Here is a 103,080-nt window from a genome sequence, read left to right on the forward strand (position 1 = left end):
GTTTGTGTTTTTAATTATGTGCAGAGATTGTATTGTCTAAAAATTATTCCTTTATAAAATTAGCTTAATTTAACAGTCTTTTTTTTTTCTTTTTTTTTTTTTTTTTTTTTTTTTTTTTTTTTTTTTTTTGTGGAGCATCGATTCACCACAATTTTCTAATTGGCATTTTCATACTTAAATTCTTGAAAGGGCCACAGGGTGGCAGAGCGATTAAACACTGGCCACAGTTCTTTATAGGGACATGGACCCGAGTCAGGCGAGCCAGCGTGGCTGCTGTGCTGATCATGCCGGTGAATCTGAGCCGTGCCATCGGCTCACCCAGCGTGGCTGCTGTGCTGATCATCCCGGTAAATCTGAGCCGTGCCATCGGCTCACCCAGCGTGGCTGCTGTGCTGATCATGCCGGTGAATCTGAGCCGTGCTATCGGCTCACCCAGCGTGGCTGCTGTGCTGATCATCCCGGTAAATCTGAGCCGTGCCATCGGCTCACCCAGCGTGGATGCTGTGCTGATCATCCCGGTGGAGCTGAGCCGTGCCATCGGCTCACCCAGCGTGGCTGCTGTGCCGATTGTCCCGGTGGAGCTGAGCCGTGCCATCGGTGTGTCGCGCTGCCGGTGTCCCTTAGCAGCGGTGGCACTTTGTGAATGTGCCATGCTGCTGCCTGAGCCCCAGCGAGCTCTGTGAGCCGTAGGAGCGGCTCGGCAGGCGGTGTTCCTCAGGCAGAGATGTCTCTGTGTGTCCCCCAGCCTCACCTAAGGAGTTACAGGCTGGGACGTGGTGAAGGACAGAGACAATGCTGAAGCCTGAGCAGCCGGTGAGGAGGCCTATGATTCTGTGTCTCATTCTGTGCAGCTGTTTGGACTCCGTCAAACTTTTTGCCTCTGTGGCTGCCACCAGAACCACATGTCCCCTGAGATGTGCGCGCTGCATGCTTGCACCCACACCCACCCCAAGCCCTGGTTGTGATGTTAACCCTAGGAAACAAAGAGCCAGGTGTTCTAAGGCGGTGTGCTCCGACATGGGCAGCGTGGAAAGAGAAATATTCGACAGGAACTTGTGCTGAGAAGCAGAAAGAGATAGGAAAGGATACTAAAGTGTCTTTGACTGAATCTCTACTTTTAGGTGGCGTCTCCCAGAGAACAAGAAAACCAACCCATGCCTGAGTGTTCAGGGCTGATCACAAGTCAGTGTCAAACCGCCAGTTCAAGCCACAGTGCTTTAAGCAAACATTTCAAATCTTGTGGCCAGACAGCAGAGTGCTTTAATGCAGAGGCATCTGGGGGATGGCTTAAACTGGCTTTTACCACAGAGCTAGAAGGTGTTGTCTTCACATGTGAGAAGTGGTTTAGAAAGCAGTTCCTTTTCAGCTCTTAGTCACACTTCCCAGCTGACTCACACCTCCCAGTCCATGCATTAGTCTGGATGTTACTCAAGTCTAGGACTATGATCTGGACTAAACATATGATATAGATGAAACTCGAGTTGTACAAGTTCATAATTGCCATTGGTTAAAATGCAGAATAAAATAAAATAAAGAGAAAACAAACAAAAAGAACTTCTGGAAATACGTATGAACTTCTTCAAAGATAAACCTGAGGTTTCCAACAGGTTTATACATGCTTTTAGGCTTGTAAATATTTTTGTGATGATCAAAATTTGAAATAATTGGAAAATGAATATATGAAATAAGAGGAATTAGAAAATATTCCATGTATAATGAAATAGGGGGCAGCATGCATTGGGTAGTGCAAAATGCTGGTTTAACAGAGCATACTGTCAACTGGAATTATTTGGGTAACTGGTCTGATGCAAATTTCTGATCTTTTATCTTATTGAAGCTGCTTGTTTCTATAAAATATTTACCTGCTCACTAGAGCAAGCACTGAAGCAGGTACCCATCTCTTGGTCATGCCTTAGCTGTCAGTCTGCACAGAAATCTCGCTACCTCTGTCTGGCCTAGTGAGTGTTTGAATATTTAATGCAAAATGGAAAAGCTGTGTAGGGACAGGCTTAGAAAATCCTTTTCAGATTGCCTCTGTATATCTCAGGATCAAAATGACTTTTTCTCTGCACTTCAGCTCACTGTTAAAACAACTACCAGGTCAGTAACACATGAAATATGAGAATATAAACAGATATGACTCTCACTCTAGTGCAGAAAAGTTGGAAGACTATGAAAAATTCCTTCTGTTATCTCCATGGAGGCTTTTGCAGGAACTGGGATGCAATAATAGAAAAAGAGAAGCTTAACACATATCCTTATTTGGGGGGGGGGTTGTTTGTTTGTTTGTTTGTTTGGGGTTTTTTTTGAAAACTTACTACTTACAAACTTTCCTGTGGTTTATCACAGGACTAAAATTAGCTTGGCCAAATATATTCTTTGAATCACACGAGCACTGATTCTTACTACCAGTTCCTAGCAGATAACTTAAATGGTTCAAACTTAGAGCAGCAATGAATGTAATCTGTGCACTTCCATGTATGGGAAACACTATTGTACATAGCCTGAAAAGAGGAGGGGAGATTGGACAATACCTGGTAGTTCCTATGGTGCCCCTTCCCAGGCCTCTAGTGCTAAGGAAGTCAACCAGTTGAAACACAAAGACAAGGGAGCTCTCTTTGCAAGGAAGCATGGGAATATAGGAAAAAAACCTTCACACTCATTTTCCATGAGTGTTGCAAGAGCTACTTAGATAAAAGGTCAACTTAAAAGCCAAAAACCATTTTGTACTTGTCTTTCTCAGTAAACAGAGTGACCTTTATAAAATTCCTTTATAAAGGAATTTTTAAATTTCATGTTTACATAATGCTGTCTCTTATACAAAAGATGTTAGGGAAAAAAAACACCACAACCATCCAACAGCTTACCTGTTAATGCCTTTTGTCACTGAAGTGCTTCACCATCTTTTGCATCTATATAATTTTCCTGTTTAAAAAGCTCTAGTCATCCCAGCAAGGGAAAGCCAAACAACTTTATTTGGGACTCAAGAGCAATGTTATAGGAGAAATGAGAAGTATAGACATGAATACTTGTAATTCTTTCATGAGGATGTCTGGTGTTAAAATAAGCTTGCAGAAAATTGACTAGTGAGACTAAAGAATTAATTTATCAAATTATCAGATTAATTTACCGTGTCAAAATGTAGGCCACAGATACAACAGTCTTCAAAGCAGTGAAAGCAATATTCGTATTTCATTATGTAAACATCTAGTGTTTCACCACTTGGGCATTTACTAAATGAGATAAGAAAGTTTATACAACTTACTAACATGTTTTCTAAACCCAGTACTCTAATACAATGTGCCTATTCATGCATGAGCTTCCACAGAGCGTTGTGACCTTGGTGGTTAAAGTGTACTGCCTTATACCTCCCTGCGTGACAGAGAGCCTCTAATGTCATCAAAAGTCACTGGAAGACACTTGAGCTACCCCTCACACCTGTGATACCAACCCTCCAGCAGACCTATGCAGCTTTTGTTACTCTCTTGATATCATGGAGGATGAGTTTTGAAGTGTCCCAGGGCTCCAGGTCAAAGATCTGTCATGCTTTTGGCTGAGGAATCCTTACTGGTGGCTAGCTACCTCCATCTCACTTAATTTCAGCCATACTAAAGTAAAACTCAGATATTCAGGTCTAAAATAGGCACCAACTTCTAAAATTGATCCTATATCTGAAGAAAGATAAATCTATCTACTTACCAGGGGTTGTCTCAGAGGGATGCCTCTCTCTGTCTTGCTGTTAGGATTTCAAACTCTGCACATGCTGTCCCACCTCTTAGAGGAGCATTTTAGTCTTCATGACCTCTCCCTTGGGAGGAAGGGTCAACACAGCCTACATTTTTTGTTAGACCTTATGTTCTGTAACAGTCTGTAGATTAAAAATCCCACCAGATTATTTTGTGTAGCTTTTTACTGGCTCTTGCCTGCAATGTGACCCCTCAAGGTTGTGTCATTACCCTTTTTTGGGGGATGGCAGGCTTGGAGTGACTGATAGCCAATTCCTTCCTCTGAGGATAACTGTAACTGTAAGAAATTTCAGTGTGAACATGTGGAACAAATTACTAATGGGATATCAGCGTGCAAAAGCCAACACAAAATTCTATAATCATTAAATAATCCAGCACAGGAATTTGCACTGGCCTGCATTTTGCAAGTTGCAAAACTGCACAGGGAAGGATATGGATTTCAGGCCGCAGTTCCACAAGCACCCTGTCATGACACTTTGTCACTGCATGAAGACAGCTTCTTCTCCCTCTTCCTCCTCTCCTGTTCCTGTTTCAAGCTGCCAAGGCCCACTCTACCTGGCTGTCAGCTCTGACACTCATTGCATCCTGCAGCCAACTGCACAGCTCTGCTTACTAGCTCAGAAGAAAGTTCCCCTTTGGCCTGTTTAGTGAATTGAATTGCAACAAGCAGAGGACCTAAAAGTGGGAAAACTAACATAAGACACATTGCAGATTGTGTTGCCAGAGCCTGGAGGAACAGTGTATCTCCTTTTAACAGCAGTGAATGGATGAAATCAGCCAAACTCAAGTGATAGAGCCAAGGATTTACCCAGAAATGGTCTGCAATGTACATTCTCTTGAAATTGTTTTTCCTTCAGTCATGTGATAAAGTGCTTGATAAAAATTGCTGTGTACATTCTTTTTCTTAAAGATAAGGTCAGATGAGACGGTGGTTTCAATTCTCTTTTTGTTTCCAGCTCTGTGAATCTGTACTTTGTATGTTTGCAGTATGAGTGGAATTAGAGGCCGTTTGCAAGTATTCAGATTAAATGCATGTCTTCTAATTTACAGAAAATAACCTCAGGCTGTAGTGCTTACAGTCCTAAGGTGTTCCTCTGTCTGGCCTAAATGAAATGAAGGCAGATTGTGTTTTTCTCCCTTTGCCACTTATGGACCTGTTGTGCTCTTTCAGACCCCCAAAGGTGCTCATTAAAAGGACTCTACTGGGCTGAGCCAAAGGTCCATCTAGTCCTGTGTTCATCTCAGTGGCTATAAACAGTAGGGAGCAGCAGGGAAAGCACATATGAAATGTCACACAAGTGCTTGCCTTGTGAGACCATTATTTTTAGAAGAGAGAATTTCCTGAGCTGGATGTGGCTGCTGTCTGCTTAGTAACCCTATGTAGATTTCTTTTCCAAGTATTTTTCTCCTTGGTTCCAAGTCCATTCTTTTACATCCAGAGCCACCTTTAGTAATAAACGCCACAATTCTACTATGGGTAATGCAATCAACACCTTCTTCCCATTGTCTGCACTCTCATTACTACTAGGTTCATTTGATTCTTTCTTAGTTTTACTTGTGGTTCTATTATTTTGGTTCTGAATCGATGACAGTATTGCAAGTGCTTTAGCAGAAACAATTTCCATGCACAAACAGTATGTTCAGACAGATATAAAGGCAATGAGTAGGCAATCAAGGTATTGCATGTGTTTGCAAATGAAAATCATGCTTGGACCATTGCAGAAGATGCCTCCTCCTGGACTTTTTTAAAGAAAAGGGCGATTTTTTCCCCCCCATCAAAAATGTTGACAGTATTCGTGACCCTGCAATTTATTTCCCGTTTCCAAGACAAAATGTTCCTCTGGCCGCAAGAATTCTGCATCCTCTGTCTCCTGGAGACAAAGAGCTGATGTGAGCAGGGGACCAGGGTTTGAAAATAACCCCTGGGTGGCAGATAAGCGGAAATGTGGGCAGCAGGAGGGCAGTAACAGTTTTTGAGGTTGAAACCCCAGATCACCGCTCCCTTCCTACTACCCGCCCCGCGCTGCATCGCCAAGGATCGCTGCCAAGGCGCAGCCCGCACTACCTGAGCGGGCAGCGGTCGCATCTCCTGCCGCGCAGCCGGATCGGCTTTTCCCGAGCTCACTGCTCCTCCGAGCAGCGCCGCGTTGAAGGGAGGACGCGGGACTTTGCACCCGCGGGAAGGAGCCCCGGGCGGGGAGCGCTGCGCTCCCCCCCCGTGCGCGGCCGCTTTGCGCCTCCGGGGCCGGGGCTGGCGGGGCGGGCAGCGGCAGCGGCCGCTTGGCTCGCAGCCCCCGGCGGGGAGCCGGCCCCTTCCCGCGGGGGCAGCGCCGACCCTGCCGTGTGACAGCCGGGGGGGGCCGCTGCTGCTTCGGCGAGCCCGGCTGCGGCGCGGCGGCTGCAGCCATGTGTTTCTCCGCCTGCCAGTGACACAATAACACGGGAAGCGGCGGGAGGGATCCGAGCCTGCCGAGGGGAAAAGTGACCTGCGGCGCTCAGGTGAGCCGGAGCGGCAGGAGGTGGCTGTCGCTGCCCGCCACCCCCGGAGAGCTCCGGAGCCGGGCGGGAGGCGCCCCGGAGCTGCCGGCGGGGGCAGCGCGGCCGGGGGCGGCGAGTGCCGGTCCCCCTCACCCGGCGGTGCTGCGCCCGCAGGCCGGCAGCGATGGAGGAGGGCATGAGCAGCATGCAGCAGAAAGCGGCGGAGCTGGAGCACATGGCCGAGGTCCTGCTCACCGGCGAGCAGCTCCGGTAAGCGGTGCCTTCCTCCCCGCTTTACCCGGAATCAGCAGCAACCCCGCTCACGGCGGGAGGGGGAGGTTTGGGAGGCACAGGGCGAGGGTCTCTCCCCGCGGACTTTCTTTGCACCGGAGCACCTGCCCTGCTTCCATCGCGGCCCCGGGCTCCGGCCCCGCTGCCGGCAGCGACGAGGACGAGGGGCCGCAGCGGCGCTGCGAGCCCGGGGAGGGGAAGCGCCGCACGGGGGGCTCTGCCGCGGCACCTCCGCTCCCCTGCGTGGAGCAGGAGGCGGCTGGGGAGAGGCTGCTGCGTCACTGAAGGCATCAAACGCTGCAGGAGAGCGGCGTCTTTAACGATAAAACCCCCAAAGAAACCATAAGAGGTGAAGTGTCTCAGCGCCCCATGGAGAGCCAGGGCCAGCGCAGGGCAGCGCTCCCGCACGGCCCGGCCGGCACTGGCAGCGGCGCCGGGCACTGACCCCGCAGAGCTGCGCCTCGCTCCAAGGGACTGTTTTTATTTTGCATCAGCTGGTCCCAGCAGATGGATGGGGATCCCTACTGTCAGTGCCAGCAGCAATTAACAGTGCTGTGTGACTGGAGTTGTGAGCAGCACAGGAGCCTTGAACAAAAATGCCTGACTCAGTTAATTTTTAATTCTGGGGTGTATGCTGGCTAAGTGTGCCAGCTGTACCTATACAGTACAGAGCAGACAAAGTAATTTTAATAATGTCGGTTTGGTGATGGACCATCTTGTAATTCAGGAAGAAAAATCTCACTATAATGTGTTATATAAGTAACTAGACGGGGATAATAAAAATATTTTCTCAGTAGTTTCTCTTGAATTTTTAAAAACTTTTTTCTCAGATGCCAGACAAACTCTGAAAAGTGTTAGAAATGTTCCCTGCTTTGGCAGATGCCATCATTGCTGCTAGTACAGACACTGTTACTGTTTGCATCCACGAAGTAAGGAGAAGTGCCACTTTGTGATGCACACCAGTGATATTGCTCTTTGGCAAGTAAATGTTATTTTGGTGATTTGGCTGCAGTACACACCAGTGCCTCCTCCAAATCTGAGATTCTGCTTTGAAGTAGCCTTTAGGGTGACAGAGTACACTGGCACTGGTCCTGCATGGTGGATTTGTTGCAGAGTTGAGCATCCAAGTGTCAGATCAGAATTCTGTTGTTCCTAATTTATGTTACTAGAAGTTGAAGATTTCAGGCTAATACAAAATTTCTATAAGGATCACATTAATCTTACTGTATACCTCATAGTTAAATGTAAAAGCAAAACTTTGCAATCTTTCCCAAAGGAGAAACTGAGGAAATTTTATCAAGTCTGGCTCCTAGAATCAGCTCATCTGTGTTGTTGTCAAGAGTTACACTTGTCATTTTATTTATTATAGTATTGAAACACAGTCAAAGATGATTTGCAGATACAAAGTAACTATTGCCCATCCTGTGAAGTTACCTGTGGACATTCCTTCATGACTGTATAAGAAGTGGTTTAGATCTGCTTGGACTGGGAGTTCCTGAGCAGGTCAGTGTGCATAATGTCTGGCTGCTGCTGAGCAGGGAGATCCACTCTTCTTCCTGCCCTTTTCCTTCTACCCAGCAGTGTAGTCCCACCTCCTCTTTTTGCCTGCTCAGGTAACTTCTCAGACTTCTTGAAAACAGATCCAGTGTGGTGATTTGGTGTGTAGGTTGATTTTCTGATCTGCTGACTTCCAGAAGCTACAGAAAATAGGTGTTGGGAATGTGTAGCCAGGAGGAAGAAGTGGCTGTGGTAGAGAAGACACAAGATTTCCATTTGGATGGCAGAGAGCTATTGGGTCAGCTGGAACTGTACTGTGAAACTGCACCCAAAATTGTCTGCTTCCCCCCAGTTTTTTCTTAATTCTGTTTCTCTGTTGGGATATTCTGTGCAAAGGACTTGTATTCTTCAGTTTTCCAGGCAGTAAAAGCCACAAATAAGTGATAGAAGACTGGCTGGCAGACAAGTTTTAGCCAACCCTGCATTTAAAGTTTCCCTTTTCCTGTCCAAGATAAGCATATAATTGTTAATGCAAAATGAAAATGTGGAGTGTTTTCAGGATCAAAGACAGTTTATATCAGCAGCCTTTGGGGCAGGCAAACAGATGATAGAAAACCAGCACACGTGCACTCAAGGCAGCATACTGTACTCTATTCTTAGTGATGCTTACAACTGCAAGATTCCCCAGTGGGATTGATGCAGCCAGACAGGTGATTATGTGTGTATTTGGGTGAAAGTGCATGCAAGATGAGCACATAACTGAGGAGTAAAAGTGTAAAATGAAACTGTGAGCATGGTATTACTTACACAAACCCAACCAAATGGAGGTACTTAAAGCACTCTTGTACTAGACCAAACAGCATGTGTGTCTAAGCTCAAATACTTACCAGAGCTCCTTGATTTAAATTCCTTGCAGAGTTCCTAGTGCCTGTCTCGCTCTGGCCTCATGTGTTGCCTCACAGCTCTCATTGCCATGGGCTGTTGCATGTCTGTCCTTCTCTGGCAGGGATCTGATGCAGTGAGGGTCAAAGTTGTCTGAGCAGCACCTTGGCAAGCCTGGCTTTGCACCCTGGCGGTGCCTGTGGTGGGAATGGAAGCCCTGTGTCCTCTTCCACTCCTGAGACAAGTGCACAGTGGCTGGGGGAGGGAAAGGAGCAGGACAAAGAGTTTTTTCCTTCTCCTTGTTCCTGTCTCTTGGTTGCTTGTGATGTGTGTTTTGCCTTTGCAAGGTCAGGAGCCTCTGCCCTGATGTGTGCAATGTCAGCTGGCGCCCAGGATCTTGGCTGCTGGCATAGGCTTGATGTAAATCCTGGCCCATGGGTGGGGTGATTTATGGAAAAAGAAATAAGAGCTGTATGTTGAGCTGTATGTTAGATAACATGGTAAATTTTTACATCCAGTAATGTCCTTTGCCTCTATATCCAGTAGCTGTCTGAGCAAATACCTAACTCTTACTTTTGCTTAGTAGAAACATATCTTTTAAAGTGAGGACTTAGAAGTTTGGCTCTTGGTGAGCCTTTAAATTATGAAGCTGACAGCTGTGAAGGAAAGCTGAAGATTTCAGCAGTGTGACACACACACCAGCACAGACCCTTTGGCAGCTTCTGTTGCCATGCAAGAGATTGGCAAGAGCAAGGGGAAAGCCAGGCTGGGCATGACACGGCTGTAAGCTTTGGCACCAGTGGTCCTGCAGGGACAAACTGCAGACTCTGGCTGTCTGACAGCTCCAGCCACGCAAAATCTCAGCTTGTCCCTTTGTTCTGCTGCAGAGACCCTACAGCTGTTCAGTGGTGAGCTCTCTCTTCTCAGGAGGTTGCAACAGCACTGCCCTTAAAATGTTTGAGAGGATCACAGGGCCTTCAGATTCCTCAGGACTGGGAGAGCCCTTGGAGGCCTCCACCCTGCTGCATCCCTGCCTGGTACACCCTGGGCAAGTGAATGTCCCTGAGCTTCCCTGGCCTTGCTGGGAGTGCCTGAAGGGAGGCGTCACATTGATAGTCATTCTTGGAAGCTTAATAACGTCACTACTGAAGTTGTTAAGAACTTTATCAGAAGCAGAGCAATTCCAAGCTGATTTCTCTCGCAGTTGAAGGCAACAGGTTGTGCCCATTTCAGCAGTGTTTGGCAGAAGGATTAAAGTATTATGTCTGGGTTTGAGCACTGACTTGGATAGAGCTGATTTTGCCCTCTGGCAACCAAAAGCAGTTTCAATGGGCATGTTTTGATATAGATGCTTGTTGCCTGTCTTCCGAGGTAAGGGTGTCTGAAATCTCCTCATCTGCTAATTGTTTCTTGATGCCAGATTGTCGCCAAAATCTTATGTATCTCCCAAGACTCCCTCATTTCTTGCAGTAAATGTGCCTAGTAATTCAGGAATCCTCAGGCTTCAGTCGACTGAGCAGCAATATTTAAACACCCATTATTGCCATTGTATATGGTGTACAGTTCTCTGTAGTAAGTGTAGCTTCAATGACATTTAACATCTCTGCAGACTTTTGGATCTCTCTTTATCATCAGTTTTCAGAAGAAACGACATCTTTCCCTATCCACATTCCTGTTAAATAGTTGGGTAAATAAATATGTTTTATTTATACACTTCTCTAGATGAGGCAGTGATTTTGATAGAATAGTTTTTATAATCAGCATCATATTTCTACTTGGACAAATATGAAGCATGTTTCTTAGAGATTTTTCTTTTGTTTTGGAAAAGACAAAAGTTTAAACAGAAATTTATTTCCGTTTTTGTCAAAGTTGGTGTAGGAATTTTTGATTCACAGAGTTAAAGGTTTTACATGATAAACAGCTACATATTTTGAAGATGTAAGACAAAGCCAGTTTCACTGGTCTTCCAAAGGTTTTACTTCAGGAACCTTATCACTTTCAGAAGCCATATTGGAATGCATAACTTTCAGAGTCATTAACTTGTGAAGGGTGGCAGCACCTACAGGTTCATAGCTTTTTTCTTATTCTAAGCAATAAAGAGTCAACATTTTTTTCATGGTAGTAGGATTGAAAAGTTCATTAGCACTGTAAGGTGCAGAGAGCCCATGGCACAAAACAGTGATAGTTTCTAGAGCAATGATACCAAAAGACCCTCAATGTTAATGTATTGCTGTGATACAGGATTATATAAATTGTGCAGTTACAGAATTTATTAAATGCCATCACTGTGTTTGAAAGTGTGTTAAGACTCTGTTGTGAACTTAGACTCTAAAAGGATTTGAGATATATACTTGTCTAGAGGTCACATTCTCAAGTCACATCCCTAGATGTTAAACTAACATCTATGCCATTTGAAGAACTGACAGAATCTCTTAAAATGAGATTTTGTAATCTGCCTAATTTTGTACTTCCTCTTCAGGGAATGATTGTTTTTCTACCCCCTGAACATTTTTCTTGCCACTTCCTTAGTTCTTCACCAGTGGTTGCATTTCCCAGGAGCTGATTGGGTTTAAAACTAACCCTGAAAAAGTAGTTTTCAGTTGTCTCACTTGAGAAGACCCTTGTATGCTCATTTCTTCAGCATGGATAGAACACAGAGATTACATCATCAGATCTCTGTGGAGCAGACTCCTCCAGAACTCTCTGTACAAATAATTTCACTTCCATCAATTTGTTTTCCAGAATCAAGCAACCAAAAATTTGTCATTTTTCTTTGTAAGGTTTCACCAGAGTGATACATTGAAAGAAAAGATGTCAAAGTGAAGGTTGGTAAAGCTGCAAAATGAAGTGTTCTGAAATCAGGTTTCCCACTAACTCTGCTCTATCACAACAATTTCAATTACATATTTTTATTACGTACATATACTATAAATTATTATGTGTATATACTATAAATTATTTAATGTTTTTTTTTAAAGTGTTTCTCAGATTTATATGTTTATTTTTCTAGAGTCTTTGATTCTTTATTCACCCCTTCATGTGTTTCAATCTTGCCTGTTGGTACTAATTCTAATGACAAACCCCATCTGTATATATATATGTATGAGATTTCTGGGCCAGGAATTTTAATTTCTCATGTCCTTCAGTAAAATCTGGGCTATTCAATGTTTCTAGAAATGAAGATGTAAGGCTTTGTTTCGTTATTTCTTTCCTTGTAGCTGTGCCTTTTAATAATTCAGTTGTTGCCCTCAGCAGCTTTCCTCAAGAGCAGCTCAGAGATCAAGTAGTTCACAACGCATGTGCAAATAGTGATCGTTCTTTCACTGTGTACATAAGAAGGCAAATGTTGTATGAGTGGTTTGTTCTGTATTTTTTATGTACTCCATTCCAGATGGAGTCAATCATTAACTTTTGTCTCAGGTTAGCAGAGATTGGCAGGCGATTTGATGTGTATGGCATGTGCAAGAATATTTTTTATTTATTTTATGTTAGAGGAGTTGCCTATGAAAAAGTGAAAGAAACTTGTTCCAATGTTGATGGTCATGCAGGGAAGGCAGAATGAATGTGCCAAAACCAATCTAGGTTTGCATTTATTAATGAACCCTGCTTCTGTGGGAGCAGTGGCCATAGGCTGGCACCATGACAGAGAACTCTTCCTATCACTTGTCATTCTAATTTACTGTTTGTGTAGCGGTACTGCCTAAGAATTTGAGCTGTTTATCAGGTCCCATCAGGGGTAGCTGCTGTATGCTCTGAGGAAAAACAAAGCCCTTCCAACACAAACCTTGCCTGCAGTTGTAGTGTCTTGCAGCAGTGGTGGGTTCTGGACAGTGAGGGATGGTCTGTGTGAAGCCACCAAGGTGGGATTCTGTCAGGACTGGGATTTCTGGTTTGGTAGGTCAGACCTCGAGTCCAAGAGTGGCATCCTGAAAGCACAGAGAAAAAAACTCCCAAGTGTGGAGATATATTTTAAACAATTTTAATGCATATACCACTGGAATTAAGTAGGTGTTCTTGCCTTCCAGTTCCCTCTCTGTGTTTCCCAGTCATTTGGACTGGCTTAAGCACCGCTGGACCATCACCGTGTAGCGACCTGCACTGGGGGAGTGATCAGCAGAGCTTTTGGAAGGCTGGTATTTCAGTTGGGTCAGTTTTACAAACCAACTTACCACATGACCACAAAAAAGCTTTCTCTGAAGAAGTTCAGGGGAAGAAATGGGTGCTGGCTTCCCCCTTGTCACTGGAATACGCACGGTTTGAGGCTGTGGTTTACTGATAGAGCAGATCCAGCTGCAGGCTGCTGCTGCCCCGCTCTTATCACTTCCCTTGCACTTCGCACTGGTGTTTGTCTGGGATCAGAAGTTCAGGGAACTGAAGCAGCTGAAGCCAAATAAGAAAAAATTAACTTTCTAAACAGGTTCAGTGTGAAGTCAGACCAGTGCCAACCCTGGGATGAAGGAGGCAGTGGAAACACATGGTCAAGTACAGGGAGAGGGAATGGTGGCAGCAGCCACTGCTGAGTTTGCTTGACCTCTCCCTCAGGGTTTAATTTGCTGGATTCCCATTAAAAAATTTCAGACTCCGGTAGAAGACATTGTAAAAATGGTGTTGAGTTTAAAATGCCCAATGTATATGCTGTTATTGGACAGGAACAGAGACTGAGTTTGGCAATGTTTTTTTTTATTTCAAGGCTTATATCATTACTTCTGCACTCTTGTCACAGTATTGTGTGTGAATGGACGTTGAAATACTGACATTTCATGTGTTTTGAAATTTGTACTCTGCAATTTGCATGACCAGCTTATCACCAGTGTGACAGCACTACTTTAGAAAGCAACCCTGGCCTTAATTATCAGCCTTTTACAGTTTTCAGAGTTTTCATCTTAGCAGTGCCTCAATCTAGTAAATGCGTTCAGACCTCTAAGGTGCAGTTGCAAATAATTAAAAAACGTTTCTGATTGCACTTGCTAATTCAGAGCGAATATGGAAGCACATTTCCACATCACAAGGCTGTAATTCTCCATTTCTTTGCAATTGTGTGGTTGGGTCATGGGCTACCACAGCTGTGTCACAGGGATTTGCAGGCAGATGAGAGTTTTCTGGTTTCTGTGAGGAGCCAGGGGAAGGTCACGCTGTGGGTTTCGCAGGACTGTTGATTCAATGTGTCTGGCTACTGCTGCAGAAAGGAGCAGCCCACTTCCCTTGGGCTTCCCCTTCCCTTCTGCTGCATGGCTGGTGCACTGCACTGGTGCATGTCTGAGCCCATGGTGAACAGTCTGGGGGGCTCAGCCAGGGTGTCATCCTGTTAAATTAGTGCCAATGATGGTGTAAGGGGTAAGATCAGCTGGCCTGAGGTCAGGGGATGGGGACCCCACAGTGAGATTTTCTTGTCAGGGAATCAGTTCTTGAAGTTAAAAGTACAGCCCTGCCAGTCCAGGAGCCCCTTCTCACCCCCATTCTTGCCCTGCTCAACCTTTGTTTACACATCAGGCTTTTGGCAGAGATCACAGCAATGCTAGACAAGATTTGGGTGACTCCATCCAAATGGGTCTGTGGCTGTTTGGGTGAGGACGCCTTCTCTATTAAGGCAGCAAACACAGAGATGCTCACTTGAAGGTAAAAAATCAAACAACAAACTGTTACTAAATGGCTGATCAGAGTAAAAGCCAACACACCTAAGAGATGGTGATGGCAAAGATGGGAGCTTCAAAGTCAAGTATGGTAATGCTGTGTTTGGTGTGACAGAAGAGGAGAAGGCAGGGGAAGGAATCAGGGAGACAGACACTGTTATTCTTCTCAAGAGCTGTGGCAGCTATATTTCCAAGCTGTAATGATAGATAAGATCCAAAGATCATGTTTGTTGAGGACAGTGCATAGAAGACTTGAGGTGGAAAATAATAGGGAAGGAGAGCTTGAAACAGAACTTAAACTTTTTGGGGGAGTGGTATAGCTGTTCTGAAAGGGGCATTGCACAAGGAGTCTGCAGAGACCAAAGTTCTGCTCATGCAGCACTATGATATTTATCCTGTACAAATCTTATATGCTCTACCTGGTTTAGGAAGATTCTCCCACCCCCAGCAGTACAGTGGCCATCCAGGACAATAGTCTTTGACTTTGTGTTAGGGATGTTTGTGTGGGTTTGCTCCCTTGCTTCTCACATTAAGTACTGTGGGGTGTTTTTCTGTAGTGTTTCTATTGGTGTCCAGCTGAACAGCTGCACAACCCACTGGCTCTGTGTCTGCACCCCTTACCTGTGTATTGGGCCAAATGGGTTTATTGGCAGGTAAAAAGAAATGTTTATATGTCGTGTCTGTTGCTCTTTACATTGTGACTTGTATCTTCAAGGCATTGTGGCTGCTTAAAGCAGGCCTGCCAGTCCCTTTGTGTTTGTACAAGCCAGTCTTGGCCCTGGTTTAAGAGGCAAAGCGAATGCAAGAGATAATTACAAGATGGTTAGTAGAAACAATGATTTTTGATTTAATTCCAATGAGTATTGCAAAATATTCACAGGAAGCTGAATTTTTGAGGGTTTATCTCAGGAATCAGTCCAACATTTATGCTCATCCTCTCTGGAAGGAGAATCTGACAACACACAGCCGACACATCACTCAAAATTAGGATTGCAAATAATGGAAATTATTTCTGAAAAGATATTAGCTAGGCATTATTTATAGCACTGATTGTCAGCAGTGGAACAATTTCCTTTCATTTTTTTCTGAAAAGATCCTTGTCTTGATAATCATACATCCTTTTCTGCAGTAGCATATAATTGTATAGCTTAGAAATTAGGGCGATGTAATAGAAAGCTGTTAATTGTTTCCTGATGCTCAGGATATAATTAACTTACACTTTCCTCTAGTTGAAATTAATTTATTTTACTAAGATGTAGAAAAAGTAACTTAGCTTAAACTGCTATTTTACTGGTTGTTCAGTGCAAGCAGAGGGAAATTGTCATGGGAAGAAGTTCAAAGTAGCATTATCATGTATAAATCCCAAAAGAGATTGTACAAATACCATTTTGAGTATGTCTGGAAACTTAAAGACTTGCATTGGACATTATTTTCAAAACTCTTAGCATATTAAACAAACTCACACTTTTCAAGTCTTTTGGCAAATGGTAGAAATAGGTGAGATTAAATGAGCTTAATAAGTGACAAGAAAAATGGGTCCATAATAGGAGTCATTGGTATCACGTTACTACATGTCTAATTAGACAAGGGATGAAAATGGGTTCTTAAACACACACTGAACAGAAGAAATAAAGCAAAGTTTATTAAAAGCTTTATTTTATTTTAATAAGCTTTATTTATTTATCTTTAATTTAGGCAAAATTATGCTACTCTAAAACAGACTGCAAAAAGTTGTCTTCTTACAAGACTCAAGCCCCAAGGAGGGCTGGCTCTCAGGCTGGGGTTGAGCCAGGGCATGTGACATACAAGGAGGTGCTGAGGGATGGATCTGCTCAGCCTAGAGAAGAAAAGGCCTGGGGGATTCTTCTGGTTGCAACTACTAATATCAGATGATGTAGGGAAAGGGGGAGAGAATTTTCCAAAGTGCACAGGGATGGTACAAGAGGCAGTAGTCAAAATTTGCAAGGGACTTTCTAATGAGAGATTTAGAAAGAATTATTGTCTGTGAGGGTAAGTAAAAAAATGGAATAGGAGTCCAGAGAAGCTCTGAAATATTAAAATCTTGCCTGGACATGACCCTGAGCAACTTGTACTAACTGGTTATGCTTTCAGTATAGAATGGACCAGATGACCTCCAGACATCCCTTCCAACTGAATATTTTATGAAGGCATAGTGTGTTGTCTTCTTTAAGCTGTGGTGGCTGATATTATCAGCTTTTTGTTATTGGCTGGTAACCAGAGAAAATTATCCACTCAGTGACACTGGTGGGAGGGCTTCTAAGAATGCCTCCTAACCTGCTCCAGTGCAAAATCAGCTGCCTTAGTTTGTACCACTGCTCTCACATTGTCCAGCTTTTCAAGCAAATTTAAGGATGAGAAATGTATCAATTTCCAAATGACTCCCAAGAACTTTTGAAATCTCTCTGTTTCAACTGAGATTTTTAGGAAGATGTGAAGGTGACAGCCTGACTCCCTTGACCTCAATGTTCTAAGTTAGGCTAGGATTTTACCTCAGATCACATGAGATTCATCAAATGCCAACATCACAACTCTCCTCACCACCAAGATTTCCAAGTTGTTTGTGATCTGTACATTCATGCCTCAAGAACTTGGGGTACAGAAACCAAAGAGCACATATTTGGGACATGCTGGTTTTATAGCAATCCTTGAAGAGTGAGAATAGGGAAAAGATTTGAGACAGTAGAGAGTAATATGTGCTGTAAGGGCAGTAGGTCGCGGTGCCAGAAATGCTGTGAAACATGGCTGTGCCATGTTGGCATTACAGGAGGAACAGTAATCTCTGGGCCAGCCACCTGCTCCTCTTTCTCACTGCCTGCATGACACTGTCAGATCCCCTCACTGTGCACAAGGGACCAGTTTGGGAGTTCATTTGTGTGCACAGGTTTCTGTGCATAGTCCTGCAGCTCCAACTTTGCTTGTGGAAAGAGGATTTTCATTCACATGCTGCGGGAGGAAGGTATTTGAACTATTAACATTTTCTTCCCTTGGAGGGGCACATCTCATCTGGTAGTCTGTCCTGCAATCAAAAGCATGATTATATCAAGCATGTGTCCTACCATTATTCCACCCATTTAAAAATAATAATATAAATAATATAAATAAATAATAAATAATAATAAAATAAAAATATATTTCTTTCAACACACGTGAAATAATGAGATTTTTTCTTTCTCTGTATGCCATTGTGCTTTATCACAATGTTGCAAGGCCTAGGTCCTTAAAAATATTTCCTCATGGGGGAAAATCCAATCTCCTCAGTTTTCTATAAAGTGGTGGTTTTTCCATGTGCTATGCTTTGGGCCTACTGTAATGAATCAAACACCAGTGGTTGAAGGATAATTGCTTGCATTCACTTTGTTGGGCTACAAGCGGCTAGAGCTGCTCCAAACTAATGTATTACTTACTTCATATTACTTTTTGGGGTTGAATCTGTAAATCAACACCAGCTGAAACAGTATTTCCTACATAATTTCATACAAAATATGTTTATACCCTGTGTTGCTTGCTCTTCTGATGGATATGGAACATCTGAGTTTCGATGGGGCCAGTAACAATAGTACTCTTGGGAAAGATATTATAGGGCCAGAGGAGGAAGAAGGAAAGGATTCTTAACTGGCATCCCGAAACTGTTCAGCACAATGAAAATGGAAAGAAGAATTTATTTAAACATATAGTGGCTAAGGAAAAGTTCCAGTGGAGTGGAAATTGTGAAATTTTGCTTGCAGGCTGAAAATTACACAGCAGATCTTTTTATGTGAAATATCAGTATTCCCTCTCAGAAAATGAAAAACTTGTAGGAAAAGGCACAGAAAGGCATTGGCCACTTGATCAATGGTTTCATGTCTTCAGTGGCCACAAACCTTTTGCAATTTCAGCAGTTCATATCTGCACAGCCTACTTATATATGGACTGAAATGTTGTATATCTTTATCTACAATCTGGATGAGGGGATCTAGGGCACCCCCAGCAGCTTTGCAGATGATACCAAGTTGTGTGGGAGTGTTCATCTGCTGGAGGGCAGGAGGGCTTTACAGAGATGTTTGGACTAGATGGATCAGTGGGCTGAGGCCAGTTTTATGAGATACAACAAGGCCAAGTGTCAGGTCCTGCATTTTGCTCACAACCCCATACAAGGCTCCAGTTGGAGTTGAGTGGCTGGAAAGCTGCCCTTGGAAAAGGACCTGGGGATGCTGGTCAAGAGCTGCTGAACATGAGGCAGTGTGTGCCCAGGTGGCCAAGAAGGCAAATGGCATCCTGGCCTGGATCAGAAACAGTGTGGCCAGCAGGAGCAGGGCAGGGATTTTCCCCCCCCTGTACTCGGCACTGGTGAGGCCACACCTTGAGAACTGTGTCCAGTTCTGGGCCTTTCACTACCAGAAGGACATTGAGGGGCTGGAGTGTGTCCAGAGAAGGGCAACAGAGCTGGGGAAGGGTCTGGAGCACAACTCAGGTGAGGAGCAGCTGAGGGAGCTGGGGGTGTTTGGCCTGGAGAAAAGGAGGCTCAGGGGGGACCTTGTCACTCCCTACAACTCCCTGAAAGGGGCTTGTAGCTAGGGTGGGTTGGTCTTCTCCCAGGTAACAAGCAGTAGGACAAGAAGTAATGACCTCAGGTTGAACGAGAGCAGGTTTAGATTTGAACATTATGCAAAATTTCTTCACTGAAGTGATTGTCAAGCCCAGGGAAGTTGTGGAGTCATCATCCCTGGAGGAATTTAAAAGGTATGGCACTTAGGGACCTGGTTTAGTAGCGGCCATGCCAGGCTTAAGGGTTGGACTCGATCTTAAAAGTATTTTCCAACATAAACATTTCTATGATTCTGTGATTCTCTCATTCAAATGCTTTTGGTTATATTCAAATTAAGACCTAATGAACACTGTACTGTGCTTTGATAGCCAGAACAAATAAGGGACTAAACCTTGGCACGTGCTCTATGCATGCTCCACCTGCCTGGGTAGCTGCAAGAAGTGCCTGTGGTCTGTCGGCCCAACTGTGCTTGTTCAAACCACCTGAGGAGCAGCCATAGCCAAGCTCCAACAGATCTTCCTTTCTTCAGGCAGGTGATGTCAGGACTGGTCTTGAGGGGATGAATCATTTTGAGGATGATTAACACACAGTGTTGGGCCATTAGACTGATGATAGGTGAATATCTGAGTTTGTATAAAGGCACCGTGCAGGCCTGAACCACTCGGCTCCTCTTGTCCTGTTGCCCATCTAAAGTCTAACTGTCTGTGCAACATATGTTTTGGATTCTAGTTGAGGCCCAAGACTAATTTTGGAGTATGTTGTAAACATAACCATGTTGTTATAATCTAAATCCAGCAGCATTCCACTGGGGCTGATGAGTGTGTAAAGCTGATGCTGTTACTTGGTGAATAAGGGTCAGGATGCATGGTCTGAGTTATTAAAGCCATAAGAAGTCACATTTTGAATTTATTGTCAGATCACATAAATACCTGTTCACTGAGCTTTCTGCATGTGTGGAGAGAGAATATTGCTTACAAGGAGAAATGGCAAACACATGGCCCAGCAATGGGAGCAAGCTGTTCAGTGGAGCAGCAGAACTTCTCTGGACTCCTTAGGGATTTATTTATTACTTTAAAAGAAAACTTCCATTTAGTCTTAAGGAAAAATGCTTCTGTAATATTAATCCTTTCAAAGCTTATATATTTGTGAGCTTTTGACAAGGCCTAATCAAACAAGACAAGATCCTTGATAGCATTCTGACAGAAGGAACTCTTCATAAAGAGTGGTTGTGCCACAGCTGTGTATCTGTCCATATCATAATATATGAGATGTAGAAAAATGCTGAGCTAATCAAACAAAACAATCCCCAGGCTAGACTTTTGCAAAAGGAAAATATTTTAAATAGTTTCAGTATTTAACTATGATTTTTAATAATAGATTTTTCCTAATGATGAAGTTCTTCATTAGCCTACCAGAATTTAGGCAGTGAGCAACTTCATCCCATTAAATAATCCCCTTAAATTCACATACCATAATTCTTGCTGTCATGTGTTTGCATGACCTAGATAGAGATTTAAAGCAGATAGGATGATTTTTTGCCATTAAAGCATTTATGTCAGAGAGCAATCCTTTCTGTGTTTAAAAAATAAATGCAGTAGTGTTATATTGCAAAATTGTTGAGTAAAATCATTGTTACCATTGGCGTGCATTCATTTGGAACTCAGTGTAGTCTGGGGCAGTCTGTAGATTTCTGAGACATTTTTCATTTTTTCATCTGCACATGGTGGTTTATTTTTTCTTTTGGCAGTGAGACTTTATTGAATGTTACATGATTTTCTGTAAGAAGAAAATGTATAAATGAGCAGAATGTTAATTAGGATTATGCTGCTTTGTTGCCTCCAGCTGACTGGAAAGGTCATACTGGCTTATATTTTACTCTCAAAGACAAGACAACTTAAGGGAACTCTAAAAGGCTGTAACACCATTTGATTTAGACTTCTAACCTATTTTGATTTATTCACTTTCATAATTACATACTCTGTATTATTTCAATAAGTAAAATAAATATGTGCCACTACATCAAATTAGACAAATTCCAGGCTAAGAAGACCAAGCTGACTATGACTATATAGACATGTTCTTTGCAGTAACTTCACAGGATCTCAGGTTAGAAGCTGGAGGTCCTGACAAACCTGGTGATTTGGATCTCAAGAGGATGAGTGAATGTTGCACATGGAGGCAGGAATGCCAACTGAGTTCAGACATGTAGAGACTTCAGCCAAGGGTAAAATGCAGAGCTGATCTGTGCAGCTGGCAGAAGGATCCTCAGCCATTGCAGTTGCTCCTGGCTTCTACACTTTGATTTAGCAATGAAGCCGAGCAGACCCTTGGTCTCTATGCATGCTGCTACCCAGCTGATGGGGTTTCCTCACAGCAGATCCCCAGCTCTGTCCTGACACAGTTGTATGCCACAAAGGTTGCACAGTTTCCTTCAGATGCTGGAGGAGAACATGCCACTAGTTTGGTCTTGGCTGGCCAGTTTAATCCTCATCTTTCCAATCAGCCAGGTAAGGACTATTGGATGCTTGCACAGTAAAAATGGAAACCAGAGAACACCCTGTGGCAAAAACAAGGAAACATGTTCACAAAATGGGGTCATCTCTCATACTTACAGCTCCTGAGCTTTGGCAAACACACAAAGAATGTCTGTATATCTGCATATACACTTGTAGTAAAAGCTTTGATATAAACAGCAAGTGTCTGAATATAGGCAGCATTTGAACTTTCCTTTTTTGCTGCTGACATGAACCAGACTTTAAAAAGTCTGAATCCTGGTACAGTGCATTCAAAGTTCAGCCTCTGATATTCTCCCACCTTACAGTATTGCCAAGGTTGTTTGGAGATAGCAATGTAAATCATGTAATTATAAATCACAGGACTGGAAGGTCATCTGAAGAATATTACAATACATAATCCTTTGATATATTTATTATTATTATTATTATTATTATTATTATTATTATTATTGCCTTAAGTGAGAATTAGAAATCTTTTCTCCAAAACTTTGTCTAATTCTTTCATTAGGATCCCTCAACATTACTTAAATAGCTTTTCTTGCTCTCTGCTTTCAACTCACCTGAAATATTATAGACAGCAATTCTGCCCTTCTCACTTTTTGTCTAGGTAAGGCCAGACTTCCAATCCAGTATCTTTTTCTCTCTGCTCATGAAACTGGCTCGTCATTTCTCATACCAGAGTAGAGCTACATTGCATCTCTTTGAGCTGATCATTCTTGAATGAGATGTCACGAATGAGATGTTCTGTAGTAACAGGTACAATGACATAAACAACTGAATTTCCCATAATCTCTGGAAACATCTCTGTTAGTAGAATGTGAGGTTTCCCTTGATTTCTGCATGGTCTCACCCTTTACCCAGTAAAAGTTTCACTACTGCATATTCAGCTATTTCTTACTCTGTTGCTTTTAGACTCTGAGTTCCCAGTTTTCAGCAGAGCATTTTGTTGTTGCATTTTATAGTTTTACCTGTTCCTCCGTGTCTAGTTATGAACTGTGAAGGTCATCCTCTAACAATTTATTTGCCTCTAGGCAATCCAGTCAAATGGATCATTACCTTCAGTGTTTAAAAATCTGCAGCAGTCTTCCAGCTTTGTTTTAAAGTTTAGTGGTCAACCACTGTATTTCAATAGACTTCTGGAAGATGGGAAAGAACTCTCTTGAATCATGTCTTTGGCCAGTGCAGCATCCTGCATATTGTGGTATTGTGAGCTGGAGGAAGTAAAAAAGCATGTATCAGTGTCAAAACATGATAGATTTTTTTTTAATTTAAAGAAATTCAATGCAAAGTGCCTTTTGTAGTGAGTACTTTTACACTTACTGCTGTCACAGCTTCCTTCAAAATAAAAATAAATCCTAGAAATGCAGACATAATAAACATGAAAGATAGGAAGCTATTAATCTAGAATGTGAACACATAAACAAAATTTGATGGTTTTAATGAAACATATTGTATATTTAAATAATATTGCATCTGTATTCATTTCAAGATGGACCTACATATTTGTTGGAAGTGAATAAAAAATTTTGAGTCATAGCCCCAGTACAAAATCAAGTTTGTTAACAATTGTACGTAACACAAAGCATTTTATTACTCATTATCTTACCTGTGAGTTACTGGATATTTATGTTTAACGACAGTCATGATTCAGCACAGTACTTGGATAAGACTTTTGTGTGGAGATGAAAAACAATTGTGAAAAGCAATTGAGATATTACTGCAGTATGACACTTTATTAATGATGAAGGCAGGTTTTTTATTCTTGCCTTCAGCAGGGTTGCCAAGGACCACTGAAAGAAGTCCAAACAGTTGGTGCTCCTCTGAGAAGTGCAGAATATCAGGGAGAAAATCTCCTGCAGGTCTGTGGTTCTCAGGCTGAGAGCAGCCATTCCTGGGAGGACTTTGAGCTCAGAGTTACCCATATAATGTCCCAGCAAAACTATTTGTCACTTATTGACAAGGGTGGGAGAAATACCAAACTGCGCTCAAGATTAGGCACTTGACTGATTTCAGTTCTCCCATGGATTTGTTGGGTTATCTCTGGCACATGACAAGCCCTTTTGCTGTTTGCACTCCAGGCTTGTTCAATACTGCTGCATTCTGGTCATTACAGATTTGCTCTTCCCCAGACGTGCTGAGGGATGAGTGTTCTTGTTTCTCAGGTGCTCTGAAACTTTCGGCTCACAGTGCAAGTGCCTACCAAGGTTAAAGTCAGCTTTGCCCTCTGGGTAAAAGAGGTGTCAGCCTTGCTGCACAAGGGACCTCAGCCTGTAACTATTTTGGTTCCCCTACCCCCATGGCATGCAAGGTGCATCCAGGAGAGGAGTTGTCACACAGCAGGGCTTTCTGGTACCCCCAGCTGTTTGCGTCCTTGGGGCAGCCCCTCTTCTTGACTCCAGTGATGCAGGCCTGTAGCTGAGCCTCCTCTTTCCCAGCTGCAGGTCTGTCTCTCCAGGTTCCTGAATGGCAGTGCTAGAAGAAATATCTGTAGCAGTAGAATTTGGGCTCTCTGACTTGTATTTTCCCTGTTTAGCCCATTTAGCATTTCAAAGGAACATTCTCTTTTTCCAGCCATGTTACTGAGATAACAGGCCTGCATTCCCTGACACAAATTTAATTGATTTTCACTGGCCTCCCTTGAGACCTTACTGCGTCTTCCTGAGTTTGCTATCCATAAAATAATTCCTTTATTGAGAGGTATTTTTGCATAAGTCAACAAGAGCTGGTGAGCTTATTACCATGTTAATCCAGCTATAGGACATCTGTAATAACAGTTCTGCTATGTTTTTTGGTCTGTACTTTGAAATTTTGGTGGACTTAGTTTAGATTTGGGGAAATATCCTTGCAAAAATTAATCCTCACAGTACACATTGATTTAATAAGCCTAAGAATATCCATGTAATGGAGACACAGAAAATTAATGTGGATACAAAACCTAGTTGATTGATATTAGCAAAGATGGCTTGGTTTTGAGTGAAAAGTACATCAGTTCTTTTGGGGATCCATCCACACAGTACTATCCCATAGAGGTTGGCCTGCATGCATTTGTCCTGTGGTGCATCCCAGCTCATCCATAACTGAGTGAGAAGCACAATTATGTCTGACTTCCATTTAGAGAGGGAGGGCTGTGATTTGCTGAGTTGTGACAGCTTCAGCCGCAAAAGTGAGCAGCCTGACTGAGACAGGCAGTCTTCTGCTTTCCTTGCAAGACTAGGGGCAGGTGAAAAAAAATTGCCTGTATTCTGTGTTTTCCTATTTATAAACCCCAGTTTTATGCTTTCCAGCAAGACTTTCTCTCAAGGTTCAAGTGCACAGGCAGTTAGATATAATATTAATGTTTGAACACATTTTACTTTAAAGTGAAATGCAAGTGAAATGGCTTGGCAGGCAGGGAGATTAGTCACTTCACAGCTTCTGTAGGTTTTACAAGGGATCTCTAGTTTTATGACAGATCAATACAAATAAACAGATTTAATTTCTTCTGCAGTCTGGGGTACTCTGGAGGCTGTGGCTCTGAATTTCTGGCCTGAATTTGTGGGCTGAAAGAGAGTCTCTGAGAGACATCACGTTGATTTCACCCCAGACCGTGAGCAATGCCTGTGTCTGTTCCCCAGAGTTTGCTTTGATCCCTGACAGTGTTAGTAAGATATTATGAGCATTGAGGATGTCCTTGTGCACCTTTGGTTGCAAGCTTAGTGGCCTTAGTACTTTCTGAATGTATTAAAAAAGACTTCATAAAAGAGGCAGCCACAATATTTTATTTAAAGCCACAGGGACACTGGTGAACTGTCATTTCTTTGGAAGCTTTAGGATTTCCTCTGCAGTGCACCAAGAGATGGTTTATGGCTCTGTGTTCTGGCATCTTCTCACTTTGACTGCATACATGGCTGTGGGCAAAAAAGGGGAGCTTATCACAGTGATGTGAACTGCTATCAGGAGCTGCTTTGAAAACACTCTTTCCTAAGGTATTTGAAATGGCAGAATTCCTGCTCTGCTACAGCTACCAAAACCAGAAATATCTTCATCCTATTTCCAGTAAGACCCCATGTTTTAAAGGGTAATTTAGCTCCTGTGAATATCAAGTAACAGAATGAAGTGATTGCAGAGCTGAAGCATAAATAGAAAGAGGAACAGGCAGCCTTGAAACGCTGACACTTCAGCTGAGACTTGGCAAGCCCAGCTGGAAATGCTTGTCCCAGCAACACACACTGCATTCACAGAGTACCTTCAGGATTGCTTCTGTGTACAAAGTTCATATCCTCACTGACCTATTTTATTTTTTTGCTGACAGTGCAAAAGCAAAAGTTTAGTATAAAGGACATTTTAAGTAGTTTTTTCCTGGGTGTGTGTATATACACAAATGCCACCATATACTCATTTATTTTGTAAAGAATCAGGTGTGTAACTGACTTGTAAGTTTTGAAGTTCAGTGGGACTTCTGCTTCTAAGTCACTGAGATGCTTTGGAAAATGTGATTTTTTAGTAAGATGCCTTTCTACCATCCTGTCAACAGGTCATATGCTTATGTTAGAAACACCAAACTTTGTGACCTCTGTGAGAATACAAAACTGTTCTATTTCAAAAAGAAAGGGGGAATTCTACCTACCAGTGGAGAATGTCAGATGTCCCTTGAGAAGAGGTGTGAAAAATCTGTGCTCTTTGGCCACCATGAATTGTCCTGATCTTTGGCAAGATGCTTCTTTTGTCCATGTATGTTTCTCACAAAGGACATCACGACTAGTTTTCCTTGGAAATAAGTAAATCCTTCTCTTACAGAAGTTTCGTATGTACATGAAACTTAGGAAAGAATTTTAAGATGGCAGAAACCACGTGCAGGGCTTTGCCTCTCTGCATATAGCTGCTTATTTTCAAGGGATCTAATACAGTTTTGTTCAGTTTACCCAAATTTGATACAATTGTAGTAGTTCAATGAATGCTGCCTGGCAGTGCTCAGTCTGGGATAGTCACTGCAGCCAAGGGTGCTATGCAAGGTGTAACACACCAGCAGTAACCCATGAGCATGCCAGAACTCCTCAGCAGCAGTTGAGCATGCTGAGGCAGGACGTGCATTGTGCTGTGACTAATTACATCATCAGTGTGTATTGTTCAATAATTAGTAAATTCTGATAGGGATTTCTATTTTAAGTGATCTCCTCACTGGTGTTCTGTTCTTCCATTAAAAAACACATTGTTTCATCCAAAGCATTGTGGGCAGCAGTTTGGGGGAATTGATTCTGCCCCTCTACTCCCCTCTGGTGGGACCCCACCTGGAGTGCTGTGTCCATCTGTGGGGTCCTCAGCACAGGAAGGACATGGACCTGTTGGAGCTGGTCCAGGGAAGAACCCTGAAGATGATTAAAGAGATAGAGCACCCATTGTAAAAACAGAAACACAGACTGAGAGTGTTGGGGCTGCGCAGCCTGGGGAAGAGACCTTATTGTGGCCTTTCAATATTTAAAAGGGGCTTAGAAGAATGATGGGGATCAACTTTTTAGTAGGGCTTGTTGCAATAGGACAGGGGTAATGGTTTAAATTAGAAGAGGTAAATTCAGACTAGATATAAGGAAGAAATTTTTCCCAATGAGGGTGGTGAAATCCTGGAACAGGTTGCCCAGAGAGGTGGCAGATACCCCATCCCTGGAAACATTCAAGGTCAGCGTAGAGGGGTTCTGAGCAAGTTGATATAATGGAAGATGTCCCTGCTCATGTTGGACCAGATGACCTTCAAAGGTCCTTTTCAGCCCAAACTGTTTGTGTGTCTGCGATTTTATGGTTCTATTATATGCACATTTCATGTGTGTGATTGTCTCAGGAAGGCTGAAAGATGTGAAAGGGTGGAGCACATTATGAAAGTTTTCATACCATGTTGTTTATTTAGAGTGTCAGGGACCTGTTCCTTGCACATTTTTGAGCTCTGCTAGGACAAGCATAGGGACTATATAGGATGTAGGAACTGGCAGATTAATTATTCATAAAATTACCTGGGAGAGCAGGAAGTTTTTGAGTTTTTTTCACTTGTAGAACTCAAGATTGGATAATGCATTGTAAGATCTATGTTAGCCAAGCACAAACTACTAGACTTAATAGAGGGAAGTAGCTGGGTGAGATATTTGGACTGTGGTTCAGTTAATGATATGTATTCATCCAGCATGTTGGCCTTTTCTGGGGTTGGAAAGGAAAGCTAATTGTGCAGGCACTGTCTCATAAATCCTTCCCCACTGGTTCAGAAAAGAGGCAAGGAACTTCAGAATGCATAATGCCTCTGGTGGAAATAAAAATGCCCCCATGGGTGAAAGCCAAAATGCAAGTTTCATGTAGCTGCAAGAGCAATTTCATCCCAAGTTATGTGTCATTCTTCATTTCTGGGCAAAAATTTAGATGTTTCCATTATCATGAAACCGCCTAGTGGTATCTGAACAAATAACATTGTTCCAGAAAGCTCTGAACACATTTACTGCAAAGTAGGAGCAGTGTGTTCCAAGTTACCCTGTTCCATGCTGTGTAGGAGGAAGACACTTCTGTTTGCAGCAAGAGTCCCTACAGATTGTCAGGAGCAAATCCTGTTTAGACAAGCCCCCAGGAAAACTGTTCTGGCATGCATGCTTGCAAATACAGCCTTTATTTGTTGTAAGCATGAGTAAGGGCCATGGATATAAATTTGTAAATATTAAAGGCTTGCATATGCCTGTTGAGCTTCACAGGCAATTGCTCAAATGCTCTGGATCTCACTCATGATGTTTTCCTCAGGTAGGGCAGACTGTAGCCTCACATGCAAAATCTGGCAGGTGATCTTGAATAATATAAGGAATTATATATGGGTGAGGTAATAGTACACACAAAATTGGTTTCTGGTGTTAAGCTATTAAGTTGCAGAAAGTGGGTCAGTATTTCAAAGGCTTGTTGAATCAAGGTGTCCCCCTATCACCCCTTGTTGTTTGCCTGTCTTCTCCCCCTTCTCCTCTCAAACTGGTCAGGGTTTGTCAGTCAGCTAATTCTTTTGAACAGCTCTTGAGAAAAACTTCTTCTAGTGAGAAAAATGTGTTTGATGCTAAGTTAGGTGTTTTCCAGTCATCATGCAGACTAGCTGACAGAAAGTGATTAACATTACTTAAAGGGAAAACATCAAGGACTTCGGGTGAGAAGCCTGCTTCTCAGTGCCAAGGGATAAAGAATTTACCACTTCCCTTGAGTATTGGTTCCACTGTATAATTGTATGCACTGGTACATTTTATTCCTTTTTATTCCATTTGACTTGGCTTCTGAAAAACACCTCTGAGCACAGACACATTTTTTGAATTCCTACCTGAACCTTTGATTAGCACACTGCAATATATACTCAATAACTTTACCTGAGGCTTCTATATTTGTAATTTAAACCATGTACAGTGTCAATTTATTGAGCTACTTCTCCTCCATAGAGTTTGATTTTTAGCAGATTTGTAGAAGTGAGGGAGCCTTGACAAAGAAAACAGTGCACACCACCAGAGAGAAAATCTGAATTCCTTTTGTGTTATTCCAAAAAAATAAGCCTGGACATAAGTCAGTATGGACATAATTGGCATAGACTGCAGGGGAAATTCACACATTCACGTGGAAATTCAGGTTTTTTAAAGGTTACGTGGTCATGTTTTCTTTGACTTAATGATTTTGAATCCTCTTAGCAAATTTGGATCCACTTTAGCGAGAGAGTGGAAATAATTCAGATAATGAAATGCCTATGAGTTTTATAAATATAGACAAAAAGGTGTAGAGAGGGACCCTTTTTCTGAGTGAGGCAAAAGATTGTAGTGGGAACCTCTGTCTTTTGATATGACAGAGGAATTGAAATACTTATTAAGCCCACCAACTGCAGGAGAGCCTGCAGCTGGAATTTAAGACATAAACACTCATTTCTGGGGCTCTTGGCTACTGGCATGTTTGTGAAATGTCAGCCCAGTCCTATGCTCCTATGCAACATGTGGACAAAGAATTTTGTAGAAGGGGCTTTTCCTCTTGTGCCAGATGAGCTCCATCCATTCAGACTTACACTGCTGACTGAAAGCTGGATTGGGCTGTCTGCCTTTGTGTGATACACTCTTTTTCTAGTTTTGTTCTTGCAGGTGTGACATAAGACCAGATGAACATTAACAGAACCTGGAATGTATTTTAATTATAAAGCTCCATCAGACATACTGATAATTGCATGTTTTATAATTAAAACTGTGAATGCTTTTCTTTCCAAGCATAGTGACAGCTGTTAGAGCACATCTGGAAAATATGCTTTAAGCAAAAGTATTTTAGCTCAGAGAATTTCACAATCTGTGGGATATTTATCAGCATTTCTTTCCAGAATACTAATCTGATTTAACAGTATTTTTAATATAAAAGTCTTGGTTTTTTATAAATGATGTTTGCAAATCTGGCTTTGAATTCACATCCCAGATTGGCAATTCCAGTGTACTTCAAGGCTAAATGCTGCAGAACAAAGCATTGCTTTCCTACTATTTTTAGGCAGAAGCCTACATTAATCTTGTCTGATGCCCTAATAAATTTCCTTCATTGATTTCAGCCAAATATTTTCCCTTTTTATGATTTCAAAGAGAAATTATTGTTTCATACTGGAATTTTATTGAGATGAAAATTTCTCATACTCCTGCTCTATGCTTCTTGAGGCTCATGTCAACACCTTTCTGTGCTATTACCCTTGTACCTCCTACAGTTATTATAGCATTAGTCACGACTCTGCAGTCAGTGAGAGTGTTTACAAGGTAGGACATTGGCCACTTGGAAATGAACAGCAATGTTTCTGGTTTTGATAGGAGCGCAAGCATTATCATTTCTGCACTTTACGCAGAACTGTTCTATAGGCATTAGAAAACCAGATTTTCTCATATGATTCATTAAAATGGAACAAGAAAGCATAAAACTTCAAACAGCTTTAAAATTTCTATCTGCTAATTTATTGATAATGTTGCTTATTTTGTTTATTTGGGAAAAAATGACTAAACATAAAGATGCTGAACCCTAAAACTTCATGGTATTACTTTAATCAGGATCTTGCATTGTGACTCAAGCACCTCAACCAACTTGCTTTCAGGATGATGAGAGAGATTTTGCAGAGAGCATTTGTGAACAGATGCCTAAGCGAGAAATCAGTTTCCTTTATTTGGAGTAGGAGGCAACTTTTTAATGATAGATTACACTGTGTTGGAGCAGCTTCACACCTGAATTTTAAATCACAAGTGCTATCCTTGTTGTGCAGTTGGAGGCAAAATGCAGTTATGCAACCAAGCAAGAAGCTACTGCTGCAAAAACTAATGAGATTTAAAAAAATCTACAGCAGCAATACTATAAAATAATATGGAACACATTAGTGGTAATGTGGGAAAATTAATTCCAAATTATTGACAGTTTAATTGACCTATGGGAAGTATTTTAATGGAGGAAATATGCTGTGCTGTTCTTGAGTTTTTTAAACTTTTCCACTGAGCAGAAAACAAATTTTTCCAATTATGGGGTTTAAAGTTGTAACAAATGGGTGCTGTGGGTTCCCTGGTTGTGAGATGCCAGCACTGGATGTGTGACTTTTCTGCCCAACACCTGCAAAGTCCGTGCTGTGAGGAGGGTGTGGGTGCCACTGCTCTGCTCTCATCCCACTCTTGCTGCCACAGAGGCTCTTTGCAAATGATCCTTACACGGTGATTTGACCCCCAGGCTCCGACTGCACGAGGAAAAGGTCATCAAGGATCGGCGACACCACCTCAAAACGTACCCGAACTGCTTCGTTGCCAAAGAGCTGATTGACTGGCTGATCGACCACAAAGAGGCCTCTGACAGGGAGACAGCCATTAAACTGGTGCAGAAATTACTGGATCACAGCATTATCCACCATGGTAAGTGCAGTATTACCTGCTGAAAAGTTCTAAGCTCAATTTATTGACTGCTGTGAGACAAAGGGAAATCCCAGTCCTGCTCTTCAGCCAAGTGTAGGACAGGTAGGATCCTTTCCCTGCCAGGTATGGAGCATCTCTTGAACTGTGCTGTTGTACAAGGTCACCTGTGTCCTGAAGGAGATGAGAGCCTGAAGAGGTGTGATGTTCCCCATGGCAGGGGGGAAACTTATTGGAGACTGTGATGTGTCTCCAGAGCAGCCCCAGCTGGATCATATCCCCCCTTTCCTGCAGCTCTCATTTCCCTGCTCCTAAGAGCACAGTTCTCCAGCTGAAAAACCCATCTGAAAATTCAGCCAGCAAAAAAAAAAAAAAAATCATTTTTCTCACGTGGATTAGTTCCCTGGCCCTGGCCCTCACAGCAGCTGCACAAACATTAGTGCTGGTACAGCTGCAAGAAAGTTAGTGGTCTGGCTGTGCCCTGATTAATTTTCTCCTAAACTTGTTGTCTATTTGAGATCTGCTCCTTTCAGCTTCTTGAATAACAATTTATGCTGATGGAAAGACTTCCAATTCACTGGTAGCATTTAGTTGCCTTTTGGGGGCACAAAGAGGCTGGGAAGCACATGAGCAAAGAAGATCCAAGGCCTCCATTCCAAGCCTTTAGTATTACCCATTTCAGAATGGCAAATGTACCATTTGTTTCTTTTTAAAGAGAAAACTGAGTGACTATGAACAGTCGAATGTTGACTTTATGCAGAGGTCACTGTATGTGCAGCAATGCTGCTGCTGTCAGTAGTACATGAACAACACCTTAATTAAAGTCAGAAATGCACATATTGAATGAGTGCCACTTCTACAGCTTCTGCTCAGCTATTAAATGAAAATTCTAGGTTGTTATGGAAACTGGGACTCACGGTAGATAGTTAAAGAATAAAGTAATTATAGGGTATTCAAATCTGTCTATTTAATCCTCTATGGAGAAAATGCCAGTGAAGAGTTGCGTGGATGCCTGAGTGACTTAATTTAATTGAGCAATAGATATTTTATTGCTGAATGCTTGTTGAAAGCTCTAACAACCTTCAAGCATTTTCTGCCCTACCATCCAACTGAAAACTGTAGAAGAAATTTTATATATATATGTGTGTCTAGATATTAGAAATGTAACAAGTGTTTCTTGAAAATGTTCATGTATTACACTCTAACAAAATACTTTGTGAAGAGAGCTTGGGCAGGTAAATTCAGAGAGATTCTGTCAGGTTCTGCAGGATGCTTAGAACATTCTTTCAAGTGCCCTGTCAAGTGAAGGGACACCAGTTCCTGCTTCTGTGGTGCAGAAGGTTCCCCATGTATGTGGGTTGACAGCTGTGCTAGGAGCATCTTGCTTGGGATAGCTTTCCCATAGGTTTATGCCCTTGATGGGGCTCTGTTCTGCATTTACAGGAGCCCATGATCAGCTGTGGTTCTACAAACCTAATCTGGCATTTCTTGGTGTGCCCATGTTGTACCTACCATTTGCTAGCTGGCACGGCAAAGCAATTGAGACAGTTTTAAGAAGGCAGAAGGCTTTGGTTTTAACTGTTTCTTTAGGAAGTCTCAGGTTTCCTACAGCACTGCTAACTGATAGGAATAACTTAAAGTTTGGCAAACCTTAAATTATTGGGCATTCTAGTCTGGTGGCCTTTTAAACGAACAGGACACCAGATTGTTTTCATCAAAAGGTTTTCTGGGTATGTAGTGGAGGGACGCTTTTTTGTTCTTAATGTTTGCAGTAATACTCACAAAACTGATGGACACTTCTCCCCCTTGCCAAGAAATTTGGTTACCTCTCAATGTTTTCTTCAGCCTTTCATTAGAATGGAGTAAAGCTGTGTGCTGAGACAGCACATGCTTGCTTTGAAGCTTAGCAGTGGTGCCTGCTAAATGGATCCTCTTACCAAGCTACTTACCAAGTATGTGAAAATTTTTTTTTTGTTTAATTATTTTATGTTTCAGTCTGTGATGAACATAAAGAATTCAAGGATGTCAAACTGTTCTACCGCTTCAGGAAAGATGACGGGACGTTTCCACTGGACAATGAGGTGAAGGTGTTCATGAGAGGACAAAGACTGTATGAAAAGTATGTTGCATTCAGTATTCCTAATATGTTGATAATAGTGCCACGTGAGGCAAATGATATCTGTTAATTTATTTTTGAAGCATCAGAGGCTTTCAATGCATGCAGGAATGGGTCTGGGAAATTCCATTACTTCAGTTGGGCATCCTTCCCTCTCTTATTTTTCTTTTGCTTTTCTACCATATTCACTTGAGGCATTTTGTTTAAAATCTGAGCCCCAGATTGTAAATACATCCTATATGAGAATTCAATGTGAATTGAAGCCCTTGAAATCTATTCTGTAAAAATAATTACAGAATTATTTGTCAAAATGATTCAAATAATTACAGAAATATTTTATATGTAAAAGCATAATTATAATTCCTAAAACTTCATTGAACAAGCAGCTACATGTCTGTGGAGACTCCATATCTTCACAGGGAGGTATGCTTTTAAATCACAGGTGAGATGAATCTTCAGTGTTCCAGTCTGCAAAGTTTCAACATCAGAAAAGTTATGTTAAAAGCAATTTCAAAAAACCATTAACCCAACCAAGAGCATCTGATTACCTAATTTAAACAGATTGTTTTACTGAGATACAAATATCCCACTGGATTACTTCCATCAAGTAACTAGGTATCATAACCATACTTCCTAATATTAAATTAAAGACATTTTTATTCAGGATGTAGAGATTCTGACATGGTACTTTCAAGCAGAGAGAAGAAAATGGATATTGGCATATGCTACAAATTAATGCAAAAGTTGTGATGTGTTATTTACCAAAAAGCTTGAAGTATTGCACTAGACTGAATACCACCCACCCTTCTGCTTGCTTGGAGCAGAAGTGTGCAGCAGCCAGAAGAGATGCTGTGTTTTCCCGATGAAGGAAATTTGTTTCCTTCTAAGAAAGAACTCAGGAAGCTCACAAGTTTAAAAGCTGATAATAAATATTATTTTCAAGGTTAGCTGGCTCTGAAGATCAGTTTGGTGAAAGAACAGTGAACCCAAAATATAAACAAATACTTGTAAATGCCACTCCTTTTGTTACACCCATCATATAGAATTCCCCAAGACAGAGTGACTGTGACTATTTAAAGGGAAAATGTAATAAATTGTACAAGACAGAAGAGAATGTATCACTGGAGAAAATCCTCCATTCTATGCTCTGGGACAGGTGAGATGAATCAGCTACCTTCAAACTCTTCTGTGTCTTACTAAGCACAGCATTTGCTCTTTACACTCAGTAAACATGCAGTGTCTGCAAGCCTGACCCATAGTCTGAAAAGCAGATTAGAGTGTATACAGTTCTTTTTTTAGTCTATATTTCTATTTCAATTATCCATAAGAAAAATAATATTTTGTTGGCAAGGCTGGTATCAATCTTGTGAATGTAAGGAGCCATAGTAGAAAGAACTTTGCTTCCATCACCATTTCTCTGAATGGAGAAATATCCCCAAACCAATGTCTGTGATCCAGTCTGTCTAACTCTGTAGTAGAAGGAAAACATTCATAACTGTAGAGAGTTTTCCTATCTTGGCAAAGGAGCACCTACCTGGCAAAGGAGTATCTGAATATAACTGCATCCTTATGAGGTGCTTGCTCCTAGGCAACATATTTGAAGGGTTCAGAAACTTTTAAAAACAGCCCTGAGTGCTCAATATAGTATAAATTAAAAATACCTGTCATTTCAAAACCAGTATGTGACAGTCAAAGGTAGTCAAAATTCTCCATGGATCATCGGAAGTATGTTGTATTCATGGGAGATAAGAAGGCATATCTGGGCTATCTGGGCTTCACTTTGTTTATTTTAGCAAATCCCCTGTACAGAGATTTCAGCTTTTGTTAGTTCCCTTGCCTATGCACTTTTATTAGCAACACCACAATTTCACTGGATGCACTTTGAACTCAAAATCTAATGCTGAAAGTCAGGAAGAGCTCTGCAGTGAAATATGTGATTGTGTAATATATCTGTGGTATCAGTTTGCTGATAGTCTTGAGAAAGAAAATATTAATTCAGTGCTATTAAAATAATTACTAAATGGCAGCAACCAGAGAAAAGTATTCGTGCACAAACATTAAGTCATTTACCAGCACATTCAACTTGTTTATCAAAATGCCTATGGGCCTGATTGCAAGAGAAATGCAGCTATGCCAAAGGAAATCTGTCCAACACATTTTGAAAATCTGTGTCTAATTTTGTAGAGTTTGCTGATCTTCACTAGGCTTTGCTAGTTTAAGACAGACATTATAATTATTTTCTGCTCTTTTCCACTCTCTGATTGGGGCTGGAGTACCACTAGGTTCAGAAGGCAAAGCAGTTTGTGCTTGCCAAAATTTTAGACATTACCCAATACCAGTCCAGGCAAATTTGTACCCTCAGTGGGTAAAATGAACCAAATGCTTTAGGAGGATCAACAGGTTGATGCATGGATATCTTAGGCAGGTTCCTTACCTTCAGACAGCTGTTTTGGGTAAATGCCTTGTTCTCTGCCCTGGGACATGGGAACATCAGGACTATCCCTCTGCTAAGGAGCTCTCTTTCCCATCTCTCTTCTGCATGACCACAAAGCTCCTTGGAACCTGAACTCTCCTTTCTTGTGCTTGACCCCCTTCACCCACTGTGGGCGTTCTCAGTGGCTGTACCTGTAGGATTGGAAGATTTAAAATCGGTCTCTGATTGTATTCTCCCTTTATTTGCACTGAAAATCATGAACCAGTTCAGATTCCCTGCACATTGTTGCAAATTTTGATAATCCTGTCTGTGAATAAGCTTTGAGGTTCAGGTTTATAACTAGAGATTAGTTAGAAAATTACTGGATTTCCTACAGTCTTGTCTGAAATTGTTGAATAGTTTATAAGATCTAAGGTTGGTGTCTGCTTTCAAGCTCTACAGGACTGCCCAGATAGGTTGAATGAGATAAACATGTTTCCTGTTCAACAAAACTCTCCCTGCAAATCTTTTATAAATCCAGCACGGACCTTTTGTAGCTTTAAAAAAAAATCAAGTTGTTGCAGGCATCTTATTTTTATGATGTTTGCAATTCTCAGTAGGGTTTGGTCAGACACACAAGATTGTTGTTTCTGGTGCAGTCATGTACAGGAGCTCTAAGTCATTTCATGATGCTGACATCAACTGAGATTTTTGAACCAGATTTCACAGTGAAAGAAGTGCAGATTTATGGTTTTAATTTCAGGAAATCTTTCAGATAATTTTGAGACTGCATTCTTGGAATCACTTTCAGTTTAACTCATCAGTGGTTGAGTTGCTTTTATCCTCTGGTATAGTTATTTTGATAAAAACAAGGTTAAAGATGTCCTTTGAAAAGGAGTTTGAATATTGGTGTTTGGATAAATGCATTCCTTTAATGCAGGACAACACCAGTTTTAGCAAATAATACGTTTTGGCATTAGCAGCCTCGTGGTTTTTTGCAACAAGGAGAAAATGGAAGAGTAAAAGGAAGTTTCCAGGTCTGCCTAATGAAAGGCCAGGCTTTTGATTGATGTAAATTGGTACAGTTTTGTTGACAGCCATGGAGTTACAGTGATTTACTTCAGTGAGTGACGTAAGTCCATGGATTGCTGTGTCTGGGCTTCTTAAACTGGCAATTTGTCGTGTCTGTTTGTTCACAAGTCCAAATCCTTTGCAGTGCTATTCTGGGCTTATGCAGAAGGGTGTGAAATGTCAAACTGAGTGTTTTTCCACTTGATATTTTTCCAGATTTCTTTTGTGTCTCTGTAAAAATCTAACCATTAGCACTGCCTTTTCAAGGACCTTTCTATCTGTGATTTCAATGAGGCAGTCAACTAATTATAGACTCATCAAAGAACAATTAACGTAATCCTAAGGATTTTTTATTTGGTGCCTGAAGAGCCTGGGTAACCACTTCTGGGTAGCCATGCAGCAGATGGTACAAAAAGACACAAGCCTTGGGTTTGCATTTCTTTTCTGTGGGGGGAAAAGCCTGGTGAACGAGACACATTTAAAGATAGTCCCTTGGAGCATAGTAGGTCTGTATTAGATGTGGTGAGTGTGGGACAAAATGGTGTGGAACAAAATGCTTGTAAATTAAAATATTAAAACATAATGAAGCCTGCAAGAATTCTGGAGTCAATACGTTGTCTTCAGCTAATGTGGCTTTCTCAGTTCTTACTCAGCTTAGAGGTTCTGGCAATGACACACCATCCAAACGAGCACCTCCTTGTGCTACCACTGACACAGCTGTGGCTGAGCAGCCTTGGCCTGGTTTGATGATATGCTACCTGGTGGTCAGATCCTGTAGGTTCAGGCCTCAGGTTAGTGCTCATTGAAGTCAAGAGAAGAGTCTTTTAGATGAAATAACAGAGGTTGGACCGTGTCAAACCTCTTCACTGTAATTTCAAATGAAACTTCTCTCTGTGTTCCTATGGCACAGATTTTTCTGATGCTTTCCAAAGGAGATGAAGTTATATTCTATAATCTCTGGATATGCTGTCAGTTTAAGAAGCAGATGGCTCTTGTATGGATTTATTTGAATTTCAATTCCTTCATCAGAAGGGCAAAGATTCAGCACTTCCAGAACATGACTGTTGTAGTTCAGATGTGCCCTTATTTCAAAATAGTTGTTGAAGGGAGGGGACCTGTTACTCTTACATGGAAAAAACAGTTCTTGAACTATTACTCTGAAAGTCTTACCACTAGTCCTATTATTAGCCTACAATAAATAATATAGTTATGAAAAATATTAGGTTAATAAGGATGCTGTGGTGCTCAGTCTCTCCCCAAAAAGTGGAATTCTGTATTACAAAGAAATGATTCTCATTTCTTCTTTAAAACTGCCTTTTGCATTAACAAAATATTGAGTCTTTTTTTTTTTTTTTTTTAAGACTGTGTCATTTGCATAGGTATCTTGAATAGAGAAGAGTTTTATTAGTATCCTTCAGCTACTCACATGCCAGTTGCTAGGAGATTTCGGGACATCTCATGATGTTCCTCTGACTGGTGTTACACAGAGCCAGCTGAGGCTCAGAGAACTGTGAGTCTCAGATGTTAAAACGTGTTCAGGTTCACGTGCAACTCGCTGACTGCAGCTGCATCATCAAATGTTGGTTGCACAATATTTATCCGCCCCCAATCGACGGAACTACCTTTTTTCCTTCTCTTGAATTTTCCTGCAGCTGTTTTAGAGCTTATGGAGAGAATTTTCAAAGTCATGTAAATGACTTTGGGGCATAGTCCTGCTAACTGTAAATATTAATTAAGAAGCTTTGAACACATTAGTTACATTCTGGTGCTTTTAGGCTAATTTTGTTTTCAATGCTGATTATGCAGTAACTTTTAGAGAATGTTAAACACAAAATAGGGAAATGAAAAACCCAAAAATCTAATTTTCTTTTAGGGGAAAAAACAAGAAAGCATTAACTTCACACAGGGATATAAAGCCTAAATTTCTTTACTAAGCAGTTTTCATTCACTTCCTAAGTAGATTGATAGCTTGAGGGAAGATTTAGTAAGTCAGTGAAAGCTTCATATGCATTTGCTTGATATAAATGAGATTTGCCAGAATAGATCTGGAACTGCTTTTCTGAAGAACCAATTTTCCCCCCCACCACGCCAGGCTGATGAGTTCTGAAAACAGCCTTCTGCAAGCCAGGGAGGAGGAAGGAGTGAAGTACGAGCGGAGCTTTGTGGCGTCGGAGTTCGTGGAGTGGCTGGTGCAGGAGGGCGAGGCGGCGACGCGCAGCGAGGCGGAGCAGCTCGGCCGCAGGCTGCTGGAGCACGGCATCATCCAGCACGGTGAGAAACCCTGCCCGGCAGGGAAACTGCGCTCGCTGCAGCACTGCCTTCCGCTCAAATCACACGGAGGGGTGTTGTGAGGGTCCCCAGGACGAAGTGAGAGATGAGAATTGACTCCAAGTTCTTAGAAGGCTGATTGGGACGGTGTTCACAGGGGTTTTCAGGTGAGGGAAGAGACGAGAATGTTGACTCCATGTTCAGAAAGCTTGATTTATTATTTTATGATATACATTACATTAAAACTATACTAAAAAGAATAGAAGGAAAAGTTTCATCTCAGAAAGCTAGCTAGGCTAAGAATAGAATAGAAAAGAAAGGTAACAAAGGCAGCTGCCTCAGACTCTCTGTTCGAGCCAGCTCCGCTGTGGTTGGCCATTAATTGCAAACAAGCACATGAGACCAATCACAGATGCACCTGCTGCATTCCACAGCAGCAGATAACATTGTTTACATTTTGTTCCTGAGGCCTCTCAGCTTCTCAGGAAGAAAAAATCTTAAGGAAAGATTTTTAATGAAAAGATGTATGCGACAGACTGATTTATTATTTTATGATATTATATTATATTAACTGAAAATTATATACTAAAACTATACTAAAGAAAGAGAAAGGAGACATCAGAAGATGTCTAGCAAAGAATGAATAATAAAAATTCGTGACTGACCAGAGTCCCGGCACGACTGGACTGGGATTGCTCATTAAGTTAAAACAATTCAATTAAACCAATCAAAGATGCACCTGTTGGTAAGCAACCTCCAAACCACATTCCAAGCAATCAGATAATTATTGTTTACATTTCTTTTCTGAGGCTTCTCAGCTTCTCAGGTGAAAAATCCTGGCGAAGGGATTTTTCATGAAATATGACAGTGATAGAGGGGCCCTTGTCTTTCTGATCACCATATGTTTAGGTTCTAAATCATTTCAGATTGGAGTCTAAGTAACTTTATTTAGTAGATGTATGGCTTTCTCAAAAGAGCATTGTATTCTGAAAATGCTTCCTCAAATGCAGAATATGGCAGGAATTTGAAACTGTGTAATGACAACTTAAGGATGTGGATGAAAATCAGTGCTCCTGTCTCAGAGTCTCTGCTGGTCAGAGTGACCCTGAAATACGTACAAGCCTCTTTTTCTCAGCCTGGCAGTTGGATAAGGAGTCAAGATTTTTCTGTTCTTGTCCTCAAGGTTGTTTATTATTTCTTATCTATAATATTCTTTCTCTGACCCACCGCAGATCTGTCTGGCCGGTTGGGTTGAGGCACACTACCTGCCCTCAGGGTGGTGTTATCTTTTTATACTAAAAACTATGTGTACAATATTTACCATAACTTCCCAATACCTATCACCTATGTTAGACAGTGAGTTTCTACCTTAAACCAATCCAAAAGTGCCAACATCACCCAGAACATGGAGGCTAGGGAGAAGAAAAAAGAAGGACAAAGCATGCCCAAATTCCTCCCATCTTGGGACCCCATTCTAATACCCCAAAAATCTATTTTCACCCCTTGACAAATGAACTTATTCTACTTAAACTCTCTTGACTTGTAATTCTTCATATAAAGGTGGTAATTTTCTCCATGGGTCAAAATCAAAGTCACAGGTGTCCTGGGCTCTGTGCCAAAGTCTCTGAGCTCCCCAGACAGGGGCTCGAGCCATCCAGGACAGCCAGAGGCGTGTCCTGGGTTCCGACACTCCTACACTTGTAGTAATTAACCTGTAGAACTTGCCTTCTGCAATGTATATAATTGAGGTAAATAGGTTTGTAAGGATCAAATAGGGATTAGAACCATAAGCTAATTTGTGTATGCAGGATAAAAATTTCAGGATCTGTGTATCTCTCTACTTGTAGGCAGAACAGAGCATAGTCTGATGCTAGAAAAGCAGCTTTTCCTCTTGGGCATGTAGCAGAGTTGTTCTAGTATGTTTGGGCAGGAAGGAGGATGTCACTTTTGGTTGAAGTGTTATTGTATTTGTCCTGGTGGTATAACTTCTTTGAGGCAGGAAACAAATATTTCTTTGTGGACCAGTATTAACGTGTCTGGCAAATACAGCTTCACCAAGAAGCTCTTTCTGTTAAGGGTGGAGGAGACAGAATTTTCTCTCTCTACTGCCACAAGGATGAAGAAATTAACACCCCTGGCCCCATTTTACATGTTGTCATTATCTGTTCTCAATGCACGTTGCCCTTCTGTGACCAGGCATTTCCCACCATAGAAGTGGCAGTAGCTGTGGAGCAGTGAAGGGGTGCCAGGAGATGACAACAGAACGGCAGAAGTTGTTACCTACATTACTTAGTGCACAATGGGAAAATAATCATATCATGGTGGTCCAAGTGTTGTTGCATTAAACCTAATTGTGACAGAGAGCAAACAGATGATACCAGCAGGCTGTTAGTACAAAGGTGCTGGATTGACTATATTGCTTGTTACTTCACGAGAAAACCTGGTTTTAATGAATAGAGCAAAATGGGCATGTAAGTGCCCTGCACAGTTCTGTCATGGTTCTAATCATGTTCACGTTAACTTGCAATTATTAGAAGCTACTTCTGAATGTTTACAGTGATCAGCTTCCAGTTCTATAATTACTCCTGTGCTTCCTATGATTTATGGGGTGCCAACTGCTCAGAACTTGATGGACAGGAAAGGTATGCTACCCCTCCTCTTTACAGCAGCCATGATTTCATTCCTATTTTTACCTGAACATTTTCTGTGTATTACATATGTGGTAAATTTTCTTTACTGTCCTGGGGTCCCAAACCAGGATGCTTAGAAAAAAAGTTTAAAAAAAAAATAAGTGAGATTTATGCTGATAAAGATGTTTTTTTTTTGCAGAGAAAATAAAGTCAGGACTTAACATTTGCTGCAAAGGTGGTTTTCTTAGATACTGAGATCTTTGCAGAGCTAAGAAAGGCAGGATGTGGCTTTTCTTGCAGATCAACTATTGTTTCATTAACTAAGGCAAATGCTCAGCAGGGCACATTTGCAGGGAAATAATTTTGCCCCTGTCAAGCCAGGTTTCAGGGGTCATTCCTGAGTGACACTGGCCCTGCTCCTCTAGGGATAGCCCTGGCCATTCTGCAGGTTTATCCCCTGCCCACCATTTTCTTGTAGGCAAGAGCATGTGCAAAGCTCCCCCTTAGAAAGAGATTTGAAACTCATGAAGTAAAGACAGGCTTCTGGGAATTAGTTGACTGCTGAGGAAGTGGTCTTCTCACTTGTCACCAGGTCATTTCTGCAAGGTACTGTCATCTTCCTCACCCAGTTTTTAATAAAACAAACATAACTGAGTGGGGATTTCACAAGGACTTGATGGGGATGTTGGGAGTAAAGTAAAACTGAATGATGTCCTTGAGATTTTGTCTTCTATGAGTGAACATCCCTTGTGCGCACTTTCTCCTTTGCAGAAGGAGATTTCATTCATTTCACTGCAGCCGTTCAATTAGACAGTGTTAGGAATATTTATGAAAGTACTGGCAGAATTAACATGGAGCTGGTTTGGGGTTCATCTTAGCAACTGGATATGATCTGTGCACATTGAAGATTTTTGTAATGCTGGCTTCCTCTGAGAAGGGAGCTCAAAATGAGAACTTCTGGTTCAGAATTAGATATATAAACTGCAAAACAGCAGGAAAGGTATTCTCTCCCCACACCCTATCTTACAGAGTTCTAGATCCTATTAAAAAAAAAAGAAAAGCTATTTTTCTGTGGCTTAGTACCATAAATTCATTTCACCATATTGTGTTTCCTTTGTTTTGTCTCTCATCAGCATTACCAAAATGTTACTGGACACTAATTGACATCCTTGTTGGCAGAACCAGGAGAAAGACTCTTCACTGAATAGCAGTGGAGAATAAAGCATTTCCTATCCTAAAGGCAATCTTTTTCTAGCAGTATTGCTTGATATCTACAATATGGAATAAAATAAAACTTGCTGTATTATTCTTATGAAGTATTTCTTACCCCACCTAAAGTAATAGAAAGAGTTGCATCAAGTTGCCAATCTCAGTAGTAATTTTCCAGCCACAACTGAATTACGCAATGTCTTTTTTCTAATACTGACTTTCATTTCAATTACTCGGAGAAGCTGTATTCTGCAGCTGAGGCACTGTATTCAAAATGGCTTCCTGACACATTTTTCTTCACTTTAATTGGTCAGACACCAACCAGGTTTCACACAGGAAACAAACACTGATGCTAAGGAAAACAGTGGTTTAAGAGGAATTGTATAAATGCTGCAAAAGCATCAAATTCTCAGCTTTAAAATAATCCTCCTGATCTCTTTGGACATATGTAACTATATGTATTTCACCCGCCATGCATGAAAATGATGAAATATATTTAAGTGCTGAATTGCTTCCTGCCAAAATCTCACTGGCCCACACCAATCTCTGAGATTTGCTCCATTGATTGAAGCATGGTGCTAATAATGCAAAGTTGTGGGTTTGATCCCCATATGGGCCATTCACTTAAGAGTTGGACTCAATGATTCTTGTGGGTCCCTTCCAACTCAGAATATTCTGTGAATCTGTGAAATCACAACCCACAAAACATCATTACCACCATTTCACAAATAGGACCCAGATTTCCTTTGCTGTGTATTGGTATCCCATGTAATATGGAATAAAGCCCCCATAAGTAGCAGGGAATTGTGCATTTTGCATTTCTTGAAGGCTAATGTTAGGATTGTAGTTGCCAGTAGTTACCTGGCATTTGTGAGCATTGATGGCCTTCATCCAGGGTATAGAAATAAAGACTGTGGGAAGAGTTATAAGTTTGGTGATGCACGTAAAGGCTGGGACAAAAGGTGTGCAGAACACATTTCTCAGCTGTAGAAAAGCCCATCTGGTGAGGTAATGTTAATAGATAAAATTTTCCTCCAGGAGACTGGATCTTTCTTAGTTCTTCTCCATATAAGCATAGTGGGACAGATTAGCTACTGTGGTCAAAATTCACATGCATCAGGAGAATTTCTCTGCCAGCTGCCAGGTGGATCAGGCCAAAGCAAGGATGGTCTGAGGGCAGGCGGAGGACAGTGTGAGCACCCCACACATAGTCACAGCCCTTTCTCATCTGAAAAACAGAGATACTGAGATGTCCAAGGACAAAAGAGGGTATTCACAGAGCTCTTTATGGAGTAATTTTTGGTCATAGTTGCTTATAGCCCTTTCTGAAGAACTTACCCTGCACCTGCAGCCACAACAGCAGAGCACTGCTGACATAACAGGCAGAGTCTTCCTGTCCTGCTCCAAGGACTCATTGGGTATGAAAGCTTGAGGGATGCAGAAACATCTGCCTGCCTTGCAGAAACTTTTAAAGTCTGGAATCTCCAGTGCTAAATAAGTTAAATTTTAATCTGGTTAATACTGTTAAGAGAAACCTGTTTTAGGATAGCACCTACAACTTGCAAGATGAATATTTGCATTTCTTCCATGGCAGCAACCAAATCATAGCTCATTTATTATTACTTTTCAATATACTATGGAATGTAAACACACAGGGATTGCCTTGTACCACAGATGGTACCATGTGTGCTGCCAGTTGAGCCTGTGAGAAATGGGGGCCTGAGCAGCCGAACTCATCTTCTCATGCCACATCACATTGTCTCTTTTGTAGTTGTGGTTTCCCAAGCTGCTGCTGACCTTCAAGTCCATGTGCTTGGTGTGATTTCTTCCCTGACATGCCCCCAGCATGTTCCCTGAGCAGTGACCACAACACGCTTAAGCAAGAAGCATTTTGCAGTGGCTGTCCACTCTGCTCCGAGGGGTTGGGATGTGGATTCCCAGACTCAGACCAGCAGCAGAATAGGTCTGGTGGGGCTCTGCTCTCCTGAATGACTGAGGGGTCTAAGAGTCTATTTTAGAGATGACAGCCTGGCAGCTATCTTCTTTGGAACCCATGGTCTACCTGGACTTCAGTAAAGCCTTTGGTACAGTTTCCTGTGATGTTCTGCAGAAACTGTATTCCCATGGTGTGGATGGGAGCACTCTTCACAGGGCAAAAATATGTCTGGATTGCCAGGCCTGGAGTATTGCCCAGGGCTCAGTATTGGGGCCAGGACTCATTATTGGGGCCAGCCCTCTTAATTATCTTTGTTAAGGAGATCTTTATCAAGGGATCAAGGGCAGCAAAAGTGACTTTATGAATGACACCAAGTTGATTGAGAGTATTGATCTTCTGGAAGGTAGGAGGGCTCTACAGAGGGATCTGGACAGTCTGAAGTGGTGGCCCAAGGCCAGTCGTGTGAGGTTCAACAAGGCCAAGGGCTGGGTTCTGCTCTTGGTCACAACAACCCCATGCAAGGAACCCCATACAGCACTCCAGGCTTGGAGATGAGTGACTGGAAAGGTGCCCATTGGAAAAGAAGCTGAGCCCAGATGGCCAAGAAGGTCAATGGCATCCTGGCCTGCAGGACCAGGGCAGGGATTGTCCCCCCCTGTACTCGGCACTGGTGAGGCCACATCTGGAATCCTGTGCCCAGTTCTGGGCTCCTCACTTGAAGAAGGACATTGAGGGGCTGGAGTGTGTCCAGAGAAGGGCAACAGAGCTGGGGAAGGGTCTGGAGCACAACTCAGGTGAGGAGCAGCTGAGGGAGCTGGGGGTGTTTGGCCTGGAGAAAAGGAGGCTCAGGGGAGACCTTGTCACTCCCTACAACTCCCTGAAGGGAGGCTGGAGCCAGATAGGGTTGGTCTCTTCTGCCAGAAAACAAGTGACAGGGCAAGAGGAAAAGACCTCAGGTTGCACCAGGGCAAGTTTAAGTTGGGTTTTAGGAAAAATTTCATCTCTGAAAGGGTTGTCTTGAATTGGAACTGCCCAAGGAAGTGATGAAGCCGCCATCCCTGGAGGAATTTAAAATATGTGTAGATGTGACACTTAGGGACGTGGGTTAGTGGTGAACTTGGCAGTGTCAGGTGAGTGGTTGAGCTTCATGATCTTAAAGGTGTTTTCCAACCAAAATGATTATATGATTTTGTTAGTGCTAGGATTTTTTGATGGCAAGAAATATGAGGTAACATGTCTTAGACATGGTATTGGCATCTTTGGCCTCCACCCTCCTTTAAAATACGTTTCAACTTTATAAAGTTTTATTGAGGTAATTTCACTAGATCAGACTTGGGGGGTTCAAGGTAGACATGTGTTCTGCTGGCTTAGCACAGAAGCAGGTGCTTATCTCCTTTCAAGAGTTAATCTTTTATCTGCAAACTCCACTGTGCAAATTACTTTCCGACATGAAAACCAGCACTTTGTAGTGACTTAGTGAGAGCAGTAAATGTTGACACATGCTGTGTCCCTGTCTCTGCAGAAAGTCTTATATCTATATTTAATTGTCCCTATTCTTTGTAAGGACTCTATACCTTTACACAGCAGATTTTTCTTTCTGAAGATGATCAGGGCATTTTGTTTTAAACATCAAGACACATGATGCAATTGAAAGTTTGTTATAATTGTGGACGTGGATTAAACATCTAACAAAATATTATCTCTTGCTTTTGTTGAAAAGCTTTCCTTCTCCTCTGAAATTGCTGTGAATAATGACGTATGTGCTGCTATATTTACCTTAGATGTCCAACTGGTTATGATTAGCTGAATATGGTTCACTTGCAAAGTGAAAACTTGCCATGTATGTGAAATGTACTCTTCCTTAATTCAAGATTTCTCTTTTGAACGCCTTTCTTAGAAATATCAACTGCAGATAGAAGCTTACAAGTATCATTGAAGCATACCATAAATCCTTGACTTAATTGATCATATGCTTTCTTCTCCAAAATCAACATATATATTTTTCAAAACATTTTTTTAGTTAATCTAAAACCTGAATCACATCAGCTCTTGGATATATGCAAGCTTTCATTATGATAAAAATTATAAAACATCACATTTTTACAGATGATGCCTTGATTTATATCAGTAAAACACAAGCCTTCAGTTAGTCTATGATGTCCTGCAACACAACTTTGTTTTTATAAATCCTGTTGCCCCTGTGCTGATGCCAGGCAGAAGCACTCAGTTGTGTGGCAGTTCCCATCTGTAGGGAACTGTAACCTCACCCACAGTAATTCAGCTGCTTATGCTAAATCTGGAGACCACTTTGCATATTTTTCATTATTTTGCCCCTCTAAGAAGTTAAAGAATAAGAACTTTGTATGTAATTGTATAAACCCCGAGATCCTTAGTATGTCAGCTTCTCATTGTGCTCTTGCAGTTGTCTTTATCTACAGCAGGAATGGATTTGGTTTTTGAAAGAGCCACATGCTTTATGTAAATAACATATGAAAAATTCTTTTCATATTAACTATAGAATTTTATTTTTCTGACAGAGAATAGGTTTCAGTTATTAACAGCTGCAAAAAAAAAAAAAAAAGAGAGATACCCAGATGGGCCTTTTCATCTTCTGCTTCCCTTGCCACAGACTGTACTTTCCATACTTTATTTGGAAGCAAAGAAAAGCAGTTGGCTATGTTCTGTAAACTTACTAAATTAAAGATGATAAATCCTCATATACAAACCAAAAAGACTGCTAAATGTGTGTGATTCAACACTGGCTTTTCATGCTAGAGTAAGTAATGTGTATTTGAAAATATACTGCAAATAGATGGCAAACTGGCTGGAAAGACAAAATGTGTATAGAAACACGTATCTGCATACCTAATTTAAGGCAGCAGAAATAACATGTTAATGCACTGATCAGAACATACCCCCTCAATAAAAATGGGATACTCTGAATTTCAGTTCCCAAGGAACTTTTTGACAGTTTACTGTAATCCTGGTGCTTTAAAGACAGTATAAAAGCTGTCTAGACTTTCTTTGGACTACATAAATATGCTACAGTTCATTGAAATCCCTCCGTAGTTATAGCTCAGAGAGCTGCAGTTATAGCACAGCTTTTTTCTCTGGACTTGCTTACAGTTCCAGGACATATTTATTTCTGGACTGACTTCACCCTTAGTAGGATGAGCTGGAACAGCTCTCTGGTTTTTGTATTGCAGGGCCAGAATCTGCCTTGCAGTTTTATACAAGAGGATCAGTGGAAACAAGAGCAGTTCAAGCTTAGATCCATTGTCTGTTCAAAGTGAATTCCTTGTAATCCAAATAAGAAAAAACACTATTTACTACAGCTGCACTGCCAAGAGTTTAATGTGATGGTTGAATACATGCACAGGTGGGCTTATCTATGGTCTGTGTAGCATATAAACATTCATAAAAGGTGGAAATGCAAGTGTTGTGTTTATACAGTGCAGGGAATCCAAGACCCAATCCAGGGCCCTGTGCTCACTGAACATCTGTAGTCTCTCTCCCTGGATTTGTGGGAGATCCAAGCAGGTGGAATTCATCAATGTGTAAAAGGAAACTAATCTGAATAGGTGCCATGATTAAAATGCATTTGCAGTGCCAGATTAGCCGAAAAACAGGAAGGCTTTGAGTGGAGTGGGAAAAGCATTGTCCAGTGCTGAATAAAGTGCCAGTTACTCTCCTCCAGGCACACGTGTGTCGGGAGAGTGGGAGAGGGGCAGCCCAGGGGTGGCTGGGGGCTGTGGCTGGGTGGGCACTGGGGCTGGTGACTGGCTGAACTGTGGCTGGGGTGGGCACTGGGGGCTGGGGGCTGGCTGAACTGTGGCTGGGTGGGCACTGGGGCTGGCTGAACTGTGGCTGGGTGGGCACTGGGGCTGGCTGAACTGTGGGCTGGGGTGGGCACTGGGGGCTGGCTGAACTGTGGGCTGGGGTGGGCACTGGGGCTGGGGGCTGGCTGAACTGTGGCTGGGTGGGCACTGGGGCTGGGGGCTGGCTGAACTGTGGCAGAGGTGGGCACTGGGGGCTGGGGGCTGGCTGAACTGTGGCTGGGTGGGCACTGGGGCTGGGGGCTGGCTGAACTGTGGGCTGGGGTGGGCACTGGGGCTGGCTGAACTGTGGCTGGGGTGGGCACTGGGGCTGGCTGAACTGTGGCTGGGTGGGCACTGGGCCTGGCTGAACTGTGGGCTGGGGTGGGCACTGGGGCTGGGGGCTGGCTGAACTGTGGCTGGGTGGGCACTGGGGGCTGGCTGAACTGTGGCTGGGTGGGCACTGGGGGCTGGGGGCTGGCTGAACTGTGGCTGGGGTGGGCACTGGGCCTGGCTGAACTGTGGGCTGGGGTGGGCACTGGGGCTGGCTGAACTGTGGCTGGGGTGGGCACTGGGGCTGGCTGAACTGTGGCTGGGGTGGGCACTGGGCCTGGCTGAACTGTGGGCTGGGGTGGGCACTGGGGCTGGCTGAACTGTGGCTGGGTGGGCACTGGGCCTGGCTGAACTGTGGCTGGGTGGGCACTGGGCCTGGCTGAACTGTAGGCTGGGGTGGGCACTGGGGGCTGGCTGAACTGTGGCTGGGTGGGCACTGGGCCTGGCTGAACTGTGGCTGGGTGGGCACTGGGCCTGGCTGAACTGCGCGGCTGCCCTGCAGCTCTCAGCAGCGTCGCTGTTTGCCAAGCCCATGGACTCACCGTTGCTTTGTGAAAGCCAAAGTGGACACACACTTCCACTGCTTCTCTGGCAAGGGACCAAAACTATGCTGGCCAAAGGCCCGAGGCACAGAGGAGGCTGGCTCAGCAAGCTGTGTGCTGTCCATAGAGAGAGAAATTTTTTTAAGGAACTTGTATTTTATGTGGTGATTTGTTTCCTTCCCTTTTAAACACTGGTTCTGCTTTGGAGAGGGGAGGAAGAAAGCAAAATTACATGAAGGGAGAGCCAGACCCTTCCCTGGGCACACTTTGGGTGCAGGTGGAAGCAGCTCCAGCTGTGCTCTCCTTCAGATAACCCCCGAGCCCCTGCCAGCCCCTGCAGCCTGTCAGTGTATGTCTCATCATCCTGCATTTGTTCTTGGCATGATGTTGCTCTTTTGGGGTAATATCCTGCCACTCTAGAGGTCAAAACTGATATGGTCATCTGTGACTGGCTGTATGAAGGCACAGACTATTGCAGCCAGTAATAGTGAAAGCCTAGAATGATCTCCTGCAACTTCAAACTGCATTTCACATTATTTTAATAGAGGAAACTACCTTGTTAAAAAGATAAAGTGTACTTTTGAATAGACTGGGGCTGCTGCCTTGTGCAAAGACTTGAAATGTGTTGTGCACTGCTGGAAAGAGATCAGTGCTGCTTTTGTGTTTAAGTGGAGAAAGATATGACATATCCCCACTGAAAAATCCGTACTCTCTGCTCGTGTTTATAGCCTCTTCCTCTTAACCCTAGCACAGGCACACTGTCACACAAACAAGTGCACACTTCAATGTGTCCCTCTGCTCTCTTGAGAAAAGCTGCTCATCTGGCTCCTCATAACTTTGATCTCCTTCCCACTGCTCCCTCAACATGGAGCAGCCTTTCCCTGGCTCCAGCCAGGAGCCTGCTTGGTGGCAGTGCTGTTTGTGGGGACGTGCAGAGCAGCTGGAGTCCCTCACTCGATGTGTCCTGCTGGGGCTGCAGCTCTCAGCTGGGAGAAAGCATTAATCACCACGGTGGAGATGTACACAGATTATCAGCACTAAAAATCATGGGGAATTGAAGTGGTGGGAGGGATTTGGGGGAAAAGCCAGTTATGAAAATGGCCTGATTTTTCAGGCATGAGTCATACCATTTATTAAAATAGGCTTTTGTACTTTCTAAAGCTCTCTCGGTCCTATGTAATCAGTGTAAAGCTAATATTTCTATCTCTGCTGTGCATCAGCCTCCTTGAAAAAGTGGAAAAGAAAAGGTTGTTTGAGCTCCATGCAGATCCTGGGATTTTATGTCAGAATCAGAAGCTGAAAGAAGATTTGCATGGATGTTACTATTTATATTTTATGTATCTGAACAGAAACTGTGAAGCAGCCGAGAAGTAGGAGCACCAAAGCTGCAACATTAAATGCTCCCAAACAGAGGAAATCCAAAATAAATATTCTGATTTTTCTCATCTTAACAGTCACATAAATGGTGAATGACCAGCTAAAATCCTTGCAAATGAAATTTGCAAACTGTAAGGATATATGAGACAGTAAACAATTAATTGAACTGAATTAATTAAATTGTCAGTACCTCAAAAGAGATTTTTTTTGTTTTGTATAGCTAATAGTATAACTACAATGCAATGCATCTAGGAAATGAGAATAAAGTCTTCACTCCTTGCTGTGGAGCTGTGCTGTGCAGGGCACAAATTATTCCCGTTTTATGCTATTTGTGCAGTACAGTGCAGTAATAATGGTTGGCCTGGGATGTACAAAAAGAACAATACCCAGTAAGAAAAGGAGAGTGAGGCTGTAATTGTGGGCATGCAGTTCTGATATGTGGATTTTTAGGAAAGATAAAGAAGTTCCAAAGCGGACTCCAGAAGGGCTAAAAAAGGTCAGAATTTAGGGGGTAGCATTGATTTAGCTGATAAAAGATATGTTTGAGAGTCGGCTTCATCTCTTCATAAATTTCTTTGCTAAGATTTTTGACCAGATCATGCATAACTTTCTAATGAAGGCGTGACAAAATCCAGGGATTGGCAGCTAAGGTTAAGCAAACTCAGCTTTGAGTTGAAACTTTATTTTCTGTCAGGGCAAGTGACTGAAGACTCGAATAGCTTGTAAAAGGAAGAATAAAGTGGTCAATAAATGCTTTAAAGCATGAGTAAACTAAATTTTTTGTAAGATTAAAAGATAATTGTTAAATTCTTTTTCTGGGAGAAATTTTGTGGCCTGTGTATGTGGGAGGTTAGACTGGTGGGTTATGACCCTACATCCAAAGTTTGACATTGGTGAGTATATGTTAGTATTGGTGCCTTTCCTTCGAGGACAATAAATGCTCTTGTGTACTTGGATGGTTTTGGAGGTTTCTAGTTGCCATATTTTTACATTGCTCTCTTCGGTGCATTTCTTTCTGTTGCATAAGGTGCACACTGTAACATGAACATGTTGCCACCTGAACAGCCCTGAATTAAACTGGAGCAAGAAACATGAAGCCACCCCACCTTGTTTTTTGCATCACCCTCATAATGTAGGGGTCCTGACACTCATCAGCCATGGCTTGGCTGTTAAAGACAAACTGAAATGGTGCCAGTTTGCTTTTCTGTGCTGCACTATGAAGGGCAGTGAACTAATTCAGGAGTAGTAATGTTAATCCTTTTCTAGAACAGCAACTTTCATGAGAGGTACCTGGAGCAAGAGCCCTGTCAGCTGCCACAAGTTTATCTGCTACTGCCTCTGAGTCAACACCCAGAGGTACCAACCTCTAAATTACCTTTAAAGAAACTGCTTCTGGGCAAGTCTGTGCAGCCCTCTCACACTGTGCCATTGGTTTGGAAATCAGTCACTCCCACTTTGCTCTGCTGCTTGCAGCACAGTGTGAGCTGCTGAGCACCCGTGACTGCACCTGCACCTCTCACCCAGCAGCTGCCAGTGTGACAAACCCAACCTCTGTGAGTGCTCTGCATCCAGCATTCCCAGAACTCTGATTTGGGCATGTTTCACTTCTCCTGGCCCCTGCTTAAAGCCAGCCACTGCACATGAGGAGTGCTTTCAGAGGCAGCCAGCACACACATCTGCCTTCCGCTCCTCAACTTCTTCCTTTTGATCCATGGGGTGGAAATTCCTTGTTCCACACCTTTCCATATACACTCATCCTTAGGCAGAGTCACAGCCTGGACATTTAATCACAAATCATTAATAACTCAGATGATTTAACAAAAAAAAAGAAGCGCCCCATGAGACACAGTAATAATTTTGGTGATTTTATTTGATGATGTATGCACAAGGAGACAGTCTGAGCTATATTGCTCCTATTTATATTTTTAGCTTATTTTTAAATGTGTAAAAAATTTCATGATGTTAGAAGCACATGATATGTGAACTATCCTTAGAAATGAGGAGGTTAAAATATGAAAGTCAAGGAGCATGCCAAATTCTATACTGATGCTACGTGTCCTAACCATTTTAGCTACAAATCCTTTGTTGTGTAAGTCATATGCAAATCTTCTGCAACAGACAGTCACTGGACTTAGCTTTTCCACTTGCACTCATCTATTGTATAAAAATTTACCCTTCTATGGACTGAAATAATTGCAGCAGAGATTAATTACTTCAGTGGAAAACCTATGCCTTGCTAGTTTAATTGTATAAATATTACAATATTTAATTCAAAACAAGTATTGTTATTCTAAAATGTGTTCAGTATCATGGCATAAAAATGTTTACATTATCTAGTTTCATGGTCAGTAATTCTTGAATTTCAGAGTGCTTACAATGTCTGCAGCACAAGTGTGTGTTTATCTCTGATTATCATAATTTCTGAGTACTGTCAGAGCACTTCAGTTAATGATACAAAAAACAGAATAATTTTTATTAAAAATTGTGGTGTCATAATATTTAACCTGACTCAGAAACCCTACTGATATTTCTTACATTGTGAATAGTTGGCCACAGCAGCTCTATTTCCAAGGAAGCATTTGTGGAGTCCTCTTTCATTTAAGATTATGAATTGCAGTAGTGCTGAATAAATAGAGCTTGCCTTTTTAAGACTGAGTTTGTGATGGCCTCAAAAATTTTTTTTTCCTTTAAATTAGGTTATTCTAATAATGTGGTAAGATATTGATAGATATTGCTACTTTTACTTATGTCAATGATCTTAAAATGAAACTGGTAGCTGCAAACACCTACACACTAACTCTGCCTCTGATAGCAAATCCTTTGGGGGATGTAGGCAGATTGCCAGATCTCTCCTCCTCTACTTCCGTTCTTCAAAAATAGTGATTGTTAGTAAGTGCTGTTTAATAGTATTGCATATGATATGTATCCAAAATGGGGAGCACAGCAGCAGTGTGTGCCTGCAATAGTTAATGTGTCAGAACACAGTAACGAGGTACTTGTGATGCTAAATTTGACTTAACAAAGTCATTTTGCATCCCTGAGGACCCAACAGATTCAGCATCAAAAGGAAGCAGAGAAAAGCCAAGGGATTTTGGAAGAAAAACTCTGAATTCCCAACATTTGTGTCATTTTTTAAGGGAAATAATTTAAAAATCCCAATATTTGAGGGAGAAGAATCCCCAAATTCTAACATTTTGAGGGAATTTGAGGATAAAAATCCCAAACTGAGGGAATTTTTGGGGATAAAAATTTTAAATTCCTAATTTTTGCTGGATTCTTTGTGAGAAAAATCCCAAATCTCAACATTTGCTGGATTCTCTGGGACAAATTTTCCAAATTCCTGACATTTGGGACATTTCTAGGGACAAAATTCTCAAAAAAATCATCATTTGGAGCATTTTTGATGATAAAAATCCCATCATTTGGGTCATTTTTTCCAGATAAAATTCCCAAAGAAACCACATTTGGGTTGTTCTTGCAGTGTTCCCATGTGGGGCAGATTCCCTGGAATGGAAATATTTTTCTGGAAATTGTTACTATTTCTTTCTGGCATGGCTGAGTGGGTGCAGGAACAGTGTCAGGAGTGCCACGCACACCTTGCCATCGTCATCAGTTTCCCCGAGTAGGTAATCACAAATCCCGATCCCTGATCCTAATCCCTAAACCCAAATCCTGAGCCCAAATCCCAAAGGGAATTCCCAAGTGCTGGGAGTGCCCCACACGCCTCGCCATTGTTGTCAGCTTCCTAGAGATTGGGAATTTACCCAGAGATTGGGTAAATTCCCGATCTCAAATCCTGAAGGAATTCCCAAATCAAAAAAATCCCAAATTCAAATCCTGGTCCGGAGCCCAAATCCTGAGCCTGTATCCTGAATCTCAAAGGGAATTCCCGAGCCCACATCCCAAGCCTGAATCCCAAATCCTGATCCCAAAGCCCAAGTCCCGAGCCCAAATCTCAAAGGGAATTCCCAAATCACAGATCCCAAATCAAAAGTCCCAGTCCTGAAGGGAATTCCCGATTCCAAAGCCTGAAGGGAATGCACAAATCCCCAATCTCAAATCCCAAATCCTGAGCCCAGATGCCAAAGGGAATTCCCAAATTTCCATCCCAAATCCCGAGTTTATCTTCCAAAGATCTTTGCCAGAGCCAGGCAATCTAAGGGATGCCTTACAGCCTATGCCATGTGACTGGGGCAGTGGCCTGTGTGGCAGCTTGGGCACCAGCATGTGCAGTTCAGAACGTTCTTGTGTGCTGATTATTCCTTGTCCCAAAGGTAGAAGTCCACTTGTAGAGGCAGTGGTGTCTCTGACAGTGACCCAGGCAGGCCAGGGACACGCTTCTTTGCAAGATGGTCTGACCTCATAAGGCAGTTTCTGCATCCACATTAGGGACAGTGCCCTGACTGTCATCTTCCTTATTGTCTGGGTGACTTGACATCCCTGGAGATCACTGGGCTGGACTCTTTCCTCTTGGAGCTCACAAACATCAAATGGCTTACTGGCAGTTTATGTGTAAATACAGCCTATTTTGGAAGGTTGTCATGTGTGGTGTAGTTCTGTAGTTCCATGGAGAGTAACCTGATGCATAGGGAGTGTTCAGAAGGGATGAGAGCAAGGAAGACTGTGTTGGAGATGTGAATGAAAGGAAAGCAGCCAATAGGGCTCCAGACTCCGGTTTTTGTGTAGCACCTTGGACTCTGCTGGTTTTTGGACCCCATGTATTGGGCAGAGCAAAGAGCAAGGCAAAAGTTCTGTGTCTGCAGTAGGAAGCCAAGTGACTGAGACAAGTCATCATAGACTGACTGACCTCAGTGCACTCCTGTATTGTTCTTTACACTTTAAACATAAATATGTATTGCCCACCAGTTCTTACAATTCAATATTGCAAGAAATGCAATTTATAAACAAGGAAAATCCAGAATCTGGATTCTTCATTGAAAAGGTCAACTGTGGGAAATTATTTCTGAAGAATGTGATCAGAGAAGCTGGGTAAAAATGGAGAAAAATGCTGCCAAACACCTACTGCAGCTGTTTTACATGCAGAGTACTCCAGAGAGATTTCCTGCAATCAAGACCTGCAGGAGTCAAAGCGCTTTCAGGACCTGGCACAGAGCTCCATCCAACTGCTGCATTTTTCATCACAGTGTTGGTGGCAGTGAAGACGTAGATGTTATAGTGATGATGCACTCTGAGAGTAGGCTTGGTGCTCCTGCTCTGACACCAGCAGCCTGGGGTTTGCTCTCTGTGTCAACACAGGTTGCAATTAAGATTTTTCTTCATTATGTAAGAAATTACTTTTGGCCAGCTGCCTGTTCCCAAACCTTGTGTATCCGTGCAAAGCGGGGAAGTGGCCTGCAGGAAATGTCTGGGACACAGTGTCTGTGGTGAACAAGACAGAGGAAATACACAGGTCTTGATTCTTTGCTGCCCTGTAGCTCTGGACAAGGTGGTTGGACAGAGCTCTGGGGTTTGCCCTAGACTGATGAATTTACACAAAACTTGTTGTAAGGAGCTGATTCTGTCTATGGGGCCAGCAGCAGCAAGGCTTACAGAGGAATTATGCACGGAGATGGGCTGTTATGCAACCTGTCTCAGAGAGGTAAAGTACTTTTATTTCCACTGGGCAATAGAAAGTGCATATCATTAATCAAAGTAATGTAAAAGATTCTTCTCAGCATTTGCCACTACAGTTCCTAGTTAGCCATTGCTGATGTAAAGGGTGTATATTGAAGCCACCTGTGAGAAGCTGGCCACCTTCCTTCCCTTTCTGAGGCTGCACAGGGGAAGAGGAGAGCTCTGAGCATTGCATCCTTACAGCAAGGTCTGTAGTGCACAAGTTGCACATGGGTAGGCTTGGATTTCTTTCTATGCCTACAGGCATAGACTTTGTATCCATCTCTTTCCCTAGTGTCCAACAAGCACCATTTTATGGACAGCAACTTGCTCTACCAGTGCAGAATGAATTTCCGCCGGCGGCGGCGATTAATGGAGCTCCTCACTGAGAAATCTCGCCTGATGCCAGAGAGCCATGACAGCCCCTTTTGCCTGCGCAAGCAGAACCATGACAACAGGAAACACACCAGTTTTCTCTCAGGTGACTCATTAATTACACTGCTGCCGGTAGAGTGCCTCCATGGAGTATTAAAAAATTGGTTTTGGACAAAGGATTTCAGTGTTAAAAAAAGCAGGGCTGAGTATTATATGTCCCTGTTCACAGGGATTGTCCATTCACTCATTTTACCAAACCTACAGCTCCCTGGGATGTATCTGTATCAACAGCATTTCAGATGCTGAACAAAATTTGGGGTCCATGTTCAAACTGAACTGATTAAAGTCTCCCAGACTCAAAATAATTTGTCATACATTCTATGGGGAGTTTTCAAGAAGATTAAAAGTGAGGGGAAGGGGCCCTGCAGCATTTATGTACAGCAATATTTAGTAAGAACTGAAAGAATGGAAAGGAAAACTGGAAAAATGTAGTTCCCTATATTGGAATGCCTCTTAGAAGACACTGCAATGAGAACCGTTCAGCCATACTGTTAGTTATAGCATTACACTCATGCAGTGACTTCTAACAATGTAGGACACACTAACCCACTCCCAGTGTTGTCAGTGTAAGCATGGCTTGCTGCTGGTTTTGGTTTTTTAAAGAAACAGGGAAATGGCCTAATAATTGGTACCATCTCCCTTTCTCTCTGTGTTTTCTCTCTGCTTGCAGTGAGTCCCACCAAGGAGATAAAGATCGTGTCGGCAGTGCGGAGGAGCAGCATGAGCAGCTGTGGCAGCAGTGGGTACTTCAGCAGCAGCCCCACACTCAGCAGCAGTCCCCCCGTGCTCTGCAACCCCAAATCTGGTGAGCACCAGCATGGTTTACCATGCACAGCAGCCAGGGTGCGACATCTCTGTGGGGAGAAGGCGACATGAAGAATGCCTATCGTCACGCCTAAGCTTCTGTTTCCAAGAATACATTAAAAATTCACAGTGTCACAGGTTTTGTAGGCCAGAGGGAACTATTATCATCTTCTAGCCTGAAGTCCTGTTGAACACAAGCCAGATGTCTGCCTCCAGTAATCTCTGTGTCAAGTCTATAATTGTGGTTTGAGCTGCAGTTTATCTCTTAGGACTACGTGCAGTCAGAGGCCTAGATTTGCCTCTTCACTGCCAAGCTCTGAACCAATTCAAATCTCCTAGAGACATTCCTTTGGTGCAAGTCAGAGGAGAGTTTAACTATCCAGTGACTGCTTGAGCTGCTCTGGAATAACACCCCTCAGAAAACAGCAGGCTCTAAAAAATCTAAGACAGCATTGTTTCAGCCTGTCAGAGACAATTTGAACATTTTAATTTGTTTTAAGTCTTACACTCATCTGTTTCAGAAGGTAGAAATAGCATTGAAGCTTATTTTCCTTTTGAAAGGATTTCCTATCTCACGCCGGAAGGTTAAACACACCCATTCTTCCACAGTTCACTTAAAATTGTTTCTTACTGTACATCTGGGAAGGGAAAAACAGACCAAGATAGATATTGTTTCAGCCTCTCTGTTTCCCTCAGAAATAGCCCTGAATATCAAACAGGGTCCCTGCTGCCCTTTTAGCTCCTTATTTTTTCAAATTCACCAAGTCCTGCCAGTGGTGTGGGGGGAGTACTGTACAGCAGGGTAAGGCTTCAGTGGATATGTGTAATCGTTGCTTTCAGAGGGATGCTGGCATTTGGAGTGGTTACAGAAGAGTGCCTCAAGCACGAGGTGAATGCTGTTCAAAACATCGACCATTTACTCTGGAGATGAGTGAACTAAAGTGCATTTCATTCCTGCTGTGCAGAGTGGCCATCAGAAAGGGAAGGATATTTTCCCTCTCTTTCCTTTTAACACATTTCCTTCCCTCTGCTTAAGCTCTGCTGGGAATTCAGTATGAAGCTCTGAACTAAAATAATTGGAAGGACTCAGTAGGATTATATGCTCAGAAGCCATAACCCCTCCAGCAGACCTGCTGCCCAGCAGAGGAGATGCTGTCAGTTCTAGTGGCCATTGCATCCTCGGAATGTGTTATTGTTGGGTGCTCAGCACTACCTTCCAGTATGCTCACCCCTTCGTGCAAGGGGCTTGCCCCTAGATAAAGGGTACAAAACAGTATCATGTTTTGGCAGAATATCTCTCAGGTATAATTTGCAGAAATGTTCTGGTAGCTTTTGTATGGGGAGCTCTTTGTCCCCAGTACATTAATTACATCCTGGAAAATTTTCTGGGACAGATAAAATAACATTCATGTGCTATCCATAAATGTGTGTGTTATCTAAAGTATGCCAACTATTCTGTTCATTTATGGTTCTGATTTTATATGAAGTGTCAGCCCATGAGTAGTGAGAACAAGTTTATTTTAATGCAGCTGATTGCACAATACTGGAAGAAAAAGAATAGGCTGACGTTGCTCTTGCATGAATTTTTTAGAAGATACTTTCCCCTAGGACTAGTTTTCAAACTGTGAATAGCTTTAACAGACTCATATTTGAAAGAAGACAGCAGTGGGCTTATAAACAGACTGATTTTTAAGAATTAGAGAATTACTGGCAATGTAGGGTTATTTCTCCCAGAACACAAGTACAGATCCACACATCAGCTTGCATAGATTAACATAAGGCTGTCAGATGTAAGTGTTACAAGGAATTCTTAATCCTCTGCTCACTATAAGGAGACTTTGTTCACAAATAGCTTCCTGCTAACCAGACCCAGAGCGTGTTGCTGAACTACGTGCTGATAAACACAAGGCAGAGGTGTAGTTGTTGTCAGACGAGCTTGCTTGCAGGCAAGCACTTAAAAAAGCCCCAGGTCATGACTTGACCAATCATGTAGAAAAAGAATCATCAAACAAAAAAAATTCTGGAGGTATAATGAAGAGAGGCACATAAGAGAGCCGTACATGGATGATTTATCAGATTCTGACTTGTCAAATGAGCACAATCATTCAGTTTTTTCACATTGACCAGACATTCTCTGTGAAGTACAGCACTGGATAAATGACAGTTCATCAAAATGCATGGGAAGGTTAAAAAAAACCAAAGATATTGGTTTGTCTGCTAGAATTCTCTCTACTCCCATGAATGTCATTAAGAAACTCAAGAACATCTTCAAATACCATCTGTGAGAGATTTTGTCTCCCATTTGCTGAAAAGACAGACACCGTCAAAATTATTTATCACTAAAAGAAAAACAGCCATAATATTAAGGGTGAAACAGGCAAATGGGGGGAAGAGAATATGTCTTTATGTTGTGCTTTGTCTTTGAAGCATTTATGGACAGATAAGAAGTGGTACACAGGATGGTATTGATTTGATCTGGCAGAACTTCAAATTTAATTTGTTTGGAGGAAAATTATGCCATTACATGGGAAGGCAATGGTGACCTGCAGAAACTTACTGGTATTTCCTTTCATTTAAAATCCCAGACACCTGTAAGTTACCTTGTCTGTCCCTGGATAAGATGGGAGTAGTAGGTCTGTTGCAGAAGTCTCTTGAGATAATTCCTCACTCAAGCAGGACTTTCTTGCTTTTCAATTCTGAGATTCAAACCCAACTCAGATGAAATAGCAGAGAGCACCCAACAAGCACACAGTGAGCTGTGAAGGAAAGCTGTTCTGTACCAGGAAGGTGGGTCACTTGTTTCAACACTGGACACAGGAAAAGCCACTTCTGAGTTTTGTGATAGTGTTTAGGGAATTTTGATTGCAGACAACAAAGTCCATTGGCTAAATGACCCAGTTTTCCAAAGCTCTCAGCATTTATACTCAGTGTTATTCTGTGGGCTTTTCCTTGGTTCTCTTACTGCTTTCAAGCAAGTCTGGAAGAATGGAAAGCATGTATGGGAAGTGGGGCCAGAAAGATGTATCCCAGCAATGTATCTGATTTATTATTATTTTTTATCAGGAGAGATTCCAGAGGAGTGTTTTTATTGAATATTCATTTCTGTACCTCCACAGTATTAAAGAGACCTGTGACTGCTGATGAGCTCTTGATGCCTGGAGCCCCATATGTTAGAAAAACTTTTACGGTATGTCTCCAGTGTTTTTCTTTATTTTCTGCATGTTATATGCATACAGGCAATCCAAACAGACATTTTTCTGGTGGGATAATTAGAGCTTATTTGTTTTTGCTGAGATTTATACTTCAAAATCCCAAACTCCATTATCAGTACTTCCACAAATTTCAGGTCTGATTCAGCACTTGCTTATTCTGTCTTTATGCCAGTGTGATACTTAAAAGGGGTGTAAAATTACATAAAGCCAATAAGATTTGTATTACACAAACTCATCTGGGCCTGGTGCTCCTGCTCTGCAGGACTGGATCACCTACCCAAACCGAACTTTTCTAGCAGGGTCTTTCTACATGATGGGACAGAAAATTTGACTAACATACATTTTTGGAGCCCTTCGTTAAAAACATTCTTGAACCTAGTCATTGGGAGCATTGCTTTTACAGTCTCCAAGTTCAACAAAGAAACTTCAGTAAAAGCAAGAGGAATCACTCAGGTAGAGCCTTTCCTATGAGTGACATCGCAGCCTGTACTCTACTATGTGTTGGAAGTACAGAGATGTTGAAATGACGTCTTGGACCATTTAGAAGTTGCCCCCTTGAATTTCATGGAGCTGTTTGAAAGTGATGATGTCCTTTCTTCTTTCCAGATCGTCGGTGATGCCGTGGGCTGGGGCTTTGTGGTGCGGGGCAGCAAACCCTGCCACATCCAGGCTGTGGACCCCAGTGGGCCAGCGGCCGCGGCTGGGATGAAGGTGGGTGCTCAAAATGGGATGATTTCCCAGGGAAATTTGTGCTGCCCAGTGAAGGTCTTGGGCTGCCTGTATTAGGGGAGGGAGAGGTGCTTTTGTTTCCAGTGTTGAGTGCCTTTCTCTCAGTTTCAGGCATTTGTGCGCAGTGAGTTCTGTTGTTTTTAAATCCCCTCCTATTTATTTTTTTCTGTCCTTGAGATTCTTGAAGTCTCTTTCACATGAGACTCAATTATCCTTTCCAAGTTGTTCTCTTGAACTTTTCCCTTTTTGAGGTGGGTTTTCATTTGTGTGATTGTCTGGTTTTGGTGGTGGTGGTGTTATTTTTTAATGGAATTTTTTTTATTGCAATGTTTTTTCAACTCTGCACAATTTTAGCTTCCCTCTTTACAATTTACATGACTGCTGTTATGCACCTTCTGGACTTTGCATTTATAGGAACAGGCAAAGTCAGACATACCTAGTAAAAGTAATGCTAGCATAGCCTATTGTTCAGTGTAAAGCAGTTAAGATTCAAGACAATTTGGAAAGAACAATGGATACTTTCATAAAGAGCTGAAACAGCTTCATAAGTAATTTAAGAATCAATAAATATACATTCCACTTTTAGCTTTTGCACTGCAATGCAGAGCCCATTGACTTACCTGTGGGCTTGGATCACATCCTGCATCTATCTGTGAATTAATCTCTGCCTTGTACAAAGAGAAAAATAAAGACATAGTATTATGTTAAGTACAGATAAAAGCAAGAAAATTAAGTTAGCTACTACACCTGCTCCAATGGCCAGAAAGATTAAACTAGCCATTTATGCCATGCTTTATTTTATAGCAGCAACACAGATGAAGGTTTCAGGTGTATTCCACATGTACCCCACTTTGCCATGAATTTTGTCCAGCCTTCTAATTCGTCTCTCATTCCCATCACACTCACCCCAGTTGCCTCTCACCTGTCTATCCACACCCACCAAGCTGGAGGCCACAGCTCCAGGGATGCACATCCTGCCCGCTGCACAGTGCCAGACCTGCCATGGAACCCTCCTTAGCAAGTGCAGGACAGGGGTTTCTGCTCTCTGGCTGCTGATTTTTTATTTTAATGGAAATTCCAAGAACATACTGTCTTTGAAACTTTTTTTTTAGAACAGGTAGGCAAAACCCCTGGGACAGGGAATGGCAGCTGCAGAGCTTGTTGGTACATGCAGCACCCAGACACATCCTGCTGGCAAAGAAGCTTGAGTTCCGAGGGAGCTGGAAGTTTTTTAATATGTTTTATACAACACAAATATAAAATACAGTTACATTTTTGATATGAAGAGTGTTATTTTCAAATAATGATCCTGCCTAAAATGTAAAGGGTCTAAATTTAAAAATAATTTATTACTTCATGTGTATATTCTAGATCCTGAACTTGGGACCCTAGTATTTTACAGAAGCTTTTATTCTCTGAATATAGAAACTAGCAATACAGTGGAGCAATTCTGAAATCTGAGTTGTAAAAGTAACACTGTGGTGTCATATGTGTAATCCCATGGGGTTGCAGAGGTCTACCTGAACCATTCAAGACTGAAGAACACCAACAGTTCACTGTCCTGAGAGGAACATGTCATGTTGTAAAACTGGGATATATTGCCTTGATTTTACTCAAGGACAGATCTTATTGTTTTCTTTCTTTCTTTTCTTTCATCTTTACATGAAATGGTTTTTCAGAGCAGAATTGCACATAAAAATTTATAGCTGTATATGAGATAAGCTCTTCTTTAGACAGAAAAATTGTTGCCCCATTTTTGGAAATGCTGAATACCTTTAGCCTAGTGAAGAGATGGTGTTTTTCCTTTGAAATAAGGGCTTTTGTTAGATGTTCCCATAGCAATAAGTATGTAAATCATAGTGCAGTATCTGAAATTTTAAAAAAATCTATGTCACTTAATCCATCTGTTTACAGAACTCCTCAATCTGTCAAATTTAAAGAAATCAAATGACAGGCTTTATATGACAGCTCCTTGAAATTAAACATTCCCCTGTGTGGAAGCTGCAGGAAGGGCACTTTGAGAACAGGCTGGGCATGGTAACTTTTGGTGGGCTGGTTCAAGAGCTTTTGTCTGCAAGAAGAGTGCTACACCAAAGAAGCACTAACAAGGAAAGTTGGCTATGATGAAAAGGGCAAGAATTTGAAGAAGAGCCAAGCCTTGGCGTTGCAGTTTGTAGAAAAGTTCTTGGCAGTAGCAGCAGGGATTTTCCTCCTAAGGAGATGTATCCACTGTAATTGTTTTTTAGAACGTCTTTATTTGTAAAGCTTGTGATTTTGCACTTGTCTGCTTCGGAGAGCACTGTTTTCCTGTCTTTGCATTATGCTGGACATACTATTGAGAGAGGACTGCTGCCCATGGTGTCATTGTAGGACCTTGGTTTGTGCATTTAAAATTCTACCATGTATCACAGAAAGCAGTAAACATTGCAGACTCAACCTTCCTGCTGGACTTAGTGGTGACTTGCTTTCAGTTTGAGCTTGTCTGGGCTCTTGGCCTGCTCCAAAGTGCTGTGAGTTGGGAGTCTAAGCAGAAAGCTCAGTCAGCTGGGGACAGAGCTCTGGCTGCCCGCAGTGGCTGTGCCTGGGCATGGCACTGGGGCACGTGGGCCCTGTCACCCATGTGCACCTGAGCATGGCACCACTTGCCATCTCCTTATGTGTGACATCCTCTTCTGAGGGAATTTTCAGACAATTTATTTCTGGCAAAATTCCTACCAGCATGATCTGCAGAAGATGTGTGAGAGGCTATAAGCTTTAGGATTTGATACCTGTTCTGGGGCTGGTAAATAGGATTACCACTCACAGTCTGAAATTTCAGGTGTGAAGCTGAGAAAATAATTCAATAAATATCTAGTCAATTAGCTTTATTAAAGTATTTTTGGGCCCAGTTTGCTGAGGTGTGTTTGCCTGTGGCAGTTGTGAGGAGAGTGGTTGCTGCAAGTGCATTAACAAGTGGGAGCTGGAGGCGACAAAAGGCTATGAAAGGAGTCAGTGTTGTGGTGTATTCTTCTAAGTTATTTGCAGCTCTGTTTAGCTGTCTGCTGTCATCAGCAGTGCAGACAGGAACAGCAGGATTTTGAAGTTCCCAGGTTGCTTTAATATTCATTATTGACTGGCTGAAAAATCTGGTTCTCTGCAGATTACATTGCTAAATGTTGTCAGCTATTGTCAGTAAAACTTTTTTTCTCTTTTTTTAGTGATTTATTCTGTAAGTTCATTTCTGTTTTTAAGGTGCAAGTATTATTTGAAAAGTTACAACTTGACTTCAAACTAGTGACTTAAATTATGCATCACATTGCTATTTAGTATGACATAACTGCAAGAGAGTGTGATGGAACAAGCAGACCTAGCTAAGTATGAGGCTTGTGAGAGAGACAAATTAATCACTCATTTTGCTGATCATCTGTTCTTGCCACTGGCTGGAGCAATCAGTGCCCTACTCAAACTGTTAATAGAAAGCTATCTGATGCCTTAAACTGATTCTTAGCAAATTACTATTTATAGCTGTGACACCTAAGGTCCTCAAATCATACAAATTGCCAGTGGCTGCTTAAGCTTTTCAAGCCTAGTTCTTCATTTCAGCAGCAGGGAGTCAGCAGCAGGGAGTTTGAAGGACCACATGTTGCCACTGGTACCAACATCTTCTGTTTGGAGCTCAGCTTAGGAACTGTAATGTGCAGCCAGGACCCTTTCAGCATGGTTCTGCTCTCCTGATCTCTAAAAGCTGGCACAGGGGGGAGATCAGCTTTATAAATTTTCTGCCTGTGCATTTGTTGTCTTCATTCACAAATGATAATTTCAGGTCCAGTTTCTCAAATGATTTCACTAGCAGAATAAGAACCAACTCTCAAGTGTAATTGAATTGCCACTGTGTCAAGAAGCCAATGGATGTCACTTCATCAGGGTCATCAAGCCCATTTCATGCAGTCAAAGGACATCTGTACTATCTGATTGCTCCAAAGGATTCAAGTACTGCCACAAGAACAGCATTTTACAGACTTGTAACATGGAAGACTAAAAGGCACACATTATAAGTGTCCAGCAGGGTGAAAACTAGCCCAAAACCATGTGATGTCAGAGGACTTGCCAATGCCTTATATTCCTGCAATTAGAAGAAATTTGAACAGCGAGATTCTCATGAAGTTGAATGTACCTCAAACTACTGAGAAACACAAAACCCATTAGATGGTCCTTGCCAAGCTGACCACAAACATGAGGATTGCATAACTGTTTGGCAAGCAAGATAAATCAGTCTAAAAATCCTAAAAAAACCCCTTCCCCCAGGAAAAAAATATCCAAAGTCCAATTTCCAGCTTTTACAGGATAGTGGGAAAGAGAGAAGCGTGGATATTGTAGGTGAGAAACCTCTTTGTAACTCCTAAAGGCACCCTAAAAGGGAGCTTGAAAACTAGGATTTATATTTTATCAATAAGGCACAAGGTACATGCCTCCATTTAACCCTCTCTGTGAAGTTTTGGAAGGAGAAGATACCGCAGTGTTTGATGCTGGGCCTCTGGCCCTTCAAAGCACTCCAGGGATGCTTCAGTGCTAATTGAAGCTATCTGAAGGGTACTTTCATTTTTTTGCGGAATTGAGCTTTAAATGAGGAGATGGAATAGGCTTGGATAAATATTTATGCTGTGCACTAGCATATGGTGTTGAAGCAGATGCAATTCAGTCTTAGAATTCTTATCTTATACCAACATGTTACTGATTGTAGAAAGGCATAAATTACACAAGTTGCCATCTGTTTTCAATTACAGCATGAAAACACTGAGGCAGGTTGGGATTTTCCTTTAGCTGTGTTATCAGCTCGCTGCCGAATTCAATAATTACATTAGAGTGAATTGAGAATGGATGTATTTGGTAATGTGAACACTCAGAAAAAGTTGCTGACAAACTGCTTTCATAGCTTGTCCATAAATAGAGAAGCAGCAGAGCTAAACATGCACTAGCACTACCCACAATGAATGCCACTGCTGTAGGGCTTGAATATAAATGTATATATAAGTTTCAAACACATCTCTGTAAGTGCCTCATTTTCTGATATATAAACTATATGACTGATAACTGATATATTATAAACTATAATATAAAGGTCCATTCTTCTCCACAGAATTGTGGAAGCTGTATTTAAGCATCTATGACTTCAGAAAAATCTAATTTTAAGAAAATTTGATTTACCACAAAATCAGTCTGGTTGTGCAAAACCAAAGAAAATTCAAAGTTATTTTGACTCTGTCTTTCACTTTATGCAGCAGTAACCAGGACCTCCGATTTTATCTGCTATTATCCATCACTGAGATTGGAGAGTAAACCGAGTCGGGTAGCATTAGCCTCAAACATCATTGAGATCATGCTTGAGAAGAGTGGTTGTTACATTACAGTATCAAAGAATGGGTCATGTTGGAAGGGACCACAGTGGGTCACCTGGTGTAATCTCCCATCTCAAGCAGGGTCATCCTAGAGCACACTGCACAGGACTGGGCCCATCCAGTAAAGGGGATTCCACAGCCTCCCTGGTCAGTCTGTTCCAGTGCATGATCGCTACACAGTGAAGTCCTTCCTTGTGTCCAAGTGGACCTTCTTGTGCTTCAGTTTTCCTTCCTTGTGTTCAAGTAGGCCTTTTTCTGCTTCAGTTTTTGCCTCTTGTCCTATTGCTTGGAGCCACTCCTGAGAGCCTGGCCCATCCTCTTGGTACCCACCTTTTAGCTAGACATTAATGAGTTTCATCAGTCATCTCTTCTTGAGGCTTAGCTCAGCTCCCTCAGCCTTTCATTGCAAGAGGCTTTCTCCAGACCCTTGACTGACTTTGTAGCCCTCTGCTGGACCCACTCCATTTTTTCCGTGTCTGTCTTGTACTGAGGAGCCCAGAACTGTACACAGCACTCCAGATGTGCCTCACTAGGGCAGAGTAAAGAGGCAGGATCACCTCCCTTGACCTGCTGCCAATGCTTTTCCTAATGCAGCCCAGGATACCACTGGCCTTCTTGGCCACAAGGACACGCTGCTGGCTCATGGACAGTTTGTTGTCCACTAGGACCCCCGAGTCCTTCCCTGCAGAACTGCTTCCCAGGAGGTTGGCCCCCACCCTGTACTGCCTGGGGTTGTTCCTCCTCAAGTGCAGGACCAGGACATTAGGACATGTTAAAAGCATAGCAATGGTGAACATAATGTAGAACACTTTGATTAACAGTTTGGATAGCTTTTTCATTATTATTTATTTAATCCTTAGTGGAAATCTTTCTAAAAGACCCTAAAGAAAAAATCAGTAAGGCTGTGCTAGTCAGTAGCATAATGATTCAACAGAAGTTGGAAGAGGTCAAATATTTGTGAATGTGAAAATAATAAGCTCTGCCATCAAAAATGACTTCTTGACTGGTTGTGCTTGACAACTTTTTAACATGTATAGCACTCAGCGTACTTTCCTGATCAGTGAATGAATCTGTGCCTGGGTGTTCCTGTTCTGTTTTTGCCTTCTCCTTTTAGTCTGTGGTCATCATTTGCTAATGTAGTTTGCTGATGAACTGAATTGATGCCTCCCTAACTGTCCCAAGGTTTCCACTTTCCCTGTGTGTATTTAATTAAACTCAATGAATAGTTCCCAGATTTTTAGAGTGAATCTTTTTACCAGTTCTACATAGGTTGGACCTATCCTAGAACCATGTTACTCTTACTGTACTGGGATTAATGCCATGAAAATTATCACAGTAATATAGTTCTGTGAGGACTTGGCAGAAAACTGCATTTCACATCCTCTTGTCTGGGAGTTCTGTGAATTCAGCCCTCTCACCAAAGTAGAGGCTTCTCTAACTGAAGAAGAAGGTGGTTTTGAAAGCTGCATTGTGTGTCACTGCCAGAACTTTGTTTACTTGCCAGAAGGAGACAAGGCTTGGCAAATTTCTCCTTTGCTTTCATTGCAGGCTACTACAAGTGCAATGAAGTGCAACAACAGAGTCTTTATGTCCTTGACCATCCTTTGCATTAGCACAGTGTCTTTAGGTTGATTGAAATAATGGAAGCTTTTTCCTCAGTATTGGGAATCCCAGTGCAGGATTAGATCTCTCTTTTCTGCCTCTTCACTGCACCAGATACTCTGTCCATTTTATTCCTTCTCTGCGTTGGAAGCCCTGTCACTGTTGAACTCTGTGTCGGGAGACTCTTGGAGACACTGTTCCACTGGTGAACCTGCCCCATGGTGGCCACAAGGAAGCCACAGTTTGGATTTGGATTCTCTTTTCCTCTCACAAACCCTCTGTGCAATACTGACCATTTCCCCCTAGAATTTTTGTAAAGTGGTTTGGGTTTAAATAGAGATGGAAAATTTCAGAAAATCTGACATATTCTCAAAAATAACCAAAACATTTGATGAGTAGATCTGTTTTGGCACCTGTACAGATAAGTTTGCTAAAGTTTCTTTGTTTCCTTATGGGAGGTGTGGTTCACAGCATAAGATCCAGGTTTTCCAGTCTCAGAGCAGAGATTTTGCAGACTGGGCCCAGTGACTCCCATGCAGCAAAGTTACAGCTCCCCAGGTTTCAAACATCAGTTTGTACAGCTCTCATCTTTCTAAGCCATCCTTCTCGCTCTCCTGAAATTTGTGTTTGTGTTGACTCCAGATATTTTCTTTGTGACATCCCACCCTGCCACCCCTGCCCAGGTTGTAACTACTCTGCAGACACTTTCTATTTCCAATGTTACCACATTCCAGTCTCTGCTGATCTTTACAGAAATTCTCCTGTTTTGCTCCATTTTTCAGTAATAAATCAGTAGGCTCTTCATTGTGAAATTTTAGTTCTTTTAAAGCCATAATAAAGCTCCTGTTATCTTCTGACATGTCAGAATTTCATCCTATATTCCTACTTTTTTTGGTGGATCTCCGTTTTTTTCTGCTTGTTTCCTTGGTTTGCCTTGCTTCTTTGTCCACAGAGTTGTATAAGTTTGTTTTGAAGAAATCTCTTCTGAGGCTGCAGAACTTCTGAAGCAGTTTTGGAAGGTTAAGTGAACCCCACCCTTGTGCACAAGCCCCAGAGTGCACAGCCAGCACCAGCTGGGTCTGGGACTGTGCTTGCTTCAGTGGATCATGAGCCTCTGTTCTTCTGAGCCAGTGGATATAAAACTGACTAAAAAATCAGCCACCTTTATCTTGTGCTAGAGACCAGGTGCTTGCTGTGACTATCTGGAACTCCTCTATGATGAAGAAATCAAAACTTGGTGTGTGAAAAGTCACACACTGAGGTATGAGGGGAAAGACCCCCCACCACGCAGTTGGGAACATTGACGCAAACATCACGCCAGCAGGATGTGAGCTGCAAACTGCACACACAAAAGAAAACAGAGAAAAATTCTTTTCATGATTGTCAGACCTGATTTTGAACAACAGGATCCACGTTGATCCCTATAGAGAAAGGAATTAAGACAGTGGGAATTCCCAGGTGAAATATAAAAATAGCGAGTTCAACTTTTTGAGTCTAAATTTCTCCTTTAACATCTTCCCCCCTGCCAAACTTACAGGACACAGGTTTAATAAGGTTTTACTTGCTTATTCCAGACCCAAATTTTGGCCTGCATAGAAGTATTAGGTTTCCAATGCCTCTGTGTGATTTTTCCTAAAGACTCTTTTAACAGAGAGAGTTTTACTGGGCAATAAAAAACTTTTTTTCTCTTTACAACAACTGAAACCTTAAATGAGTACAGCAAGTTTCATAATATCTCAGAGCTCTGTTTTCCGCATTCACAGTGGTGTGGGTGACTTTAGAATTGAACTTGTTTGTAGGCCTGTCACCTAAAATGGTCTTGGGCAACAAGTGACCCACTGTACTTCTGTCTGTATGTTGGCACATTCTCATCAACAGGAAATATAAATACAAAAAAACCCCAAATCTGCAGCTTCATTTTTGGAGATCAATGAATTTTCTAAATTTAGTCACATTATTTTAATAACTTATAGTTTTAAAAATTCTTTTCAAGTAAGTGGTGTTTTGTGACAGGATAATCCAGATATCTGAAAATCTTGCCTTTATCAAAGTGTTTTCTGGTTTTTTTCTGGAGTCTTACAGCTGTAACCATTCAGAAAGAGAGACAGCAGCACTGTAGAACAGGGCTGTGCTTGTGCTTTGCTACAACTTCCAAGCTCCTGTGTGGTCTATAGGCCATTGAATGGCAAGATCCTGATGGAGCAGCTGGGATCTCCCCATGCTCAAGCTGTCATGGGCTATTGCAGCTCACTCCCAGGTAGCCCAGCCTCTCTAAAGAGACTGCTGTCATCTGAAAAATTGATCAGCAGAATGCCTGAAATCTTGAAAAGGTTATCCTAAGTGTCTGTAAAAAAGACATAGAATTAGAGGCTAGTTCAGCAAAAAGCTATCATTTTGAACTACTTCTGCTCTCAGCTGAGGATGAAAAACATTTTGTACTACTTGGTTTAGTTGCAATACTCATTTCAGTTGATTACTTGGAGAGTTCCTCAGATGCTGTTGTTTTTACAAGTCCAGGCTATCTCAGCTCTCTGCCCTGAGCACTTCAAGTGTGCTGCTGCTCCCCAGCTGCTGCTCTGAAGACTCTTGCCTGCACTTCTCTCTCCGTCTCTTTGCTTGCTGCTGCTCAAGACACAAAGTGGCTTCCTTTCATGGTATAAGGGAATTAATTGGGAAGCATGTTGCATTAAAGCCAAGGCTCTGTTTAGCTAGCCAAACACATGGAAAAACAATTGCACTTTTGTCTGTGCAAACAGAGAGCAGCTGTTTGTCTCAAACAGCGCAGACTGTTCCTGCTCACAACGTACTGGATACCAGAGGGTGCTGAGGGTGCCTTGCATGAGTCTGCCTGCCCCTGCAATTCCCTTGGTTGCACTTCATGACCGTTTTTATCCAATATGGGACTTAAATGAACTGCAGTTCAGCATAATTATATTTGACCATGTAAGTAAACTGATACATAGTTTTAAACTTCTTTATTCATTATGTGCAATTTTGTTTTAGCAAATATGGTTTAGCTACAGATATACCAGAAAAAAAAGACACCAAAAGGTCAACCCAAGCATTAAAAGACATTATTTCTAAGCTTAGACTCTGTTCTTCTGAGACGGATGCATTATTTTACCCAGAGCCATCTTAAGCCATTTGAGTTGTTTAACATATTCAGAACTGTTCTGTGGTAAGTATCAAATTGCACTATACAATAAAAATGCTTATAAAGTTAGACATGCAGTCACTGGTGTGCTTTCCTGCTGTGGCCCAGCCTGGTCCAGCTTTACCTGTGGGTATTTCTCACTGGGACTCACATTAAGTCAGTGATTTTACACACCAGTTCCCAATTAGGGCCATGGAAAGCAGTGACCTATATTCCCCTACTCCACATTTATGGATGGTTTGTGTTTCAGGGTATTATGTTCTTATGTTATTACTCTCCAGATATGTACAGATAGCGTTAATTTACCTTTGTGAATAATTCCTGCTCAGTTGATCTGTCAGCAAAACTCCACCACTTGCAGAGCTGAGACTTGGGCAGCCCAAGAGACTCATGCTCCAAAGCAAGAGTTGTTCTCATGGGCTCTTTGGTCAGCTCTTTTCCTTCTCTAATTTGTCCACTCTGTTTGTGGAGTTTGCTCAGCAGTGGTTTAATTCTCTTTCTGATGAAGGGAATTCAAGGATTTGAATTCCCAAAGATTCCCATCATTTGGAAGGGAGGAAGGAAGGGAGAGACTGTCTGAACCAATGATGAAGCCCTTGATAATCTGACTTTTTATATTATGTGACTTACTCCATTATGTTATAAAATAGCTATTACTATATTACGTGGGTTTTTTGTATTATGCAGTTTAAGAATTATGTTGTTTAATTCACATTGGGGTTTTTTTTCAGTTGGAGACAAATTTGTTTGGAATACTATAAAAAATTCAGCCTCTTTTTTAAAATGGAAAGAAATATGTAATATATATGTAATGAAAATGTGTAATGAAGCCTTGCTCAGGCAAACCATCCACACCACTCTGCAGTCACAGATCAAGATGGAGCACAAGAATGATGAAGTTATATTTTAATTCTGTAAATGGAGTTCATTTTGTCTGCTATGAGTTGCAGTGTGCTCTGCAGATACCCAGTTTCTAGCCCCCTGATGGAACACTGGGTCAGCTTCACACTGCTGTACAGAATGAACAAGAAACACATCTCTCGAGAGACAACATCTTTTTTATGCAAAGCCTGGATACTTGCCTACTCCCACACCACCCACTGCACAGCCAATTACACTTTCACTGGAGATATTTACAGAACTGAACACACATCTGCAATTTATTCCTCCATCCAGTAACCTCAGTTGTGGAGGAAAGGCCATGGTATGATTTTTTAACCTTCCAGCAACATGCAGTTGGTTGTAAATTGTGAGGTTCCAGCTTAACTTTACTAATCCTATCAAGATTGCATGAACTCTTTAAAAAAATACCAAAGATAAAAATCTAAGTGGAAACATAACTTTTAGGACCTCTGATTTTCATCTCTTTTCCTCATTCCATTGTGACAGTGTAAAGCTTAGCAGAGTGAGAGCAAAAATTTCAGTGCTGCCTGTGTTTACTTTTAAGTAGAAGTTAGTCTTAGATCTTAGGCTCTTCTGTGGTACCACATCCAGCATCTCTGTAGCCTGGCTCTGCTGAGCATGGGGATTCCTTTGCTTTATGGCTATGGGTGACCTATTAAAACAGAAGAAATCCTGTATCAACATAAATGCAGGCTGGTTGTGTAAGCGTGTAAAAGAAGCTGAGCTCTGTGCTCTCTCTCCTCCACTGTTGTTCTCCTTCCTCAGATTTCTCTGCACTTGTTCTTGGTACCATAACATCCATCTTGCCATTGATTTCACTGAGACTTTAAGTTATCTGAAAACTTTAGTTTTCTGGTCTGTGTAAGCTCTGCCAAGAAGGCTGATCCTATCTTCACCTCCTTTTCATCTCCCTCTTTCCCTTTGCCTTCAACCAGATATGTGTCTATTGCCTCCTTCCTCCATCCATGTCAGGCACATCAAGGAACTTACTTTGCCTGGAGACGAGTCCTTTCATGTATTTATTTTTGCTGGCACAGGATGAAAAGTATGAAAAGGGAGCGGTGCCTGGCTTTGGTGTGCTGCTCCCAGAGCCAGCACAAAGGGACAGGAGCATCTCTTGGGACTGCAGGCACCAAGTTCTGCTATGAATCTTCCTCCCCTTTGAAAGGGGTTTGACATCTGAATCCACAGATTCCTTGGCAACTCGGGTTGAGTGTATCCCTCTCTGTGAGCAGAGGTCCCAAATCAGATTACTGATCCAGATTTTAATAAGCAAACACTTTTTTTCCACATTTCTTTTAAAAGTAAAATTATATTTTTGCACTCTAAAGAGACGAAAACCTCATTGTCACTAAGGGTGTTGTCACTAAGGGTCTTGTACACAAACCCATGATGTGGTATGTGAGGTAGAAGGTGATGATGTGGTAATTGTTTGGGAAGATTTATTCAAGAGATCTAACAACTGGCAAGGCAAACCTGTGTGGTTTTCCACTTGTAAATAGCTCCTTTCTAGTTGGTAACAGCAATGAAAAGTACAAATGGTGTAGTTTTTTGTTCCTTTGTGACAAAATAACAGCCTTAAATGGAAGTTTTTACTTTCACTCATTTCTCAATTCCTTCACATTTCATATTTAAATTAGATTTTAAAAAGTGACATCTTGAATTCCATCTGTTTGCTTGGAGGGCAGTGGTGCCTGGGAGGCAAGAGTAGGAGGAATGTTTCCCAGCATCTGCAGAGGAGCAAGGGGCATTCAAGGGGGAAAGGATCCCGTTGGAAAGATACCTCTTCTTTTACAATGTTGGAAGCTTGGATGTCCCCTTCCTCCTTGCAGAAAGCTGGAAAGCTGTGTTTCAGATGTTATATTCTTGTAGCACCTAAGCCTTGCCCAAATTTTGCTGAAATCTGTCAGCAAGACAGGAAGAGCCAAAGCAGCTGTATTGACTCTTGAAACAAGCAATGGTAAAGGCTGCATTGTTTTTATTTTTGCTTTGTGCTTTCCTTCTCAGTTTCAGGAGTTTAGTAACCTTCCCAGGTGAGAGCTGTGGCCTTATCACAGAATCAACCAGTATGTTTTCAATTTTGGAACTGGCCCAGAGCTTTCGAAAGTATCTGAAGTATGAAAAGTTTGATTTGTTGGGTATCCTGCTGATGACATCTCCAGGTCACTGACAATTGCAAAATGTTAACCCTTCAGCCCTGATTTCATGGGTGCCCATAAGGAAGGGTTCTTATTGAGAGCATGGCCTGATATTTAATAGAAATCAGGATCTTGTGGGTCGGTCATGCACACAGAAAACAGATGGGTTTGCTAACCACATATGGAGGACTTTCCTCTGGAAGACCACAGTGAATTTCAGAATTGTTTCAATAATGAAACAATTATGAGTTTGAGCTATTCAAGTGTCCCAGCTGATCCTTGTCCCTGCCGGATTAGTAGGACATGAAAAAAGCATTTATTTATAATTACTGAGGGTGTCTGTATAACAGAAATGTAAGCAGGCTGTCTCTGTAATGGATTTAATTTTAATTTTCATTAGTAAGAAGAAAAGCAGAAATATTACCATTGGGATATACTTTTCTTTTTTATATAGTTATATTGTCAATTCTGATATGAATTCTACTCCATAAAATAGCCAAATACACTTTTGTTTGAACAGCTCTGAAAGAAGTTATACTTAGAACCTTTTATTTTTGTTCTTAGGAAAATTACTGAACAACTTTCCAAGGTTGAAAATAACTCCTGCACTTGCCTAATTCATAATTTTTACTTGATGCGAATAAGGTTTGTTTTTTTTTTTTTTTTTTAAAGAAACTGAAAAGAAAGCAATACATTTTTTCATGCATTTTGGGAATGCATGTGTGACTGGGAATTATCTGTGTGACTGGGAATTATCTGTGTGACTTTGGCTTCACATCAGATGATAAGAAGAAATAGTACTCAAGGAAGCATGTCCCAAACTATCCAAGTGTATGTAAAACACTGTGGATACAAATGATGAACAGAACAAGGGGTTAAATCCAGTCTGTCTCCTGCTGGATGACTGAGCCTGCCTCGTTTCAGACACAGCTTTCCCAACAAGCACAACTTGTTTCTGTGCAATGTGCTAAGAACTTCTGAACTACCTTGGTCTCAAAGGGATGTGCTTTGCTGTAGAACATGGGCCTGCTTTGTGCTGTCAGCTGCTAGAAATCTGTTTTGGATCCACACAGAGTCCAGGAGTGAAATCCTGGCTACTTCAGAGTGAAAAGATTAGTGCAAGACTGGATTTCACACTCTCTCCAGCATTTTTATATATTTTCCTTCATACAGTTGCCATGTGTACAGTAATATTCATACTTTCAGTGGAAATTAATTGGTGGACTATTTTCAGCATCTCTTTATGCTGTTAATTGCTGATGTCAGAGCTGCTATCAGTACCAAACAGCCCATCAAACCTTTTTGTTTGGTTTACCTTGTTGCTGTTGAAGGAGAAGATTCGAGTGCACTGGCATAGACTTTGTGCTTTGCAGTTTTAGACCCTGAATATTCCCATTGCTGCCTAGAGAATGAGGTGAAGTATCAGTACTGCTGCAAAACTGTATTTTTGCCACTATCTTTACTGTGTCATTGCATAATCTAGCTTTGAATCTGAGAACTTCAAGCCTGCATTATTTGGTAACATTGATTGCTTATTTGATCTGCAATTTTAGTAGTGTGTGTATTTTCCTAAAGAGCAGTTAACAAACTAAACACCCAAAAAACCACTAAAATCCCACAGTCAAACAAACAAACAAACAAACAAACAAAAAACCCAGAGTAGATTCCAGACACTGATGCTGGCACTGAAATGTAAATGATAAATCCTTTGAGAATGAGCACCTCACCCCCCAGCAGCTGCTGGAGTAAAGGACAGTCCCGACCATCCCAGCCAGGCTGCCTGGTGGCAGTTGTATTCCTCTTAATTTGGGCGGGTTTTTCAAAATTTATCTCAAATTAAACTGGCCATGTAATCACGGTCTTGTCCTACTGTTTTGAGATACATTATCTGCTGACTGTGCATGGCTGTTACTTGCTTTATACCAGAGATGAACAATTGGACTCACTGCATCTATAAATTAAAATGTCATTTTAGGGCTGTCCCAAACAGCAATGATCACTTAGGTCAAAGTCTGCAGTAGGAATTTCCAGCTCTTTATAAACTTTCACAACGCCCTTCTAAAAAGTGTGCCTAGAAAAGAACATTTTTAAAGGATTTTTAAGTATATTACACTTAAAAAAGTCCAGCAAGCAAGGCTTGGCTCTGCAGGGAAAGCTAACTAAAGCTCACAGTGCAAACAGCATCTGAATATCCAAGGATCTAGGCTAGCTGCCTATCCTGTAACATTCCTGCAGCATTTATAAATATGAAGGTCATCCTGAGGCAGAACTAACAAAGAATTACTGACAGGTATGCAATGTTTTTGTTTCATGATTGGCTTTAAGGCAGTTGCACAGTTCCACTCCCATGCCTGCAGCCAGCCTCTGACATCCGTTAGAAGGATCCCACAGTCGTCCTCAGCTCAGCTCCTGATCAACACCAGCTCAGCTGTCCAGCCCGGGTGCAGGCAGCCCAATGCGAGGGCAGGGCCTTGCTTTGGCAGCAGGCAGCTGTCCCAGCAGGAAGATCAAGGGGTGTGGATGTACATCTGCAGGGCAGCTTGGCAGGACCGAGGAGGGGCAGGCAGCCAAAGATTGCCGTGGAGGAAAGAGCAATTACCAGTGAGGGGGAGGAAGGGTTGGACAGTTCCAAGTACAGCACAATTCCGATTTTGCCAGTAAATGTCACAGTAACAAATTATTCTCACCCCTTCTTGCCATCTTCAGTCCGATGATAAATGGCATGACAAATCTTTGCTAACTTCTCTAAACTACAGGCTTCCAGATCCTTTTTTCAATGTAATGTTCAAATGTAAGCCCTAACTTGAAGTTTATAGGGGGGCACCTGGATTTGGTTAAACCTTCTGTATGCATGATGGAAAACCCACAGAAATACAGAGGTGCTTTTTCTGCTATTCCTGCTTCCATGAGCTGCTGTTTCCAATGGCGGGAAATTGAAATACTCAACAATAAATGCTTACTGCTGTAATACTTAAATATTTGAAATCAGTTAAGGGAGGGTTTTTTTTTCATTTGAGTGTTGCTTTATTTAACTATTATTAGTTCTGTGGTTTTTAGATCACCACATCCTGACCAACAAAATGGTCGGAATTTATTCTGGGCTGTGTCATTTCTTGAAGTCTGAGGGATGAAAAGGGATGGTTATCTCTTGTCAAGCTCCTTGGAGAGCAATGAGGAAATGAACAATAAAAGGTTCTTTGAGGCTCTTTTAACTGTAGTTTATCATCTATTATAGTTACTGATGTGTGGAAACCAACAGAAATACTTTACATGTTTGTAGTTACAAAGCCCTTAACAGCTGCAGCTATGAGCTGAGCACTTACAGCTTTTTGAAATGTGTTTTTATAAATGTAATGTTAAATCATTGTATTTTTGTAAATCAGTCTCCTGAAGAAAATTCCTGTGATAATGAAATATGAATTGACTCACCAGTCAGGGCTGGTGAGTGGGTGCTCACTTGCTCTTGCTTGTTTTCTCACTTCAGTGGAGCAATACACAATATGAGCATTTTTGGGGCAGGATTGATAGTGACTAAAATGCACAAAGTAGCGCTGCATTTCATTTCCCCTTGCTGGATGCAGTGAATGGGAAATCAGGGTGGGGAGAGGAAAACTGAGTTGAGGGCAGTCAGCATAACAAAGGGCTCAGGACTGTGCAAACCTCTTTCTCCTCACCAGGACTGGAGGACACAGCAAATGGCTCCTCATTTCTTCATCCCTGAGAGAGCCAGGTCCAGAATTTGCAGAGACTCAGCCCTCAGGAGCACTGGTCAAGCAATTACTATGGAGAGAGCTTTCTAGCCCCAGGGTAGTTGGCTCTTTATTACCATCTCCTGCTCCTCATGGGTCTTTTCCTGCAGTTTTAGGATGGGACTATGCTCTTCGGTGTATTGCCCTGCCCCCTGCATTTATCTTCTCATCTGGCCTGGGTGGGCTTCTTGCATCTAATCCTCTCCACTGGGAATGATGAAATTAATAAGCCATGTGGATCCACTGCAAAGGAGGGCACGAAGGGGGCTGTTCTCAGCTGTACACATTGCTGGTTAATCGTGCTGCCAAAGGCATGTGACAAAACAAACACACTGAGAATGCAGATGTGTCAGCTCTTGTCTTCCACAAAAAATTCACTCCTTGGCATCCAGACTGCTGTTCACGTTGTGCCTGTGCCATCTGTATTTACACCATTGCAGCCCTGGTGTGGCTGGTCTGAAACTCTGTTCCTCTGGCAGGGGCATTCCCCAAAGGCACCTGAATGCCCCTGCCGTGATCCAGCATGCAGATTTATCCATTGAACCTGGCCAAACATGAGTCCCATGCATTGGGATTCCAGTAAGTCAAGACGACTGAGAATATGCAACAGTAAAACAAAGATCGGCCATTCAACTTCCAAAAATTGCTTTAAGCCAGAAGACACAATGTTGTTTCTGTTGGTCTGTTTTAAATCAACCCAAATATTATTTTAGAGCCAGAGCTATAATTCAGTAAAACTTGATACAATCTTGGAAAGCCATAGAAAGTATTAGGAAATACCACTGGAAGTTGAAACCTACAGATACTGCAATAATCTGCATTTTAAACTGAATAGACATGCCAGTTAAATAATAATTGGACACATTGCAGAGGGTGACGGGTTACCTTTTCAACAAAAATCCTTAAAATTTAGAAGGCTTTGTCTGCATGCAAAAACTAAACCATTTTCCCAATGCTACTTGCAGCTGAACTATTCATATACAGGAAAGATTATTGCCATGGGAGTTGTATCACTGATTGCCATATTTTGGTGATCATTTAGGCTGCCAGTAAGGCTACTTCCACGATCTTCAGCTCTGCAGAGGAGTTGTGAGGGTAAGGAGTAAGGTGCAAGAGTTTACCATCCCTTCAGGAGCTGCTGCTGCCACTCTTCCTCTGCAGAGGCTCTAAGAAGCAGAGATTAAAGTAATTGGTGACATTTTAAATGAAACGTTACATTTTTGGATTGGGTTCACTTCCTCTATAATTTTTCTTAAATTGATAGCTACATTCTGTCCATTTTGCAGAAATACAAATTGAGTTTCACCACACATTTTGAGAGGGAAGTTGCTGGCACACAAAAGTTAAGTGACTTGTCATGTGAGAAAATCTGTTTTAGAGCTAGCATTGAAGGACACCAGAGCTGCTTCCCACCTCTCCCACACCCATTTCTGTCTTGTGCTTCTGCCTAAATAGGAAAGTGAAAAATCATAGGCTGATAGAATTGTTACTGCTGGAAAAGACGGGTTGGTCTAATAGCGTCAAGTCCAGCCATTAACGTGCCACTGCTGTGTTCACCACTAAACCAAGTTCCCAGATGCCATATCCACACAGGGCTTTTAGCACTTGCAAGGATGGTTGTTCTAACCCTTTCCTGGGCAGCCTGTCCAAATGTCTGACCTCTTGTTCTGTGAAGAAATTTGTTCTCATATCACAGAATCAAATAGTTTGGAAAAGACCACTGAGATCATCATGTCAAAGCTATGACCGAACACCAATGTGTCAAGTAGCCCTGGCACCAACCTTCCCCTGGTGCAACCTGGGCCTGTTTGCTCTGGTCCTGTCCCTTGTTACCTGGGAGAAGAGACCAACCCCACCTGGCTCCAGCCTCCTCTCAGGGAGTTGGAGAGAGTGACAAGGTCCCCCCTGAGCCTCCTTTTCTCCAGGCCAAACACCCCCAGCTCCCTCAGCTGCTCCTCACCTGAGTTGTGCTTCAGACCCTTCCCCAGCTCTGTTGCCCTTCTCTGGACACACTCCAGCCCCTCAATGTCTTTCTAGTGAAAGGCCCAGAGCTGGACACAGGATTTGAGGTACAGCCTCACCAGTGCCGAGTACAGGGGGGGGAAAATCCCTGCCCTGCTTCTGCTGGCCACACTGTGTCTGATCCAGGCCAGGATGCCATTGGCCTTCTTGGCCACCTGGGCACACCCTGGCTCATGTTCAGTCACTGCTGACCAGCATCCCCAGGTCCTTTTCCAAGGGCAGCTTTCCAGCCACTGTTCCCCAGCCTGCAGTGCTGAAGAGGGTTGTTGTGACCCAAGAGCAGGATCTAGGACATTGCCTTGATGAACCTCATAAAATTGACCCCACAATTGATCCAGAGTGTCCATATAAAATAAAGCATGAAAAATTCTGGTGATACCTGTTTCATAGCTTCTTTCTTACAGATTCAAGGGGACTTATGGGTAAAATAGTCTTCCAGTGAATGTATTGTTTCCATTGAAACATCAGGACAATATTATTATTCACTTAGGCTCCATATTTTTATAATTAAAAATACAGATCTAGACACTACACACGTTTTTTGACCTTTTTACCAAATACTGTAATGTTATGATTAGATGCAGAGAAGTCTTAACGTCCTTGAGGAATCAGTATTATCTTTATTTTCCTGCATTTTTTACAATGTTGATGTGACTTTTTCTCTGTTTAACTGTTTTAAGATGTACAGTGATGTTGGTCAGTATATTTCTATCAAGAATATTTTCCTTGAAAATGTTCTATGATCATACAAAACCTCCAATATTTGTTATAGCTTTTACAAACAAAATACTAGCATATTTGAAATTTATTAATAAGCCATACTTGATGAAGGAAATCAAAACCAATCACATGGAAGTGACATTTTAATCTGTCCTAGTACTGACTTCATCTTCCATGATATTATTTCTCAAAATTTGGATCCATTTGGTTCATGTTACACTGTTGGAGGTTTTGGCACTGAATCTAGTGAAGTCATCATTCAGACCTTGCCCTGAGCCTGGAAACATGGTGCATATTTTTTTCTTGGTGATTACCAAGAGCTGACTTAAATGATTTCTAGGAAAGCATTTAAGACAAACTAAAGATAAAAGACTGCAATTGCCAGAGCTGTCTTCACAGAATCATAGAATGGTTTGGGTTGGAAGGAAACTTGACGACCATCTCATTCCCCCTGCTGTCAACAGGGACACCTTTCACAAGGCCAGGTTGCTCACAGCTCCATCCAACCTGGCCTTAAACAGTTCCAGGGATGGGGCATCCCCAGCTTCTCTGATCAACCTGTGCCAGTGCCTCACCACGCTCATAGTAAAGCGTTTCTTTCTGATATCTAATCCAAACCAACTCTGTTCCATCTTAAAGCCTTTCCCCCTTGACCTGTTACTCTAGGCCCTTGTGAAAATAGTCCCTCTCTGTCTTCCTTGCAGGCTCCTTTTAGGTACTGGAAGGCCACAATAAGGCCACCCAGAAATCTCATTTTTTCCAGCCTGAACAAACCTAATTCCCTTAGCCTTAATTCCTTATCGAAGAAGTGCTGCATCCTTCTAACCATCTTTGTGGCCTCCCTTGGACTTGCTCCAACAGTTGTCCTTCCTCTGCTGGGGACCCCTTAGCTGGATGCCATATTGTTTGCAAAGCACCATTGATACTGTACGATATCACTGATACAAGAAAAAATAACATTGCTGTAAGAAAAAATGATTGATGTTGATAAATGATTGATGAATCTCAAAAGTTAAAAGATTGGAAAGTTGAATTCCACTGAATTGTAAGTTGAAGTAATGTTTCAAAACAAAATATGGAAATTTAACTTGCCAGAATAATTCTAAGAAATGTGGGGGCTTTTAAGGGGACCAAATGAGATGATGTGAAGAGTTCTGGAGGTTTTGTCTGCCCAGGAGTTGATAGTACATCTGTGTAATTGACCTAACAAAATAAAGTCTAATGCATAACTCGTTTTGCTGCTTGCTTTCTCCTCAGGTTTGCCAATTTGTCGTGTCTGTCAATGGCCTCAATGTTCTCCATGTGGATTACAGGACAGTAAGCAACCTCATCCTCACCGGCCCTCGAACAATTGTGATGGAAGTGATGGAAGAAGTGGAGGCCTGAGAAGGCACAAAACCCCTATTACTGGACATTTTTGTGAGACAAATAGCAACAGCCATGGAGTGTCATGACACAAGGCAGCAGAATGTTGCTGTGTCTAAAGAGATGATTTTGCTTTTAGGGGAGGGGGCTCTCTTTCCTTTAACAATAATAGCACTGGTGATTATGCTAAGATGTGAACAATAGATACCAGCTTGTTTTCACTATGGACTTCTCTGTGCCCAACAGAGACAAGATCAGGGCCTTCAGATGGTCTGTCCAGCCATGGCTGCATCAGTCAGAATGGGTTCCAGCCTAAGAGGCCATGCATATTTCCTCACAGTCCACTGCTGGATCAAAGCACTTCAGGAGGTGAAAGAGCCAAGCACTGTGAGTCGGGGTGTCACAGATGGTTTCCATGAGATACTGACATTGATAAACATTGTCCTGGTGTCCAGCTTTGTCACTGGAGCACGGGTGGTCACAGTTGCTCTCTCCTTGGGCTGAGAGACAGCTGATGAAATCCTGGCTTGATTACAGTCAAGCACAAATGAACTGCAAATGCATGAGAAAAGGTGTCTGTGCTCTGTAGAGGATAGTCTGGTATGAATGCTTGGGCCTTACTGATTACATGGGTTAATCAAGAAAGAAAATGGAAAAACGCGTGGTCTTTTACAAAAGCCGCCTTTAAAAATTGGTCTTTTGGTTTCAATGCTTGTGTGCTGGATTAGGTGCTTGAGTACAAAATATTGATTTTGAGGTTTTTTCCATCCCTGTAAAGGAAAGGTGCCTCAGTCTTACTATTCATAACTTTGGAGAAATTTTGGACACCTTAATTCCCAGAAGAGGAATATTTGGCAGGCTGTAGTAGGAAATTCACAGTGTTAGCATAAGGAATGATATATTCAGATTCTCCAGTAGCAAAAGCACACTTCAAATTGAAGCAATGTACTTGAATGTACATGAAGTTTATCAGCACTTTCCAATCATCTGATATTTTGCAAAGAACCAACTTCCCTCATGAGCTGCATTTGACACTGTTACAAATAAAACATTGTATTTAACTGACTCTTATTGTTTCTCAAACAGTAGGATTTTTTCATTGATGAATTCATGAAAGAAATATTTTTAAAAACATATATAAAAATTCCATATTCTGCAGTTAGGTGACTCTTCAATTCAATGTTAAGGGGACTGCATGGGTTTTATTTGATCTTTGAACTGAATGAATACATCCTGTTCCACAAAATTATATATCTATTTTGCAGGCTTTCTCTGCTGTCTAAATTTTACAATCAAAGCTTGACTTACTATATGCACATACCACAAATCATCCAATTCTGGGGTGGGGAAAGTATTTTTCCTCAAATAATTTTGCAACATGTTTTGTATTAAAAATTGTTCTCACTAAATAAATTGCTCTTTCAGTATGTTTTTCATTCACTCAAACACTTTTATTTCAGAGATATAGCAAGTCTTCAAAATCATGTACTCCTGCAGCTTTATAGGAAGAGGTCCATGTGTTCTTTGTTTCTCATTTTGTATATCTGTGGTTGTATTTTCACCGAGAAAACTTTTCATATTGCACTAATATGCAGCAGTGCAGGGAGGTATAAAACTGCAGCTACTTACTTGATACTAACCAGGCACCCAAGTGTTTAGAGGGTTTGTTCAAACTGTCATCTATGACAGTTCTGAATCCTGACTGTACTCCCCAAAATTTTGGTACACATGTATATGCCATAGCGGGTTACATTTTACAGGTCATCCAAAATAAATAGCAAGGCACACGTTGTTATATTAGGTTGTAACAACTGTCCATGGTATCCACTCAGAACAGTGGATACAATCTTGTTGTCCCAGAAATGTTTCAGTATGCTATAAGTATTTTGAGTTTGTGAATCCAGGAATGCATCTCCAAATATGTTTATTTAATTTTATTTTTTAATTTTATTTTTTCTTCTTCTTTTCTTTTTTCCCCCTGGGTTGTTTTAGTGGCTTAACCCCTTTAAAATATAAATTCTGCGTGTTAGGTTAAGTTAAATATTACAGATGAAGAATTTTCTTAGCAAAATGCTAATGATTCTCTCTAATGCCATCATGGATTTGTCTGTATTACATCTCTTGCCTTAGTTAATATTCTGCTAGAAGTTCTCTGTAGCTTACAGATAATTAAGAAACTGGGTCAGAATTTGGCTTAATAATGCATTACAGAGTGCACTTCAGACTGGAGCAAAAAGAGTGGGAATGGGGGCAGGGAAAAATCTGTGCATTTCATTATGTTACAGATTGGAGATGGCATCTTGATTCACAAGATACATTAGTCTCTATCACAATTTGAGCACAGCTACTTGCCTTCTGTTTAACAGGGATTTCCATATTGTGTTCTCAACTTGACTGACAACCCGGGATTTAATTAATTCTTTCCCTCTTCAGCATGACAAAGGCATTCAAATTGTGTCTGCAATGAAATTTTGTATTTTGGAAGAAAGGATGAAAAGTAGACAATTAAGCTATGAAATGTATAATTTCCAATTAAATTGCAGTTTGTCTGCACATGGTCCTGCATATGCTCCGAGACATCCCACAGCAGTCAGAGTTAAACTCTCATGCATTTGAGAGGGCACAGAATTTTAAACATAACAGAGCACCTTGCTTCCTGCAAAGTGCCAGGGGAAATGTAAGATTATTCACGGAAGTGAGACATTTCAAGAGATGCATGGATATCACAGTGTAGAATGAAGCAAGAAACCAGAAATTAAAAGATGAACCTTGGCATCAGCAGTAATAGCTTCATTAAAAAGATAGGTGTTTTTGTAAGACTTACTCTCTTCTGTGATCTCATTTTGGTTACTATAGATCTTGCAAGATTCTCTAATAAATCTTTAAGCCTTAATCACTCAAATTAGTGCCATTCCTCTGTACATGTACATTTGCAAACCATTCATGGACATCTTCAAGCAATGTAATATTTAATTAAATTCAAGTAGCAGTTAAGCTAATTGGAGCATTAAATCAGTGCAATATTTATCATATTTTTCCTGTTATATTTCCCTAATGATAAATTATTTTCATTATCTTTTTCAAGATCAAATACCCTGTGTATGGTATTGAACACAACTGGTTCCACAACTAGTCCCATGGAAAGCATTTCATTCACACAATGATGCAATAATCCACTTCAGGTGCATCAGAACTTAATTGTCTGCATTTTAGGTCTGTATAGAAGCTAAAAATAAAACTTTCAGAATTAAAAAGACATTGTGTCATAGCAGCATCTGAAATATGAGTGGGTGTAGCCTGCCATACTTCTATGAGATTACATTCCGGAAGAAGTTTGGAATTAAAAGGCCATGCAGTAGGACTGTTTTTCAAAGTGTTTTTCTCAATTTTATCTCCATTTTCTGATCATACTCTCACTAATGATTAGAGTGCTAGGGATGTGTCATATGCTGTCCCAGAATTACTGGTTTAATGGTCAGCTAGTTCCCTTAGCATGGTCTGGATCTCTGAGAAAATTGCCCCAATGTAGTTCAGAGAATAACATGAGATCTGAATTTGGTTCCTCTTAGCCTTCAGACCAGAGACAGTCTCTGCACTGACCTGATGTACTAACATAGACATAAACAAATGAGAACAGTCTGAGGTTTAGGAAGAAGAGGCAATTGACTCCTTTCTTCTGTGCTGTTAGCTATAATGCATGGAGGTTTCCTTTTTCTTATCAAATTATAGAATAATGCTCTAATAATTTCAGATAATTCTGGGAATCAAATACTAATTTTAATGTCAATTTTTTTAGATAAGTATTATTTTAATTTTAGAGGCAGGAGAAACAGAAACAATATGTTTTGCAAAAGTGTTTGTCTATTGCAAGACAGACTGACAAATCAAGTGTTGCAATTATTTTCTTCCCAGTGTGTAACTGGAGCTAGAATGCTTGTGTAAGTGAAAAATCATGTGTATGTCACATACATAAATACAGTTAGACCACACCACTCTTCAAATAAAGTGAACTATTTGAACCTTTTACAATAAAATTGTCATTAAAGCTTTTCATAGGTCACCCGTTTTAAATGTCTTTAACTGGTGAGTGATGTGGCTTTTATTTTTCACTTATAGGTGTTACTTACAAAACAAGAATTAGTACCTGCCAATACAGTAATTCCCTTTGTATGCTCACAGTGCAGATAAAAATATCTTTCACATTCCAGAGAGGCTGAGTGATTTTTAAACAATTGGATTTCTCTACAAACATGTACATAAATAAATATTTATAGCTTAATTTTTAAAAAGGAGCCACTTATGTAAGAGACAATTTAAGAATGTCAAAGGATGTCACGGGAATCATTGATACAATTAATTTATACCATACAGACAATGTTTCATGTATAGCTACATAACCTTTGTACTTGCAAATCCTCAGGAAAATTCTGAAATATTCAGAAGGGAGCAGCTATAACTGTCAAACTGAATGTCCTCTAGGAAAACAGCTGTTGTTTTACACTTAGGGATCCTCTCTCATATTGGCCATGGAGCTCTGAATTTCCAGTACTGTTGAAACTCAAGTTTTATAAGCACACAATTAAAATGCAATGCTTACTTTAAGAGCAGGAGTTGAAGCAGACACTGTACTTTAGGCAGCACAAATTATTGTAATGCCTCTTCTACGAAGATGCTGCCATATACCCAAAGGTTTCCCATTCTGTGTCACTATAACTCTACTTGAACTTTGAGTACAAGTCTCCTACTGGCTCTTGTATGAACTTGTCAAATAGTAATCATAATTTCTTTCCAGAATTTGCAGGTGATTTCCAGAGGAAAAATCTCTTTTTATGTGCAACCTCTTGCTTCTATTCCTAAGGTGCTTCTACCTAAAGACATCTACAAACTGCTCCCTAGATGACAGTGCATAGTCAGCTATTCTGTCCACTTCAAACAGTGATTTCCATCGTGCCTGAACAGCTGAACTCCTCCTCTCCAGGGAAATGCTCCCATCCAGCAGCTCTTGCTGCTGCGTGCACCCAAACCAGCCAAGCTGGGGAGCACTGGTCAAAAGGACAGCCCACACCCACCAGACTGTTTTGCCTTTACCAGTGATTTATGGATATATTTAATTTTCTTTCCTATTCTACTTATTTTGCTGCATAGTTGACATTGGTCCTACTTTATTCTTTGAGCTCAAAAATCAGTTATGGAAGATCTTGATGGTCCTGCTTCTTTGTATTTTTATTGGTCTGTTTCTGAGAGCCCCTTTACCATGATTACCATCGCTAGCTTTTCATGAATTAGCAGTGCTTATTTAGCAAGCCTAATATTTCAGAGAAACTGGTGAATTGGATGCTGCTTTACAATTAAATGTTAGTTCACAAATTAACAAAGTCTCAAAGCAAGAGAACAAAGTAAGAAAAAGTTACCATTAATGAAGGAATAAAATTCATTTTAATATAAAATGACACCACATCTACTCTTAAAAAAGCTGTGTACAATTCTTAATACAGATGGGCCACATCTTTCATGTCCTTCACAGGTTATGGAGACAAAAGAGGAGATCTCCAAGGAGTGGTGTTTCCTTTGGGCCTCTGGGTGAGCTCCCCATGACTTTCCTCCCTCCCATACCAGCTGGAGCACAGCCTCCCAACCATAGCTGGGCTTGGAACCACACAAACTCTTACCTTCACTGCTAGCTGTAAATGACTGCAGATTTTTATTTTCCGTATTTTGTTTTCCACTTCAGGTTTTAAGAGTTTCTCTTATTAAACAGAAAAACACTCAATTTCTCCATCCTTCTGGTAAAGATGTGCTGCATTTTTCCCCCTTGTGTTGCAGTGGGATGTGTGATGAACAGAAATACTTTTCAGTTTGTACTCAAGCCTGACTCAGAGAATACTTGTTCTTACCTGCCCTTCTCAAGGCAAAACTCTTCTGGGAAAATTTCAAGAAAATTTAATGAAAACCCAAGCAAAACCCGCAATATGATGCCTATTAGTAGATCTTAGCTGGAAAATACATAGTATGTTCAAATTATTAAAAAAAAAGAAGAAGAAAAATGAAGATAAGTTACTTGTTTTAAAATTCTTGTTTGATTTTTGATGATTTTAAATTACAAGCAAAAATAAATGTAGACCACAGAAAAGAATCTATCAGACAGGTGCAGTGAAGGGATGCAGTATGGAAAGGTTCTGTGATAGAATGATAGAACGGTTTGGGTTGGAAGGGACCTTAAAGAGCATCTAGTTCCATTTCCCTGCCATGGGCAGGGTCACCTTCCACTAGACCAGGTTGCTCAGAGTCCCATTGAACCAGCCTTGAGCACTGCCAGGGATGAGTCCCATAATGTCCTATTAAGTTTCTTAATAACACCACAGAGAGAAAAAAATATTGTTCTTCTATGGCTAAATTTACAATTTATGTTCTTAACCCTGCTTTTTCAATAAGAACAAAGTTGTAATTAATGATTTAAATTTATGAACATTTAATCCTAAAATGCAGTACATAAGAATGTAGTAAGGATATGTTTTTTTGGGAAATATCTCCCTTTCAAATATAACCAACTACCCAAATTAAACATACCCTTTAACAAAATAAGTTCCATTTACATTATTAAGTAATTTAAACTTCTATTTATAAAGTAGAATGCAAACACTGCATGCATCAACTAAAAATAAATACATATGCAGGCTTGACTGAACAACTGTTTTGTCAATGGAGCTGTGGGGCTAAACTGAGTGCTTCAGGTTTATTAGCAAAAGTTTAATTAAGCATGATGTTGAGCAAAGCCTGGGAAATATTAAGTGATTACACTCAGAAGTGCTCAGTTGTTTGCAGGGTCAGGAACGCATGTAATTTCTCAAAGTGCCCTAACAGCCTTGCTTTGCCTGCAAAACATTTCTAGAACCACTATAAGATTTGCTTAAAACTCATTTAAAAATTGTAGATGGGATGTACTAGCTTTTATGGCTTAACTTGGAAAGGAAGAAACATGAAAGTATTTAAGATCTTAATGTTACATTTTCTCAATGTCTGTTTTGTTTTATAAGCATTTTCAGCTCAAGTGCTTACTGAAGATAATGTTATGCACCCTTTGTTTGTTACTGCAGCTGGGAAGTGTGTGTGTTTGGTTTGTTTTGACAGAATAAACAAGATCCTGCTGAATATTAAAATATTCAATATTTCATTTTCTATTACACTCCATCAGGCAAATAGTCTATTAAATGCTTAAAAGATGCATTTACAAAAGACTCCTGAGGTACCCTCTTGATGTTTGATTTTCATGATAAAATGTGTGTTATTGTGTGTTACATTTTTGTTTCATTTCCCACTGTTCATGATTGTATCATTGTCATTCTCCTAAGAAATTATTTTCTGGGGGTTATTGATTCACATTCCTTATAATATTCAGCATTCAATTTAAATATAAATCCCCTGGACCATATCTACTATAGTTAGAGAAAAAAAATCTCTTCTGGTTCAGAAATTTTAAGCTGGAAGATGAAGGCACAAAAAACATTGATCTTAACTCTTGCTGACTACTGCTTCTTTCTCAGAAAACAGACAATGCTGTCTTAATGTGCAGAGCTCCAGGAAGTCATGTAATACAGGAATAAAATCTTCATGATTAGGATCATATTGTCCACATTTTAAAGGCTCTTTGATGATACCCTTTTCCAGTAGTTATCATGATTAACTCCTAACAATGGGCCTGTGATTGCAAAGATGACCTCTGGCACAGCAGTTAATGCAGTCCTCTTTTCCCAGCAGATAGTCTGAACAAACATCACAGCAGAATGATGGCATCTACTTCTACTTACCTAATTGGAATCAGAGCTCAGAAATGTGGGGCTGGCTTCTGTTGCATACACATAAATGTCAAGTGCCATTGCAGATGCTTTTGGGATATTTGAGATAATCTTCTGTAGCAGAGAGCAGCTTCAGGGAAGTCTGTGACCCCTCAAAATTACATCTAGAGATTAAGTCCCAGAGGACATCTTAAATATTGTAGGATACTTCAAAATGAGTTAGACACCTATGTGTGAACAACTGAATGACATCCCTAATAATCACCACTTAACATCTGATGATTCAATTGTCTCACTGCTGGTAATTTTTTTGGAGTTACCCAGCTGTATATTTAATTAGCACTGTTGATGGAAAAGAACATCCTGGTGATCCAGCCAATTCTCAGAGAAGCTGCTGCACACTTGTATCATGCAGAACTGACTACGATGATGTGGTGTTATTAAATGTCTCAAGAAAGATGTCTTCTTTTTTTTTCCTCATGCTTTTAGTAAAGATACAAAGTGGCCTCTCACACAAAGATCCTTTTGCTTCTGAATTGTCTGTTGACAGTCCAGAGGACCAAAGACATTTGTCAGCTCAGCTGTAATCTTTGTATATAAATGTTCATGTATAATTACTTCCTGCATGTTTCAACAGATACTTCTGCTTTTTGGGTGCTACTGTTTTAAAGTCGCCATAAAAGTACTCATTTCAGCCAAGGAGTCACTGCCATTAAAGAAATGGGATTATAAGAAGGAGTAGCAGCTGCTGCAGACCTGGCAGATAAGAACAGATGCAGCAGCAGCGGAGTGTTTCCACATAAACCTGAATTTTACTGCACTCTTTACAATATGGCAGCTATTGTAGCTCCTGGGTGCCTTGAGGTATTTATACACTACCCTACACTTCAGTGATGGCTCTCTCTCTGCTATGTCCCTTCCATCACAGTCAGTCACATCTCAGTGTCTGACATCTCAGCCTTTGCTACAAGAGGAGTTTCTGCTGAACCCTGTAGCAGAGGGGGACACAGGCAGCATCCAAACACACGAGAGGAAATCAAAGTGAAATTTACATAAAACTTAAGTGCAGACATTAAAAAAAAAATCAATTAAAAAACCCAATTCATTCACTTGGAGGGGAAGATATCAGGGATATGGAACGGACAATGAAAAAAAAAAAAAATGGAATTTGCCAAAGTCCAAAGCCATGAAATCACCTGTATGCTAACAAGTGCAGGGGCATGAAACAAAGCCTGCCAAAATTCTCCTTCAATTTTATTACTGCGATGAAGGCCAAAAGAAAAAAGAAGGAATTCTGAAAACTCTGGAATGGAGATACCATCAAAGTAAATGAAATTGCAGGAAGAAAAAAATACCCTGAAATTTTGGTGCAGTACTGAGGACAGTACAGAGGACAAAAACAGGCAAAAACTAACCTCACAGATGACACACAAGCAGGGAGAAAAACAAGGAGGAAGACTCAACTTGGAGGGGAAGATATGAGGGAAATGGCAGGGATACATACAAAAAAAAAAGAAACATAAAAAAGTTACCAAAGGAAAAAGCCATGAAAAGGCCTGTAGGCTATAAGGTGCAGGTACATGCACCAAAGCTGGCCAAAATTGACACCTGCTAAAGGCTGAAAAAGGAAAGAAGAACTTATGTACATTCTGGGGAAACAAGGACTTACAAACATTCTGGAATGGAGATACCATCAAATGAGATGAAATTAAAGGAAGAAAAAAGAAATTCTGAAATTTCGTGACTAGATGAAAATGGACCCGGATTGTATCACGTGTGCAGAAAAGGACCAAAACATGCCCAAACTAAGCTCCCAGATGTTGCAAAAGCAGGTGAAAAAGTCAAGGAGGAAGACACAACGTGGAGGGGAAGATATGAGGGACATGCCATGGATACTTTGGAAAAAAAAAAAATCAGAAAAATCTTGCCCGAAGTCAAAGCCATCAAGACCATATGCCATCAAGTGCAGGCACATGCAGCAAAGCCTGCCTAAATCGATCCCCGCTGAAGGCCAAAGCCAATAAGAAGGACTTACAAACACTCTGGAATGGAGATTGCATTCAAGCAATTGCAATTGGAGGAGAAAAAAAAAACAAATGTGGGAAATGTGGAAAATTTAGTGACTACAAGAAAATGGACCGGGATTCTATCAGGTGCAGTGCAAAGGACAAAAACATGCTCAATTTAAGCTCCCAGTTGTTGCAAAAGCAGGGGAAAAAGTCACGGAGGAAGACACAAGTTGGAGGGGAAGATATGAGGGACATGCCATGGATACTTAGGAAAAACAGAAAAAATCAAAAAAATCTTGTTCAAAGTCAAAGCCATGAAAAGGCACAGCATGCCATCTAGTGCAAGGACATGCACCAAAGATTCCTCTATTGGTCCCCATTGAAACCCCAAGATTCCGTTTCCCTTCCCAAAAGGAAATGGAATTTCCTTTCGGGAAGGGAAACGGAATCTTGTGAATCCGAAAAGAAAGGCTAAGAAACACTCTGGAAAGGAGATAGGATCAAATGAAATGCAATTGAAAAAAACCCAAAAATCGGGACATTTTGTGTCTTCAAAATATCGTTTGCGAGGAAATGAGCTGCAGTGCAAAGGACCAAAACATGCCAAAACAATGCTCACTGATGTTGCAAAGGCAAGGGAAAAAGCCAGGGAGGAAGATACAACTTGGAGGGGAAGATATGAGGGACATGCCATGGACACTTTGGGGAAAAAAAAATCAGAAAAATCTTGCCCGAAGTCAAAGCCATCAAAAGCATATGCCATCAAGTGCAGGCACATGCAGCAAAGCCTGCTTAAATTGATCCCCGCTGAAGGCCAAAGCCAATAAGAAGGACTTACAAACACTCTGGAATGGAGATTCCATCCAAGCAATTGCAATTGGAGGAGAAAAAAAAACAAATGTGGGAAATGTGGGAAATTTAGTGACTACAAGAAAATGGACCAGGATTCTATCCGGTGCAGAGCAAAGGACAAAAAGTGGCAAAAACTAAGCTCACAGATGTTGCAAAAGCAGGGGGAAAAGTCAAGGAGGAAGACACAACTTGGAGGAGAAGATATGACAGACATGCCTTGGATAATTAGGAAAAAAAGAGAAAAAACCCATAAAGATCTTCCTCAATGTTAAAGCCATTAAAAGGCATGGCATGCCATCTACTGCAGGGATATGCACCAAAGATTCCTCTATTTGTCCCCATTGAAAAGGAAATTTCATTTCCTGTCCGGAAGGGAAACGGAATCTCGCAAACCCGAAAAGAAAGGCTTACAAACTTTCTAGAAAGGAGATTAGATCAAATGAAATGAAACTGAAAATCACCCCAAAAAAATCCAGAAATTGGGGATATTTAGTGTCTTCAAAAAACAGTCTGTAGGAAATTAGGTGATGTGCAAAGGACCAAAGGAGTTAAAAACTAAGCTTACAGATGTTGCAACAGTTGGGGTAAAAGTCAATGAGGAAGACACAACTTGGAGGGGAAGATATGAGGGACATGCCATGGATTTAAAAAAAAAAAAAAATTTTCTAAAGTAAAAAGCCTTGAAAATGCCTTTATGTCATCAATGCAGGAACATGGATGAAAGGTTGCCAAAATCGATCCCCGGCTGAACCTGAATTAAGGACTTATGACCACTCTGGAATGGAGATATCATCAAAGAAATTTATTTGATGGAGAAAAAAAAAATTTAGTGACTATAGTGAGTATAAGAAAGTGTTTGCAAGTGTTTCCTGAAGAAAAGCAAGTGCAGTCTGCATGCTGAGCCAATGTAAAGGGAGATCTCCACTGTCAGGCACCCAGGGATGATGCTTTAGGATTGATCTACAAGCATGTCTAGGGCCATCAGAGCCACACCAAAGCTTCTGTTTCACTCTATTCTCTAAAATACCCTGTATGTAGATACAGGGAGTGGATGATGCAAAACTAGCGCATTCAGCTTTTTTACCAGAGGCTGTGCCCACTGTGGCACAAGTGTCTGCTCCCTTAGCAGCAGACTTCCATCTGCTTTACAGCAATGAAGCAGTGTGATGCACCTGCAATGGACACTTAAGGGAATGAAAGGACACCAAATTCTGGGACAAAGGAAAACTCAGATAAATCTGCTTCTCCAATTCCAGCTCAGGCTGCTGACACAGTAAGAGAGGCCATGAGAGAAAAAGAGTCATTCCCATTTCCTAGTTGTATTGATTGGTGTGTTTTATCACAGACTTTCAGTTCATCCTGAGACTCCTATGCTGTCAACAGTTGCCTTTTTTTGGGAACACATCCAGGATGCTTGAAAACTCTCATTTTTTTTTCCAGAAGAGTAGATTACTGCAGCTACTGGTAGCATGAGGATGTGCAAGAGCAGTGGCAGAGTATAAAACACTGCAGCAGTTACTGAGGGTTTTCAGTGCACAAAGAAAGAGACTGGAAAGAAGAGATGTTCTCTCCAAGTACAATCAGAGGAAAAAACCTGAAAAGTCTCAAAAAATACATTAAGGGAAATTTTCAAGGGATCAGTTTTGGTGATTAATTTTAAATAATGTCATTTGGATCAAAACAGTGTAAAGTGACAAGTGTTTCTTTTCAACATGTGAAAATGTTTTAAGAGATGCATTTTAATAAATTAAAAAAGAATTTTTGGGAAACAAGAAAAACACACTCAAAGGATCTTCAAGGAGTTGAAATGTAGTGGGGAGTTCTTAAATGCATTAACGTTTACATGAAATGGAAGTCAAACAAGACCCTTCAATCTTATATATGATTTATGCCAATAGAAAAACAAAACCCTGGTATGTTAATGGGAGCCATTGCTTTCACTGGGATTGCTGCAAGCCTCATGATAGTCCTACTTTAATTTGAAGTTGTATGTACAACTTTTAATTTAAAGTTGTAATTTGCTCAAATTAGGACTTTTTATTTAAGGAAGATTTCTTAAGCTATATTGAAATTCAGCAGACAAAGATGAATACTGCTTCCCTGCCCATCTCCCAGCTTCTCAATTTTCACGTGTTTCAGATCATCTCACAGACAGCTATTCACTGATTAGCATCATGCTGCAGCTACCTGCAGGTGTATTTCTACCTGTTCCTCTGCCAGATCACTGATCTCTGTTTTGTACTGCTAGTATGCAGTTCATAATACAGTATATAATTCACCATATACAGTATATAATGCACCTTACTCCAGCTTGGGTCTGGAGCATAAAAGCCTTCTGGCTCTGAAGGAGTTAACCTTCCACTTGTCAGCCTGCTAGAGCACCTCAGCTGATGTTGTAGCGCAAACAGGAAAATTACATTTCTTATAATAAATGCACAGGGGATGGGATCAGCCACGGTGATGGCAGTGTTTACCTGGAGCTGCTGGTTCCTGACCCTTTCACTGGTGTGAGGAAAATCCCTCTCACAGGGCTCCACTACCATCTTGGCGCAGATGAACACTGCCTGGCCCTCAAAGTCACTGATAAGGAAGATGCAAGTAGCAGTACCCACTCAGATTTCAGCTAAAGTGGCTGGAAAGGTATGGGGGGGTTGGAGAAGTAGTAACTCTGTCTTTTACCTGTGTAATAAGTGTCTAGAGCACTTAGACTAAAGCACAACTAAATGCTGCAAGACTAATACATAAATCAGTGGTCTTTCCTACTAGTGAAGAGAGATACCAGAGGGAAAGGGAGGCTTCTCTGCTCCCAGTAGAGCTTGAAAGTGACTTTCTCTTCTACCCTCATCTAGTTGTTAAAGGACTTCTCTGATGATAGACTTTCAGAATTTAATCAAGGACTGTTTTGTTAACCATGGGTGAAGGGAGATACTTCCACTGGGCCAGACACTAAAGGAACTGTGATCTGAGACATATTCTTGCATTTGAAGGTTTCTGCTCACACCCCCTACCTCAAGTGCTTGTTTGTGTGGCTTTCAGTGGAAGATGGCTAAATGGAACCATAGACCATGCAGAAATCATGGTGACAGGTAATTTAAAATTTTTTCAGGCATCTCCACATGATGGTGAGATACCTTTCCAAAAATTAACTCTTATGTCTGCATTACATGATCAATATTTTTAGAAGAAATACTGTGACATGATCAATGGCTGGATGCACTTTAGCCAGGTCCCAGTTAAGGTTATGAACCTGATGCCAGCTGCTACAAGGCACACTGAATAATCTGCACTAAAAAAAGAAATAGGAATTTTTGTATCACCCATCAAGAACAAGAAATGCAAGTCGTCTCCAGGACTTAGAAGTCTCCGGGGAATTACTGCTTTGGAACAGGCGCTAGCAGCCTTGGCAAACAAGTGGCTGAAAATAACTCCTTGGAGTGACACTGTGGTCTAACTTGGAATCTAAATTATGCAGTCCGAATGAAAATTCCCCATTTCACATATAAAATATCTGCATTACTTCTTTTGTGTGACTGCATTTCAGATACAAATTCCAGTTTCAGTGTCCTCAGAGAATGCTGACAGAGGTCTCTTAAGAGAAAATAAAGAAAGAATCACATTAAACTCACTTTTGAACCCCTTAATTTTAGTGAAGATTTCCCTTGTGACCAGGGCAGGTTTTGAAATGTCTTGGTCAGTCTAATAATATATATATGATGAACAGAAATTCAGTAACAGAAAATAAGGAAAAAGGCAAAATCAATCCAGAAAGTGAAGAGAGACAAATTCAGAGAGGAAATACTTTTAGAAATGCATTTTTAGACATCAGAACACATACTAAGGCCTGTCCATTAGTGGAACAACGAACTTCATCAAGCAGCAAGTATAAGATAGCAAGCATGGAAATGAACACTCAGAGGAGATGCCATTTCTGACACCAAATTTGAAAGCTTCTTCTTCTGGAGACAAAATTCAAGACACTAATTCCACGTCCTGAATTTTTTCACATTTGGGTGACATTTTGATATTTTGCATGTACTTGTACTTCAATTCTGCTGAACTAGTCCAACTACTGACTGCAGCAAGAATAAACTAAAGATGAGAAAAGAGTGAAATTATAAAACTCACATTTTGGCAGATGTGTTTTTCCCTCAGCAGCTTCTGAAAGTAAATTCAAAACAGTGCCATAATTCTTTTTTTCTCTTAGAATGAGCTCAAGACCACAAGTTGAGATTATTAGACAATTCAGGGGAAAAAATTGAAGCAGAACAGAAAGGTCTAAACATAACAGAAAGAGCTTCAACAGAAATTTCTGTTGGAAATAATGTCAAAGTCTGCAACTTACTTGTTGCAAAAAGGGACTAAGGAGAAATGGGAGAAATAACTTATTCTCCTGTTTTCCGAATATATTTTTTCTTGTAGCTTTTGTGAAAGCTCTGGTCTTCACTGTTCTGGTGACTAAAGTATAATGCAGTATAAAGTCTTTGAGACAGAAAGTATATTATTCCCCTTATTTGATGTTGCTCTAGCAAAATGTAAAAGTATGTACAGTGGATGGAGTTTTTTTCTCTAAATACTGAATTGAAAGTCATTGCCATTACCACAGCATTCAACTTAAAGCACTTAAGCTTAAACTACCTATTTAAAAGCCTGATTTGTCGAGCAACTTTTTAATAGACTGGAAAGCCATGATTGTGACAATGTTCACAGGGTTTCTTGGATGAGGGAAGAGACAAGGATCTGACTCCATGTTTCAGAAAGCTTGATTTATTATCTTATGATATATATTACATTAAAACTATACTAAAAGAATAGAAGAAAAGGTTTCATCAGAAGGCTAGCTAAGAATAGAATAGCAAAGAATGATAACAAAGGTTTGCAGCTTGGTTCTCTGTCCGAGCCAGCTGGGCTGTGATTGGCCATTAATTACAAACATCCAACATGGGCCAATCACAGGTGCACCTATTGCATTCCACAGCAGCAGATAACCATTGTTTACATTTTTTTCCTGAGGCCTCCCAGATTCTCAGGAGGAAAAATCCTAAGGAAAGGATTTTCCATAAAAGATGTCTGCGACACATGATGACAACAAACATCCAACTTCTGTTCCATGTGGGGTCAAATTTATTCCAGTTACTTCTGTCTGGAAAAGTGGAAACAACAAAGTAATAGACACATCACCATGTTAGTTTAAGTGCAGCTAGGCTTTGATCTAATAATCCCAAATATAAAACTAATTGTGAGCTCAGTAAATAACAATTTATATTGCACAAGAAGAACTGAAGTTACTACACTCAAAGGGCATTTCAGGCCCATTTCCACATTCAGCCCAAGACTGGCAGGATGCTGCCTGGAGCTACTGGATTTTCCCAGCTTCCAGCAAGCAGCCTCATGGCAAAAAGCCTGCTTGTGTACTCAGCACAGCAATTTGGTTCCAGGCTTCCCCCCATCAGTGGGCTTGTGCATCTTATGAACAAATTAATTTTCCCATATGTTACAATACTGCAATATTTCCTCATTCTTCAAGAATTATTTACAATTAATCTTTGTCCCGCAGTCTCCAAAAAATCCAAGTTACAAATAAATCTGACCTAAAGAACAGATTCTCTAGTGCCTAAGAGCAGGCAGGAATTCACACCGCATTCTTCCCAACCATTAAATGAATCAATAGCATCCCCTCCTGTTTGCACCGACATCTTTTCATGAAATTCCAAGGAAATTCATTATGTTTGTGGTATCCTCACAACTTCAGTTGATTTCAACTGATGAGCTCAGAAGTTTTTGGAGCCAAGTTAAATAGACAAAGTGACCAAATGCAATCCTTCTCAGAAACCAGACTAAAAGGGACACCTAAGAGATTACTAATACTTATCTTTATAATCTTCCTTTTTTGGACCCAATTTTGGCTTTCCCAATGGGCTACATTAAGAAAGAGGACAGAGGAAAAGAGAAAAGGATTGCTGAATTAAAAGTGTTGTACACAAATCTTGCATTGCATTGCATTGTACACTTCCCCAAGACTGGGGAGGTTTACCAGGTTTATAATCTGATGCTGTACATCATGCAAAGAAAAGCCTGTGGGCCCCAAGGAGACTCTGAGTCTGCTCTATACCATACACACGCAGTACTCAAAGTTCAGACATTTCCTAACCATAGTCTTGATACCCCATAGGACAACTAGCATCTCAGTAACCAAAGAGGAGGGGAGATCTCAAAGGAGTTACGAAGAAATACATAGGTTTTATGCAAGAAGTTGTTTACTAAGAAGAGTGATTCTGTTTTTGAGACACTGGTACTGACATTAACATACTCATATTCCCCTGTGGACTTTTAGCTGTAGATTTGCCATTACATGTCTCATTGTGCATGCTTTCTCTTTTCATTGCATAAATTGAACAGGAATTGAACATATAGAAATAGAATACATTGTAAAACATCAACTGACATTTTCCCTTAGTATTTTCATGCTTTTGTCAAAACTAGAGTCTAAAACAGATGCCATGTTTTTCACATTGATCTTACACAGTGTTCCCTGAAACACTCAATGTTGTCAGACAGAAATTCCTAGGACAAGAAGCAAGAGCATATTTATGTGAATGATGTATATTGACTCTAATCAGAATTCAAGACCAGCCATACCCAGCCCCTCTGAAGACCAGCTGGGACACAAGGCTGTTTGTGTTCTGCCAAACTTTTATATCCTTAATGCAGCAGAAAAACACCTTGTCCTGGGAGCAAAGTCTAATTAGGAGAATTTTCCTTCTGTATCTCTTCCATTTATGACAGTATTGAGAGGAACATTAAAAGATTTCTTTCAGAAGGATGGCATTTACCCACAGAAACCCAAAGGGAACCGAAGATAGACCTTTTCATGGCTGTTGATCTTGTTCATATTGGTGTTTCTGCAATGTGGGTGATACTATTCACATTTACTATGTGAGGAAATCTCTGATGGCCATGGGACAGGGCTTGTTCAGTTTAGAATCCAAAGTTTCATAACAAGTACACCAAACTAAATCTCATGCTGAAAGCAGCAGAAACCAGACCAGATTCTTCTACTTCTCCATGGTAATGCTACTAAGACATAAGTCAATGATGAAGAGGACAGAAGTGTGAAGAAGTACACAAGGACTACAAAGATGTGAGGAAGTTATTCAGGGAGAAAATGAATAGGCCAAAGTTCAAGTACAACTTTGCTAGGGCCATAAAAGGCAAGAGAAAATGTTTTTACAAATATATCAGCAACAAAAGGAGAGCTATGGAGAATCTCCATCCTTTACTTGACACAAAAGGAAACATAGAAATCGCAGACTTCAGGGTACTCACCCCTTGCCCTGGAAGATGGGGACTGGAAGCAGAATACAGCCTATATAATTCAGGAGAAAATGGTTAGTAAACTGCTACATCGCTTAAAACACCCATAAATCTATGGGCTCTAATGGGATACACCAAAGGGTACTGAGGGAGCAGGCAGAAGAACTTGCCAAGCCACTTTCAATCATTTACCAGCAGTCCTGATTAACTGGAATTGACTGGAAGCTGACAAATACAACATCCATCTACAGGAAGAGTTGGAAGGAGCATCCCAGAAGCTACAGGCCTGTCAGTCTGACCTTGGTGCTAGGGAAGGTCATGGTCCAGAGGATGCTGAGTGCCATCATACAGAACATAAAAGACAAACATGGGCTCAGGATCAGCCAGCATGGGTTTATGAAAGGTAGATGCTGCCTGCCTGATGAGCTTGATCTTCTTTTACAACATGGTGTTCCTGCTTGGTGGATGGGGGGAAGGCTGTGGATATTTTCTACTTGGACATTAGTAAAATCTTTGATACTGCACCCATGGCATTCTCCAAAAGAAACTGTCACTGTCTGCTCATGGCTTAGACTGCAAAAGCAAAGCAGCAATTTTAAAGCAGATTCCCCAATCCTTTGCAAGGAAAAAAACCCCACCAAAAAACATCAATGCACCACTCCAAGGATTTCTTCTTTCTTAGTTCAGTAGTTTTGAAACTGATGGATAAAGAAAATAAAAAAAAAAAAAACCCTAATCCATGTAGCTGAAACTCCTGAAAGTGTTCCTTGGGAAGGAAACAGAGTCCATGACAAGCCTCACTCCAAGGCAGGGCTGACCATTTCTGAGTTGGATTTGGTCTGTGTTTCCCATGGAAATGCAAGACAGTCTGGAAAGAAGAGCCTGACTTGGAAAGATAAGAATTTTAGCTTTTGAAAGCTATGTTAAAGATACTGAACTCCTGCAAGTTGAATTATCCAGTCATTGAAGTAGCAGCACTGAGATGAAGAAAGCATGGGCTACATGACATGCTTTATAGTCATGTAAGTTGTCTCTTTTTTACTAAGCTAGACCAAGATTATAAATAGTTTAAGTAACATTTTCACCAGTTTAGATTATGAGTTTTAATTAAGCACAAATGAGTCCTGATTTCTAAACAGAGTTTTGTTTTTAAAGCATCTAAAGTAAAACATACAAACACTTGACTAAAGAGTATTTCACAGGTACTTGAGGCCAGCTAAAATGCACTCAGAGGTTATGTATTTTTGTCTTAAGCACTGGTCCTGATGCCTTTTTGTCATCAAAATATGGGCACTCTCTGTGTGACCATTATTAAAATAAGACCAAAGCAGTGTCTAAGATAATCTTCGTAAGATAACTTCACAGGTAAGAAACTGAATCAAAATAAACAGGAAGAACAAATAAATCAGCAAACCAGCACATCCAGATGCATCAGCTACTGAGGGAGGAGGATCAAAGGAGGTGAACTCGGAGCTGGAGCCCTGGAGGAGGCTGCACCACAGCTGCCTACGAGGTGGCAGTGCCACCGCAGCCTGCCTGCTTCTGCGCCCTGGGCACTCAGGTGCCTCCTGACTCATCCCATGAGGTGACAGGGCAGCCAGAGCCACAAGTGTGTCCTACTCCTGGCCCCTCAGCTTCTCTTCACTAGAAATAAACTTGAAGCAAAGAAAAAAATAAGCTGTTCCAGTGTCTTCCAGCGATAAAAAATGTTTGGAAGGTTTGAGACAACAGCAGGAATCAGAATCAAAACACTTTAGAAGAATTCTATGCTGTTCTCTTGAAAAGAAAACACTGTTGTCCTGAAACGGGTTCTTTCACCCAGTGTGCAAAAGACTGAGCCATACAAAGTAGAGGTATTGGATTTATTTTCAGTTCTGTGCAGAAAAGGGTGGTAGGCAGTGAATCCACAAAGCCGGCATACTGATTATCAAAACTTTCCAGACACTAATGTTGATTGGCTCCCAATTACACAATCTTCCTATTCATTAATATTCAATCTTCTATTGGTTGAATGATTCTCTTGCTTCATATGCTAATTAGCCCACATGCTCCATCTTTTTTCAAGCTGGTGCCCGCTTTTCTCCAGCTGATGCCTCCCCTTCTTCAGACAGACCCTTTCTCAATCCAGT

At 41.3% G+C, this 103,080-nt stretch overlaps 1 protein-coding gene across 2 annotated transcripts; it reads left to right on the top strand.

The window, feature by feature from the left end:
• Nucleotides 1–6,138: 6,138 nt before the first annotated feature.
• DEPTOR (DEP domain containing MTOR interacting protein) lies at nucleotides 6,139–84,051 on the top strand. 2 transcript variants are annotated; one of them, XM_054270152.1, is made up of 10 exons: nucleotides 6,139–6,245; nucleotides 6,399–6,494; nucleotides 31,280–31,458; nucleotides 33,451–33,574; nucleotides 39,148–39,326; nucleotides 57,074–57,259; nucleotides 57,884–58,018; nucleotides 61,134–61,204; nucleotides 61,836–61,940; nucleotides 82,879–84,051. In XM_054270152.1, exons 2-10 carry the CDS (start codon nucleotides 6,409–6,411, stop codon nucleotides 83,005–83,007), a joined length of 1,194 nt encoding a protein of 397 aa, XP_054126127.1. In that variant the 5' UTR covers nucleotides 6,139–6,245; nucleotides 6,399–6,408; the 3' UTR covers nucleotides 83,008–84,051. The 2 variants fall into 2 exon arrangements, with proteins under 2 accessions (XP_054126127.1, XP_054126056.1); XM_054270081.1 differs by lacking the exon at nucleotides 6,139–6,245 and having other exon boundaries at nucleotides 6,257–6,494.
• The last annotated feature ends 19,029 nt before the right edge of the window (nucleotides 84,052–103,080 follow it).

Source organism: Melozone crissalis, unplaced genomic scaffold (genome assembly GCF_028551555.1).
Source record: "Melozone crissalis strain CALT ecotype California unplaced genomic scaffold, PUWL_Pcris_2 ptg000002l_1, whole genome shotgun sequence".
Classification (NCBI taxonomy): Eukaryota; Metazoa; Chordata; class Aves; order Passeriformes; family Passerellidae; genus Melozone; species Melozone crissalis.

Excerpts from the sequence above, each read along its gene's own strand:
- DEPTOR (XM_054270152.1), top strand. The coding sequence starts at position 6,409 with ATGGAGGAGGGCATGAGCAGCATGCAGCAGAAAGCGGCGGAGCTGGAG. Across the intron at positions 57,260-57,883 it reads ACACACCAGTTTTCTCTCAG|TGAGTCCCACCAAGGAGATA; the intron begins GTGACTCATTAA and ends CTCTGCTTGCAG. Across the intron at positions 61,205-61,835 it reads ATGTTAGAAAAACTTTTACG|ATCGTCGGTGATGCCGTGGG; the intron begins GTATGTCTCCAG and ends TCTTCTTTCCAG.